General features: G+C 36.5%; 2 protein-coding genes and 1 pseudogene across 9 annotated transcripts; 2 read left to right on the top strand and 1 right to left on the bottom strand.

The window, feature by feature from the left end:
• Nucleotides 1-7,213: 7,213 nt before the first annotated feature.
• Nucleotides 7,214-96,673, bottom strand: FAM126B (family with sequence similarity 126 member B). 6 transcript variants are annotated; one of them, XM_030324565.2, is made up of 14 exons: nucleotides 96,614-96,673; nucleotides 95,813-95,846; nucleotides 64,960-65,059; nucleotides 51,122-51,205; nucleotides 49,834-49,935; nucleotides 45,242-45,421; nucleotides 41,715-41,795; nucleotides 39,677-39,792; nucleotides 30,171-30,266; nucleotides 25,847-25,963; nucleotides 22,263-22,350; nucleotides 18,376-18,535; nucleotides 17,455-17,622; nucleotides 7,214-13,291 (listed from the first exon to the last, which is right to left on the bottom strand). In XM_030324565.2, exons 4-14 carry the CDS (start codon nucleotides 51,170-51,172, stop codon nucleotides 12,690-12,692), a joined length of 1,761 nt encoding a protein of 586 aa, XP_030180425.1. In that variant the 5' UTR covers nucleotides 51,173-51,205; nucleotides 64,960-65,059; nucleotides 95,813-95,846; nucleotides 96,614-96,673; the 3' UTR covers nucleotides 7,214-12,689. The 6 variants fall into 6 exon arrangements, with proteins under 6 accessions (XP_030180425.1, XP_030180426.1, XP_030180431.1 ...); XM_030324566.1 differs by having other exon boundaries at nucleotides 96,574-96,623; XM_030324571.2 differs by lacking the exon at nucleotides 17,455-17,622.
• Nucleotides 51,492-51,760, top strand: LOC115519899 (annotated as a pseudogene).
• Nucleotides 96,674-96,867: 194 nt separating the features above from the next.
• On the top strand, nucleotides 96,868-105,743 carry NDUFB3 (NADH:ubiquinone oxidoreductase subunit B3). Of its 3 annotated transcripts, none has more exons than XM_030324573.1 (3): nucleotides 96,868-96,980; nucleotides 103,176-103,317; nucleotides 105,455-105,743. In XM_030324573.1, exons 1-3 carry the CDS (start codon nucleotides 96,959-96,961, stop codon nucleotides 105,609-105,611), a joined length of 321 nt encoding a protein of 106 aa, XP_030180433.1. In that variant the 5' UTR covers nucleotides 96,868-96,958; the 3' UTR covers nucleotides 105,612-105,743. The 3 variants fall into 3 exon arrangements, with proteins under 3 accessions (XP_030180433.1, XP_030180435.1, XP_030180434.1); XM_030324575.1 differs by lacking the exon at nucleotides 96,868-96,980 and adding an exon at nucleotides 97,006-97,067; XM_030324574.1 differs by lacking the exon at nucleotides 96,868-96,980 and adding an exon at nucleotides 97,091-97,230.
• The last annotated feature ends 28,281 nt before the right edge of the window (nucleotides 105,744-134,024 follow it).

Below are 134,024 nucleotides of genomic sequence, written 5' to 3' on the forward strand. Positions count from 1 at the left end.
CCTCTCTCTCTGCCTTTCCCCCACTCGCACTGTCTCTCAAAAATAAATAAAAAAATGGGTGTGGTAGTACAAAGCAGTTTGGTGTTAAACCTTAAGTAAAAGTATGAATGATAGGAGATGGAGTGGGAGAAATCTCAGGCTAAAGAACAGAATTTATCCTCTATGATGGAACCATTGAATAACTGTAACCAGGGGACTGATAGGTGTTTTTTATTAATCACTAATGAAGTTAAATTTGAGAGGGGCAGGGGACTAGTTAAGAGGTTATCAAAGCAGTCTAGATATGAAGATGAACACAGAAGTTTGAACTGTAGTAGTAAAACTGGAAAGGAAAGAATGAATTTGAAAAAAAAAAAAAAAAGGCAAAGTCAGCAGGATTTGGAAACTGGATATAGAAGTGAGGGAGAAGGAAGACATAATTCCCAGGTTTCTGGCATTGTTGCCTGGGTATTAGTTCCCAGTGTGCTGTGTAAGATTACAGGTAAGAGGGAAAGAGTTTAGCTTGAGGAATCTTGACTGTGAAACTACTTTGAAAGACGGATATCCAATTATCCTGCAAACAGTGGATATAAGAGTTTGAAAATCGGTCAAGAGATCAAGAGAGAGATCTAGGGGTCATCAGTGTATAGATTAGAGCCAAAGGGAGAAAAAAAGAATTGCCTTAGGATGCTGAGTAAAATAAGAAATGAAGTGAGATACCTCATCTGAGACAGGCAGCATGGAGATGAGGATAGATGTAGATAGCATTGTTCTTTGAAGTGGTGGCCTCCATTTGAAGAAGAGTTGAGGCTCCTGAGAAAGTGGTACTTCAAAGTGATGAAGCTTTGGAACATAAATTGAAGGGCATGAAAAAGTGGGCAGGCCCAAGAAGTACAAGAACCTCAAAGTGTCAGGGGCTTAAGGTTAGGGCCAATGAAATTGTATTCATGCCTATAGCGTCCAGTGGTCTGAGTAAAGGAAGAGAAAAGGCAGAGTGTAGCATTGATGAGTCTACACACACACACACACACACACACAGTGGATTAATCTCTTAAATTGGTATTTACTGTTTTATATATTTCTCTAGGAAAAAAAAATCTTGAGTCAGTGGTTCTGGGTGAAAGAAGGAAAGCTTAGCTATGAATGCCAAAGATTGTTATAAGATTAAAGAGAGTTTTCAATGTTGATTGCACATGAGAATTACCTGGGAAGCTGTTAAAATTACTAATGCTAGATCCCAATCCCAGAGAGTCTGAATGTGGCCTGGTAATCAAAATTTAAGAAAAATTTTCCCCAGATGATTTTAACATAAAGCTGGTGTTGAGAACCACTGAGTTAGGGAGTATGAAAATTTTTATCATATGAAATGATCTAGATGCTATGCATTAAACACACACTTTCTAAGGGTATAATAGGACTAGAGTGTCAGTGACAGATGCCTCAGTACATAATTTCTACCCAGTTTTTAAATTATTTTTAACGTTTATTTTTCAACGTTTATTTATTTTTGGGACAGAGAGAGACAGAGCATGAACGGGCGAGGGGCAGAGAGAGAGGGAGACACAGAATCGGAAACAGGCTCCAGGCTCTGAGCCATCAGCCCAGAGCCCGACGCGGGGCTCGAACTCATGGACTGCGAGATCGTGACCTGGCTGAAGTCGGACGCTCAACCGACTGCGCCACCCAGGCGCCCCTAACGTTTATTTTTGAGAGACAGAGACAGAGCGTGAGCGGGGTGGGACAGAGAGAGAGGTAGACATGGAATCTGAAGCAGGCTCCAGGCTCTGAGCTGTCAGCACAGAGCCTGATGCAGGGCTCAAACCCACAAACCATGAGATCATGACCTCAGCTGAAGTTGGACGCTTAACCGACTGAGCCACTTACTCAAGTTAAAAAAAAAATTTTTGTTAACGTTTATTTATTATTGAGAGACAGAGAGAGGCAGAGCGTGAGCATGGGACGGACAGAGAGGAGGAGACACAGAATCTGAAGCAGGCTCCAGGCTCCGAGCGGTCAGCACAGAGCCCGACGCGGGGCTGGAACTCACAAATTGAGAGATCATGACATAAGCCAAGTCGGATGCTCAACTGACTGAGCCACCCAGGCGCCTCTCAAGATTTTTTTTTTTTTTTAAGATATCAGTTTGATTTAGGGGCGCCTGGGTGGCGCAGTCGGTTAATCGTCCGACTTCAGCCAGGTCATGATCTCGCGGTCCGTGAGTTCGCGCCCCGCGTCGGGCTCTGGGCTGATGGCTCAGAGCCTGGAGCCTGTTTCCAATTCTGTGACTCCCTCTCTCTCTGCCCCTCGCCCGTTCATGCTCTGTCTCTCTCTGTCCCAAAAATAAATAAACGTTGAAAAAAAAATTTAATTAAAAAAAAAAAAGATATCAGTTTGATTTCAGTCCTGCTCAGGAGAACATCATTACTTCTATCTGAACATCTAGGAATAAAAAAATTCTCACTAGGAATACAGTAGTGAGATCCTATTTTGTCTCCAGGATTTTTTTTTAATTTTTAAAAATTAAAAAAAACATTTTTTAATGTTTATTTTTGAGAGAGAGAGCATGAGGAGGGAAAGGGCGGGGCAGAGAGAGAGGGAGACCCAGAATCTGAAGCAGGCTCCAGGCTCTGAGTTGGCAACACAAAGCCCAACCTGGGGCTTGAACCCACAAACCATGAAATCATGACCTGGGCCCAAGTGGGATGCTCAACCAACTGAGCCACCCAAACGCCCCTATCTCCAAGGTTTTTTTACACCAGGGATGATAAAACCCTCATAAAGCACAAATTAGTAATGAAAGATTTGGCAGATTAATCCTTAAAAAATATGCACATAATTATTCAGACTCTGGGAAATGAGTTTTAGAATAAAGAGTTTTACAGTGTACATAACAGAGTTTTATAATGTGCATAAAGCCATTATTTATAAGTTGTTTAGAAGTATCTATAGAATTTAAAATTCTGATTATTTTCTTTGAGGAAATGGGGATATTTCTCACTGAGTGTTGATTGGAGAGAATAAAAAATATTTTTGAATTGTGTTTAAATTATACAATGATTCAGATTTTAAGTTTGTATTGGTCAGCATGACCTGGCCAGAAAAAATGTTTTCATTCCTATGCATTAAACATTGTTCCCTAAGTGCCAAAAGTGACTGGTCCTTCAAATGAGTTTTAGAAGCAGTCAGTCCCACCTGTTTCTCATATAACATCTTGAGGAAAACCAGAGTTGTTATTACGGATTATATTGATCCTATTTGGATGAGGACCCAGGGGTCAGATTTAGAGCTTTAGAAACTCTAAACGTAAAACTTTATTTGTACCCTTTCTGATGGTGTTTAAAACATTAAATCCTGGGGCGCCTGGGTGGCTCAGTCGGTTAAGTGTCTGACTTCAGCTCAGGTCACGATCTCGCGGTCTGTGAGTTCGAGCCCCGCATCGGGCTCTGGGCTGATGGCTCAGAGCCTGGAGCCTGCTTCCGATTCTGTGTCTCCCTCTCTCTCTGCCCCTCCCCCGTTCATGCTCTGTCTCTGTCTCAAAAATAAATAAAACGTTAAAAATAAACAAACAGGGGCGCCTGGGTGGCGCAGTCGGTTAAGCGTCCGACTTCAGCCAGGTCACGATCTCACGGTCTGTGAGTTCGAGCCCCGCGTCGGGCTCTGGGCTGATGGCTCGGAGCCTGGAGCCTGTTTCCGATTCTGTGTCTCCCTCTCTCTCTGCCCCTCCCCCGTTCATGCTCTGTCTCTGTCTGTCCCAAAAATAAATAAAAACGTTGAAAAAAATTAAAAAAAAAATAAACAAACAAACATTAAATCCTAAAATAATTGTCAGTCCAAAAAAGTTCTAATTTCTTCTTAAGCTACCTGGCAGGTTTTTTTGTTTTTTGTTTTTTTGCAGGGGAGGGATGAGGATAAAAACAGATAAAGTATTTCTAAGTTTTTTGAGAGCTTCCTCTGCTTCATTATACTCTTAAGTCAGCTTTTCTCAACTTAGGCCCCTCACACAAACCACACAAAGACTACTTTCTCCTCTCTAGAATGGTACACAATTATGGATGGTACATAATTGGAACCACACATAGGACAGAATTTATAATTATGTATGCCTAGGGTTTTAGGGCTTGATTCTTTCCTGGACTTAGTTTGCCTATTAGTAATCTAGCTCTACTAAGATCCAATCCCCACCCCCCCCACCCCTCCCCCGCTTAGGGGTCTTGACTTTGTGGGGGATAGGACAAGTATACTAATAATTGAGAATAATCAATACTGTATGAAGCAGCATCTTATGTTAAGTGCACAAGTCCATGAGCCTGAGTGTCTAGTTCAATTCCAGCTGTACCACTTACTAGCTCTGTGACCTTGGACAGATGAACGTTCCTTTTCTTACAAAAGGAGAATAACAGTACTTATCAGACACTGTTGTATTATTGAATTTTTAAAGTTGTTAAAGTTGTTAGAATGGTGCTTGGGATGTCCTAGAGCCCAATGAATGTTGTGATTGTTTAATTCACATGGGAAGAATCTCTGGAATGTAAATTATTGTGATGTGGACCACAGTTGTATATGTATTAGGGCAGTGTTGCTGCTATCTTGTTAATATTCACTATTTTATTACAGTAACTTAGTTTTTCCCTTTGTATTTTCTCAAGTTTTCAACATGAGCAAATAGGACATTTTTAATAAAAGGAAAAAATTGAAACTGTCAAACTGGTGAATCTCACCCACCCTAACTACTGCAGATGCAGAATCAAGGCAAAAACAACAAACCAGACTTTGTGAGTTGCCTTAAACCATTCTCTTCTGAAACTGATCATCTGTATCAGCAAGTTTGAATTAAGGCATAATAAACAAGGTATTTTTAAAAAGTATTTTATATTGCTTGGATCTGAAGTTAAAAGAATAAAGCCTTGGTCCATAAGCAAGGAACAGTAGCTATGAGGAAAGAGGGAGGTTGGAAAAAAAGGCCCGAGACCTTTCTAGAAAATGCATATATAAAAAAAGGAAAAGAGGGCCTGGAGCTCAGCCCTTCATTCAACCCATGTTCCAAGAGAAGGCTAAAGTATATCTTTAGAAAACACAATGTGGGAAAGACCAAAAAGTTGAGTGACTAGAAAACTAATTACTGGTAAGTGTACAGGGAAACAGGCACTTTCACACCTTGCTGAAGAGAATGTAAATGACTAGTAATGTTGGATCTTCTTTATAAGGACCTTAGGAGAAAATTTTCAGTTCTTTCATCTCAGTTCTAGAAACAATTGTGCTTTACCTAAGAAACTGATTTGTCTTATCTTAAGGATCTCTAAAATTCATATAATTAATCTCTCTTTACATGTGGCTGTTTTAAAGTTCAGATAGATAAATTTGTATCTCAACAATAACATAAATGTACGGCATGTATTTTATGTATTAAGTTCATTCCTGCCTTCATGTTATTTATTTTATGGTGCTGTATGTAACTTTATTTATTGCCTTAATTAGTTTTATAAATTGCCTTAATAGTGTGTCATATAAATAAAAAGTTCAGACATACATGAATAAAATGGCATGCTTTGAAAAAAATACAATGAAGGACCATTTTAGGGTGTAAAATTTAGGTAAGATATAAAATTAACTCAGGGGAATCCAGTCAAAAGCCAAATAAAGCTGTATTTTTATACTGTACAAAAGAAAATTTACAGTCTTAATGTAACTAGATACATCTAGGGGAAAATTACACATCTCTCAAGAAACACAATATTTAACATCTTAGATATGTTTCTGCATTGCAGACTGATAATGAATTTTATACATCTTTATTTACAATAACTTAAAATATTTTTTCATCTCTGGCAGATATTTACAAGGTCAACAGTGACTATGTTTCACATTTCAACAATCAACAGCATTAACCAGTTCAGTAAGACAGTTAAGATAATGGTTTACATGCACCAATAAATGATTTTAAATGTGCGTTTTTTTTCTTCAGCTCTGAAAAAATGAAAGTTTTCACTAGTCCTAGGTTGAAAGGACATCAGTCAATAGAAATCATATTTTATTCATGCCTATCCTATTTAAATTTTCACCGGCACGAGTCTCTGAATACTTGGGAAATTTATACCAAGCTGTAGGTTGATGCTGGTTTAAAAAAAAACAAGAAGAGCTGATCTATACATTCCATATCATTTTATGAAGCAAACATGTGGGATATCTGTTTACTTGTCCATTGTGACAGAGACCAGACTATATATTACTATAATAAAACTCTTGAGAAATTGTAGCTCAGGAGAGCTCAGGAGACAAAATAGTGCGAAAATAATTTTTGCACCATAAAAACGGTTTCTCTTAACCAGTTAAAATAAATGTAAAGTCAGCATAATTTTTAGAATGAGAATCAAAAAGATTCACTGGAAAGCAGTTAAGCTTATTACAAATATTTATTTATCCATTTTTTCATAGACTTTAATAACCTGTATACCCAACGTGGGGCTTGAACTTACAACCTTGAGATCAAGAGTCACATGCTCGACTGAGCCAACCAGGCACCCCACAAATATTTTAAAACAATACATGGAGCATTGAACTTATCTCTCAATTCATTGTGGATGATAAAGCTTAAAAAAAAAATCCAAAACCTACATTAGGAATTATTGGAAAGCCAATCTTCTGTTTCCAAGATAGCCTATCAATACGTTACTTTTAAACTACCACCTGATATGAAAAAAAACCACATATATAGAATCTGTTTGCAACATTAGTTAATATATAATTACATTTTGTGTCCCGCCCCCCGAAAATCATTACTTAATAGTTTAAGTAAATCCATTAGTTCTTATTGGTCCATGCATTTAAAAAATGAGTATTTTAGCTTTTATTAATGATGTTTTCTGCAAAGGAAAAAAAAAAAACACCCAGAGTGATCATGTACATAAATTATGTAAAAACATACCATTTTGGCCAGTATCATACTTACTGGAAATAACTGCCATTACCCATTTTAAAAGATGCATTTCCATAACTCCCCCCTCAATTTTATTATTAAAAAGCCATCATACCATACAATATACCAATTTTAGGAATTTCAATACTGATGAGCAGAATCCTTAATTTAAGGAGACATGAAAATGTGCCATAATGAATAATATTTGGACTTCTTAACTGGTACTTTTGCTGGAAGTGTAAAACGTTGACATAAGAAAGCCTGAAATGGAATCTTGTAGGTACTGTATACCTATGTTGCAGATCAAAGAATCATTTAGTATTTATTTCCCCCAGGGCTAGAGAGTAATCCTTTATGTTAAAGGGGCCTCATTCCTTAACAGTTAGGTACTTTAAAAAAATTATATTTGGTTGATACATTTTCTTTGGTAAATTTTGTGATCAATGAAGAATTTCCTCTGATACAATTAACACTGAGCTGTTGACACATAAATACAGCAAACCAGTTTGATACCAATTCTGCAGTTGGGGATGGATGGTCCAATTAAGTTCCTTTCTCTTTGAAAATAAAAGAATTTCCTTATTGAGCCTACCTCCAGATACACAAAGACTCATATATACTGTAAGCTATACTTAATTCTGATTTTTGTAAAATCTATATTAAGCCTAGTATCATAAAATCAGTCATCTGAATGTGCCTTAATTTGTAAACATTTTCTCAAAATCCAAAGTAAAACATAGAACCTACATTTCTGTACTGTGCTGCCAGTTATTTCACATCATTTCCAGCTTTCGGCTAACTTCTATTCTGAACTGTTTGCTCTCATGTATATTACTCATGTGACTAATAGTTAAGAGTACAAAAATACTGAAGCAATTGAAGTTACCAAAAGTTTATGATTGTGTGGTCAGGTTTAGAAGGAATGTGTCTATGGAATAGGGGAAGGCTGGGTGATGAGGACTCCTCTAATTCTAATGGCAGGATCACCATACAAATTTCTGGCAATGCCAAAAACCTAATATAATTTAAGTGCACATTGGTTGACTTTATGAATATTATTTCCTATGTATATTCAGTGCCAATATGATATACCCATTAGGTACACAATGCAGATAATACTAAAATTTATGCCTTATATTATCAACATGACCACCCTGGAAATGGAAAATTGTACCAATCTGGTGACTCATGATTTTATTAGCACTGTTTACAATTTCACACTGCATTCCATCTTATAATCTGGCAAATATTCTAATTTTTGAGAATTTAAGTTTTCAATAATTTCTAGTTGGTTTTCAAATAACTTGTTTCTAGAAAGCACTTTAAAAAAATTAAAGTATTACAAATAAGTGTCTCAACCGACTTAGTGGTTTGAAACATGACAACAATCATTCAACTTGAAAGGTAAAAAGTCTTATATTCAGACTGTTTAACATAGCCATAGTATAGAAAAGTTGCTCTAAAATTCTTACAGATTTTCTGACCACTGGCATGACCTATTAAACATTTTTAACTTGAAAAACAAATACATAACTGAAATACTGATTAAAAAAAACCCAAAAACTTAGTTTGTAATCCAAGATTAGAAATGGAGAGCTCTTCCTTGCCAGTGTTTATATAAATAGCATACTACCCCCTAAAGACAGATACTAGTTTTTTAAATTTATAAATGAACATGCAGAGAATTAAATGAGACAACTGATTGTTATTAACTAAAGTATTCAAAAATGGACCCATACAAACCTCACAAAGTGAGGTAGCAGAAACACCCCACTTCATTAAAATATTCACAAAAATAGTGCAAACAAAAAAATCTGAAAAGTTATTCTCAGTATTCCAGTGTCTAATAAATAGTTTAATTTAAAGCTACTAAGTGGAATTTGAGAATATACATTGGAAATATTGAGCTTATATAGCTGAGACTACTGCATTTAAGACATTTTATATGGTATATACATTTTAAATGACATTATGGTCACCATTCCATTATGGAATCATAAACTTCACACTATAAACCTTTTTCAATTACATAAGGAAATATTGCTTGTATCTATTCTAAAGCACATGTAAGGTTCTATTTTCTCAACATTAGAAATTAATGGAATGAAATTTATTTAATCTTTTCTTTGCAATACTCCATTGTGCAATACAGTTAATTTGCCACCTAGGTGACTGTGAAAGCTGGCTGGCTGATTCAAAAGTTATTTTAAAATAGCTAGAAACACTGATTAAAGCCATTTCTTTGGGTTTATTTTTGCATTTAAATAAATCCCCAGAAATATAATCAACTATAAAATGGCAGCATACAACTGGCATGGGGCAGAAAATAGTAAGGCATAAATTAGAATTAAAAAAATGTATCTATCCTTACATCTGTGGTATAGATACCTACATTTCCAACACTTCCCATCTAGGTTTATTACTCTGCATATTTTCTGGATTTCATACTTTTCTTAATGTGCTATATTCACTAATTACTAGACCAGAAATATAAAGAAACTGCAAAAATGGAGACAGTTACATACCACATTTACCATAGTAGGAGTACAGGGAGGCAGTGGGTGTTAATATGCATTTGATGGGAGACAGGAGTTATATTCTGGCTCTGCTTCTTAGTTATGTGAACTTAATCATGTCACAACCGTTTTGAGTCTCAGTTTCCTGAGGATGATATTTGGGGAGCTGGGCTACTAGCTAGATTATTTCTAGGGTCTCGTCTAGCACAAAAATTCTGACTATAATAAACAGGCACAGAAGAGTAACTGGGAGCATAAGAGTGGTGGTAGGGGTCAGTACTTCAAACTATAACCATTTTCCCCCTTCCAGCTTCTCTAACCTGACACAGATGGCATCAATCAGATTGTTTTATTATAGAAAACAAGTATTTTCTCTGTAATGAGCTTTTCCATAGAGAGAAGGACTTTTTCTTATGAAAGTTAAGAAGTATAAAACAACAGGCTGTTAAATAATAAAGTATGCATATTGCTGGTATATATTTGTAACAGCTGTTGTATATCTGAAAACTATTTTGAATTAAATGCCAATAAATAATGCAAATGAATATAAAAAATCTCTTAGAAAATTTGACTTATGGTTTATTAAAACTCATTCCATTTTAGTTATATCTTGCACAGGAAATCTGTTCTAAGACCCTGAATGCACAGTTTGAACTAAATGAAATGTTTCTTCATTAAAGCCAAATCACATAACTTAAAAGAATGGAAAAAATGTTACAGGGTCATGAAACATTAATGGGTATATATACATACAAAATATGCATGTATATACATACAGATAAATGAATTCTTAGAAGTTGAAAGTTTTTCAAAACCAACTTTTCAAGTATAAGATTTTTAACAAAATAAAAGCAAGATTTATATGTATTACAGCTTTTGCTGTAATTTGTTATTGTTTTGTGTGTGTGTGTGTGTGTGTGTGTGCGCGCGTGCACGCGCTTTAACTAAACCATGCTAGATTTAGATGCCAACATATGTACAACTTGTTGAAATCAAAACAACCCATCAGCCTCCTAAATCAACCGCTGATGGCCAAGATCTTACCCCTTGGTAAGAACAATGCTCTTTTCCTTTCATACCTGAAACTTTGCTTTCCTCAGGATGTTACAGATCTTTACACCTCATTTTTTTTGGCTGCTTTCAAACTCACTTATCTGACATCCCTTAAATTAAAAAAGAGGGACATCTAAAATATGTCTTTGTGATACATACACATACACACACACACACACACACACACACACTCACTCACTCACTCATACACACATCAATACATTTCTATTTATAAACTTTTAACTTTATCTCAGACTTTGGCAATGTTGTAGTAGTAGTATTGGTTGTGTTAGTTCAGTTCAGGTTCTAGGTTTCCATTTTCATATGAGCTGAAAAATGTTACAGACCACCAAATTCAAACAAGCATCTCATTGTTCTTATAAAGACTCTAACAAAGTCCCCTATAAAACAAAACAAACCCTCTTAAAATAAGAAGAGGAGAGGGGAGATTTTCAGATGTGGAAAAAAACAAGAGGCATTTTTCTGATTATTTTATCAAAATCTACTGTAATTTTAATTGGTAGAGATAAAAATTAAACTTTGTTAATTAAATACTTGCTTTCTATAAATTCAGTATATTTTTCTTTCACAATAAAATAAAAATGTCTAAATGTATAAAGCACTAATAGCTCTGATGTATTTTGTGGAAGGATAATGTATATCAGTTCAAGTCACAATACACTGATTTTTAAAAAACCAATATATTCTCTTCTTTTTCAATCAAGCATTAGAGCCTGAGACCCAAAAGAACTTATCCTGAAATCTTACCCAACCAAATCAGAACTAAAAAAAATTTTTTTTCACTAATAATGTTTTTTGTAGCCTCTTAGCACAATTACCAAAATGATACTTACATACATTCAACATCTAGCTTACTGGCATGATTTCCAAGTTTTATAAAAATGAGAAACTTTTGCAGATATATGATCAGAAGGTACACAAATTGCATTACACTAAACACAAAGGCAGTGTGGTCCTTGTTGGAGAAATCAAGTCAGTACCCCCTGGTAGAAATGTTCTATAAAAATGTGTCACGTTGAAGCATCAGTGTTTTCAGCCAATTATCTGTCCCTGATGTATTTCCTTAAAGTATATGATCTATCAGGACTTCAGGTTTCTTAATCCAAAATATCTGACTGAATTTAGGTACATCTAGAAAGCAGCTGAAAGGGCTTCTCCAATAGTCTGACATCACAGAAAGCAAGTTGAGAAATCCCTCTCTTTACCTGAAGACGTACTTGTTCTACTTCAGTCATCATCAGCTCACAAAGGAAAAGAAAAAAAACCTATCAAAACTTCCCCTCACACACACAGTCCCACACGAGCTAAACAAAAACCACCCCTCCCCCTCCCCCAACAAACCCCAGCACCAAAGTGTCAATCATTCCTGGGAAATAGAACATGCCCCTTGGATTCTCTGATTTGTTAGTTGTTCAAACTTTAAGGACAGAAATGACCTATGTCCTTGTGGGGAGGAGGGAAGACATGTTAATAATGACTATAGAGCCATTGAGAAAGTGCATTATCAATTAAACAAACAATTTTGAGCCCTGCCCTCCAAAGGAGGGGGCCATAACTTGATTTAAATGCCTCAGTAACTGAACATTGTGTCCTGGAGATAAAGAAGATGGGGGGAAAAAGAGCCACCCACATTTTAATGAAAAAGTGCAGCAGTCTACCACCTTTCCCCATGCTTCTCAAGAAAATGATTGCACAGACTCAGAGAAGTCCAAAGTCATAGCAGAATCTCTGAGGCACTCCTGGTTAAAAGAGAAAAAAATATGATCCAGTAATCTCCACAGTTCTATAAATTATGAGAACAAACCCGTTTTGTTTTTTTTTTAAACAAAAGCCAAAGAATCAATTCATAGGGATCATATACACCATTTCCTCTAACGTATCCTCAGTCTCACAGTGCTGAAATGGGACCGATCAGCCTACGATGGATTGCACATCACCCACAGAGAAAGGAAGGTATGGAAGATGCATACATTTTATACTGCTTCACAAACACATTTACAAGGAATAAGGTGAAGAGAAGATATAGGAAGGAGGAAAAAAGAAAACCTTATTGCTGTTTCCATACAAAATACAGTATGAAGATACCTAAACTAAATCAAATCTGATTACGATGACCAATTTTTTCACAATGTGGGATGAAGTGTCTTCATGTACAATGAAATGTTCAGTTTAAAAGGTAAGCAAAAAGATGAGACAGGATGTCAGAACTACACCTGGGATATTAGCTGCATATTGAAACTTGGGGATCGAGACTGCTTGGTTAAGGGAGCTCCTGGGCTAAGGAGCTCTTTACCTTCTCCAGCTTGACCTAGCCGGTCTTCCTGTAGACTGATAGTTGAGTATCGATTAACATTGTTAGCTGCTAGATTAGTAACTCCCTCAGTGCCAACCCCAATGCTGGTACTTGCTTGACTGCCATTTACATAGTCAAATGATTTACTTGAGGAAGCACTGGCTGTCCGGATTAGACTTAAACTATTGGCTTTTGGCACCACCTGGCCAGCAGGCAGGCTCAGGTGTTTCTTCATCGGTGTCAGCTCGATTGAATCTACACTAAGATCAGTTGGTTGCTGTACATACTGCCTGCGAATGACTGAATCTCGAGGGCTCTCACTGGATTTGATGACAGAAGCTGTTTCTTTATCCTTAGCTGAACGCCCAGCTGCTACTTTCCTTAAGCTTCCCCTCTGAGAAGAGGAGGATGGTTTGGTCCCAATTGGCTGACTGCTGAGGGAGGCCCCTGATGAAAAGCCTTCATCTGCATCATTTAGGTTTACCGACTCTTCTCCTCCATTTACACCCTCAGCACCTAAAAAACAAATCAGACAGACTCAGCAATAGCTAAGTTAAAAAAGAAGGAATTGTGAATAAAAACTCAACTGACCTTATCTCTCGGGTAATGTTTGCTATAGGTTGGAAATGACCCTGTTATCAAATCAACACTTACCCTAAATAATTTAGGGGAAGAAATCTTAATCTGCACAGAATTCTAATATGCTATCCATTGTGTTTATTCAGTTTTAATTAGTCCAGCTTTAGTAAGACTATCCACAAACTTAGTATCTCAGTATTTAGGCATATAAAACAACTTCAGGTGAAATACATTTTGTTACTAATCTTTATAATACACCCTTGTCAATTTGAGGTGATGATATCTATCTGGTTTAAAAAAATCAAAAGGTTTTCTTCATATCTTCCTTAACCCACCATAAAACAGACCATTCAAGAGTCACCCTTCTAATTTCAGTCACCCAGAATAATGTCAAACTCATTATTCCTACAGGCAAACCCTTTTTAAAAAGGGCAGTAAGATTTTACATTTACTCAACAACTAAGTGCTTCTACATGGCTTTAAAGCTTTTAACATGGAACTAGTAGATTTTCTAACTCTAAAAAACTGTATATTGTTTCCAGTAACATCGTAATTATATTTTGTCTTATGGGCATATCTACTCACTGGTTTCCATATTTTCTTGACAAATTAATGTGAAGGAAATATTTGATTATCAGTAACTAGCAGAGATAGCTATAAGGATTTTTACTTTCTATAGTATGTACATCTGTAATAATTTAGATTTTTAGTCTTGAGATGTATTATTGTTATAATCACAAGATAATGTGTGTCCCATTATGTTTCGTGCAGAAACTGCAGTTAACAAAAGAATCCTTACCTTGGGATTTTGTTAGAAGGGAAGAAGCGTATCTAATATATTTAATTTGGGTTTTCCAGAAAGCCCAATTCTCTTACTGAAAGTATGATCAACAATCTCTTAACGGATAGCAGTTTGCTACATCATTACATATGTTTGCCAGACTGCAAGAAAGGTTTAATCTGAATCCACATATAGATATAAATATTACAGTTAAGGTATTAGGAAAAAATTCTAAACAAATACTACTTTGAGATATAGGTTATCTAAGTAAAATACACATAAAATATTTAAACACAATCTTTATTTAACATAGTACCTGGAAAAATAAAAAATAGTTTCTTAAATATATTTTCTTATATGGATTAGTTATTTCCTTCCTTCAAAAGAAGAACAAAATAGACTATCCTTAAAGCAGAAGGCATGTTGTTATTATATCCAGCAGTTTAATAATTAACCATCATGCAAAGCCATATGAAAATGCAGCTGACACCACTTCTCTCAACCCCTTCTTCAAAAGAGTATATAATGTACCTCAAAATGAAACTTTATATTATATTCACATGGTATCATCTTAACAATTTACTTACAGTTAGTATAAAGAAATCCAAAATACCCAAGAAAAGGTATTTACTGGTTCACAATTGATATCAGTAACATAAAACTGTAGTGAACAAAAATGTATCATCAGATATATACCTATTTATACTGAGGAAAGGAGACTGAGAGACTTAGTGGTAGCATCTAAATTTTGCCTCATGCAGATCTGATGCCCAAGCAATATGGCCATAAAAGAGATGATGATAATATAAAAGCCACCATGCAAGAGAATCTACAGATATTGCATATACCAAGAAATGCTGTTTCAATACAATTGAATACTAATATACTTTAATTATAGGCATTGTCCTCAGTTTAGTAAGAATTTTAAATCCAACTTTAATTTTTTATTAATGTTTATTTGTTTTTGAGAGAGATAGAGCACAAGCAGGGCAGGGGCAGAGAGAGGGGGACAGAGGATCCAAAGTGGGCTGTGCGCTGACAGCAGAGAGCTCAATGTGGGAATGGAACTCACAAACTGTGAGATCATGACCTAAGCCAAAGTTGGATGCTGAACCGACTAAGCCACCCAGGCGCCCCTAAATCCAACTTTAAAAGTTACAAATAAAATGTTACTTGACAATCAGGGTAAGGGAAGGCGATGGGTTTATAGTCTCCCTTCAATTTCAATACATAACAAATATAATTTTAATTGTAAAATGATTTAAAACCATCATACTAGAAAATTCTTTTAAAAGGCCAAATATTGATGTTAATACAAAAGCTCCAGCAGACTTCAGAATTACCAAAACTTTACATAGGTTTTAGTAATTTCCTTCCTTCTATTTAAAAAACCTCAAGGAATAAAAAGGCAGTTATGTCTCACAACTTTTTTTCCTTTCTATTTTTTTCCCTGGATGATGATAACTCTACTCATGATCTGCAGGGAAGATAACCAAAAAAGATCTTTAATGAAATTTTCCATTCATGTCTGCCTTTTCTTATAAATTTAGCTCCTTCTGAAATTGATGTAAAGATATAATTAATCTAGATTAAAAGGCAAAATAATTTTTGAGAAATTTCAAACACATTGAAGGAACTTATTCCTCTTTCCTTGTGGCAATACCCCACTCTCACAAACTTAAATTTTACCAGTGATAGTAAATATTAAAAGAGGCCATTTTAAAAGAACTACTATTTCGGTTCCTTTTTCAAAGTATATGACTTTTGATGAACTGGAAGAAATGTTCCAACCTAATCCCACACTCTCTAGAATTTCATCAAGCATTAATTAACATAGTACTACATTTAGCACAAATAATCAACATTCTAAGAATCGTAGTATATATATCAAGTGGCTCATTTAGTCATCAGGAATGTTGAGAAACAGGCTGTTCAATTTAGGCCTACTATGGGTTCAACATCAATTCATATACTTATTTTTATGCCTTTTTTACTATCTCAGGGATAACAGAGATACAGAGAAACTGAAAAGGGAAGGCTGCATCTTTCACAGGATCTCTGTGAAACAGCACCAACTTTTTGGGGTCCTTAGATCATGCACATGCAACACTGTTAAATGAAGTCAGGTCAATGTGGGCAAATGGGCAAAGGAACAGAGGACAGATTTAAATTCTTACTGAGCATGCTCAAACGCTAATGCACCAAAGAGCAAGAGACTTCCCTAAGGTGGAAGGTAACTGCTCCATATATGTTTGGTCTTAAGTAAAAATATATAACTTATTTTAAAACTATTTGCTATATTTTATTAATTAGTGTAAAGGTTCCAGAGTAGCAATACATTAAATAATGAAAAACTTAGGCTACAGTTCCCTCTTTCACAAAGCCAACTCCTATGAGCATCACATGTAAAACGGCAAATAAATAGTTTCCTATTGGAGAAAAGTGTTCTTTTACAGATGGTGGTGGTGGCGGTGGTGGTGGTGGTGGTGGTGGGTGGTGATGGTGGTGGTGGTGGTGGTGGTGGTGGTGGTGGTGGTGGTGGTGATTTGGGGGTAAAAATAAATTCTCATTTTGAGATACCGACATTGGGGAAACAAGATCTACTAGGATACCTGAATTCTAAATAACACATTTCAATTCTGTTTGGAAGCTATCCAAGACAACCATCAATATTTACAATAAATGATAAAATGCAGTGTCCACCAGGATAGCACATTTATAGAGGAAAGAGGCCAGTAGTTTACTAGTTAGACCCAGGTGACTTGACCCACAGACTGTAAAAAGTGATCAATACTGGTTTACTCTGTCAAAGAGATAAGAAATTCTTGTTAACTGACCAACCTGGACTTAGAGATAAATCGGCCAGCTCCACTTTAGTCCAATTTCCCAAAGATAATGTATGAATGTTTTAAAACTCTCTTCATATATTAAGGAATAAATTATTATATACAGGAAATCAATTCATATTGTCATGTCCATTGGGTGCATTTTTCCTTTCCCAATGTTAGAATAAACATGCTCAGTAATAAAAAAATCCCAAGCATTTTGGAGATAGGCCTCTGCCTTGTTAGTAGCCATGCCAAGCTGTTCTTTGATTACACAGAATGCAGATTCCAGGCCAGCACAAATGGTAACTAAAGATTGTACCCGACCTGGTGCTAGGCATATGGGGAGGTGTGCTTTGCAAGGAGGAGCTAATACACCCTGGGATAGTGGAAACACACACTAGAATGGAAAGATGTTCTGCTTGGGGATAGAGAGCCAGGATCCTTCTCCAGCAACTGCCTCACTGACTTCTGCCTCCTCATCTCTGTCCTACCCTCTGTTGTGGCTGCTGCTGAGTTGGGCTCCGGTGAGCCGTGCTCAGGGGTCCTGCGCACCAGCACCTCCCCCTCTTGCACACGTTTGATCCCTAGGTCAGTGGAGCCGTGTTGGACCGGGGAGCCAGGAATACTCGAGTCAGCCTCGTTTGAGAAGTCAAAGCCATCTGGGATTCAACATATAAAATTTTAGTGCTTTTGTGCTGTTCTATTCTTTTCTGAGCATTTTGCCCCAGGCAGATAAGAGAATGTATATATGGATATGATAAAAACACAAACGCTATTTATATAGTTACATGTGTGTGCACAGCATGCACACACATAAGGAGGCAGATGAACAATATGAGGTTTGCAAATGAATAGGACAGGAAAATAGGGATCATTAAAATGGCAATTAATATCTCTTAGGCAAGACAGCTGGACCATTTAAGTACCATATGCCTATGAAATACTGCTGGATTCAGCACTTACAAAAAAAGGAAAAGCAAAGATAAAAATCTAAAATACAATAACCAACTCTCTATAGATAGCTTGTATTTCACCATTGGTTTGGTCAGTTACACAATTTTCTCCCACAATGCTCATACATGCACCTTTTTTCCCATTATAACAGGTTTAAAGTAACTTCTTTCCAATTGTTATTACTAGTTCAAAAATAAGACAAAAATTAACTTGATCTTATTTTCTGTTTTAATGTTCATAGAGCAGTCTAAATAACATCTTTCTAAATTATAAAAAATATATATCTATATCAAAATAAATTCAGGCACTTAAACCGCATTTCCAGTGCTATATTAAAAAACAAAACAATTTTACTTTAATTATATACAGTACTATAATATCATGTGTTAACCTAGTCTATAAAAACAGTGATAAATTTGCTAGAATCCATGAATGGGCTACAGGAATTTTGTACTCACCTTCTCTTCTCCATCTATGACGACGGATTGAAGCTGTTGTAATTGCAGTCCGAGAAATCCTCGGCACTGTTGGAGTGACTTCCACTTTAAGTACTTTCTGGCCTTCTTGTGAAGAATCAGGAGCATCAAATGGTAATGAGTTTTTCATGGCATTGGCAACCTAAAATGATAATATAAAGCCTATGTATATTTACACTCAATATATAATTTATGATTATTTTTTACTTCATGTTTCCATAATTTTATTATGTTTCCATAATTTTTTAAAATTTATTTTATTTAGGGGTGCCTGGGTGGCTCAGTCGGTTGAGTGTCCAACTTTGGCTCAGGTCATGATCTCGCAGTTCATGAGTTCGAGCCCCACATCGGGCTCTGTGCTGACAGCTCAGAGCCTGGAGCCTGCTTCAGATTCTGTGTCCCCTTTTCTCTCCGCCCCACCCCTGCTTGTGCTCTCTCTCTGTCTTTCAAAAATTAATCAAATTTATTTTATTTAAAAAATGTTTTTAAGTAGGCTCCATGCCCAGCGTGGAGCTCAATGCAGGGCTTGAACTCAATAACCCTGAGATTAAGACATTAGCTGAGATCTAGAGTTGGAAACTTAACCAACTGAGCCACACAGGCACCCCTCTATAATTTTTTGAATATGTATTTAAAACTGGTACTATAAAATATAAAAGTACAATATGTCAAAAGAGTTTGTACCTCCATTGTTCTGTATTGTTTTAGGGAAGCTTTTAAAATGAGAATTTATTTTTAAAAATGTGAGTCATACACTCCACAGATTCCTTAAAGTTGTTCACTTGCAAAGAGAAAAGGCATTCCAAAGAAAGAAAATTGTTTAACATTTGAACCCTGATAAAGAAAATTTAGAGTAGGTTTTTGATTATTCAGATGATAAATAACATGCAAAATTTAATCTCTGATAAAAAAAAATTAGCCTTTTCTCCACTCTATTTCCATAAGGAGAAATTTTCCCTAACCATGGCTGGCATTTTGTTTCACCACTGTGTGTGTGTGTGTGTGTGTGTGTGTGTGTGTGTGTGTGAGAGAGAGAGAGAGAGAGAGAGAGACAGAGAGACAGAGACAGAGAGAGACAGAGAGGGAGAGGGACAAAGGAGCGAAAGCGAGTGCAAGCAAGAGGAGGGGCAGAGAGAGAGGAGACAGAGAATGACAGCGCGGAGCCTGACACACGTGGCTTGAACCCACGAACCGTAACATCATGCCCTGAGCCAAAATCAAGAGTCAGGTGATTAACCAAATGAGTCCCCAGGCTGCCCCAACTGGTGCATGTTTCTTAACTGGGAAGTACTAATTTAGCAAAGATCTTGAGCTAGAGAACTGTTTTTCTCCCTTCCTCTATACTTGGAAAGGACAAGTAAAATGCAGCCTCCTGGACAAGTGTGACAGTTCTGCTAATTCAAACTTCTCCAGGAGGCTATTCCAACATCCAGACTGAGGGGTGGGGAGTTAAGTCTTTAAATTTAGCTTTTATCAGGAATAAAGATGAGGCTTGTTTCTCTGCCAACTATTTTACCTATCATCTGGCTCTAAATTTTAATAGAGAAAAGGAGTGCTGTTTGTTGGGTCCCTCAAAGGTCCCCCACAACAAAGGATTGCTCTAAGATTAGAGATTACTAATCTCTTTACTTATATTGCCTTGGAAATGCCACCTCTACTTAATTTATAAGACTGATACAAGGAGAAAAGTATGAATTTAAAGAGTATCACAAATGCAGGGTATTATTATTATGAAGTAATTATTTTATCTTCTTATCCATTTATTTTAATGTGACCCTTAGGGTAAAATTAGGCATGTTGACCTGAGAGAAAAAAAAATAAATTCAAATAGTAAATAATTATTATAAATGCTACCTCAATAAATTTATATTTGTATTAAGATATTAAAAAATGGTACAAAGAAAACAGCTTTAGAAATTGTGCTCTTGGAGCACCTGGGTGGCTCAGTCGGTTAAGCGTCCGACTTCGGTTTAGGTCATGATCTGTGAGTCAATCCCCGCGTCAGGCTCTGTGCTGACAGCTCAGAGCCTGGAGCCTGTTTCAGATTCTGTGTCTCCCTCTCTCTCTGACCCTACCCCGCTCGTGCTCTGTCTCTCTTGCTCTCAAAAATAAATAAAACATAAAAAAAATTTTTAATTGTGCTCTTAAAGTGTTACAAGTAAAAAACCACAAATAATACTTAAAAAAAATTTTTTTTAACATTTATTTTATTTTTGAGAGGCAGAGAGAGAGCATGAGCATGGGAGAAGCAGAGAGAGAGGAAGATACAGAATCCCAAGCAGGCCTCAGGCCCTGAGCTGTCAGCACAGACGCAGGGCTCAAACTCATGAACCACAAGACCATGACCTGAGCCAAAGTCGGACGCTTAACTGACTGAGCCACCAAGGCGCCTCCCCAAGTAATATTCTTAAAATACCATCATAATACTACAAAAAGCCCAGAAAACACAGAAATTTGCAAAGAAAAACCATCCACAGTTGAATCACCTGATGACCATTAGATTTGTATGTTGCCTCTGTCTTGTCTAGATTTAAAAAACAGTTGTACACTGCCTGACTGACCACTTACACAAGCTAGCATTTTCTTTAGCATAAATTTTTGAATATAAAATTTTTTTTCAGTGTTTATTTTTGAGAGAGGGGAAACAGCACGAGCAGGGGAGGGGCAGAGAGAGAGGGAGACAGAAAATCCCAAGCAGGCTCTGTGCTATCAGTGCAAAGCCCGATGTTGGGCTCGAACCTATGAAATGTGAGATCAAGACCTGAGCCAAAGTCGGATGCTCAACTGACTGAGCCACCCAGGTGCCCCTTGCATATATAAAAACTTAATCATACTCTGCTGTGAAACATCTTTTTTAATTAAGAATTTTTTAAGTTTATTTAATTTGAAAGAGAGAGCAAGCATGCACACACATGTACATGTACAAGCAGGGAGTGGCAGAGAGACAGAGAACCCCAAGCAGCCTCCGCATTTTCAGCACAGAGTCCAAAGCAGGGCTCGATCTCACAACCATGAGATCATGACCTGAGCCGAAATCAAGAATCAGACGCTTATTAACCGACTGAGCCACCCAGGTGCCCCAAAACATTTATTGTTTTGATTCCTCTGAGATTAAAAATAACACTAATGTTTGGATATTATACATTTTATAATACATTAAAAAAATTCAAAGTAGTTCTGGGATGTTTTGCTAGATATGAGGTAGTGGGTTAAAGAAAACACACGTGACTGAACTACTTCTATAAAGGGAGGTTCGGAATTGCGTTATACTGCTACTGGTAAAAGGAAGAATGCCTTCCTTACTCCACTACTACATGTTCGCATTTGCTTTTTGATAGACCATTTACCTTTTGGAAATATATTTATTTTGTGGGAGAGTATGAAATCTTTTTATAGAGAACAAAATATTAATTGGCTTTCTTGTCATGCTTGTTGAGAATCTTTTTCTCAGTTTGTACAATACATATTAACTTTGTTTTTAAAAAACTGGTGGTTTAGAATTTAGATGCTTATGTGGTCAAAAACTAAAACAAAACCCAACCTATTTTGAGTGACTTGTCCCATCTCTTAAGCTTAGAAAATCCTTCTAACTCTAGAAATTTTAGTATTTCTAACCTTTTCCTCTTTCTTTTCTTAAAGGATTTCAAAACATTTGATTCTTAATTTATCTGAACTTTATTTTGATATGTGGTAGAAGAGGATCCAAATAAATTTTGTTTTCTCTCCAAAAGTTAACCAAATGTTACAGAATAAACCTTTTCCCCTCTATGATTTAGATTGCCTCATATCTTATATACTGAATATCTTTATTCACTAGTGCCCCTTTCAGGCATAGGTATGTTTAATAAAAAGTAAATATAATAACTTACCAATAGTGGTTGAGAAAAAAGTTCTAGCTGAGCTCTATAAATGATGTCATCAAGGACTTCTTGGCCAAGGTCCCACTGCCCATTATACCTGTGGAGAAGCAGATTGTTTACTATCTTCAGCAAGTATCTCTAATCTTCAACAACATTTTTATTGTTCCAAGTCCTACTATTTTGGTTCTAAAACAAGTTTTCACATTAATATTTGTATCATCTCATTTCCAAACTGTCTTACTTTTGGTTACAAGTACAAAATGAAGATTTTTGAAATCTAATGTTTATCTACTAATGTTTAAAATAGTTTACAGATGTCTTTTCACATAATTGGCTTTTATCATGCGTTGATATTTAGGGTAATCTACTGAAATGCATTTATGAAAACTTAGGTTATGAACTATGTAGATAGACATAGTTTTCCAGAAAGAAAGCCTGACCTACTTCCAGACTCTAATTTAATGACTAGTTATATTTTGGCTATTTAAAAAGTACTAAAAGGACTACTATGAACAATTATACACCAACAAACTGGACAACCTAGAAGAAGGATAAATTCCTAAAAACACACAGACTACAAGGACTGAATCATGAAGAAACAGAAAATTTGAACAGACCAATTACTGGTAAGGAAATCGAAGCACTAATCAAAACCCTGCTAACAAACAGAAGTCCAGGACCAGGTGGCTTCACAGGTGAATTCTACCAAACATTTAAAGAAAAATTAATACCAATTCTTCTCAAACTCTTCCGAACAACAGGAGAGAATACTTCCATATTCATTTTAGAAGGCCAGCATTACTCTAATACCAAAACCAGACAAGAACACTACCAGAAAAGAAAATTACAGGCCAATATCCCTGATGAACGTAGATGAACAAAAAAATTCTCAACAAAATATTAGCAAACCAAATTCAACAATATATTAAAAGGATCATATATCATGATCAAGTGGGATTCATCCCTTGGTGCAAATATGGCTCAAAATCTGCAATTCAATCAATATGATACACCATATTAACAAAATGAAGGATAAAAATCATATGATCATTTCAATAGGTGCAAAAAAAAAAAACATTTGACAAAATTCAACATCCATTCATGATAAAAACTCAACAACGTGAGTGTACAGGGGACACACCTTGACAATAACAAAAGGCATATATGACAAGCCTACAGCTAACATCATACTCAATGGTGAAAAACTCAAGGCTTTTTCTCTAAGATCAGGAACAAGACAAGGATCCTACTCTTGCCACTTTTATTCAACATAGTACTAGAAATTCTAGCCATAGCCATTGGGCAAGAAAAAGAAATTAAAGGATCCAAAATCAGAAAAGAGTAAAACTGTCTCTATTTGCAGATAACATGGTATTTATACAAAACTCTAACAATGTCACTAAAAACATTATTAGAATAAGTGAATTCAATAAAGTTGTAGGATACAAAAATCAGTATTTAAAATCTGTTGCACTTATATTCACTAATAATGGACTATCAGAACGTGAAATTGAGAAAAAAATTCCATTTATAATTGCATTAAAATAGTACCTAGGAATAAATTTAACAAGAAAATGAAAGACCTATATACTGTACACTTAAATTTTTATATAAGACACAGATGAAAGAAATAGAAAAACACAAATGGAAAGATATTGTATGCTCATGGATTAGAAGAATTAATATTGTTAAAATGTCCATACAATCCAAAGCAATCTACAGATTCAGGGTAATCCCCATCAAAACTTCAATGATATTTTTCACAGAAATAGAAATAATCCTAAAATTTGTATGGAAACACAAAAGACCCCGAATAGCCAAAACAATCTTGAAAAAAAAAAAAGACCACAGCTGGAGGCATCACACTTCCTGATTTCTAACTAGACTGCAAAACTACAGTAATTAACACAGTGTGGGTACTGGCATATATAACATACATAGATCAATGGAAACAGAAGAGAGCCACGAAATAAACTTGGGCATGTGTTGTCAATTAATTTATAACAAAGAGCCAAGATTATACAACAGGGAAAGGAAAGTCTCTTCAATAAATGGTGTTGGCAAAACTGAGCAATGACATGCAAAACAATGAAACTGGACCCCCATCTTACATCAACACAAAAATCAAATCAAAATGGATTAAAACCTAAATGTGAGACCTGAAACCATAAAAACTCCTAGAAGAAAACATAGGCAGCAATTTCTTTGACATCTGCCTTGGCAACATTTTTTTTCTTTAGATATGTCCACATAGGCAAGGGAGACAAAAGCAAAAATAAACTATTGAAACTACACCAAAATAAAAAGCTTTTGCAAAGGAAACCACCAAGAAAATGAAAAGGCAATCTACTAAATGGGAAAAGGTATTTGCAATGATATATCCAATAATGGGTTAATATCCAAAATATATAAAGAACTTAACAATTCACCATTAAAAAAAACAAATAATCTGGTTAAAAAATGGGCAGAGGAAGCAGTCAGTTAAGCATCTGACTTCAGCTCCGGTCATGATCTTGCAGTCTGTGAGTTCGAGCCCCGCGTCGGGCTCTGTGTTGACAGCTAAGTGCCTGGAGCCTGCCTGCTTCGGATTCTTTGTCTCCCTCTCTCTCCACCCGTCCCCCACTCATGCTTTGTCCCTCCATGAAAAATGAATAAACCTTAAAAAAAAATTTTTTTTTTTAAATGGGCAGAGGACCTGAATAGATATTTTTCCAAAGAACACATACAGATGGCCAACAGGTACATGAAAAGTACTTAACATCACCAATCATCAGGGAAATGCAAATCAAAACCATTAGATATCACCTTGTACCTGCAAGAATGGCTATTACCAAAAAGACAATATTGAAATAAGTGTTGCCAAGGATGTGGAGAGAGGAAATCCTGTGCATTATTGATGAAAATGTAAACTGGTGCAGCAACAGTATGGCAATCAGTATGGAGGTTCATCAAAAAATTAAAAATAAAACTACCATATGATCTAGCAGTTCCACTTCTGGTACATATCTAAAGGAAACAAAATCACTGAACTCGAAAAGACATCTCCACTCCCATTCACTGCAGCATTATTTACAAAAGCAAGACATGGAAACAATCTAGTGTTCACTGACAGATGAGTGGGTAAAGAAAATAGAAAATATGGTGTACACACACACACATGGGGCGGGGGCAATAAATATTATTCAACCATAAAAAAGCAAAAAAATCCTGCTATTTGCAACAACATGGACAGATCTTGAGGGCAAATCTGTAACTAGCTGTAGTGACGGATGTTAACTTACTGAGGTAATCATTTCACAATATAAAATATATTGAATCATTGGGTTGTGCATCTAAAATTAATAAATCTTATATTTCAATCGCATCTCAATTAAAAATTGTCTTTGATCATTATTATTAATCATTGTTATTTAAATAACAAGTGTACAATTCATTTTTAAAAAGTACTATAAGGAATTCATATTAGAAAGAGAAGATAATGGGTCCTTCATGGAATAAGAGTCAGTGTTGTACAACTGATAAGGACAAAAGAGAAATATTAAGCTTCCAAACATTAGGAACAATTCACTGAGTTTTATAGTCTATCTACTTACATGGCATAATAAACCCCTGTGAGGAGTTGCACCATGAATTCGGGATCCAATACTATTCGACCACAGAGTTCTTTCCAGTGTTTTTCATGTTGCCGTGGAAACCCACTCACACAAACCCTAGGAAAAGATGGAATTTGCCATGTATGATTTCCTGATTCATTAAACATTTTTCCTTCCATAAATTCACTTATTCAATTATTCATCCCTCTTATATTTACTGAGTACCTGCTATGTGCCAGTCACTGTCCTGGGCCTACGCATACAGTTATGAATAGACAAAAAGATAAAAACAAAATCTGTGCCCTCATGAAACATACATTCTAGAGAACCTTCTCAATAAAAGCAACAAGTTTTCTCAAATAGCTAACTATCTCTGTCGTCCTTCTCCTTCTTTACAAAACAAATGTATAATTCTTACATGTCCCAAATTGTATCAGGATGAATTAGTGGGAGATACAGAAATTTCAAAACAAATTAAGGGACATTTCAAAATACTGATGTTTGTGAGGGCTTTTTATTTTTTGTTTTTACATAATCTCTACACCCAACATGGGGCTAGAACTCACAACCCTGAGATCAAAAGTCGCACGCTGTACCCACTACGTCAGCCAGGTGCTCTATGAGGCCATTTTTTAATTAAAGTGCCATAAATAAGCTTCTGTCTTCATCTCATTAAGAAATGCTTCCAGAAAAGTTATGCTGAATAATTACCAAAGTTGTAATGTACTTATATTATTTTAATCAATTAGTTTGTTAGAATAATTGTAATGGTGAGTCCAGAAGAAATTTTTCAGTGTTTAGTGCATTACAGTCTTGGGAAATTTTTTTTAAATCTCAATTTACACATATATTTTTGTAGCAGAGATATACAATTAAGAGATCAATTAAAGACTTATAAGCATAGGGATGCCTGGCTGGCTCAGCTGGTGGAGCATGTGACTCTTGATCTTAGGGTTCTGAGTTCAAACCCCATGCTGGGTGTGGAGCCTGCTTAAAAAAAAAGTACAAAACAAAACCTACAATGGTTAAATTAAAAAAAAAAAAAAGACTTGTAAACATAGTATGGCATTATATTAGTATAAAATTATGTGGGCAAAGTAGTAGGGAAGATCAATTTCAAGGAGGAAAAGAAATAATGTTAGATTATTAAAAGCTTGTTCATCTATTCCTCAAACGGATTATGGTGGGTATTTACACTATAAACATTTAAAATACTGACCTAACAATTATTTGGTTTATTTTGTGAATATGTACATGCCAGAAATCATACCATTTGCAACTATTTAAGATAAAATGAAAAATTTTAATGTTAACTTAAAACGTGTACAGCTACACAGTGTGTCAAAATTTTTTAGGGGATATATGAGCAAAAGTGTGAGGACCACTAAATTCTGCCATCATTTTTGCTCTTAAGAAACTCTGTTAATAAAGTGCCACAAAAATTACAGATTTGGCAGAATTGTTTTCATGAATCAATGTTAGGTCGCTTATAAATATTTTAAAAAATGTTTTTTTAATGTTTATTTATTTTTGAGAGAGAGAGAGAGAGAGAGAGAGAGAGAGAGAGAGACAGAGCATGAGTGGGGGAGAAGAAGACAGAGAGGGAGACACAGGATCCGAAGCAGGCTCCAGGCTCTGAGCTGTCAGCACAGAGCCCGACGCGGGGCTCAAGCCCACAAACCACAAAATCATGACCAGAGCCAAAGTCAGATGCTTAACCGACTGAGCCACCTAGGCACCCCTATAAATAAATTTATCTGTAGATAGGCAATAAGTACTTAAACAGTATACTCTCTTGATAACAGTATCTAGGTTAGAGACAAGAATTTTGTTAGTCATTAATCATATTACAGGCAAGTGAAAATAATACAGCTATTTTAAGAGAATCTATAAAATCAAACTTGTAGCTAATTAGATTGACTTTTCCCCAATTAGCAAAACAATTTTGTTGTAAATAGGACCACACTCTCTTCCCACTAACACAACAGTATGAACTTGAGCAAAACATTTGGGAGTGGACAGTCTCTTGTAGGGCCATGAATCCCTGTATGATCCCTCCCTTGCTGGTATTCACACCCTATATATCACCTACTATTGAGTGTGGGTGGGATCTGTGATTTGCTTCCAACCAATAGGATATGGCAAAGGTGATGGGATTTCTGTAACTACATGTATGTGATTATTTTATATAACAAGGCTGCAGTGTAGGTCTCGCTGGAGTCTCTCTCCACTTTGAAGAAGCAAGCTACCATTTTGTAGGCTGCCTATGTAGAGAAGACTACATGGCAAAGAACTAGGCTGGCCTTTAGCAGTCAGCCAACAAGAAGCTGAAGCCCTCAGTCCTACAACTATAAGAACAGAATTCTGCCAATAAAAGTGTACAATACCTCAGTTGAGCCTCAGATAAAACTGTACCTTCAGCTGACATATTAAACACAGCTTTCTAAGACCCTAAGCAGAGGACCCAGCTAATGCATGCCTAGACTCCTGACTTACAGAAACTGTGAAATAATAAATGTGTGCTATTTTAGCTGTTACGTTCATAGTACATGGCAATTTGTTACGAGGCAATAGAAAACTAATAGAGTAAAACCTTGGATTGCGAGTAACATGTTCTGCAAGTGTTCCACAAGACAAGCAAACATTTCTAATAAAATTTTAACTTGATTAATGAGTGATGTCTTGCAATACGAGTAGTACGTGATACCAGATGTCACATGATCACAACTGAGCCAAGGGTTCTTCTCTCTCTCTTGCTGTGGAATCGTGGGCGGGTGACTGTCTTGATGCTCAGATGCTTGGTCTCAGGCTGCAGTGTTTGGCAGAAATTAGTGATTTTTCAGAACGCTGGAAGGTGCCCACAACTGGCGCTAGTGTGTTTTTTGTCACTTCAAAACACCTGTGGACAGTCCTTTGCTTTTCCACACAAGAGTAAGCTTACGAATGCTTTGCTTCCTTCTAGGTCAGGCCGTCTATAGATATAGACCCTCTCCTCTGCTGCCCTACTGCCAGTTACATTAAATACAGTATATGACAAGAGTTTATTAATACTGTACTGTAGTCAACATGTATACAACACAACATGTAGAAAAAGATTCCACTGAGTCAATAGACAGCAGCGATTCCATTAGTGATAGTGAAAGTCATCCTCTCCTCTCTCGTCTCACTCACACCAGCCACAAAGGTTTTCAAAGGTAAGTGCAGGTTAATTTACTTTTCTTTATATTTTGTATTTTCTTTATTATTTTGTATTATATTACAGTACTGTAATCACTTTTATCTGAATATTTTTGGGTTGTGGAATGAATCATCTGAGTTTTCATTATTTCTCATGGGGAAATTTGCTTTGATATGCAAGTGCTTTGGATTACAAGCATGTTTCTGGAATGAATTATGCTCCCAAACCAAGGTTTTACTGTAGAGCATTTAACCTTTTTCAGGGCACTCAGTTTCCTCAAGTAAAAATCAGTTGGACAGAGAGATACCTGGGTGGCTCAGTTGGCTGAGTGTCTGACTTCAGCTCAGGTCATGATCTCACGGTTTGTGGGTTCAGGCCCCACATGAGGCTCTGTGCTGACAGCTCAGAGCCTGGAGGCTACCTTGGATTCTGCGTCTCCCTCCCCTATTCTCTGCCCTCGCCTATTCTCTGCCCCTCCCCTATTCACATTCTCTCAAAAATAAATAAACATTTTTTAAAAATTTAAAAGATCAGTTGGACAGAATGAACTCAGGGTTCTTTTTATAATTGAAATTCTGTGACTCAAAAGGTACTCTGACTCTAAACTAACTTATATTAAATTTTTTTTTCTATACTGGACATTTAAATTTCAGCTCAGCTGAACTCAAATTATTAGAAATTCTGAATTAGTGAAGACTGGAACACACAAATACAAATGAGACATATAAATGATTAATGCTATTGCTAATTTTATTCAAAGCACAGTTATTGTGAAATATATAAATGAAAAACTTCACATTCCTTCAGACTTTCTCCACATATAGGACTATTATTTAAAGCTCTCAAAGGGATTTATAAAACTGGGCATCCAGGCAGTGATTAGGTGTATTGCTAAGCCAAACTAAATTTAAGACATCTTGGCTTGACTTGATGTTCAGCTAGAAACTACTTCTTTAATGCTAAAATACTTTTAAGAAGTCATGATACGTGAGGGATGATAAGAATTCCTACAGGAATGTAAGCTCCTTGAGTTTTGTTTACTGCTATATTACCAAAAATTAGAACAGCACCTACTACAGAAAATGCGCTCAATAAATATTTGTCAAATAAATGAATATGAAGGCTAATGATAACTATTCTTCTCACCTGGAGCCCATCCGACAAAGAGACTGGTAAGATGAAGCAGGCATATACACAATAGCAGAATTATAACACAACATGAGAAAACTCAGGACTTCAAACCTAGAAAAAATAAACAAAGGAAAAGGATTACAAACAATTATTTCTACCAGAGACTACAGTAAGTCATTTCTTTGGTGGGTGTTTATAACAAGAATGTGTTAATATTGACTGTCATGATTTTTCAATCAGATTGCTGTGATATCCTCCTCAATGATTTCCCTGTTTTCATCTTCCTTATTAATTGCTACCGTCTATATTTTCCTCCTCCAAAAATAAGCCATCATGCTTAAACAGATGACTCCCCTATCATATTAACCCACTGTTCCTATTGACTGCATGATAAAATCCAAACCAATCATGACATAAAAGGCCTTTAAAATCCACCCTCAAAACCTACCTCTCCAACCTTACTTCCCTCCACTGCTTACCTCGTATACCACACTACATCAATCTTCTTACCACTCCATGAATACATCATAACTTTTTGTAACTCCATGCTTTTCTAGAGGTTGCTCTTTCTTACTAGAACATACTTTTTCACTGGGGTAATTACTGCTTAAGTTTCAAATGTTGGTTCAAATTTTTACCTTAGATATAAAGCCATTCTTAATTCTCCCAGCTAAAGGAAACAGTTCTCTTTGTTTTGTAGCTCTAATACAGCACAGTGAATCTTAATTGCTGGTGTTTAGCTACGTAGTACCTATTTACTAATAAGCAACTTTAGTTTACTCATTTAGTTTATCATTCCTAGGTCTAGTATCCAACATTGTCTAATATGTTATAATTGCTCAAAAACGTTTATTTTAAATTTATAAAGAATTTTATTGAATGAATAAATATTTCTTAATTTTTAAAGTCTCTAAGAAAGTGGCTCCTTAATCTGGATGCACACTACTGTTATTTAAGGACATTCTGGAATGATATATTCTGGTGCCTCAACCCAGACTGACCCAATTAGAATCTATGAGGGCATGATCCAAGAAAGTTGTACTTCTAAAACGCTTCTTATAGGTGGTAAAGAGTATATAGAAACTCTTTGTACTATTTTTGAGATATTTTCTGTAAAAAAAAAAAAAAGTCTGAAATTATTTCAAAAGAAAAAGTTAAAAACTGAGTTGAAAGTCTGACTTGGAAGCAGTCATATCTTCAGATTCCTTCTCCATCTCAATACTGTTAGGTTTATTGAAGACTTACTTTTTTAAAGGATTAAAGAAAATTCTATGTGGGTGCCACATGGGTGGTTCAGTGGGTTAGGCATCTCACTCTTGATTTCAGCTCAAGTCATGACCTCACGGGTGGGATTGAGCCCTGCAACGGGCTCTATGCTGACAGTTACAGAGCCTGCTTGGGATTCTCTTTCTCCCTCTCTCTCTCAAAATAAATAAACTTAAAAAAAAAAAAGAAAAGAAAAAAAAGAAGAGAAGGAAGGAAGGAAGGAAGGAAGGAAGGAAGGAAGGGAAAGAGAGAAAGAAAGAGAGAAAGAAAGAGAAAGAAAGAAAGAAAGAAAGAAAGAAAGAAAGAAAGAAAGAAAGAAAGAAAGAAAGAAAGAAAAAGAAATTTCTACCTGGGAACCACCAAGCAATTAATAATTGTGGTTTGGAGTGGGCATTGGAGTGGGGCAGATACCATACTGAAAAAAGGAAAATAAAATATTTCATACTGGATACTGAAACCTCAAGTTCTCCTTCCCTCCTTGGTCACTAGAATGCTAGCAACCAGCCCTCTAGCGAAGAGACTGAAAGAGTTTCTCTAGGGAATTAGACCACTCTAAGAGGAAAGACATAGAGGTATATAGACTTGGGAAGTTATCCAACTGAATGGCTCAGTGAAGTTCACAGTCAACTAGCCCTATTCACAAAGTCAGAGCTGCTCATTTTTTATTTCCTTTCCTTAGTCTTCCATAGTATAAGGAGTGGGGAGGATTACCAGACATCTGAAGAACTCCACTAACATGAAATGAAATCAAAATAAAGAAATACAAAAAGGATAGGGGCATAATTTGGAGGAAACATAGAATATACAAGGAGAAAAAAAAAACTTTGAATAAATACATTATCATTAATATTCCCCCAAATTAAGAGAAGATGTTTCTAGGAAAAATTAAGGATCTCTTTGAAAAGACTACTTAGAAAACTAACTGCCAAAATTAAGAACTCAAGAAAAAGACTGGTGGATGAAGTTGAGGAAATATCACAGAAAGTAAAGCTAAAGGAAAAAGATATGGCAGATGGCAGGGAAAAGAGGACCATTCCAATAGTTGCAACATCCAAATGTGACCACGGCCACAGCAACATCTTACTAGATACGTGGCCAAAGGCAATGGAAACAAAAGCAAACATACACTATTGAGAATTCAACAAGATAAAAAGTTTCTGCCCAGCAGAGGAAACAATAAAACTAAAAGGCAACCTTCGCAATGGAGAAGATATTTTCAAATGACATATCTGATAAAGGGTTAGTATGTAAAATCTATAAAGAACTTATCAAATTCAACACCCAAAAAACAAATAATCCACTGAAGAAATGAATAGGCAGAATTTATGAATAGACACTTTTCCAAAGACATCCATCCAGATGGCTAACAGATACGTGAAAAGATGCTCAATATCACTCATCATCAAGGGAAATAGAAATCAAAACCACAAGGTATCACCTCACACCTGTCAGAAGGGCTAAAATTAACAACACAAGAAACAACAGGTGTTGGTGAGGATGCAGAGTAAGGGAACCCTCTTGCACTGTTGGTGGGAATGCAAACTTGCACAGACACTCTGGAGAACAGTATAAAGGTTCCTCAAAAAACTAAAAACAGAACTACCCTGTGATCCAGCAATTGCACTATTAGGTATTTACCCAGACGATACAAAAATGCAGATTCAAAGGGATACATGCACCCTCATGTTTATAGCAACATTATCAACAATAGTCAAACTATGGAGAAAGCCTAAATGTCCACTGACTAATGAACGGCTAAGAAGGTGTGGTATACATATATATAATTGAATATTAACTCAGCCATCAAAAAGAATGGAATTTTGCCATTTGCAACCATGTGGATGGAGCTAAGCAAAATAAGTAAATCAGAGAAAGAAAAATACCATATGATTTCACTCCTATACGGAATCTAAGAAACAAAACAGATAAACACATGGGAAGGGGAGGGAGAGAGAGAAGAGAGGAAAACAAACCACAAGAGACTCTTTTTTTTTTTTTTTTAATATTTATTTATTTTTGAGAGAGACAGAGACAGGATGCAAGTGGGTTAGGGACAGAGAGAGAGGGAGACACAGAATCTGAAGCAGGCTCCAGGCTCCGAGGTGTCAGCCCAGAACCCGACGTGGGGCTCAAACTTATGAGCTGTGAAATCATGACCTGAGCCGAAGTCGGATGCTCAACCAACTGAGCCACCCAGGCGCCCCCACAAGAGATTCTTGGCGACAGAGAACAAACTGAGGGTTGATGGAGGGAGGTGGGTGGGAGATGGGCTAGATGGGTGATGGGTATTAAAAAGGGAACTTGTGATGAGCAGTGTTATATGTAAGTGATGAATCACTGAATTCTACTCCAGAAATCAATATTGCACTGTATGTTAACTAAAATTAAAAAAAAAAAAAAAGAGTGAAGGGAGATCCCAAGATAATAAATGTATACCAGGCAGAGAGGGCAACACAGCCCAGATTAAAGTAAGTGAAAGGCTCCAGGAACCCCTTTCACAGGAAAATGAAATTGGGAGAATAATTGATATGAATGAAAATTTAAAAGGAGATTTAGACAACTGATAGAGAATTTATAGGAGCTGAATTATAAAGCAGATAATAAAGAAAAAAAGGACAATTATGAACTCCAAGTAAAACAAAAAGGTCCACAGGAAAGGAAAAGTAATCAATTAATTACAAACCTCAGTCATACAAAGCAAGGAAGCTTAAAATGAACCGTGGTCACTGATAATAATAAATTTGAAAAATGAGTTCCCCACAGTTAAACAGAACTATATCAAGAGGACAGGAGGAAGAGAGAGAAAATGAGTTAAATCTTTATCTTTCATAGAGATAGTTATTAGATAATATCCCAAACTCAAAAATTAAGAAGCAGCAAGTTACTTAAAGAGTAAGTATTAAGAAAGTCAGTTAAAAGCAAGATTTCTCAAGCTTTGCACCACTGGCATTTTGGGCTAGATAAGTGTTTGTTGTGGGAGGCTGGCCCAAGCATCACAGGATGGTTGAGCAGCAACATCTACACATCAGATGCCTACAGCAGCCCTCCCTCCTACCTAGCTGTGACAATCAAACAAATATCCAGGTATTACCGTATGTTTGCTGGGAGGCAGAAATGCTCTGGTTGAGAACCACTGGTTAAAAGTTGTTATAATACCTCGGAAAGGAGAAGTGGAAGAGGGGGTAGGGAGGAGCTGGAGACTGTAGTTTTTCTTCATAAACTGTATAGAGTGAATGCATGTTTAAATATGAAAAAAATACGTATCTGCATGTGTATATGTGAGTATTCTTGATATAGTAGACTGTACAAAAACTAAATAACAAAAAACTAAAACCTACAGCAAAAAACAAAGAAAACAGTAGCACAAGTGAGATAACAGATTTCATAACCACTTCAATGGCTACACTTCAAGAGATGGATGCTTGCTTGTGGGAATATAAAATGGTTCACTTACTCTAGAAAACATCATGAGAGTTTCTTAAAAAGTTAAGCATTAAATTATCATATGACCTAACCATCTGCTCTTAGGTATATACCCAAAAGAAATGAAAATGTATGTTCATATAAAAACTTATAAACAAATGTTCACAGCAGTACTATTCAGAAATAGCCCCAAAGTGGAAATAACCCAAATGTCCATCAACTGATGAATGGATAAATAAAATGTATATCAAAATGATGGAAAATTATGCAGTTACACAAAGGAAGGTAGTACTAAATACACAATACCACATAAATGAATCTTAAAAACATGCTACAAAGTCAGACACAAAAGGCCACATATTGCATAATTCCATTTACACTAAATGTCTAGAATAGACAGAAATCTACAGATAGAAAAGTAAGTTTTGTGGTGGCCAGGGACTGGAGGGAAGGAAAGGGGAATTTCTTTTTGGTGTGATAAAAATGTCCTGGAATTATTAATTTATTTCTTTTTAAATATTTTATTATTTATTTTTGAGAGAGAGACAAAGCATGAGCAGGGGAGGGGCAGAGAGAGAGGGAGACACAGAATCCAAAGCAGGCTCCAGGCCCAGGCTCTGAGGTATCAGCACAGAGCCTGACGTGGGGCTCGAACTCACAAACTGTGAGATAATGACCTAAGCCCAAGTCGGATGCCCAACAGACTGAGCCACCCAGGTGCCCCAAAATGTCCTGGAATTAAACAGTGTTAGTAGTTACACAATCTTGTAAATATACTAAAAATCAATGAATTGTACACTTTTAAGGGGGTGAATTTAATGTATATGAAGTATACCTTAATTAAAAATAATGTAAAAATTAATAATTAACTGAAAATGTGCAAGGTGTAAAACAGTGCAGTTTTCTCAATATTAAAAAAACTCTTTCAAATCACTAGGGGAAAAAATATCCAGTTCAATATGAAAAATGGAGACAGAACATGAATAGGCATTTCATAAGTCAGGAAAAATAATTGATGAATATATTAAAAGTGTTTACGCCCAGTCATAATTAAGGGAATGACAAATAAAACAATGTAACATCAATTTTTAATGATCAATTGGCAAAGATTAAAAATTTTTTAAATACCCACTATTGGGGGTCAGTATGAGGAAATAGGCCTTCTCAAACTACTGGTAGGATATTGCTGGTGTAGTTGTTCAGGGGGAGGGTAATTTGGAAATACCTACTCAAAGTGAAAAAGGAGACAATCTTTAGCTTAGCAATTTCATCACTAGGAATTTATCTTACAGATAACTTTGGTGCTCTTATGCACCAAATATATATATATACAAAAAACAAAACAAAACTAGGTTCCCTGCAATATTGTTTACAGTAGCAAAAAAGTAAAACAACCTAAATTTTAGTCAATGTAAGACTGGCTAAAAAACCGACAGGGTATGTACATATGTGTGTGTGTGTGTGTGTGTGTGTGTGTGTGTGTGTGTATATATGTATGTGTATATATATATGTGTGTGTGTATATATATATGAATGTATATACATATATATATATAATGAAATACTAAGTAGTCATTAAAAAAGAATATGGAGATCTCTATATGCTGTTATAGAAGTAAGTCTAAGATTTATTCCCCCTTGCCCCCCGCCTTTTTTTAAAGTAGGCTCCAGGCACAGCACGGAGCCCAATTCAGGGCTTGAACTCACGACCCTGAGATCAAGACCTGAGCTGAGATCAAGAGTTGAACACTTAACCGACTTAGCTACCCAGGCACCCCTAAGATTTATTCTTATGGAAAAAAGTTGCAGAACAATATGTATAATGGAGCCCAGTGTGTATGGGCCTGCATGTGTTTAAAGTTGAATATGTGCTTTTGCATGCATTAAAATATTCTGAAAGGACACACAACAAAATGACTAACATTTTAACTACTGAGGGTAGAAATGGAGGGAAGAGGGAAGAGGACACATACTATTCTCTTTGTATTCCCATTTATTCTCATCTATTTATATTCTCTTCTATTTAAAATTTACCACAAGTATATAATGTTATACTTTTAAAAATTAGAGTTAGAAAACAAAAAAGGAACCAGGTAACCAGATGATTTTTATGCAAATCAATCTGCAGACTACACTATGAACCACTCTTTTAATGTAAATTTAATATTGTGAAATTATTTAAGTAAACCAATATAACTAGAAAAAAAAAATTAAGCTGTTACTTTAAGTTGGGATAAAGCCTTCCCCAAGTGTTATACAGCACTCTGCTGGCTAATAAAGGATGATCACTAAAGCTGAATTCCAAAACAATGTGTTAGGATGTAAGGAAAGCCAACGCATTTTCTATCATATATGTAATATTGGAAAGACCCAAAGGAAGAACCAGAATTCCAGACTGAAGCACCAATCAGAGGTAAATGACTGTGGAAATTTGTCTAATTTTACATTCCTTCCATAACTCAAATGTTATAACCAACAAGAGTACTGTTTTACTACAAACATAAAATATTATACAACAAATGACAGTATGACTAACATTCACTATGTGCCAGGCACATGTGGTAAGCATGCCAGGCACTATGCCAAGCATCAGCTCACTTATTCCTCACAACAATCATGTATGTTAATATGAGGTTAAGGATGTGGAAAGCAGTGGGTAGGATAATGTTGGTAAGACTACATACTTCTTCAGAACATGGTGGTATAACTATACTTCTTTCTTCTCCACATCACTTCAACTTTTCTTTTTCTACCTAAAGCATTGGTCTAAGAGCAGGGCTGCAAGTGCAGGTGCCAGAAGCAGAGGATTTCTAAGCAAGAAACTATAACTGTATCTTCAAAATTCCCAAGAGCCTGATGGGGTGGGTTGTGCCATCATCTCATCTGGCAAAACTGGGCTGACACTGAGTACAGATGTATCACCTAGTGTCAAGAGCCCACTAGGTCTGTACCTAGGTAAATCTACCTATAGGGATGGGAGTGGACTGAGGGGAGGCACACGCTAGGCTAATATTGCTGCCAGCAATCTGGACCAGCACAGTGGCCAAACTTAACATCCCTTCTAAAGTAGAAAAGTTTGGGTACAAATGGAGACAGGTCAGAGTGTTTAGTTGAGATAAAGGAATTAATAAATGGATTATGCAATGAGAGAAATTCAATATTACACTGCCACCATGAGAGGTTAAAAGCAAGAGACGACACTGTCTCTTGGTACATCAGATTCTTGAAAGAGTGAAACCATATGTTGGTGAGACCACTCCTGATTTTAGAACCTGATAAAGTCAAACAGAAGCCTGCAAATCTAAGTGGCATTGTTCTGGGAGACATCTTGGTAATATATGAGGATGAACTGCAGTAATAGTTAACTAAGACTCTAGTAATATGCCAGTATCTCTGCCTCTTATTTTTCAGGTCACACCTACTGTCATTCTGTGATATGGTGTAACATTGGCATGGTTGGTAAGGTTATAATACTAATATTGATGTATTGGTAAATTGAGTTAAAGCCTCTTTAGGATGAATGTGAGTAAAAAATGACTGGCCTGAGGGAAAAACTGGACTTAGCTAATCATCAACTAATTTCTATGATCAATATTTCTGCTCAAGTTTATCATAAGGTACAAATAGCAGCAGATGGAGTAGAGCAGGATAGAAAATATTCAAACCGGTACAAAAATATGAGTATGTATGTAGTGGCATTACAGAATAAATCAGTTGTTTCTTCAAATCTATCCCTAATTTACACTGGCTCCTCAAATGTTGGGCTTATTCATAATGATCACATTGCTATCTGTGTCTGTCATATAAATGTGTCTGTCATATTTATGCCCAGATAAACATGATTGTTTTTGTTTAAAAGACTTGGCCAATGGCCAAGGCATAGTCTGTATAGTAAAGAATTTGGCCTTGCCCAAAGAAGTCTAGCCTCCCCGCTAGGAAGCAACCTATGTCATACCTGACAGGAGTGTTTTTGTTTAAGGTGGGGACTGGCCACACTAGAAACAACCACCACCATGTGATTTAGGGTGGGGCTTTGGGTCACAAGCCTCAACCAACCTTGAGGCGGAGATCAACCATGTGAGCAAATAAATCTAATGAGTCATATCTACAATAATGGAGCCCAGTGAAAAGTCTGGACATTGAACTTGACTCTATCCTGTCACACACTGATGCTGGGAGAGGAGGAATGCATCCTTTTTTTTTTAGGAGGAAGCATCTTGACTCCATGGATGAGGACAATAGAAACTTTGCATTTGGAACCCTCCTGATTCTATTTTATGCATCTTTCCCTTTGGCTGATTTTCATCTGTTTCCTTTTCTTGTAATAAACCTTAACTGTGAATAAAACAGCTTTCATTCAGTGAGCTCTGAGTCCTTCTAGTGAGTTATCAAACCTAAGAGAGGTTATGGGAACCCTCCCAAACTTGCAGTTAGTGTCAGAAGTAAGGGAAGTCTTGGGGACTATGCATTCAGTTTGCCTAACTTCAGGAAGGTAGGTACTCTATTAACCCATTCTGCATTGAAGAAAGCAAGGTATAGAGAATAAATAAACTGCGTTGAGAGGAAGACCTTTTAACATATAGTGCTAGAACACAAACCTTGGTTTGGCTGACTTTATGCCCACACTTTTAGTTTTTATTTTGCTTTACACAAGATGACTACACACAGTACCATGCATTAGACGGATAGGTATTTCACTACTATAATGTATTTCACTAGTATGACATTTTAAACCTTTTGCTTCTTCTCTCACCAAACTTGAACCAAAGTAATTAGAGTTAACTATTAAGCATAAATTAATAATTATTACTATCTACAGTTTTGACCATTACCGGTTTTGTGCAGTGAATGTTTCCCTCTGAGGATGAAGATCACTATAAACAACCCTGATGAGATCATGCTGACACAATGCCCCTTCTGTCAAAGCCATGGATCCAATTGTTGAGGGCTACAAAAATAAGGTAAAGTATGAGACTGTGTCTTTAAAATGAAGTAAAAATCTGTATCATATAAGGACATTTAGCTTTGTTTTAGCAGAAGGCAGTTTAAGACCATTTCTCTTATTTAAAACATTTTGCATTTTTCAATTACATATATTCTACAGCTCTTTTTGGAAATTATATATAATACATAAAACTAAAAATATACTGCTTTGTTTTTGGAAGATTATGGAATGAATCTATATTTAGAACACAGAATAAGAAAAGTTGCCAGAGGGGTGCCTGGAGCTCAGTCAGTTAAGTGTCTGACTCTGCTCATGCTCGCCCCCTCGCTCTCTCTCTCTCTCTCTCTCTCAAAAGAAAAAAAAAAAGTTGCTGGAAAGACTAAAGGTTATAAAAACATCAATTTTATTTTTAAAATTAAAATTTTTTTTTTCAGATTCATCAATTTTAACTTATTTGTATTCCAGAACACGAAACAGGCTTGAGACTTCACTGTACATTTAAGTTCTGCAGTTTGTCTAATTTCAGGTAGGTAGATACTTTCACTAATCCCATTCTACAATGAAGAAAACAAGGTGTATGGGTTAAATAGGTGATGGGGATGAAGGAGTACACTTGTCATGATGAGCACTAGATGAAGTAAGGGAATTGTTGAAATCACTATAGTGTATACCTGAAACTAATATAACACTGTATGTTAACTGGAATTAAAATAAAAACTTAAAGCAAGGTACAGAGAGTTATAAACAATATTTAAGACTATAATCAAATGTCTCTTTACTAGTGACACGATTGATTAGATGTTCCTAAAGTTAGAAGCATCCATTCATAAATGTTTCACTATCCTCTGTTTTAGTTCGTAACATGATACACAGAACTTAATTAAAATCTAATTAAGATTATATTCTCAGAAATATTTTATGCTAAAACAAGTCTTGGCTAAATAGGAGGCATTCTATTTCCAATACACAATGAAGTCCCACGGGAATTAATTAAGAAAATAAATAGCAGCATGGAGTTGTGAAGCAAGAGGATACTGTTTACTGATAAGAAAATGGAATATAATTTTTGGACTACTGGTAAAGTTTCTTTAAGTGCTTTCCTTATAACTTTATACACCAAAGGCCACTATAGACCTGAAGCTTGATTCATAGAATATATCCTTAAATAAAGCAGGCAGAAGGATTTCAGCTTAACAGCAGCCTTCTACCTATTATGATTATCAGGGTTCTCACATTGTTCAAATAAATATAAGCAAAACTCAAAAGTGTGCTGTTAATGAATAGACACAGTGCATCAGTTATAGACTCCTTTAAATGGAAATAATTGGTATTAATATCCTTTTAAGTAGACAGTTTCCTAAAAAATAATAAAAAAATCAATCTAACACAGATTTCTAATGAATATGGAAGACTTCAAAAAATTAAAGAATATTTTTAAAAATTCATAAAAGACTAATAAAAAAGTGAAAATGATAGTGGTATAAGAATGAAAAAGAAATAAATAAGAACTAGAGGAAATTTTCCATTAATTACTTTCTGCCTCTCTTCATAACAGCATAGCTTTATATCACTAACAGGCACCTACTGTTAAGAAGTAAATCAATAAAGATGTGTTAGTGTTTATCTCTGGTGAAAAATTGACCTTGATCTCTTATTCAATATAATTTTTTATAAAAATTTTTTTCATGTTTATTTTGAGAGGAAGAGAAAGAGAAAGCGTGAGCGGGAGAGGGGCAGAGAGGAGAGAGAGAATCCCCAGCAGGCTCTGTGCAGTGCAGAGCCTGACGAGGGGCTCTATCTCACAGACCATGAGATCACGATCTGAGCGAAAATCAAGAGTTGGACACTTAACTGACTGAGCCATCCAGGCACCCCATCTTACTCAGAGTAATTTTAAATAATTCTACCTTTCCAATTTTACTTACCTCATGGTATATTGAAGGCTTGGATAAGGAAGGGATAGTAAAAGACAGAACTTTATTGTTTCCATCTTTATCAGCAATTTCCTACAGTTAAAAAATACATACAAAGATAAATAATCACAGGGCTATAAGAAAAAAATTCTTAATTTACCAATATATCATTGACAACTGAGGAAGAATTTTAGAAATAGCAATATACAAAAAATATTACTATCCTAGTGTTTCTTTTCTAACCTATTAGCAAATTACACAGTTTAGTAGTTGAGTTACCCTCTGAGAGATATGCAGCACAATACTATAACTAAATCAAATGCAATGTGACAGCAAAGACATAAAGCAGGCACACAAATCATCTTTCATGTTAAATTTACAGATAGGACAGGGAGATTATAAGCAATTAGATCTGAGTCAAACAGATTATATGTTTTAGCGAAGAAATACACTTATTAAATTAGAAAAAACACATTATTCTAACACAGAATGAATCCTGACTAAAAAAAACTGTTACAATTATTCAGCAAAAGACTAATGACCCAATTTAAGCTACATATTAACATAATGAATATTAGTCCAAGTGATTAAAAATAGATTCATATTTAGGTAATTTTTACTGAATTGCAAGAAAATTGTTTTCTTTTAAAAGCACTTTATCTTTCAATGAAAAGGACAATGGTGTCCTTCATTTCTAGTCTCTGGTACCTCTGGTGGTCTACAGGTATCAATAAAAATCTGCCTATAGCCACTAGCATATAGAGGGGTGAAATGCTCCTCCATTATCACTCCTTTCCTCTACTGCCTCATTTGGTCTATGTTTCTTTTACATATCAATTAATTTTAATTAATTTATTTTACATATTAATCCACATTAATATATTCATAATTAGCATAAAATCCAGAGAGAGAAGGCTGCCCCCTTAGTAGACCTAGAAGAAAGGTCAGAGACAGACTGAGAGTTACACAGCACAAATGGAAGATACAACAACAATAACTATCATCAACAAAACAAAAACCCAAAAGAACTTCTCTGTAGGGCTCATTTCTGTTTAATATGTCACAGGAGAGTACCAATTATATGTGAACATTGGCCTTACCTCTAATTTTGGCAGGAAAATGGGTTTAAAAATTCCTTGGAGAGATCATTTAACTATTTTGTAGTCAAACTAGTTATTACCACATTCAGGCCAGTATGCCTCAGAGAAAGTCTACGGTAAGACGGATGGACCTAATTTAAGTTAGGCAATACGACTTTAATTTTTATTCCTAAATTTCAAATTAAGCCAAATAACTTTTATTTATATTTGTGTGTTCTTGAAGAAGAATGTTCTACAGTTTGTTTAAGCTGAGGGCAATATAAAACTCCCTCTGAGGCTATGTGAAACAAGACAGAAGTTCTCGAGAGGGAAAGTGAAAAAAAGAAAATAAATATATAAAAGAAACCCTAGGTGGTAAGAAAAATTGAGAGCCACAGAGAAGGAAGAACACAGACAGTAAATGAATTAGAAGACAGAAGCCTGGGTTACATTCTGATATATAACTGACCATTTACTTTGTAAGTACACTATTTTTAAGATGCTAAAAGATATTTAAACCATAGCACCAATAAGCACTGTTAAGAACTTGTCAGCATCCTGCTTAAAAATACTTTGCTTCATTTGTCCCACTACTGGATTTTATTACGTTAAAAAAATGAGTAAAAAGATAGCTTAATTTTCAACATAATTGAAAACACCAAATTCAATTATTAAATCAACATACATCTACTAAGTGCCTGTGCTAAGTACTAGAGGAGAGAGTAATATATGAAACAAATTTCCTGCTTTAAAAGAAAAAACAATCAGGCAAGTTGGCAAATTAGAGAATTTTATACCTAGACCAGCTTTTCATGTAAAAAAACCTCTCCCTTAATACTACTTGATACTGCTACTACTATTAATGACATTTATTAAACACCTCAGGTAGTATGTGGATTCTCTTAATTGTTTTTTTGTTTTTAAGATTTTATTTTTAAGCAATCTCTAAACCCAATGTGGGGCTCAAACTCACAACCCCAAGATCAAGAGTTGTATGCTGTACCAACTGAAACAGCCAGGCACGCCTCTCCTAATTGTTTTTAATCCTGTTAATGTTTTATTTCTGTTTTACAGATGAAGCAACTGAAGTCAAGATATTAAGTAACCTGACCAAATTTAAAACAGCAAACAAATGGCATGGCCTAGTTTTTTTTTTTTTTTTTTTTTTTTTTTTTTTTTTTTTTTTTTTTTTTTTTTCAACGTTTATTTATTTTTGGGACAGAGAGAGACAGAGCATGAACGGGGGAGGAGCAGAGAGAGAGGGAGACACAGAATCGGAAACAGGCTCCAGGCTCTGAGCCATCAGCCCAGAGCCTGACGCGGGGCTCGAACTCCCGGACCGCGAGATCGTGACCTGGCTGAAGTCGGACGCTTAACCGACTGCGCCACCCAGGCGCCCCGGCATGGCCTAGTTTTAAATAAAATACAAATGATTTCAAAGGCCATACTCCTTTCTTCAGATATACATTCCAGGGATAGAAATGTTTTCTAATGATCTTTTAAGGGATAAAACTTTGAGGGTTGAACATTGGTATAGAAAAATATTTATTTACAGTGAAACTCAATGTTTTGTGAGGTACTTTACCCTTGCTGGGATGACCACTGGGTGTTATATGTAAGTGATGAATCACTAAAGTCTACTCCTGATATCATTATTACACTATATATTAACTAACTTGGATTTAAATTTGAAAAATTAATATGGAAAAAAAATTTTATTATGTGGAGTGCTTGTTTACAATGAATACTAAATACAAAGGATATCTTCAAAGAGCAAGAATTTCAATACCAAAGTCCTAACTGGACACTGTGGGAAAAAAAAACCCAGAATAATGTTTAAGATACTTAAGAATTTCTTAGAAGAATTTCTTTTTTTTTTTTTTTTTTTTTTTAATTTTTTTTTTTCAACGTTTATTTATTTTTGGGACAGAGAGAGACAGAGCATGAACGGGGGAGGGGCAGAGAGAGAGGGAGACACAGAATCGGAAGCAGGCTCCAGGCTCCGAGCCATCAGCCCAGAGTCTGACGCGGGGCTCGAACTCACGGACCGCGAGATCGTGACCTGGCTGAAGTCGGACGCTTAACCGACTGCGCCACCCAGGCGCCCCATGAATTTCTTAGAAGAATTTCAAACAATACAGTGTCAAGTATATAATATTTTATCAAATGATTATTCAAAATAAATTTCAAAAATTTTAAATGGAGCACATTCATAAACATTGGTCAAATAAAGTAATTTAAAGATAAGTCACAAAATATTAACAATGCTATCAATTATAATATTTTCACCTATTTTATAAAATGCATTATTGGCAATTATTTATGAAGCCTCTCATAAATTCAAATAAATTACTCAGTAGACCTTTCAATTTATTTTTTTAATAAATATTCTTTAAGTATTACTTCAGAAGATTTTTACAAAATACTTAAAGTTTCCCAAACTATCTTTTTTCAACTTACCAAATTGTAAATTCCTAACAGAAGTGCTTCAATGCAGCCATTACTCTGTCTGTCTCGGCTAACTGTAAGCCGTAAATAAACCCACATCAATTCCGGCAAGAACTGCAGTGTGAACCTCTTAAGTCGAACTTCAGAGCTACGATAGAGCTCAAACAGCTGGTGGCAGACAGGCTCCAGAAGCTAAAAGGAAAATAAAGTACATTAGCTATTTCTATTCATTTGCTGTAACTGTGTTTTTTTTAAAGCACATATACTTGTGTAATATTTAAAAAATAAATTTTCAGTATTAATTTTTGCATATTTTGAATCAATGTGTCCCAAACCTTAATCTCTACTTATGCACAGAGACTATATATTAAACTGACCAATTTACTAACTTTAAGTATTTTGTGCCCATATAATATCAACTTATTTTTCAATACACTAATCTGTTAACTTTGTTAGATAATTATTTAACCAATGTACTACATTTATATTGTTTCCTTTTCTATTATTATCAGCCCTTACTATCCTCCAGTTTAAAAAGTTTCTACTGAAAGAAAATAACTTCAAATGCTCTTGTTGGAAATAAACTTTAAATCTCAACTTAGATTATGATTTAAATAAAATTATATACTACTCAGTAGACAAAGGGATTTTGCAATATATAATAATTGGATATCAAAATGTTAGCTAATATTTTACATACATACAAGTAAAACAAATGAATTACTTTTATGTTTTAAGACTGACTTAAATTCTACTAATTATATTTAAAGATTTTGAAAATATAGGAATAGCTTTTTTAGTGTTAAATTTTTCATACGATATCACACAATAGGACTTATGAAGATCTTTATCACCTTGAAAACTAAAGAAAATGAGCGGTTAAATAAACCTCTCCCTTTTTCCTAATCACGTACTGCCAATCTAAAACGGTTTTGTTCAAATAACTATAGACCACACAAAACTGGGTATGATTTTAAAATGCAAATAACACATTGACAAGAAACTATAAAAAATGTCTAAATTAAAATTTAATACTAGCTTTAAAATGAATCATTCAGTATTTATGTGCTACCTTCTTTTCTGAATGATTAAATAATGCATATACATTTGGAAATCTGTTTGAATGAAGTTATATAGGTCTGTAATAACCTAACCGTCTAGAATAAGTCACTACTTTCAGGATTGCAAATCAAAAATCAACAAACCCAATGTTAACTGTACAGTTAATATATTTAGATGAGCTAAGCTTAGCTCTTAGGGAATGACTTTAAAGCTAAAAAAGTTCACACACATGTACACCCTCGTATCTAGTAACTACTAGGCCCATTATGTGAAATCACTGTCATAATATTTACAATCTTCAAAAAATTTCAATTCTCCCCTTAAACAGAAGTCTAGACTAGTCAGACAATTTGCTCAAAGACACAGAAGTTAGTGGTGGAGGAAGACACTTAAAATTCAGGTCTTCGAACACCAAGTTGATGCTTCTACTATCCCACATTTCTTATACTAGAATGAAGGTTGAGAGTAGGAGGTGAGGATTATTTAACTACAAATAGTATATTCCGTGTAATGTCAATAATGAAGTAATAAATTTCTGAAAATAGTCAACTGCTGGTATCTTTTTAAAGTACTGACAAAAAAGCTCTTTTGGGGAATTAAAGATTGCTGCTCTCATAAGTGTATTTATTAAAAATATATATCTGTTTTAAATCTGTTTTCCTCTTTAGTCAAAGACTCCAGAATTGCTGTCTCTCAATTTTATTTGCCATGGTACAATTATGATTCGTTTCTGTTATAAAGACCTTAACTTCCCTTCCTCAGTAGCAAGAACCACAATGGCATGAAAGAGACTACATTTTAACTAAGCATAGCAAAGAAATACAGAGTTGTCAAAATTTTTACTCTGCTTTTTTTAAAAATGGGGAGGAGGAGGAGTTTGGTCAGAAATCAATGATGAAGGAATGAGGAGGGATAACTGCAGGAGCAATCTTTGAGGTGGCCAGAGAATGTGATCCAGGCCTAAGTACAAGAGACACTTTGATACCACCTGAGACACTTCATCTACTGAACAGCAGAAAAGGCAAAAGAATGTAGGTGGAAAAGCTGGTAGAGTGGTAGATAGGAAGGGGAAAATATGAGAGTTCCCAATTATCTTCTTTTTTAAGGACACAGAAAGCAAGCTGGAGATGAGGAAAAGGAGGGCAAGAGTATGAGGAAAGAGAAGGTGTAAAATGCAGTGGGACAGTGTACCAAGAAAGTAAAGCAAGAATGCAAGGCAGTATTATGTGACCTTGAGCCTTTTAGTCCTGCATTTAAAGTGGAGAAAGTCAACAAAACTGTGTTCTGCAAGTATGTTCTGCTGCTCAGGTACAGGCCTGAAGAAGATGGATGGCTGGATTTTTTCCAGTGTTGAGATTTTCCCCCAAAGAAAAAGAACTAATGAATGGAATGAGAAGCAAAGGAGCTAAGAATGTTTGCAAGGAAATGACCTATGAAAATTTAGCTGGGTAAAGAGAGAAGTGAGCCATGTGAAGGAAGAAGGAAAGGGAATCAAATCATGAAAAAGTGATAGGGTTAACATAACGATTAGATGGAGGTCTTCCTGAAGGGGAAGAACTGCAAGAGTGACTACAGGATCTGGAACAAAAGAAATGAGGAAAATTAAGCAATATGTTTGGTGTAGAAACCTCTAGAACAAAGGAAATGAGAAATAAAGCAATATGTTTGGTGTAGAGATTAAAATTTCAGCTGCAGTACAGGTTGGCCATGATATGTAATACTAAACTAGGAAATACACTTTCTTAAGAACTTTTAAGGTCTTTAAAGCAAAACTGTAAGATCACCATAAGCTTCAATTAATATTATATGTAGCATGTGACGATTTTCTGAAATAATTTCCCGTTAACTAAGTAAAACAGTTATGTTTCAGAATACAATAAAATCAGGACTAAAAGGGGCCTCCTTCTATAACTGAAATCCAGAATTAGTTTGAGATCCTATAGAGCTCTACATTCTGCTTTTCTGAAATATGACCACATGGTTAGAACCTTACAACCTGACAGGAGAAAAGATGGAAAGACAGCTCTGCTCTGGCAACTGGTTGATTATAATGATTACTGTTGAGCTTTTATCTCTCAAGCTGTAATTTCCCAATTCTACCTATGATAAGGTCTCATACATTATTATGAAGTATTACAATATAAAGTAATGTGAATAGCTTTTTTTAATGTCAGAGCTTCTAAAGTATAAAAAAGGAAACCAATCCTTTTTATATACTTGTGAGTGTTAATGAAAATGATAGCATTTTAGAATCTCATTTTGTGTTTCACTATTCTTCTAATCAATATTTACTAAGTGTTCATTATGTACATGATAATATACTAGATTCTAGGGAAGTAACAAATACAGACTATATGACCACTGCTCATGAAGAGCTTACAATGTAAAGAGAAAGCATAAAACAAATTTTAATAAGCAAAGCTTAAATGTTAAGACAGTGCAAAACAAGGGGTAGGAAATAACACACATTCATTATTCAAACAGAATTTTGAAAACTCCTAACCAAAAAGGATATGAATATATATACATTACTACACCTAAAGTTATAAAACATAAATACACAGCAAGAGAAAAAGAAGCAAATGAATCCTGCAATTGCTGCTATAAACAGCAACAGATGCAAGCCTAACTGAGAGCCAATCCAAGTTTAGGAGATAGTAAAGAAAGAGGTCAATAAAGCAAGCTTTTAGTGGTAGGACAAAAATTAAGATGCACTTTAAATTAAGCTGCTGGTTAGGAGATGATTACCTGAACTTCTTCAAACTCACTCCAGTACACAGCAGAGGCACTCTTGGAGGCTGTATCTGGGAAGATAAGAAGCTACTTTCCTGTGTGTTCCTTTCATTTTCATTTTAAAGCATACATGAATCCAGTGGTGATAAAACTATATGTCATACTATTGTGTTAATGGAAAGATAATGTGTGTATTTTGCATAAATTAACATATAGATTCAACAGATGAATTTTTTTTTTCCTTCTTCTATCACAAAGCTGAATAACAGGAAACTCTAAGTTTATTGATCTTAACTATTTAGGCTAAATAGTGCTTTCTCCAATCATTTTCAAGCTAAATTTACTAGCAGCATCATTTCATGTTACCAGTTTGAGTTCACTGATCAGAGTAATATATACACTTCCACACTGTCAATAAAATAACAGCAAACATACTTAAAATAAAAAAAAAAACTGAATCAGTGTAAGGCTAACATTTGGATTCTAGAAAAGGAAACATCCCAAACAGAAACAGAGAAAAGTTTCAAATTAATAAGTAATCTATTGAGATGACGGTCACTCAGATCAAGACTCAAAACATACAGTCCTCAACAGGAACAAATCTGTCAAAACATTTAAAAATATAAAGAGGGAAGGAAAGGGAAAGCCAAAGCAACTATCAGAATGAAAAACAGTAGAAAGAAAGTTTTCCAGTTCCATAAGAAGGATTTTTAAAAAGAGGAGGGAAAACTACAAAACTTACATATGTGTTTTAGTACACATATTTCACTTTACTATGTTGAAATTATTTTTCTTATAAGCTTTCCTACCTCATTATTCGAATCTTGAATAACTTTATAGAGGGCTGGGACCAGTGTTTTTTTCCGGTGTAAAGTTGCTGCATAATTGGTGATCTGAGTGTCAGGTAACGCCTAAACGAAACATCAAAGGAAATCAAAAGCAAACTTAGTATTTGGGAAGTCAGGAAATATATTTTACCTCAGTTTCTCTTGAAAAGATTTATGATAGAGTCAATTAAGAAAAGTAAAGATAATTAATACAAGAAATATCATTAGAGTTAATAAGACAAATTAAGTTAGGATGTTATAGTGTACAGTTCTTCTAACTAGTCAACCATGAAAAATTATTAGAAATCACATGTACCAAGATTTGCTGAAAAGGGTCACTTTAAACTAACCTACTCTAGGGGCGCTTGGGTGGCTCAGTCAGTTAAGCATCCGACTTCAGCTCAGATCATGATCTCACAGTCTGGGAGTTCGAGCCCCGTGTCAGGCTCTGTGCTGACAGCTCAGAGACTGGAGCCTGCTTCGGATTCTGTGTCTCCCTCTCTCTCTGCCCCTCCCCTACTCATGCTGTCTCTCTCTGTCTCAAAAATAAATAAAAACACTAAAACAACAACAACAAAAAAACTAACCTAGTCTAAAAAAAAATAAGTATAGAATACACACACACACACACACACACACACACACATAATTTAATAAGTTTTATTTATTTTGGGGGAGGGAAAGAGGGCAGGGAGAGGGGGAGAGAGAATCCCGAGCAGGCTCTGCGCCCTCAGTGCAGAGCCTGATGTGGGGCTCAAACTCACGAACTGTGAGATCATGACCTGAGCTGAAATAAAGAGTTGGATGCTTAACCGACTGAGCCACACAGGCGCCCCTAGAATACATTTTTATTCTTGCATTTTATACTTATGAAACATGTATTTCTATTAGTGTTCAGAAGTTATATAGTTTTAAATAAAATCAATGAATGATTTTTAATTACAGGAAATAAAAATATAAGACACAAATCCTATGTCTGTGCCTTATTAAAGCTTGGAAGCTTCCCCTTTTTTATTAAATATATTTAAAAATGGATATATCCCCTCATCAATCCTAACAACTATTTTTATTTTTCCATATTACCTTCTAGCCATTATTCACCTTAGTGCCTTTTTAAAGAGTTACAATTACAGAAACACATTATTTCATATTTTGCCATTTCCACTTCATATCATAACATTTGTTTCGGTTTCTCCAGAGCACATATTCACTGTTTGAATTATGGACATATAGAATCATATGATACATTCTTATCACCAATCCAATTTACCTTGAATTCTGATAACCATTCTTCCACAACACCACGTTCAGATCCCAGCATCTTCTTCTAACTTCTAGTCCTTTTTTTTTATCTCTGAAAGAAAAAAAGCACCAAACTTGAAGATGGCATCATGTACTTAAAGAAACTACCAAAGGTAAAGGATGTGCACCTTTCACTAACAGAAAAACTAACCTTGTATATATTTTAGATAAGAAGGCTCACTTCTAGACTAGAGCTCAATTAAAACAAAACTTATTTTTAAGAAATAAATTCTATTTTCAGGGATATATTTGAAACTTCTTTTCCTAATACTTTTATATTTTCCCCAAGAAATATATTTCAAAGTGGCAAAAACAAGTTTATACTTCCTCACAAGAACATGCCCCTTGTGAAGGACCTCCTCCACCTGTCCTGGAAGAGAAGAGGAAGTACAAGAAGAAACACCTGGTGCAGAGCCCCAACTCCTACTTCATGGACGTGAAGTGCCCAGGATGCTACAAAATCACCACCATCTTTAGCCACGCACAAATGGTTGTTTTGTGTGTTGGCTGTTCCACTGTCCTCTGCCAGCCTATAGGAGGAAAAGCAAGGCTTATAGAAGGATGCTCCTTCAGACAGAAGCCCTTAAAGCACCCGGACTCAAGATGAGTAAGAAACTATTCCAATAAACTGATTTGTGATAAAACAAAACCAAAACCAAAAATAAGTTTACTGAGTAAAATCAAACTGCACATTACCCAAGACAAATGAATAGTCTATGCTTAGAGCTTCTGCCAAATATACAATTGGAATTAAGTTACATTTCACACAACAAACCATGTGACAGATTATAAATGACAAATATAGAAAAGCTAGAAATCAAGGGTCATATATTCAGCACACTGATTATAAATGTTTATACAAATAAGGGCTTTAAAGAAGGTAGATTTATATTTTTTCTATAATGGAAAAATATCCAAGTAGAAAAAGCAAGTTGTACAATTACGTGAACTATAATTCCATTAAAAAACTAAATAAAATGTGAAAAAAGCCTGGACGAATATATCCACTAAACTCTTTTAAGTGTTTACCTGTGAGGTAAGGAATACTGAGGATATTCTAATTATGTGTAACTCTTGAGTTATAGAAAAAAATTAAAACAGCCTATATTATTTTTAAAGTGAGAAAGACAATGAAAAGGTCTTGGATTTTAATTTAATTTAAAGGCTCAAAAAGTAAGAGCTAGGGGCACCTGGGTGGCTTAGTAGGTTAAGCGTCCAACTTCGGGAGAGGTCATGGTCTCACAGTTTGTTAGTTCAAGCCCTGCATAGGGCTCTTTGTTGTCTGCCCAGAGCCTGCTTTGGATCTTCTGTCTCCGCCTCTCTGCCCCTTCCCTGCTCACACTCTGTCTCTCTTTCAAAACTAAATAAGCACTGAAAAAAAGAAAAAAGTTAAGAACTAGAAAAAATAAAGAACTTCTTTGAGGGGAGAATAATGTCTTCAAAGCAACTGAAATAAGTTTCTTTTTTTTTTTAACGTTTATTTATTTTTGAGACAGAGAGAGACAAAGCATGAACGGGAGAGGGTCAGAGAGAGGGAGACACAGAATCTGAAACAGGCTCCAGGCTCTGAGCTGTCAGCACAGAGCCCGACGCGGGGCTCGAACTCACGGACCGCGAGATCACGACCTGAGCCGAAGTTGGCCGCTTAACCGACTGAGCCACCCAGGTGCCCCTGAAATAAGTTTCTTTATTAAAAGATAGTATTTCCTGGGGCGCCTGGGTGGCGCAGTTGGTTAAGCGTCCGACTTCAGCCAGGTCACGATCTCGCGGTCCGGGAGTTCGAGCCCCGCTTCGGGCTCTGGGCTGATGGCTCAGAGCCTGGAGCCTGTTTCCGATTCTGTGTCTCCCTCTCTCTCTGCCCCTCCCCCATTCATGCTCTGTCTCTCTCTGTCCCAAAAATAAATAAACGTTGAAAAAAAAAATTTTTTTTAAATAAAAAAAGATAGTATTTCCTAAAAGTGTGTCAAATTTCACATTAAATTTGTCCCTATAAAAAGGAATCAGATTTTCTAATTCTCCCCCTTCAATTCCAAAAGGACTTTTTAATGTCTCTCTATAATGCACTATATCAAGTACGATGTAAGGAAGGAGTATGAAGAGGAGTAAGACATTCCCCTTATTTTCAAATAGCAAATGCTGTTAGGAGTAAGACATTTCCTTTACTTTCAAATACCAAATGCTGTTAAGATAGACTGATGAATTTAGTCAAATAAATTTCTAGGGAAAAAAAGATAGTAGGAAAACCTAACAGATTAAAAAAAATCAATAACCAACATATGAATCTTTCTTGGACTCTGATTCAAACAATTAAAAAGTGTATGATACAACTGGAGAAAGCAGAACATGACTGGTTATTTGATGATATAAAATTAAGGAATTATCATAGGTTATTTTTATATTTGGTAGCTATTATAGTTAGGTTGGTTTTTTTTTGTTTTTTGTTTTAATACTGCTTGTTTCTTAAAGTTACATACTGAAATATTTACTGGTGAAATGTGTCAGAGACTTGCTTTAAAATAATCAGGGCAGGGGCACCTGGGTGGCTCAGTCAGTTGAGTGCCCAACTCTTGATTTCAGCTCAGTCATGGTCCCAGGGTCGTGGGATTGAGCGCCACGTCAGGCTCGGTGCTGAGTATGGAGTCTGCTTGGGATCTTTCTCTCTCCCTCTGCCCCTCTCCCCCTGCTTGCGCTAGCGCTCTCTCTCTCTCTCAAAAATAAAAATAAATAAATAAATAGTCAATCAATCAATCAGGACAGGAGCAGGAGCAGGAGGAGTCAAAGAAGGAAAGCTAATTAGGTATAGATGAAATATGACTGGCTATGAATTAATAACCATTCAAGCTGAATAACTGGTATATATGTTTTATTACACTAATATCATTACTTTATTATAAGTTTGAAATGTTCCATAATAAAATTTCAGAAAAAAAGGATTAATAAACACTACATAAAAAGATAAACACAATACCCATACATACACAATTTTGCAAATAATTTCTGGGAGTTCAGATCAACTAAAGCTCATTAATAGACAGGGACACTCAAGTTACAAACTCTTGCTGAAGAAATAAGACTCTTAAAACATAACTTCACAGGGGAGCCTGGGTGGCTCAGTCGGCTAAGCATCCGACTCTTGGTTTCAGCTCAGGTCATGATCGCCAGTCTGTGAGCTTGAGCCTCACAGTGGGATCTGTGCTGCTTGGAATTCTTGGTCTCTTGCTCTCTGTCCGTCCCCCATTTTTGCTGCCCCCCCCCCCGCTTGCTCTTTCTCAAAATAAATAAAAATTACACTATCAACAATAGCCAAAGTATGGAAAGAGCCCAAATGTCCATTGATGGATGAATGGATAAAGAAGATGTGGTGTATATATATAATGGAGTATTACTCAACAATCAAAAAGAATGAAATCTTACCATTTGCAACTACGTGGATGGAACTGGAGGGTATTTTGCTAAGTGAAATTAGTCAGAGAAAGCCAAAAATCATACGACTTCACTCATATGAGGACTTTAAGAGACAAAACAGATGAACATAAGGGAAGGGGAACAAAATAATATAAAAACAGGGAGGGGGACAAAACCGAAGAGACTCATAAATATGGAAAACAAAATGAGGGTTACTGGAGGGGTTGTGGGAGAGGGATGGGCGAAATGGGTAAGGGGCACTAAGGAATCTACTTCTAAAATCATCATTGCACTATATGCTAATTTGGATGTAAATTAAAATAAAAAACTAAAATAAATGAGGTCTAAATAATTAATTAAAAAAAAAAAACCTTCACAAAATATAGCACAGCCATACATCCAAATGACAATGGCCTTCAAAGAAGTAATTTTGTGAGGTTCCCACATTTATTATGATGATTGTTCAAATCAATGTCAGAATTCCCTTTTTTCCTTTTAAACAACAGTTAAGTGGTACTACCTTTTGAAACCTCGTTCTTCACCTAAAAATGGATTCCATGACAGAACTATGATTAATGTACCTCTGACTCTACATAAATTATACCTCAATAAAAAATTGTCTAAATACCCTAAGGTAGTTGCCTCTGAAAGCTGCTCAGAACTCCAGGAGACAACTTTAAAGCAAAGGCAAGACTTAGTCAGAAATTCATTGATCCATTCCGTAAGTATTTCTTAAACACCAACAATGACAGCCATTATGCTAGGAGCTGGTAATACAATGATAAAACCAGATGGAAAGTCACTATAATGAAGCATTTATCTAGTACAGAAAACTAAATGCATTTTTGCAAAGAGATGAAGAATAAGAAGTCATGACACACAAAAGCATAATAAAAGGAACCTAACATTGACGAGGGAATCAAAGAAGACTTCTCTAAGGCAACAGTTAAGGTGAGATAACAAAGATCAGTAGAATTAAAGAATTAGGAAAAGAGCATTCTCGAAAGAGGGAACAGCGTATATAATGGCCCTGTGGCAAGAAGAAAACACAAGAAATCTGAAAGAAGATCCAATTGACCAAAAAGCAAGGGACAAACGTTGAGGGTGTAGAAAGGTAGGCATGGCCCAGATGGTATAAACAGGAATTTACAGTCTGCCTTAAGCATAGAAAGTAACTAAGGATTTTAGGCAGATGGATTATAAGATTCAAGGTTTGAAAAGCTCACCTGGCTACAATGCAGAGAGAGGACTAGTATCCTTTTCACATCTAGCTACAAATTTCCCAATAGTATGAAGACTAAAGAAATTTCAGTCTTGCCACAGCATTTGCTCTGAGAATTCCTACCAAGTCTCTGGAAACTAAAATACCTGAACAGCTACTGAGAATAAAAATGTTTTTGGGGAGCCTGGGTGGCTCAGTCAGTTGAGTGACCAACTTCAGCTCAGGTTATGATCTCACGGTTTGTGAGTTCGAGCCCCACGTCAGGCTCTGTGCTGACAGGTCAGAGCCTGGAGCCTGCTTCTGATTCTGTGTCTCCCTCTCTCTCTGCCCCTCCGCCACTCATGCTCTGTCTCTCTCTGTCTCAGAAATAAACATTAAAAAAAAATTTTAAAGAAATGTTTTTGACTTACAAAGTACCTGAAAAATAAGTAAGCTAGGTTACATTTTTTTTTTTTTTTTTTTTTTAAATAGGCTTCACGCCCAGCCTGGAGCCCAACACAGGGCTTGAGCTCACAATCCTGAAATCAAGACCTGAACTGAGATTAAGTCAGACGCTTAACCAACTGAGCCACCCAGGTGCCCCAGGTTACATTTTTATTAAGCATCAAATTTAGTATATTAAAACAAAACCTACATTAGTTTCTTAGGAAATAATTTAAGTATAAATTCTAATATCTTCATCTCCCTTTAGTATTTCCTTTCCTCAAGTCTCTTATGAAGATATAAACAAAAGGGGCTGCTTTGTTAATATAATTTATAGCATCTTCTTCCTACCACTTTATCATTTCTAATGAGCTCAGTGGACCACAAGATTAAGAAGAAAAAGAGAATTTTACATCCTCTTTGAAGAGTACTCCAGAAAAGAAGGTAAATACTTCTGATATATTTATTACCATGTAAGGAAGAAAAGCATAATTTCATTGTAGTGGTGACACCAAGGACTGATTTCCAATAAACCAATTGTAACTTAAAAAAACTCCTGTATCTCTATTGCCGGATTTCAACTGATTTTAATTTTTTATTTCCTGGAAAATTAAAAAGCGATTTCTGCCCTGCATATCAACTGTTATCTTTATAATTTTATAAATATATTTAGCTACAAATATGAATTAATGGTTGATAGTCAATTATTAAATAATGTTCAAATATTATAAATAGTATATGTATGTAAAAAAAAAAAGGAAATCCCAACTATCTATCCCACCCATGAAGATTAAACAGAGTCAACCATCTGGTATTTATTTTTCTTTCAAATATATATTTATGTATATGCATGTTTATATATAAGCGCATGTATATAGTTTATAGTCACATGTTCATCAGATATAGCTTTCTACAATATGCTTTTTTCAGTTGCTAAAAATATGGAAGACCTATAGATCTCATTCTTTTTAACAGCCACAGAGCAATTAAGCCCAAAACTTACCATTTAATAGTTTACTGATAAACACATAGGTTGTTTTCAATTTTCCTATATTACAAAAAAAAAAATATGCTGCAATGAACATCTTCATACTTATTTATGTATTTTCTGTTCTTTTCTGTAGTATCACTTGTAAAAACTGGATTTGAAATTTTAAGGTCACAGGATATAAATATTACTGATAGTATAGCCAAATATAAATAAACTCTCAAAACCATACTTCATCTTTTTTTTTAAGGTTTATTTTTGAGAAAGAGAGAGAAAGAGACAGGGCTCAAGGAGGAGAAGGGCAGAGAGAGAAGGAGATACAGAATCCAAAGCAGGTTCCAGGCTCTGAGCTGTCAGAGCATAGCCCAATGCAGGGCTCGAACTCACATATTGTGAGATCATGACCTGAGCCAAAGTCAGACGTTTAACCAACTGAACCACCCAGGTGCCCCCAATCATGTATTTTTAAAGCACATGACTGTCACATGTACAGAATAATTTCTCCCTACTCTACTTATAAAGCTAATACCTCAGCATGAAAATATCTAAATAAATCTAAATATAAAAGCTTTAATTTTCCTGCATTTATTAATATGATATACATGACTTTTAAAACTAAGATAATAAAAATTAGTATCAACATTCATACCTATTGCCAAAACATTAAAGATTTTATACACAAAATGCTGTGATGTATAAGATACCACGATATATGTTATTATATTTTAAAAATCGCTCTGCTTGTTTAGTTAAGTGTGAATCTTCTAAAATTAGAAATGACATTTATAGTTTAAACAATTTGGAAGTTACTTTAGAATGTGATATGAGATTAAGATCTAACAAATGTTCTTCTCCTGACAGCTCTAAATTGTTCTAATATATTTTATGTCCAGTTTTTCCTCACTTACTTGAAATGCTATTTTTGTCACATACAAAAAGTCTTACACACATTTGGAACTATTTCTGAGCTACTTTCCCATTAATTTTGCACCAGGACTATAATGTTTTAATTACTGTAGCTTGGTAAAAAATATTCCAAGTCCCTTCTTGTATAGAGATTCTTTTTCCTAAAAATGTGTTTATTATTGCCTGCTTCTTTCTTCCAGAGGAATATTAGAATTATATTGATGTTTCTTTCCTACACTCCATTCTCATAGGAGTTTACAAATTAATTCCAAATCACATCTCCACAACATTGAGTTAACCCATACAGAAGCATGGCATTGCTCGTTATTAAAAATCCTCTTCTATACATCTTAATACAAATTTTATTTTTTCTTCACGTAGGTCAACACATTTCCAATTAAGTTGATTCCTGTATGGTTTATATTATCTTGTGACTGTGGTTATTTTTCATTATTTTTTTTAAGTTTATTTATTTAGAGAGAGCTAGGGATGGGCAGAGAGAGAGAGAGAGAGAGAGAGAGAGAGAGAATCCCAAGCAGTCTCCGCAATGTCAGCGCAGAACCCAATGCAGGGCTCAATCCTAAGAACCATGAGATTGTGATCTGCACCGAAATCAAGAGTTGGATCCTTGACTGACTGAGTCACCCAGCAGCCCCTTCACTGTGTTTTCTAACTAGCTATTGTTACACAAAAATAAACTTTAAAAAGTCAAAATGAGCAACTTAAAAAAATTTTTTTTAATGTTTATTCATTTTTGAGAGGCAGAGAGAGACACGGCATGAGCCGGGAAGGGGCAGAGAGAGAGGGAGACACAGAATCTGAAGCCGCCTCCAGGCTCTGAGTTGTCAACACAGATCCTGATATGGGGCTCAAAACCACGAACCTTGAGATCATAACCTGAGCTGAAGTCAGACACTCAACTGACTGAGCCACTCAGGTGCCCCCAAAATGAAAAAGTTTTTAACATAAATATTTAAAATATAAAAATGGTTTAAACCCAGGTTTCTATGTTTTAGGAAAAATTTATAAACTAGTAAGTTATGTTTTTGCTAACTACAAGGGATTAGAAGATTTTTAAAATGTATGCTACTGCTTTATAGAAAAGGGCAAGGAAAAGCAACTAAAATTAATATTTTTTTCCAATTCTCTACAAAGAACATCAACTGCTTTTAAAATAAAAAAGAAACCCAAATATTATTTTCAAAAAAACCCCACAAATCTTTTTATCTGATATATATTGCATCAGAATCCCTATTTGATATAGAGCCTGGAATACATATTTTAAAAAGCTCCCCAAGTAATCCTTCAGAAAAAAAAAAGAGAAAGTCTCACATTCAGGTTAAACTCATTATTTTAAATTCCTATCTAATCTCCTCTATAAAAACAAATTTGTTTATCAAATCACTTTAGTTTCTACCAATACTATTTTTTTTTCTACCAATACTATTTTTAAAATGACTGCAAGGTAATACTTTTTTTTTTACTTAGTGTTTATTTATATTTAAGACAGAGAGAGACAGAGCATGAATGGGGGAGGGGCAGAGAGAGAGGGAGACACAGAATAAGAAGCAGGCTCCAGGCTCTGAGCTGTCAGCACAGAACCCGACATGGGGCTTGAACTCACGAACCCGCAAAATCATGACCGGAGCCAAAGTCGGACGCCTAACCCATTGAGCCACCCAAGAGTCCACGTAATACTTTTAAATACAGAAATACAGTGGTATTAATAATTAAAACCAAATACCACCATATTTCTTCAACTCTACAATACTACTAATTTTAAGACTGTAATTTGTTCAGTAACAAATTTAAGTAGAAAATAAGAAACAAACCTTTATTAAAATGAAAAAATGTTTAACTAAAGGATAAGAACATAAGCTTATCCATATAATCACATATGACTTTTAAAATTATCCTTTATGCTGGGGTGCCTGGGTGGCTCAGTCGGTTGAGCATCTGACTTCGGCTCAGGTCATGATCTCTTAGTTGATGAGTTTGAGCCCCGCATCAGGCTCTGTGCTGACAGCTCAGAGCCTGGACCCTGCTTCAGATTCTATGTCTCCCTCTCTCTCTGCCCCTCCCCTGCTCATTCTCTGTCTCTCTCTGTCTCAAAAATAAATAAACATTAAAAAAAAATTTAAATTATGCTTTATGCTTCTGGACATCTTTGTTCTACTAGCCATAAGGCACACTCTCCCAGCCCTCTCTTTATGTCTGGATTAGACTCAGTTCAAATGTCACTTCCTCAGAGAAGCTCCCTCTACTTACTATATTTAAGTTGGCTCCCCAAGTTCCTCTTCCTTCCATCCCCTATCATTCTGTCCGTTTCCTTCACAGCAGTTAGCAAAATCATAATTATCTTATTTGTTTACTTATTATTGTCTGTCTTTCCCACTAGAATCCGTACTTCACAGAGAAGGTTCTATATCTCAAGTGTGAGGCACATAACAGGTACTCAAACATCTATTGATTTAGTTACTTATCTCATGAACTCAATTATTTAGCACCTGCAGTAATGACAGTTTTATTTTTGGCCATAATAAAACCTGAGATTTCTGCCTCCTTTTTCCATGTGATTAAGCTTAATAATTTTATTTTTCCAAATTAAATATGGTTGGAAGTTGATAGCTTCTTTAAAAAGCACCCAGAAACGTTTGACAGGTAGATATTCTCCCAAATGCATCAAACAGGAATATCAACCTTGTCCGGGTTTGAAATTAGAGACTGAGGGATCTGGCAAATTTTCTCTGAATTAATTGGCACATGTCAGGCAATCTTTGGCTGAGACCATTATTCACTGCAAAGCTATATTATACTGTGATATTTTATAGATATTTTAAGCAACAATTTACAGATGGAAACTCAATTAAAAACGTAACACAAAAATAACAAACATTAAAAAAATTTTTAATAAAAAAATTTACCTCAATATGGTGCTACTAGTATTAATTGAAATGATAAATGAATAAATGAATTCACAAAGCTAAATTCTCAAAATACCAAATAAGGATGACTGTTGCTATTTCACAATTTACTTGCCTGGTAGCTGAAGTTTATTCAGTCAAGACATATCCTGATTTCAAAAATGTTAAAATGTAAAGAAAATTATCTTAAAAGTAAGGAAAAAGTAGGGGCGCCTGGGTGGCTCAGCCAAATGTCTGACTTCGGCTCAGGTCATGATCTCGCGGTTCATGGGTTCAAGCCCCGCTTCGGGCTCTGTGCTGACAGCATAGAGCCTGGAGCCTGCTTTGGATTCTGTGTCTCCCTCTCTCTCTCTGCCCCTTCCCCGCTCATGCTCTTTCTCTCTCTCTCTTTCTCAAAAATAAGTAAACGTTAAAACAAATTTAAAAAAAAAGAAAAAGTAAATTACTAGTGAGCCTATCAAGTATGAACATTGTATCAGTTGTTTTCTATAATTTATCTGATTAATAAAGCAGTAGAATCCAGTGGGTTAGAGCAGCAAATCAACTTTTTGCCTCAGAACCCCCTTTCACTCCTACATTTAAAAAGTTTATTAACTCATTTTAAAAAATAAGCCCATTACATGTTAACACAGTGGGGTTTTTTTGACATGTTTTAAAGTGAAATTTTATTTTTCCCAAACAAAAGCAAATTTGGTGAGAAGAGTAGTATTTGTTGTTTTGCTTTTTTTTTTTTTTTTTTTCAAATCTCATAATTACTTCCACATTCAATCTGTTGCTGAAAAACTTCACTGTGTATTCATCAGAGAATGACAATGAAGGTAGCAAATACTGTCTTAGTATTAATATAAAAAACAATTTTGACCTCACAAACCCACTTAAGGGATTACCAGGACCCACTCTGAGCATGGACTCTGGAGCCAGATTGTCTAAGTTTAAGGGTACTCACTTGCTACAGTGACCCCCTTACTAGCTATACTTAAACCCTCTGTGCCTCATTTCTCTGGTTTCAAAAAGAAGGATAACAGCAGCACAGTACTTATTTCATATAATTATTGTGTACTTAGAATAGTTCTTATCAGGGCACCTGCTGGCTTGATCTCATGGTTCATGAGTTTGAGCTCCACACTGGGCTCTGCACTAACAGCGTGTAGCCTGCTTGGGATTTCCTCTCTCTCCCCTCTCTCATCCCCTCCTCTACTTGCTCTCTATCTCTCTCTCAGAATAAATAAAAATAAACTTAAAAAAAAAAGAATAATTCTTATCACAAGTAAACACTATAAATGTTTGCTACAAGTATTATATACTTAATTTTCCTGACACTATATATGGTACTATAAAATAATCTGTTATTCCCAACTAATAGATAAGAAAATTAATGTGTAAATTAGGTCAAATGACCCACACAAGGTAACACAGTTGAACTGGTAAAACTAGGATTTTAACTTAATGCCTATTCCAAAACCTACGGTTGAAAAATGTACCTTGTCCCCTTTCTTGTAGCTCATACTACTCCCCACAGCTTTCTATGTCCTGGCCATACTCTTAAGTTTTTCTATAACTTCATGCACCCCTTCACCCCAGGGATTCTTTCCAGCCTAGAATGCTGTCTTACTACTGCTATACAAATAGCTGCCTTCTTCCAATCCTGTTAGTCTCAGCAAGCCTTTCTTGACCACTTCATCTAAATAGCATCCCTTTCTCCCTACTCTACTACTTTCCATTCCAACAAATATGGTTCATTTCCTTCCTAGAGCTTTGGATTTTATACCTGGCTTCTTAGATCTTATTACTTATTATATCTATCTTCCCTATAAGATTAAGTTATATGAAAATGGTCCCTTTCTGTTTTGGTCACATTTGGGTATTCACTATATACTCAAAGCTAACAAACATACTATGGTATCTGGACTTAATGGCAGGTACTTCTGTGTATTTGTTGAATCAATGAACCACACTGCTTATATGACCTTGGACAAATCAATTAAATCCTTTGGGCTTTAGTTTTACTTACTATATCTAAAATCCTAAAAATATTCAAGTACCTTCATTTGAAAAACAGAATAGTGCTGGTTACAGAGAAATTTTGTAAATATGGATTTCCTAACTATTCTCAGTACCTTAGTATCTGGAGGTAGCTGTGAACGTAGTTATAAATGTACTAAAAGTTTCCCTTTTATTTAACCAGACAATGTATAATTCTATAGATTTTTTTCCACTGTATATTATACCCATCCCATTATCTGGTATATAGAAAGTATATTTAAAAGCAAAAATCGGGGCGCCTGGGTGGCGCAGTCGGTTAAGCGTCCGACTTCAGCCAGGTCACGATCTCGCGGTCCGTGAGTTCGAGCCCCGCGTCGGGCTCTGGGCTGATGGCTCAGAGCCTGGAGCCTGTTTCCGATTCTGTGTCTCCCTCTCTCTCTGCCCCTCCCCCGTTCATGTTCTGTCTCTCTCTGTCCCAAAAATAAATAAAAACGTTAAAAAAAAAAAATAAATAAATAAAAGCAAAAATCAAGGGATGCCTGCCTGGCTCAGTAGGTAGGCTCAGCAGGAGACTCTTGATCTCGAGATCATGAGTTCAAGCCCCACGTGGGGTCTAGAGATTACTTTAAAAAAATTAAAGTCTTAAAAGCAAAAATCAAGCTGATATTCCAGCATGCAGCTCAATTTGGGCCCATACTGCCCTACTTTCAGACTATCTAACAAAGTAAAAAGACATCACAGGAAATAATTATCTTTTTGATGGCCATGGTAATGGCAACCTTTATTAGCAAGCCCTGAATACAACATAATGAACAAAATAAGAAACTGCTGGAACGTGATCTGAAGGTCAATAACTACTTGCCAGGAAGCAAACTCACTATACTCATCCAAGTACAATAAGCTTTCCATGGCCTACACAGGCAGAAATTGTGTCTTAGCTGACAGCATGTATCTTTTTCGGAAATTGTCAATTTATAAAGAATCAGATTATAAGAGGCAGTACAGCCTAATGGTTAGAGTATGGGGGTCTGGCTCTAGACTGCCTGAGTTCAAATTCCAGTTCCATGACCTACCAGCTATGCATCTGTGGAAAAATTACTCCACTAATTTATGGCCTCAAATTCCTCATTTATAAAAGGGAGATAATGTAAGTACCTATGTCAAAGTTTTGTTTTTTTGTTTTTTTAAGATTAAATAAGTTAACACATCAGTGAGAAAAACTAATTATGGTAACTGCTCTCTAGGGTTTACTGGATAAACAAAGCTATACAATTATCAGGGAAACATATGAAATCATAAAAAATGGTTTTTGCTACTGCAAATTTTCAAACTAGGCCAACAACTATAACAATATTTCAAGGTATAAATCTGAAATTTGAGTACTCAAGATGTGCATTTATTGTAAATATCAACTTCTCTAAAAAAAACCCTAAAGCTGCACCATTCAATATGGTAGCCACTAGCCACATATAGCTATTTAAATTAAATTAAAATAAAATAAAATAAAATAAAATAAAATAAATAAAATAAACAAAATAAAATTTAAAGACTCAATTCCTTAGTTGCACTAGCTACATTTCAAGTGCTCAGTAGCTACATGCAGCCATACTGGAGAACACAGATAAAGAACACAGACATCATCACAGAAATTCTATTGGACAGCACTGATCTCAATGTAGTTACATAATACAATTATGATGAGTAAATTCAATTATTCAGTAACTGTAAAGATTTAGGCAACAAGAAGGTTAAAAGACACAACTACTAAAAACTATTAAAAAGTATTTCAAAAGTAAAACTCAAAGGCAGTAATTAAGATGTGATTATTTCAAGTCTCTTAGGTAAAATTGCTAAATAAATAGAAGCTACCCACCAAAGATGACCAAAAATTCCAACATGTCTAATTGTATGGAAAAATTCTTTAACTTTTAAAAAGTTAAATTTCATAATTTTACCTCTGTTCTAAGATCAGTTTTCTAAAGGAGGAGGTGGCATAGGAATGCGGCAGAATTCAAGTGTGGAATTCATTTGTTGAGACTTCAATATTTTCCAGCTCTATAAAAATAAAAATTAAAAAACTGAAATATTAAGATAATATTCTCATGAAATAAAAAACAATTTTGATAAAACATTTATAATACAATTTATCTATTTTTAAAAATAATTAGGGATTAAAAAGCTTTCTATAATGACCAGCATACACTTGTATACCATCATTAAACTAAATTTAAAAAATAGCAGGGGCGCCTGGGTGGCTCAGTCGGTTAAGCACCCGACTTCAGCTCAGGTCATGATCTCGCGGTCCGTGAGTTCGAGCCCTGCGTCGGCCTCTGTGCTGACAGCTCAGAGCCTTGAGCCTGTTTTGGATTCTGTGTCTCCCTCTCTCTGACCCTCCCCCATTCATGCTCTGTCTCTCTCTGTCTCCAAAATAAATAAACGTTAAAAAAAAATTTTTTTTTAAATAGCAGATTTAGAGAAATGAAGTTTGAGTTTTAGTTTCAAATTTCCCATTAATTACCTGTAAGACCTTGAGGAGCTGACTTAAATATTAGGGAGTTTCACTTGAATAATCTATAAAATTCAGTCCTTTTCAGTCAAAAATTCCATTAATCCAACTTTTGGAACACATTACAGTGATATCTCTCTCTTTCTCTCTCTCTCTCTCTCTCTCACACACACACACACACACACACACAATCATTAAAATTTCAGTATGCAGTATAACATCAACCTTAAATAATAAGTATCAATGGCTATATCATCATTTTGGATGAGTTTCACAGAACTGAAAATTTTATCATTTTTATTTATTTATTTTTTTTTAATTTTTTTTTTCAACATTTTTATTTATTTTTGGGACACAGAGAGACAAAGCATGAATGGGGGAGGGGCAGAGAGAGAGGGAGACACAGAATTGGAAACAGGCTCCAGGCTCTGAGCCATCAGCCCAGAGCCCGACGCGGGGCTCGAACTCACGGACCACGAGATCGTGACCTGGCTGAAGTCGGACGCTTAACCGACTGCGCCACCCAGGCGCCCCATTTTTATCATTTTTAAAAAGAACACAGGAAATGCTATTACTTGAAGTTTTGGTACAAAAACATATTACAATTATTTTGATCAGTGAGAAAACTTTTCAAATTGCTAAAAGTATACTTTCCTCTGAAAGTAGAAGCTATTTTTAAGTAGCTGCTGACCACATTATACTCTACCACTTTGATTCAAAATCGTATCACAACTTTAAAATCTAAAACACCAAAAAAAACTTAACATTTTAAAATATGTTCACAAACAAAATATGATTTAAAAAATACAAATAAGACCACAATAAAATTCTCTTGGAGTAAAGTTATATGATCATTGCAAAGTATCTGATGTTTTTCAAACTAAAGATGTGTCAGAGCCTCCCAATCCAACCACAGCAGCTGACTTTTTATCTCTTATGTATTGACTATCACGTAAGATTTTCATTTCATGAGTTCTGCAGTGGGTGAAAAACCTTGACGAGGACTAAGAGAAAACCTCTGGAAAGATATGCAAGAAATGGTCATACTTTGGGAAGGGTCATTTGATGTCAAGGAAACTCTCTTTTTGTACCTTGGGAATTTTGAGCCACCAAATTTCCACCACAATTGCCAGATTTTGAAGCAGTATAAGCAGGCTGACTTGAGAGCTATACTGGGAATCTCTATAGAGATGACTCTCCAACAATCTTTCAGGGTTAAGGATACAGGTACTCACTAGGTTATCAATTTAAGGGGCAAAAACAAACAAACAAACAAACAAACCAACAAACCAACATGGCAATGGATAGGAAACCTGAGTTTTATTAAACTCTAGCACAGCTTCAGAACAATTCAACTCCTGATAGATAAATTGGAAGTAATAAGCCCCTCAGCCACTTGAGCAACAGAAAAAAAAAAAAGGTGGGGGACCCTGTCAGGGAGGTAACACTGTTTGAAGCCTCTATGGTTCTTTCATATACAAGGTCTAGCACACAATCAAAAATTACTAAATATACTAAGTGACAAAAACATGACCAATAATTAGGGGAAAACTAGATCCACAGATGATCCAACAATAAAGTTCACACACAAGGACAACTATTTAAAATAATTCTGGGGGTGCCTGGGTGGCTTAGTCAGTTGAGCATCTGGCTCTTGGTTTCAGCTCATGTCATGATCTCCTGGTTCATGGATTCTGGCTCATGTCGGGCTCCATGATGACAGTACAGAGTCTGCTTGGGATTCTCTCTCTCTCTCTGCCCCTTCCCCTCTCGCGCGTGCTCTCTCTCTCTCTCAAAATAAATAAACTTAAAAAAAGTAGTGTTATAGCAGAATACTATTAAAACATACAATAATTCTGAATAAGGTACTAGAGCAAAAAATCGACAAAACTGATGAGGTAGAAAATTTCACCAATGAATTAGGATATAAAAAAAATGTAAATTCTAAAACTGAAAAATACAATATATATGAAATTAAGAACTCAATATATTAGTTTTATAGCAAACTGGACACAGCAGACCATAGGATTAGAAGGTAAGGGGCGCCTGGGTGGCTCAGTCGGTTAAGTGTCCGACTTCAGCTCAGGTCACGATCTCACGGTCCATGAGTTCGAGCCCTGCGTCGGGCTCTGGGCTGATGGCTCAGAGCCTGGAGCCTGCTTCCGATTCTGTGTCTCCCTCTCTCTCTGCCCCTCCCCCGTTCATGCTCTGTCTCTCTCTGTCTCAAAAATAAATAAACGTTAAAAAAAAAAAAAAAAAAAGAAGGTAAGTCAGTAAAAAATACCAAACTATAACATGAGAAAGAAAGTAGGAAAGAAGAAAGAAGACTAGAAGAGAGGGGAAAAGTTGGAGGAAAGGCTTAAGATAAATGGAAGATATGCTCAAAATGTCAATATACATACAATCAAGGTTCCAGACAAGAGCAGAAACAGATATAAGCAATATTCAAAGAATAACAGTTTTACAAAACTGATGAAAGAAATCAATTCAGGGATTCAAGACACTCTGCCAACTCCAAGCAGAATATACTCAAAGAACACCATACCCAGGAAATCATCATCAAACTATAAAATGAGTGAGTGAAAAAAGAAAAAATTCATATAAAAAGCATAGAAAACAATTCAGCTGACCTTCAAAGAAACAGTAAGATTGACAGCAAATTTCTCAATGGAAACAAAAGAAACCAGTATATAACAGAATGATAGTTAAAGGACAAAAGAAAATAACTGCCAATCTAGAATATGGTAAATATCCTTTACATAACCAGCAAAAATATCCTTTAAAAATTAAGGTAGAGGCACCTAGGTGGCTCAGTCAGTTAAAGCATCTGACTTTGGCTCAGGTCATGATCTCGCAGTTTCATGAGTTCAAGCCCCCTGACTGGCCTCTGTGCTGACGGTATGGAACCTGCTTGGGATTCTCTGTCTTCCTCTCTCTCTGCTCCTCCCCCACTCATGCTGTCTCTGTCTCTCTCAAAATAAATAAATCAACTTAAAAAAAAAATCAAGCATGATGCTTGTTTTAAAAACTAAGGTGGAGGAGGAACACCTGGGTGGTCAGTTGGGTTAAGCATTCGAGTCTTGGTTTCAGCTCAGATCACAAGCTCTCGGTTCATGTGTTCGATGGAGCCCCATGTTGGGTTCTGGGCTGACAATGCAGAGCCTGCTTGTGGTTTTTTTTCTCCCTTTCCCTCTCTCTCTGCCTGCCCCTCCGCGGTACACACGCACATGTACATGGACTCTCTCTCAAAATAAATAAACATTAAAAAAAAAAAAAACTTTAAAGTATTAAGGTGGAGGAGAGGACTCTGGGAAGATGACAGAGTTAAGAGCACCAGGAGTCTATCAGCATCTAGACAACAATCATACTTGCAGAATCTGTTTTGGAACTCTGAAGTCTACTGAATGCTTAAAACTTCCATGGAAAGACCTGTGGTTTTTATTTTAATTGTGATTAATTTTGGTCAATTTCAGCTCTCAGCACAGCAATAGCTACCCATCCCCCACCCTGAGCCACATAGCAAGGAGCAAAGCACATGTTTCTATAGCAGCTTGCAGGAGCCAGGATGGGCAAATAGGACTCTGTCCAACAAATATCAAATATTTGTGCTCTGATTGCTGCTTCTGATCATGGAGGTACAGAAAAAGAGCTGGGCAACCATTGTTGTCCCATCTCCCCTCGTTGTAAGCCTCACTCCTCCCACTAAAGTGACTTCCAGGGGACTTAATGGCCTGTTCCCATATTCCCCCCCACCTCCATTTTTCTCTTTTTCCCCTTTTGGGAGCCAGACATTGGAGACCAAGACAAAAACAACTGCATATGAAGGGAAAAATAGAAAGTGATCATGCATGCCCAGAATGTGCACAGAAAAGACATTAAGTTTACATCTTAGGCTGACCCTTGGCATGGAGACAGCTTATAACAAACAACAAAATAAAAACAAAAACAAGGTGGGAGGGACAAAAAAGGATGGAAAACCCTAAGGAAGGACAAAAATCTGATTTCCAGAGTTTCACATTGTTATATTAAGATGTCTAGCATTCAACAACAACAACAAAAACCACACAAGGTGTGTGAAGAAACAGGGAAGAGTGGCCTATTCAAAGAAAAACTGTTCCTGAAGAAGACCTGATGGCAGATATATTAGACAAAGGCTTTAAAACAACTGTCTTAAAGGTATTTAAGGAACTAAGGAATATGTGGAGAAAGTTAAGAAAATGAGATATGAATAAAATGGAAATATAAAGAGACAGAAAAACTAAAACAAAACCAAAAAAAATTCTGCAGCTGAAAAATACAATAACTGAAATGAAAATTTCACTTCTGGGATACACAGGCACATGTGAGTAGGCAGAAGAAAGAAAGTAAACTTCAAGGTAGGACAATGAAAATTATCCTGTCTGAAAAAACAAAAAGACTGAAGAAAATAAACAGAGGTCAAAGGGACCTATCTACCAACAAGTAGATCAAGATATGCACTGTGTAAGTCCTATAAGGAGAAGAGAGGGAAAGAGGTAGAGAAAATATTTATGTATGTATGTATGTATGTATGTATTCATTCATTGTTTAAAAAAACCTTTAATTTTAGAGAGAGAGAACAGGAGCAAGAGAGAGGGGAGAGGAGGGAGAGAGAGATGGAGGGGGAGAGGGGAGGATAGGGAGAGGAGGGGGGCGGGGAGAGAATCTTAAGCAGAACCAATGTGGGGCTTAATCCCATGACCCTGGGATTGTGACCTGAGCCAAAATCAAGAGTTAGATGCTCAACTGACTGAGCCACCCAGGCACCCCAGTAAAGAAAATATTTAAAGAAATAATGGCTGAAAACATCCCAAATTTGATGAAAGACATGAATATAAACATCCAGGAAGTCCAGTGAACTCCAAGTAAGAGGAACTCAAAGAGACCCACACTGAGACACATTATAATCAAGCTGTTGAAAGACAAAGAGGATCTTGAAAACAGTAAGACAGAAGTGAGCTCAGATACAAAGGAACCCTCAATAAGACTATAAGCAGATTTCTCATACGAAATTTTAGAGCCCAGAAGGCAGTGGGCTGATATAGTCTAAGTGCTAAAAGAAAAAAAACTGGCAACCAAGAATCCTACATCTGACAAAACTATTCTTCAAAAGTGAGACAAGAAATAAGACATTCCCAGATTAAAAAAAAAAAAAAAAAGCTAAGGGAGAGTTCACTACCACTAGACATGTCTTACAAGAGATGCTCAAGGGAATCCTACAAAATGAAATAAAAAGACACTAGACAATAAACTCAAAGCTGTGTGAAGGAATAAAAATCTCAGCAAAGGCAAATACATGGGCCATTATAAGTTAATATTATTGTAACAATGATTTATAACCATTTTCTAAAAATGTTTATTTACTTATTTTTGAGAGAGAGAGAGAGCGAGGGAGGGACAGAGATAGAGGGAGACACAGAATCCAAAACAGGCTCCAGGCTCTGAGCTGTCAGTACAGAGCCCAATGTGGGGCTCGAACTCACAAACTGTGAGATCATGACCTGAGCTGAAGTTGGATGTTTAACCGACTGAGACACGCCGGTGTCCCTATAACCATTTTTTTTACACGATTTAGGAGACTAATACATTAAAAAGAACCAACTATTGGTCTAAAAGCTAGTATTATTGTAACTGGCATATATGTCCACATTTTGTTTTCTACATAACTTAAACTAATACATTTATTTATTTGCAAACACTTCTTAATTTGTAAAAGATGTTTAGGAGGAAAGCTGAATCTGCTCAAGGTACGGGTTTTACACGACTATTTCGTTTAGGTCCCATGCACTTAAGAGGCACTGAGGTTAATTTAATTATGACTGTCCCGTGCTGAGTATCATAAAAAGACTGTCACGACTGCACAGTGAGGTAATGTATAGTTACCAACCTTGACATTTATTTTGCTGTCAACTAGATCAAGACTAATGCATTTAAAAGAATTATTTATGTTTTGGAGCATACAATGTACAAAGATGCAATCAACAACGGAAAGGGGTGGGAAGGGATCTGTAAAGAAGTAGAGACTTATCATGTTATTGAAGTTAAATTAGTGCAAATTCAAATTACAGTGTTACAACTTTAGGTTATTAAATTCAATCTCCACAATAACCACATATACACACAAAAACAGCTATAGAATATACACAAAAGGAAATGAGAAATAAATTTAAACATTTCACTAAAACAATCAACTAAATGCAAAAGCAATGCAGAAATATGGAACAAAAAAAGGTAAAATATGTAGAAACAAATAGCAAAACTACAGAATTCTTTATCAGTAATTACTATAAATGTGAATGGATTAAACTCTTCAAAAGAGTTTGGCAAAACAGATAAAAAGGCATGATCCAAATATATGCTGTCTATAAAAGACTCACTTGAAATCCAAAGACACAGAGAGTAAAAGAATGGAAAAAGATAGTCCATGCAAATGGTAACTTAAAAGAGATTAAAGATGGCTATACTAATATCTGAAAAACAAACTTTAATTCAAAAAAGAGACAAAGGACATTATATGTAATAAAAGGTTCAATACAGCAAGAAGATGTAACAATTATAAACATTTATGCACCTAATGACAAACCATCAAATTATTTGAAGCAAAACTGACAGAACTGAAGGGAGAAACAGTTTTATAACATTTGGAGACTTCAATACCCCATCACAATAATGGATAGAACAAGCAGACAAAAGGAAATTAGAGAAACAGAGGATGTAAGCAACACAATAATCCAACCAGATCTAACACGCATATACAGAACACTCTACCCAACAAAAGCTGATATAGTCTTCAAGTACAACTGGGCCTTTCCAACACAGATCATATGTTAGGACACAAATTAAATATCAATAGACTTAAGAAAAACAGATATCACACATAGTGTCTTCTGGGATCATAACAGGAGTAAGTCAGAAGTGAACAGAAGAAAAATGGGAATATCCATAAAATTGTAAAAATTAAACAAAAGATTTTAAAATAACCAAAAGGCCAAAGAAGAAATCACAAAATAAATTACAAAATACTTAAGAGACAAAGGAAAGTAAACACACAATATACCAAAACTTATATGAGATGTAGCAATAGTGATGCTAAGGAGGAAATTTAGAATTATAAATGCTTATATTAAAAAACAAAAAAAGCTCTCAAATCAAAACAACCTAACTTTACAACTTAAAGAACTAGAAAAGGGGGCGCCTGAGTGGCTCAGTAGGTTGAGCATCAGACATAAGATTGAGCCCCGTTGAGCTTATACCACGGAGCCTTGCTTGGGACTTTTCCCCTCTCTCTCTGCTCCTCCCCCACACGTGCATGCGTGCAAGCTCGGGCTCCCTCTGTCTCAAATAAACAAGAAAACTTAAAAAAAGAAAGAAAGAAACTAGAAGAAGGAGGAAAAAATAAGCCCAAAGCTAGCAAAAGGATGAAAATAACAAAAATTGGGGTGCATGGGTGGCTCAGTCGGTTAAGCGTCTGACTTCAGCACAGGTCAGGATTTCACAGTTTGTGGATTCGAGCCCTGTGTCAGGCTCTGTGCTGACAGCTTGGAGCCTGGAGCCTGCTTTGGATTCTCTCTCTCTCTCTCTCTCTCTCTCTCTCTCTCTCTTTCTCTCTCTCTCTCTCTCTCTCAAAAATGAATAAACATTTAAAAAAATTAAAATCTTAAATAAATAAATAAAAATCCATTGATGATAGAAGTCTGAGTTTACTTAAAAAAAAGAAAATAAAGATTAACAGAGATAAATGAAATAAAGAACAGAAAAACAATAGAGAAAAGCAATAAAACCAAAAGTTGGTCCTTTGAAAAGATTAAGAAAATTGACAAGGTTTAGTGAGATGGACTAAGAAAAAAAGAGAGAACACAAAATACTAAAACTGGAAATGAAAAGGGGAAGATTACTACTGATTCTATAGAAATAAAAAGAGTTATAGGAGAATTCTATGAAATATTGTACACCAACAAATTGGAGAACCAAATTTCTGGGAATAAAAAAACTACCAGGTCTAAATCATGAGAAACAGAAAATATGAATAGATCTATAACTAGTAAAGTGATTTAATCAGCAGTTAAATATCTTCTGATAAAGAAAAGCCCTGGACCTGATGGCTTCACTGATGAATTCCACCAAACATTTAAAGAACTAATACCAGGGGCGCCTAGGTGGCTCAGTCGGTTGGGCATCCGACTTTGGCTCAGGTCATGATCTCACGGTCCGTGAGTTCGAGCCCCGCGTTGGGCTCCGTGCTGACAGCTCAGAGCCCGGAGCCTGTTTCGGATTCTGTGTCTCCCTCTCTCTCTGGCCCTCCCCCATTCATGCTGTCTCTCCCTGTCTCAAAAATAAATAAACGTTAAAAAAAAAAAATTTTAAAGAACTAATACCAATCCTCCCAAACTTCTGAAAAAACAGAAGCAGGAATACTTCATAATTCATTCTATGAGGCCAATAAATTACCCTGATACCAAAGCCAGACAAAGACACAACAAAACAAGAGATCCGTAAATCTTTTATAAACATCAATGCAAAAATCCTCAACAAAAAACTTGCAAACAGAATTCAGCAGCATATTAAAAGGATTATACACTATAACCAAGTAGAACTTTTTTCCTGGAATGCAAGGATGAGTCAAACATAAAAAAATGTAATATACCCAATTACTAGAATGAAGGGAAAATGCCACATGATAATCTCAATTCATGCAAGAAAATCATGTAACAAAATTCAACACCTTTTTCAATAAAAAATGTAAAAAAAAAAAAAAATAGAAAGAATCTATCCTAACATAATCAAGGCCGTACATGAAAATCCCAGAAAACATCATACACAAGGTTGAAAGACTGAAAGTTTTTTCTCTAAGATCAGGAACAAGGCAAAGATGTCTGTTTTCACCACTTTTATTCGACATAGTACTGGAAGTTCTAGCCAGGGTAAATATACAAGAAAAAGAAATAAGAGGCATCCAAATTGGAAAGGAAAAAGCAAAAACCATGTTTGTATATATAATGTATAAAACCCTAAAGACTCCACCAAAAGAACTATAAACATATCCAAAAGTAGCAGAATCAAAGTTAACTCACAAATATCAGTTGCATTTCTGTACACTAAGAATGGACAGTCTGAAAAGGAAAAATTCCATTTACCAAAAAATTCTATTACAATAGTATCCAGAGGAATAAAATACTTATAAATTAACTTAACCAATGAGGCTAAAGACTTGTACAATGAAAGCTACAAGACATTGGTTAAAGAAACTAGAGACATAAATAAAGGAAAACTCATCCCATGGTCATGGAATGCTTAATATTGTTAAGACGTCAATACCGTTGACTCCTGAGCTACATGGATTTGAAATGCACAGGTCTACTTCCATACAGATTTTGTGGATAAATACTGTAAAATGTATTTTCTATTCCTTGTTTTCTCAAAATTTTCTTTTCTCTAGCTTACTTTACTATAATACAGTATATAATACCTATAATGTACAAAATCTATGTTAATCAACTATATTATTGGTAAGGCTCCTGGTCAACAGGAGACTATTAGTAAAGTTTTGAGGAATTCACAAGTTATACACAAATTTTTGAATGTGCAGGGTGTCAGTGCCCCTAACTCCAAATTGTCAATTGTATATCTATGTCTGTCTGTATCTATATCTATATCATATCTATATCTATATCCACATCCATATGTGTATCTATACCTATCTATCTATCTACCTCATGTTCTTTATCCATGCATCCATTGACAGTAGGTTGTTTCCATATCTTGGTATTATAAATAAAGTTGTAATGAACATGGGGGTGCAGGTATCTTTTTAGGTTCTTGTTGTGTTTTCTTTGAATAAGTACCCAGAAGTGGAATTGTTGGATCATATGGTAGTTCAATTTTTTTTATTTTTTGAGGAAACTCTATACCTGTTTCCACAGTGGTTGTGCCAATTTACATTCCCACCAACAGTCCAAATCCTTGCCAACACTTGTTACTTCTTATCTTTCTGATAACAGCCATTCAAACAGGTGTGAGAATACCTCACTGTAGTTTTGATTTGCATTTCCCTGATAACTAGTGAAGGTGGGCATCTTTGCATGCACCCACTGGCTGTCTGTAAGTAAGTCTTCTTTGGGAAAATGTCTATTCAGATCCTCTGCCCCAAAAGACAGTCTTTTAAATAAAAGATGCTAGGTCAACTGGATATCACATCACTATGGAAAATAATGTACCATGATCTCTAAACTTACACAATTCACAAAATTACGTCCCAAGTAGAACACAGATCTAAATGTATACGAAGTATACGAAACAAAACAAACAAACAAAAAAAAAAACCATAGCAAACCATCTTTGTGTCTTTGAAGCAGCCAAACTAGCAATAAAAAAAAGCACTATAACAACAATGAAAAATACATTAATTGTAATGTATTATATCTGTCATGAAAAGACAGAAAGTGACAAGTCAAGCCAAAGGCTAGAAAAAGATATCAGCAATACATATGCCCAATACCTAGGGACAGGTCTATGACTGTTTGGGGGTAAGGGTTGGGGCAAGAAAACTGTGAGTTCCTAAACAACAGGCAAGCCTAAGACTGAGGTTAGACTAGGATGAGAGACAATATACTTACCCTCAGTCATGATCCTCGTAATGAGGGAAAAAAGAAAAGTGAAGAGAGAAAGGCTATTTCTAGAGAAGACAGTGATAGGAACTGAATTTACTCTCTTGCCTGACATAATCAAAAGGTGGGGAGGATTATAAACATCATTTTTCAAGGCACTGGGCACACATAATGAAGAACAATGAAGTTGTCCATTTTCCTTCCTTGGGAGAGTTTCCAGGCTGCATTGTAAGGAAGGAAAAAGCAGGTGGAACCTGGCTGACTTCCTGAGTTAAGGAGGTAGAGCTGAGAGTCCAGGCTGATCAAGGTATTAGAGTTTGCAGGATAGAGTAAGGAAAGAGCAGCACAGAGAAAGAACTCTAGCTATCTGTAGAAGGTTCTCTTCTTGTAGTCAGATGAGAATTGATCGGCACATATGTGTGTGAGCCAGGGAAAGGGAAGAAGTCAGGGAAAGAAATGCCTAAAGAATTAGAAGTAGCAATGCCCAGAATTCATGCAGAGCCAGCAATAGAACCTACTCTCACCAACCAGGTTGAAAATCGGGTAAAGTACATGAGAGTCCTTTGTAAATAATGGAGAATAATTAGCCTTTTACTGAACAAAGCTCTAGTAGTGCTTAATAAATCTTATTATCAAAACCTGGAAGAATCACTGTTTGCCAATACTTTTATATCCCAGGGAAGTTCTAAAAAATATTTATAGCAATACAAAAATATCCAGAACACCCCAAGGTAAAACTCACAGTCTCAAACATCCAATAAAAAAAACTACCAAGAATGCAAAGAATCAGAAAAACGAGATCCAAAATGAAGAGAAAAACTGATCAAAACTCACCCAAAATTAAGTAATGTTACAATAAGCAAAAACTTTAAAACAATAAATATTCAAACCATTAAGTAGAGTCATAGATTTTTTTTAAAAGGCCTAACTCAAAGTTCTAAAAATAAAAGCCATAACAAGGTAAAAATTACACTGAATAGGAAAAATGGCACAGTAGACATTGCAGAAAAAAAAAATTAGTGACTTGAAGACACAGCAACAGAAACTAGTCAAAATGAAACAGAGAAAAGAGAATTAAAACAAAGCACTAGTGAGCTGTGGGACAATTTTCAAGCAGCCTACAATACTTGTAACTGGATTCCCCAAAGGAGAAAAGAGAGAAGAAAGGGGATAAAAAAAAACTTATTTTTGAAAGAAGCAATGATGAAAAAATTTTCTAAATTTTTCTAAATTGGATAAAAACTATTAACCTACAGTTCCAAGAAGTTCAATGAAACCCAAGACAAGACATATGAAGAAAACCACACCAAAGCACATTATAATTAAATTGCTCAAAACTACTGATAAAGAGAACATCTTAAAACAACTGAAGGGGGGAAAGAGACACATTATGCACAGAGACTCAAAGATAAGCATGACAGAAAAGATGAAGACAGAAGACAATGAAGCATTATCTTTAAAATGCCAAAAGAAAAAAAAAATCTGTCAACCAAGAATTCTATAAACCAAAAATATCTCTCAAAAACAAAGGCAAAAAAAAAAAAAAAAGACTTTTTCAGTTTTATAAAAGCACTATAAGAAATGCCCTTTGAAGAGAAGGAAAGAAAACCAGATAGAAATAGGGATTTATACAAAGGATTGAAGAATATCATAAATGGCAATTACAAAGATAAATACGTGATTGTTTTCTCATTAATTTCTTATTGTTATTTTCTACAGATATTAAGAAAAAATAAAAGAATCCTTATAAACTTTATGCCAATACACTGAACAACTTAGTTGACATGGACAAATTTCTTACAAGAAACATATCACCAAAACTCACTGAAGAAAGAGATAATATGAATACTCCTGTATCCATTTTAAAAATAGAATTTGCAGTTAAAAAAATCTCCCTATCACCCAAATGTGAAAGGCCAGCCCCCTCTGTGTTACAGGTGGACGGGCATGGCTGAAAGTTGAGGGGGAAGTATGAATACTGAAGAAAACCCTCTGAGAACTAAGTCCACACGTTAACACAAACCAATACCACCATACCATCAGAAAACTTTGAAGCACTGAAGGTAATGACGGTAGCAACAGACCCAAACCCAGCTCAACTCCTGAGCAGGTTGACTAAACCTACCCACACACACTAATGACCATATAGAAAAGTGCTCATTTTGGGGGCATAAATACAAGTTAACTGTCTCTACTATTCTACACAAAGTATCTGGCATTCAAGAAAAAATTTCAAGACACAAAAACAACCACCTATACTCAAGATAGAAAGCAATCAACAGGACCAGGCTAAGAAATAACCCACAGTTTAGAACTACCAGACAGGCACTCCAGCATGACTAGAATATATTAAGGGGTCTATTAAAAAGTTGGACAATATGCATGAGTAGATAGGCAATTACAATAGAGTAATGGGAGCTGTAAGAAAAAATCAAATGGAAATGGTAGGGGGAGAAAAAACCAACAACAATGATTCAAAGATAAAGAATTCCTTTTCCAGGCTTATCAGGAGATTCGAATACAGTTCAGGAAGGAATTAATAAACTTAAAAATAAGTCCAAAAAATTATTAAACATGAAACACAAAAAGAAATAACAGAGTAAGGAAAAATTTACAGGTCATCCAAGAACTGTGGGACAGTATCAAATTGCCTAACAGTTTTATTTGAAGTCCCAGAAAGAGAAAAGAGAGAATAGGATAAAAGAAACATGAGGGAATATGGCTGGGAATTTTCTAAAATACAATGAAAAACATCAAACCACAGATCCAAGAAGCTCAGAGAATCCTAAGCAGGATGAATATCCTCCCATCAAAACAAATCACCACCTAGATACATTATAATAAAACTTCTAAAAACTAAAGATGAGGGGTTGTGAGAGAATCAATGTAGTGTTTGCAAGGGAGAGGATTTCAATCCATTTCCATACATCTTAATCCTTAAGCCAAAATACGAAAGTTTTTAGAAGTTCCTGGAGAACTATACTGGAGAGTACTTTTTGGAAAGGGTTACTGAAATGCCATGTGTCTCATCCTTCCCCAAGGAGTAGATACCAATAGTATTACCTCTTGAACCCATGTCCAAAAAGAAGGAACTTCAGGGCTATTACTCAGAGATCTTGACATATGTTACCAGCAGCTTGAAGAATACATTAGACTGGTGTGATTCACATTTAAGAAACCTAAAGGGCAAGAGATGGGCTAGCTAATGACTCCAGGATGTCAGAGTGAAAAAGGCTTATTGATATGTTGGAATGAGCACTTCGATACTGTGTCAGTGAAGATCATGCAAATGCTCACTATGGATCAGAGATGCATCACATGGAAGAGAGAGAGAACACTGTCAGAGACACTGACCACAGAAAGAAGCTGGAGGCTCCTTTGAATACACAGGAGCCAAGAAAAGAGTAAGCAAGCATCAACTGAAGAAGAGATGTATTTGCTTCCCACAAGGAAGCTACAGGACAGAGAACTCTAGCAATCAGGAAGAATTTCTGAATTATCAACAAAATTACTTATATAAGAAGTGTGGATCCTGCTTGGGATTCTCTCTCCCTCTCTCTCTGCCTCTCCCCCCCCTCAAAATAAACAAACATTTTAAAAAAATGGAAAAGCCATGTGGAAAAAAAGCAGTAAATAGAACTATCCCTGAGGAAGCTCAAATGTTAGACTTACTAAACAAAAACTTTAAATCACTTCTTTCAAATACGTTCAAAGATAAAAGAACCACATGTAAAGAACTAAATGAGAATAAGAGAATGACATCTCTCCAATTAGAGAATATAGAGATAAGTTTTTGAAGTACCAGAAATTTGGAGTTGAAAAGTATAATAGCTGAAATAAGTAACTCTCGAGAGAGGCACATCATATTTGAGCTTGCAGAAGGAAGAATCAGTAAACTTGAAAATAAATCAATTGGGATTATCTGGTTTGAGGAACATAATGAAAAAAGAATGGAGAAAAATGAACAGAGTCTTAGACTTGTGGGATAGCATTAAACATATCAACATAAGCACAAGGGGACCCAAATGGAGGAGAAAGAAAGGCGAAAATAGTATTTGAAGAATTAATGGCCTACGATTTCCCAAATTTAATGAAGAGCATTATCTACACATCCAAGAATCTCAACAAACTCCAGCTTGGATGAACTCAAGAATATTCATACCTAGACACACAATAAATGGCTGAAAACCATTTAAGTATGTGATGTGTAACTTGAATGCATAGTTGAAGATCTTAAAAAAAATTTTTTTTTAATCTTTATTTTTGAGAGACAGAGACAGAGTGCAAGGGGGGGAGCAACAGAGAGAGGAGACACAGGATCTGAAGCAGGCTCCAGGCTCTGAGCCGTCAGCACAGAGCCCGATGCGGGGCTGGAACTCACGATCCGTGAGTTCACGACCTGAGCCGAAGTCGGACGCTCAACTGACTGAGCCACCCAGGTGCCCCCCCCATTTTTTTTAATGTTTATTTATTTTTGAGAGAGAGATAGAGCACAAGCAGGGGCAGAGAGAGAGGGAGACACAGAATCTGAAGCGGCTTTAGGCTCTGAGCTGTCAGCACAGAGCCCGACGCATGGCTCAAACCCACAAACTGAGATCATGACCTGAGTTGAAGTCAGATGCTTAACTGACTGAGCCACCCAGGTGCCCCAATGATTTTTTAGATTATATCTTACTGAATGGCTCCAGGAAACAACTTCAAATTTCATGAAAAGAGATGTTTTTCTTGAGATTAATTAAATGAGATCTGGTCTCAAAAATGAGAGGCAAAAGTGCACAGAATATAGCAGAGAAAGAATATGAAAACTGAAATTGATAACTTTATATTCTGGGGGTTATTTGGGCAAAGCATTATCAAGATAACGTACAGGTAACTAATCTCTGTTCACCTCAAACCTCTTTCCCAGGCTCATTACTTTTCCACTCCCAGAAAACGGCAAGTAACTTATTCCAAAGGAGAATGAACAAATCATTAAATCCTTCAGAAAAATACAGTTTGATGTAATTTCATCATCTAGGAATTTTCCCTATGTTTTTCTATTGACTTCTCAACTATAGCAGCTTGGGAATATGTCCCTTTTTAATTAATAGAGAAAATTTTAAACATATGCATAAGTAGGGAAATTAGCATAATGAACCCCCAGGTAGCCATTATTGAGCTTCAATAATTATGAAGTCATGGCCAATCTTTTTTCATTACACTCCCCCAGTGTCTCCTCCACTTATTTTGAAGCAAATTCAGGCTATCATTTTAACTGTAAATATTTTAGTATATATTGCTAAAAGATAAGAGCTTTTTAAATTTTTTTTTTTCAACGTTTATTTATTTTTGGGACAGAGAGAGACAGAGCATGAATGGGGGAGGGGCAGAGAGAGAAGGAGACACAGAATCGGAAACAGGCTCCAGGCTCTGAGCCATCAGCCCAGAGCCTGACGCAGGGCTCGAACTCACAGACCGCGAGATCGTGACCTGGCTGAAGTCGGACGCTTAACCGACTGCGCCACCCAGGCGCCCCGATAAGAGCTTTTTAAAACACATAACCACAATATCATAACATCTAAGAAATTTTAAAGTAATTCCTAAATGTAATCAAATATCCAGTTGGTATTCAAATTTACAATTATGTCAATTTTTTAAAACACTGAATCAGTATCCAAATGAAGTCTACATACCAGGATTGGATAATGTGTCTCTTAAATCTCTTTTAAGCTATAGGGGTGTATCTTGTAATTTATCTGTTGAAGAAACAGTTATTTATCATCTTCCACATGCCTGGATTTCGCTGATTGTACCCTAATAATATAATATATTCCTCTATCTTCTGTAGTTCTTATAAAATTGTGGTTGGATATAGCAGTTTGACCAGAGTAGATTCATTTTTGCTGAGGGAAGACTGTTGATGCTGTGTTCTCTTGTCTAAAGGTTCATAATGTCTGATTGTCATGTTAGCCGCTGTTGGTGATTAATGCTTAGGGATCTTTAGGGGTTACCCAATGGTTATAATTACCTAATCCTATTATTCTTTCTTCATTGAATTAGAATACTTCTATAAAGAGAAACTTCTCTTTATCTAGTATTTGGTTACTTTGTAGTAGCATTTTTCTAAGATAAGATAAATGCTGAACTTTTTTCCCTTTAGTTACCAATTTCCAAAATGAGTTGGTTAACTAGCATCATCTACTGGTAGCTAATTAGTTTTGCTTTAAATATCATTATAAACTCATGGGCTCAATATACTTGATATGTTTCAACCCACAATAGTTATTATTCTAATACTCAAATTGTTCCATCTTTGCCCTGTGGAAGCTTTTTCATGCTTGGCTCCTGTGAACGCATCAGTTAACTCAGCAAGCCTGGGTTGGTCAAACACTGCACATTCTCAAGAAGGGTCTGTTTTTGTGGCCACTGGCTAGAGTATTACTTTCCTAGGGCTGCCATAACAAATTACCACAAACTGCATGGCTTAAAACAGTAGATATTTATTGTCTCCCAATCCTGATGGAGGCCAGAAATGTAAAATCAAGATGTTGGCAGGGCCATACTTCCTCTGAAATGGGGAGAATCTTTTCTTGCCTTTTCAGGTTCTGGAGTTGCCAGCAATCCTTGGTTTTTCTTGGCTTGTAGATATAGCACTCCAACCACTGCCTCTGTTGTCACATGGCTATCTTCTTACTGTGTCTCTTTTCTTATAAAGACACCAGTCATACTGGATTAAAGGTCAACCCTCCTCCGGTATTACTTCATCTTAACTGATTACATTTGCAATGACCCTATTTCCAAATAAGGTCAAATACTGAGGTAATGGGGGTTAGGACTTCAACATAACTTTTTGATCGATAGGACTCAACCTGTAACAGCTGGCTCCTGGAAAACGAACTCTTGAAATGCACTGATTAAAAAAAAAATAAGTTCTGGGGCGCCTGGGTGGCTCAGTTGGTTGAGTGTCTGACTTTGGCTCAGGCCATGATCTCATGGTTTGTGAGTTCAAGCCCCACGTCGGGCTCTGTGCTGACAGCATAGAGCCTGGAGCCTGCTTTGAATTCTGTGTCTCCCTCTCTCACTGCTCCTCCCCCGCTCATGCTCTCTCTCTCTCTCTCTCTCTCTCTCTCTCTCCTTCAAAAATAAAAAAAAAATTAAAAAAAGTTCTGATAAAAGTGTTTTGCATGCTTGGAGTTTTGAATCCAACTGTACTGGTTTGTCTAGGTAGTTTGACCAAACAAACGTGATTATGGTAAAATCAACTTTCCTTTAGGAGATCTGAAACTTCAGAAACTATAGCCTGTGTGATTGACCCCCCCCCCCAATAAAAACCCTGAACATCTAGGCTCAAGGTATCTTCCCTAGTAGATAACATGATGCACATGTTGTCACAACTCATTACTGGAGGGATTAGCACATCCTGTTCAACTCCACTGGGAGGATTCTTGCAAGCTTGCACCTGGTATCCTCCAGATTTCACCTTATGTGCCTTTTGTTTTGCTGATTTTTATCACTGAACTGTAATAAAGTATAATTGAATATAATGACTTGTGAGTCATTCTAACAAATCATGAAATTTGGGAGTGGTCATAGGAACCCCCAACACTGCTCCAAAGCCCTTTTGACATAAACCTAGTAAATGATGATAGTCTTCTAACTTCCTAAAGGGACAAGAAGTTCCAGGGTGATCAAACATTTCTCCAAGGAATCCTGGCTCCTTTCAATGGGAAATAATAACTCAAAGACTGTATTCTGTATGCTAAAGATGGGCATACCTTGGGGTACCTGGGTGGCTCACTTGGTTAAGCATCTGACTTTGGCTCAGGTCATGATCTCATGGTTTGTGGGTTCGAGCCCTGCATCAAGTTCTGCGCTGACAGCTCAGAGCCTGGATCCTACTTCAGATTCTGTGTCTCCCTCTCTCTCTGCCCCTTCTGCACTCATTCTTTCTCTCTCAAAAATAAATAAAACATTACAAAAAAATTTAAAGATGGGCATACCTTAAATACAACTTATTCCAGGAAATTACACTGAATTTTAGAATAAATCTTTCAAATGCCAAATAAATGTTTAAAGTAGTTGGTATTTAAAGACTCAAGGAAGGCAGAAGTATCTGGATTTGATGACATTCTTACCTCTAAACAATTCTCTTCCTTACCTAGTTAACTGACAAAGTTCAGGAAAAGCTCTTCTGAAGGCAAAAAATATTTGAGTTAATCATTTTAAACTATAATCCAGAACTACAATCAGTAAAAAGCAAAAACAGAAAATTGGATAAAGGGGAATAGAGCAGGGGCAGGCATCTAAGTGCCTAAATATTTCTTCCTTTCTAATCATGACCAATATTCCTTTTTGAATAGTACTAGAAAACAGATGTACTGTTTCTAATTTTAATTACAATTAAAGGTATACAAAGGAGGTTATCCTTAAAATTTTTTTAATGTTTATTTGTTTATTTTGAGACAGATGGAGAATGTAAGCAGGGGAGGGGCAGAGAGAGGGAGAGAGAATCCCAAGCAGGCTCCCCAGTGTCAGTGCAGAGGCTGACATGGGGCTCAAAACCATGAACCTTGATATCATGACCTGAGCCAAAACCAAGAGTCGGACACTTAACTGACTGAGCCACCCAGGCACCCCACTTATCTTTACAATTTATATTTAAAAATTAAGAAAACAGCTAGTCCTATCTGTCACTCTTCTTTTCTTTATAGTATTATGCTTTTTGTTTTTTAATAAACTCCTTCCCTATGCTAAAGTTAAAAACATAGCCAATCTATATTTTCTCCATAAGGATTTTGTATTACCAGTATTATTTTTTTTTAGCTCATACTTATATAGAATTCATTATGTGCCAGGCACTATTCTAAGCATTTTTATTTTAAGATTTTGTTTTATATCTTATTTTAAGAGAAAGAGAGGGGGAGAGGGGCAGAGGGAGAGAGAGAGAGAGAGAAAGAGAGAGAGAGAGAATCTCAAGCAGGCTCCATGGTCGGCACAGAGCCTGATGCAGGGCGTGACCCCACAACCCTGGGATCATGACCTGAGCTGAAACCAAGAGTAGACTGAGCCACCCAGATGCCCCCAAATTTTATTGTTAAGTAATTTCTACACCCAACATGAGGCTCAAACTCACAACCCCAAGATCAAGAGTCACATGCCCTGCCAACTGAACCAGTTAGGCATCCCTTAAGCATTTAAAAAAATTCATCTATTTATAAAAACCCTATGTGGTCAGTGCTGTTCTTATCACCATCTCATAGATGAAGAAGCAGTCACTGACAGGTTACATCACTTGGTCACAAGGTCACATGGCTAGTAAGTGGTGAAGCCATATCTCATCAATCTAGACTACCAGAACTTTGAACACCTCACCAACCCACAGGATTTCACTTGTTCATTACACTGAGAACATCATGCTTATTTTACCTGGTAAGATACCTTGGAAAAATACAGGCATGCCAGAGAGTGGAAGAATCACACAAAAATTTAGGAACCTGAGACCTCGATGAAGTCCCTAGAGGTGTAGTACTAGAGTATGCCAAGATATTCTCTTCAAAGTGAAGGACAGGCTGCCATGGATCAGCCCACCACCACCACTTAGAAAGAAACATGGTCCTATATGGACCTCTTTAAAGTCTGGAAACAAAATAAACCATATTTTAAAGTGCTGTTTTACCCCACTTCCTGAATAGCCCATAAAGCTGCCAGTTTTAAATGGGGCCCAGGACAGAAAAGGCAGTGTAGCAGGCCAGTGTGGCAGTGCAAGATACTTTGTTATTTGGATTGAAAGATCTAGCAAACTCAGTGGTGTTTGAAGTATCGGTGGTGGATGATAAAGCAGCTGTATAAAGTTACCAGTAGGCTCTGACAAGATAATCACACTACAACTAGAGCCCCACACAGAGCAGGGTTTTTCAACCTCAGCACAATTAGCACGTTGGTCACTCCTAATGCCACAAGGAGCTGTCTTGTACATGGTAGGATGTTTAGCAGTATCCCTGGCCTCTCCCCACTAGATACCAGTAGCACTCCCCTCCAAATTATGATAAACAAAATGTCTTCAAACATTGCCAAATATCCCCTAGGAGGCAATACTGCCCCGGGTTGAGAATCACTGCTTTAGAATAAAGCTGTGTCCTCTGCTGTAGATGATTATGCTACTTTTGAGAAACAGCTCCTTGCTTGGTTTTTGGGTCCTGCTTAAAGAATGACCATGGGGCACAAGTGACCATGTGACCTGATCTACCCTTAAGAACTGGGTGTTCTAACCCACCAGTTGAATGTACTAGCAGCAATCCATCATTAAGTGGAACTGATACTGTATCAGACAGCTATTCCTATCCTTCAGTGCACAAGATGATAGTTCTCTACCTTATTTAAGTCAAATGTGACCTCATAACTTGCTTTGAACAACAAGCAGAAATGACTCCTCTGGAAGCATTTAATTGCCAATATGCACTCTCCAACGTGTTCTTCACTTGCCACTATGATTACAGAGCAGAAATAAATATAAAGATGCAATGGTGATCTATCATATAGATAATAGCTGTCCTATAGTCACCCAGGCTTGCAGAATTTTACATGAGAATAAACAAATCTTTTTTTTTTTTTTAATTTTAAGCCATTATTTGAAGATTGGTTATTACCACTACATAAGAAGCTGATCCTGACTTTAAAAAAAAAGAAAGAAAGAAAAAAAAAAAAGAAACTGATCCTATGACTACAAAATGTTATATATACGATGAGGTTAGCACAGGCCCCCAAAGCACAAATGAGCCTTAAAAAACAAATGGCTCAAACATCCATGGCATACACTTCACTAAATCTATGAACCTGCAGAGTTCCCTATGATAAAAAAAGAAAGAAGTCAGGCCTGGTTTAAACATGGTTCCATATGACATTGGCATTACCCCTAACAGAGGTGGCCTTGAAACACAGCAGAAAAGGGAAATCCTCCCAGGAGGTAGATATACAAGTAGTTGTATCACAAGGTGGTTGCTCCCTATGCCTGAAGAGAAAGATGACCAGAGGTACATATCTAAGGTTTGGCTACATGGGCTCTGTCATCAGTACTTGCTCAATATGCTCATGAACAAAATGGCCTTGTCAGCAGGAATAGAAATTACCTTGGCTCAACACAGATGCCCCTCACCAATGTTTACCTGCAACTCCATGACATGCCAGGCTACCTTACACTTGCATGTATTTACTAGCTACCCTCCTCCTCTCTTGAATGCCTTTCAACTACCCTCTAGCATAACCACCTTACTCTTTCAAGACTCAGATCAGCAGTCACTTCCTCTTTATTCTTTTTTTTTAATTTCTAATGTTTATTTATTTATTTTTTTAAATTTTTTTTTTCAACGTTTATTTATTTTTGGGACAGAGAGAGACAGAGCATGAACGGGGGAGGGGCAGAGAGAGAGGGAGACACAGAATCGGAAACAGGCTCCAGGCTCTGAGCCATCAGCCCAGAGCCCGACGCGGGGCTCGAACTCACGGACCGCGAGATCGTGACCTGGCTGAAGTCGGACGCTTAACCGACTACGCCACCCAGGCGCCCCTAATGTTTATTTATTTTTGAGAGAGAGTGAGAATGAGTGGGGGAAGCAGCAGAGAGAGAGGGAGACACAGAATCAGAAGTAGGCTCCAGGCTCTGAGCCGTCAGCACAGACAGAGCCTAATGTGGGCCCCAACTCACGAACCCGTGAGATTATGACCTGAGCCGACTGCTCAACTGACTGAGCCACTAAGGCGCCCCAGTCACTTCTTCTTTAAAGTCCTTCTTAGCATACAACCCTGTATCCATTCACAGCCCCTTCTTTCCCCCTCACTCACAAATCCTCAATCTAGAGTCCACAGACTGCCAGGAATCTGTAAACAAAACTCATAAACTTTGATAGGAAAAGAATTATATCATTCTTTTTATTAATCTCTACCTAACATTTATCATTTCATTTGATTATAAATGTAGGCAAAACAAAAACAAAACAAAAATATCCATAGTATTTTCTGTGTCTTGGTCACCAACAGATATCACAGGTAGTTTCATATCAAATTACAGTTATTGCAGACATCAAAATATCATTTATACTCATCATTACTTCATGCCATGTTTTTCTGGTTAAAGAGCTTCTGCTCTACACTGGGGGGGAAAAGCTATTTGCAACAACAGTCTCTCTTCTTAAAAGCACACAAAACATCAAGAGTGATTCTTTTAGGACCTCTTTCTCTAGCCTTTAGGGAAGGGAAACGGCCTTCATTCCTTCTTCTTAGGAAGCAGAGAACAACTGATTTATTCCCATTAATATTGCTCTTTGAAAGGAGTCATCTCTCCCTCTCCATCTTAAGGCTCTTGGAAATTGATATGGTACATAGAATGACGGTGGTAACTAGTCCTAATAGCACACAGTACTTAATACTTTCCATTCCCAGAAACCTGTATACAAGTTTATTAGTCCTATTATTAAACTCTTGGCTTCTCTAGGACAGGGAACATTCCTCAGCTGTGTTTGTATTTCCAGTTCTAACAAGGCCAGAGCACAGTTAGCACTTAATTCACGTCTAGTGGATGGATGACTTAACAGCAACAAATGGGCAGTCAGCAGCAGAATCAGCAGAGAAGACAGGAAGCAAATATGGCAGAGACTATTAGTTCCCACCCAATATAGATACCTACCCCTATTCCCATTGATTTGGTCTACATGTTCAGCTAAAAGCCATTTCAGAACCTCACTTATAGCCAAATGACTAAGTTCTGGTAAATGAGATCAGAAGAAATAGTGTGTGGGTAATTCTAGAAAGATTTCTTTCTTTTTTTTTTTCAATATTTATTTTGGGGAGAGAAAGCATGAGTGGGGGGTGGGGCAGAGACAGAGGGAGAGAGAGAATCTGAAGCAGGCTCCATGCTGTCAGCACAGAGCCCGACGTGACCTGAGCCAAAGTCGGATGCTCAACTGACTGAGCCACTCAGGTACCCCTAGAAAGATTTCTTAGAAGATGAGACGTGTGCCCCCTTTGTTCTCCGCCTTTCTTTCTTCAAGTTTCTGATTTTTTTCCACAAGACAAAGAGATGAACTACTATCCCGTTTAAGCAATGGTTATTTCTTGTTTCTAGCAGCCAAACACAATTGCTTACTGATAAGGTAAAAAAAAGACTCCTAGCAACAAATCTGTGATCTAAGATGCCAACAGCCATCTTAGCTATGCTTCAATTTAATGATGATAAAACATAAAATATTTCCACTGAAATAGGGGGTAGAGTAGGAAGGAAGACTAAACAAAGAGCCTGTACTCTGTGAAGGTACAGCACTATTATAGTTCAGCTGGAGGGGTGTTTATAGTAGTGTGATACAGTGACAAGATTTCATAATACTGTACTATAACTTCTTGCCAACATTTGGGAGTTATGTTCTAGAACAGTACTGTGGCTTATAAAACTGTGACTGGCAAGACCAAATTATATGAAAATAAGAAGTTAGAAAAAATAAACATTTTGATGAAAGATGTTAAATTAGCTGTTTAAAAGCTGTTTGAATAGGGGTGCCTGGGTGGCTCAGTCAGTTAAGCATCCGACTTTGGCTCAGGTCATGATCTCACAGTTGGTGAATTCAAGCCCTGCATCATGCTCTCTGCTGTCAGTGCGGAGCCTGCTTTGGATCCTATCTCCCTCCTCTGTCTGCCCCCCCTCTGTTGGTTCTCTCCTTCTCTCACTCTCTCTCAAAATAAACAAACTTTAAAAGACAATAATAAGGGGCGCCTGGGTGGATCAGTCGGTTAAGCGTCTGACTTCGGCTCAGGTCATGATCTCACGGTCCGTGAGTTCAAGCCCCGCGTTGGGCTCTGTGCTGACAGCTCAGAGCCTGGAGCCTGTTTCAGATTCTGTGTCTCCCTCTCTCTCTGACCCTCCCCTGTTCATGCTCTGTCTCTCTCTGTCTCAAAAATAAATAAACGTTAAAAAAATTTTTTTAATTAAAAAAAAAGACAATAATAAAAGCTGTTCGTATAAAAAATGTATCAGTGACCTTTCTACAGATTAACCTCCTTCAAGTTCCCAAGTAATGCTGTTGTTGTAAGCATAACAATCAAATAAGGTTGATTTCCTCACATATTATGCAAACTATTCTATTTCACAAAGATTTTGAACCTGCCTTACCTGGATTGCCATTTAACATCTTTTGTACTTGTATTTTTATTTTTACTTGTTAAGTCTCAGCAAAACTTTTCACAGTTCTTAGCAAATATGTCATTTTGGGGGAGTGTTTTTTATCCTTACATTAAGAAAATGGAAAATAATCTGATCTCTCTGTAGATTACTGTTAATAGACTGAATATGTCTCCCCAAAATTCATATAATGAAATACTAACCCCTAATGTAACAGTATCAGAAGGTGGGGCCTTTGGGAAGTGATTAAGTCATGAAGGTAGAGCCCTCGTAAGTGGGATAAATACACTTATACAAGAGACCCCAGACAGCTCTCTCCCACTTTTGCCATGTGATAACACAATAAGAGGACAGCCATTTCTGAACCAGGAAGTGTGCTGTCAGTGAAGCACAACTTGCTGGTACATTGACCTTGTACTTCTCAGCTTCCAGAATTGGGACAAATAAATGTTTGTTGTTTAGGCCACCTAGTTTATGGTATTTGGTTATAGCAGCTCAAACTGACTGTGACAGAGGTCTTCTTCTATTTCTCCATTCCCCTGAATTTAGGCTAGCTTGGTGAGTTGCTTTTGGAAGGAACGTTATGAAAGTTGTGAAGCCTAAGCCCCAAAGAGGGCTTGCAGCCCTGCAGCTTCCACCTTCACTTTTTTAGAATGCTGCCCTGAAAATGCCATGTAAGGATGCCAGACTAGCCTACTAGAGAATGAGAAGCCATACTGAGAAGACTGAAGGACTTTAATGGACAGCCAGCACCAAGTGCAAACATGCGAGTGAGGACACCTTGGACCTTCCAACTCAGTCAATTCTCCAGGCAGTTTCAACTACATGAGAGTCCAGTGAAACCAACAGAGGTACTGCTCAGTAAACCTACAGAATGATGAAAAATTATCAATCTCTTTGCCCTCAGTCATTAGGTTTTGGCACAGTGTGTTAGGCACCAATATAAAAACAAAACTTTAAAGTAACAATACTTAAAATAGTACCTTAAAGATGAGAAAAATCACTCAAGATTTTTGTTTTTATCTTTAATTCACCTATTGTAGTATTCTGAAGGTCATGCTGACTCCAATGCTTCATTCCACTATGATTTAAAAAAAATAAAATTACGGTGCCTGGATGGCTCAGTCTGTTAAGCATCCAACTTCGGCTCAGGTCATGATCTGTGGTTCACAAGTTTGAGCCCCACGTCAGACTATGCTGAGAGCTCAGAGCCTGAAGCCTGCTTCAGATTCTGTCTCCCCCTCTCTCTCTGCCCCTCCCCCGCTCATGCTCTATCTCTCAAAAATAAATAAACATTAAAAAAAATGAAATTAATGTATGAAAGTACAACAGGGAACCATTAAAGGATTATGCATGTGGTAAGTAATATGTGATGGGCACTTCAGAAAGAGTACTCTGGTTGCACTGTAGAATGGACTGGAGTGAGAAAAGACTGAAGCCAGGGTGACCCATAAGACTGTTGGAATAGTCCTAGTGAAAGGCCTAGAAAGAGGTGAGAGGCCTGAACTATCATTACTGCTGCTGCTACTACTATTATATTTATTGTGTATTTATGATGCACCAAGTACTGTAATAAGAACCTTACTTATATTTTCTCATTTAATCTTTGTAATTACCCTTCAAAATTTTTTAATTTTGAAATAGACTCACAGGAAGTTCCAAAAATATGTGCCAGGAGGTCCCAGGTACCCTTGGTCTACTTTCCCCCAATGGTAACATCTTGCATAACTATGATAAAATATCAAGACCAGGAAATTCACATTGGTACAGTCTACAGAGGTTATTCAGGTTATCACCAGTTATATAAGCACTCATTTGTGTGTGTATGTGTGTGTGTGTGTAGTTTTGTACAATTTTATAACATATGTATATTTGTGTAACGACTGCCACAATCAAGATACAGAACTATTCTATCAAGAGGCTCCCCTCTCCCTGGTTCCTAACCCCTGGTAATGATTAATCTGCCCTTCATCACTACAATTTTGTTATTTAAAGAACATTATATACATAGAATCATACAGTATGTAACCTTTTGAGAGTGGCTTTTTTCACTTGAGAGTCTTCCAAGATGTTGTATGTATCAGTAGCTCGTTCTTTTTTATTGCTCGTTCTAGTGGTCCATGGTATAAATGTGCCAGTTTGTGTAACCATTCACTTGTTGAAGAACATTTGAATTGTTTCCAGTTTGGAGCTATTTGTAATAAAGTTGCTATGAACATTTATGTACAGGTTTTGTATGAATGTAAGTTTCAATTTCTCTGGAATAAATGCCTAAGAATGCAATTGGACAGTTGTACAACTCTGTTTTTAAACAAAGAAATTGAGACTACAAATGTAGATCTCAAATTCTAATCTAGATAGTACACCTCTAAGTCCTAACTCTTCATACTTTTTTTAAAGGTTATAGAAATTGAGAGAAGTAAATGGGATTTAAAAAGTAATAAGAAGGTAGAGTCCACAGAACCTAACATTATTGACATGAGGGGTATATGAATAAAAAGTGTCAAAGATAATACAAGGTTCCAGCTTTACCACATAGATGATAAAAGAATAAAACATGAATTCACTTTTAGACATACTTTATTTGAGGGACCTGCAGGTCATTCTCATCTAGAAGGCAATTAGGTTTATAGGATAGGAACCAGAAATCAAGAAAAAGCTCTGGATTAAAGACTCAGATTTAAGAATCATCACATTTAGATGCTGAGAAAACAAAATCAAAAGAACAAGGTACAGAATGACAAGAGATCTGACCACAGAACTCTGAACAGAAACATTCACTCCTAGTGTTTTCCCACCAACAATAAAGCAGTAGGTACTATGATAGACTGCAAATTCATATTAACTTTAGATTTTACAATTATCAAGTAGAAAGAACCACAGTATACTCTCCACTCCCATTTTCATTTAGACAGAAGTAACTACAAAAGGAATACATTCTGATTAAAAAGCTTTATTACTACTGTTTAATACCATAATGGTAGATACATGTCATTTTGCATTTGTCCAATGTACAATACCAAGACTGAACCCTAATGTAAGGTATGGACTTTGGTCCAATTCTAGTTTGGTTCTAAAACTAGATAGCTTTCAGAGACATTAAAAGAACAAGACATGACTAAATATCTGTGCAAATCAGCACAGGTCTGAATCATGGAAGAAATTAGCTTGGTTTATGGAAAGCAGCTAACTGCCAAGTAAAAACTAATCCAAACCAAAACATTCAGCACAATTTTTATTTCTGGAAATTTTAGCTCCTGGCTAGAAAATCTACCCCAAATATGACATTAAATGGTGAAATTTTATTGAGCTATAAAAATATTGGTTGATTTGGCAGCCCTTTCTTTTCAAGTGAAAACTACTATTGCTATTTTACACAAGTATGAGAGCCGTGAATTAGATGAATAATTCTAAAATGGAAGCCAGTGATGAACCATATCATCTAGGAGGGTCTTTTTTTCTTCAAAATACATCTACCTCCCTTCATATTCCCCCTATCTGAAGCGAAGTGGAGGTGATATAATGGATATGTGCGTATGATTTTTTTTTTTTTAGCTCCTAGATTATTCTGATACATATGTAACTCGCCACCTTCATGGAGAATTTCTGAATTAGGTCCAACTCTATTTTTAAACACTGTATCAACAGCAGGCAAAGGACCAGAGCTACAAAGAGAAAAGAGCTCAGTAGAAGGCTCAGCAGGTAAGGGCTGTACTCACGCCAGTTGTAAGCCACCTTCAGAGCTTTCTATGCCTGCTCCCTCCAGAATTCATTATGTTACATTTCAGACAATGACAAATACTCCGGTCATCATCCTGAGAAAGCACATAGTCTACTAGCAGGATAAAAATATAAAAAGAAGCTATTTTAAACATGAGAAAAACTAAGAAGCCACAAAGAATGAAAGACAGAAATTCCTCTGTTCTTGCATTAAAAGAACAACAACAAAGTACTTTTTTGTGTGCAGCTAGTAACTTGTTTGGAGACTTTCTGTCCACATTTTATTATTTTATTATGTAGCATTGTTTTTTTTTTTTCAACGTTTATTTATTTTTGGGACAGAGAGAGACAGAGCATGAACGGGGGAGGGGCAGAGAGAGAGGGAGACACAGAATCGGAAACAGGCTCCAGGCTCCGAGCCATCAGCCCAGAGCCTGACGCGGGGCTCGAACTCACGGACCGCGAGATGGTGACCTGGCTGAAGTCGGACGCTTAACCGACTGCGCCACCCAGGCGCCCCTAGCATTGGTTTTTCTATTATAAAGCTCAGTCAAGCTGAAAATCTTAATCATTATAGAACTTAATAAAACACTATTAAATGCCAAAACTGTGAATTAAAAACATTCAAACAAACCCAAATCCATATTGCATATCAAGATGGCTTAACAGTTGGGTTAAAAAAGCTTTGAAGGTCTATTTTAGAGCAAAAAATTTTATTTCTTTACACCCAGTGTTTCAAATTCCTTATAAACAGCTCCAATACTGAAATGTGTCAGAAAACGGGGCTTCTAATGATGTGGAAATAATAAGCCAATTATTATTATATTCTAATTCTGACTAGTGTTTTTTAAATCACTTGGTAATTTCCTACCCAATGTTCAACTCTGTTGCATTCTACAATGACACCTACTGGCCATTCAACATCAGCCATTAGTTCTCTAAGACAGCTCTAGCAGGCTGGTTACATAAGAAGAAGAAACACATACATACACACAGAAACACACAGACACGCACACCATCCTGCAAAAAAGCAGAGATTTGTTCACAGGTACTCACACTACAGAAATGCACTCAAAATAGAAGCAGAAGTATTCCTTGTGACTGAGATAGAATTACTCTTGCAAAAAGGTAAAAAGACAATGAGTGAAACACCAAGTATCAAAATTTTTATCTGAAGTACTGATAAATATCTCAGTACTCTAAACATTTCAGAACAAACTCCAATGATCCACCTCTCTTTACCAAATGATATTTAGAGAAAAAAGCAAGTCTTTTAATTTAGGTTCTGGGATATACTAATATAAATTATCATTAATCCAAAAAGGAAAATTATACACTTGCTCATACTACATTAGTCTTTATCTTCTCAGCTACAGGCTACATTTCAATCAGCTTAAATTTTAGCAATTTATAATGCTTCTTTTAAAACACCTCTCCAGTGGGCTATAAAATCAAATTTTATAGCAAAATGTAGTTCGACCTTTGGTAACACCCACGGAATGGAATTCCTATTTTATTCTACATTGCACTGTGCAAACAATTATAAAAACTCAAAAAATGTTAATTTACAGTTAATTATGTCTGTAAATACATTTTACTTCAGTAGGAAAGGTTCAAAGAGCATACTTATTAAACCTAAGAAACAATTCGTAACTAGTTCATCAGACTTAAAAAGCAAATTACTTAAAAGATGACTTCCCCGCCCTACCTCCTTCAAACCACCACCTTATTTTCATAGTCCCTAACATTCACAATTCGGGGGGGGGGGGCGGAAATCTAGCAACTAATTTTCTAGTCATTTTCCAACTCGCACTTACCTCCTACTATAGATTTTTGCGGCTCTCCACTTTCCTGAAGATTAAAAAAGAAAAAAGTATTTGTAATCAACCTTGACCCTCAAAACAAATAAATTCATGAACTATACAAACACGAACCTAGCCGCTCGTCTCAAACTAACATTATCTCTCAACCCAAATCCGTATTTGGGATAAGCTCTTCCTGATTACTCTATCCTTCATGCTTCTTTACCTACAGAGACTGCCAAGGTAGAAACCACTCAAATCAACGAAAAAACTATTCTGACACATCAATAGGTTGCAAGACCTCTTCCAAGAGCGACAACCTAGTTATTTGGGTAAATGATAGCCAACGATTACATAATGTATAGCTATAAAGAGTTTGAAGGATCTGACCGCCAGTAAATGTTTCTTCTCCACACACCCTTCCCACCCCGGGAAATGGCCATAAGAAGCAATTCCTAGGATTTCTCTCAGGTGCCTGCAATGCCGCGTCCTTTTCTCTCTTGGAGCTTCATGCAAGGAAGTCGTCCAGCCCTCATGATACCGTCTTGCTCCTGCCTCTCTCCTCTCTCTGCCAGCGCCACCGCATCCCCCCACGCCCTAGGCCCCCTCGTTGCCCCGCAAGGTTCAGCCTCCACCCGCCTCAGCTGCCTTCTCCTCACGACCCTCCCAAGCTACCTTGTCTACGCGAGGTTCCGGAACCACCAACACTCCAGCTGCCCCCTCCCCAGACCCCGCTCGTCAGTTCCTGCAGCCGAGAGAAGAAAAACCGTCCTGACCTGGCACTCTGCGTCCCCCAAAGACAGCGCCGCCGCCTACCTGTCACCCCGCTGCCTCCGGCTTCTTACCGCCACCGCCTCCCGCAGCAGCCTGCCAACTGCAGCGCAACAACCAGCCTTCCCATTGGGTGAGTCCGCGCTCAACAACTGCCTCACTTATTGGCTGGAGTATGTCTGCGGTCCTCCCCTCTGTGCAGTGTCTAAGGATTCCGGTCTCCAAGCAAGGAAAACATCACTCTTTCCCTGCCATTCTGTCCTCTACAATTACTCTTACCTCAGTCAGACCACTGATGCACAGGTGTGCGGAAAAAAAATGCCGGCTTCCAGCATTCTCCATGTACCCTCCACTGAGTCCAGGAATCCGTGACCTAGTGCGGAACGTTAAATGGCCTCTCTGCTTTCCTGCGGTAAGTCACTCAGGCGACAATTTCCGTTTCCGCTTGGCTCCGGCTGGAGGGTTAATTGAGTGTCGTGAGAGGTCAGATTGCTGTCAGGTAAATTAGAGTTGGTGGGAGACTTCTTGATCAGGAATAAGAGTGAGACTGTATTCTGGGGATTGTAAAAAAGGAAGAGAATAAACGGGGAAAGATCCTGAGAGTATGTACCTCGAGGGAAGAAGATGGAAGAACTAGCAAGAGAGAACAATGAAGTCCTGGGGTAATTAGGGGTAGTTTGTAGAAGAAAGTGGTGAGAGTTACTGTGCTTATACTTTTTTCCTCCTTTCCCACCCGCAAACCCCCGCCGCATGTTTTCTGGTTTACCTTTGAACTGAATAAAATCAGAACAGCCTCAAATCTAGAAATTGTAAAATAAGAATAATTGCAATATCTGCCTCACAACAAGCATGTATGGTTTTAGGCAAGGCTTTTCTGGTGTGAATGTTTATGAAGAAAGCAGTGTACGAAAATCACATTCAATTTTATAGAGTGGTTACTATTTTTAAATTACATATAAGTAGGCGCAGGGACTGGAGGGGACACTAAAAGTTCACTTGTCTTTTATTTTCTAATGTTCTTATTCACAAGTTTAAAAATGAGGGGTAGCTGGGATATGTACTTGAAAGTCGTTGGAAAACCATAAAATTACATGTACTGTAAGTGGCATTATCCTCATTTTTTTAAATTGTTTTTAAGCTTTCGTTTTTTAATGTTTATTTATTTTAGAGAGAGCATGAGTGGAGTAGGGGCAGAGAGAGAGAGAGAGAGAAAGAGTAGGAGACACAGAATCCGAAGCAGGTTCCAGGCTGTGAGCTGTCAGCACAGAGCCGGATGGGGGTCTCAAACTCAGGAGCTGTGAGATCATGACCTGAGCTGAATGAAGCTGGATGCTCAACCAACTGAGCCACCTAGGCGCCCCTATTATCCTCTTATTTCATAGTTAGGGAAAATATGCCAGCCCAGGTTAGTGGAGGTTGGTCACCAAATTACAGGTTCACTCCAAACACAAGAAGATAGCTTTTTTAAAATTTCATGATCACATGTTCTTTCTTTGTAGCACTAATGACCTTGCTGGATTTTTTTGTATGAACGGTTCTGAAACTGAAATAATTATCCGTTGTTGAGTCCTTGGCATAATTTGTTATTTTATCTAATTTTAGTTTTTATTGTGAAGTTTACATAACAGAAGGGTGTATAAAACATAAATACATTTAAATAATTATAATTAAGCAAACCCTGTGTAACCACCCTTCAGGTTAGAAAATAAAGCATTGCCAATAACTTAGAACTTGCATTTTTAGCAGAGGTGATTGCCCTTCAAGGAGGTGAAAATTTGTTCTTGGAGGAGAGGTGAAAAAAAAAATCTTAAAGACAAAACAAATAACAAAGACTACAATGGTTTGTGGCCCTCCAAAGAGCCATGGAACGTAAGCAGATATACAGTATATCTGTGGTATTAAAATTTCATTGGAGGGGGAGGAATGAAAACATCATAAGGGAAAAAAAATATCCAAAAATGCTCCTTTGGGGTGCAAGAATTAAAAACTAGATTGAAAAACACTGCCTTAGAAGCTCCCTGTCTGAGCTTCTGTGATTCTACCTCCTTCACCAAGATGTACTACTGTCCTGACTTGCATAAACATTCACTTTTTTTACTTTACTTTTTTTTTTTTACTTTAATTTTTCCATCTATGATGCATTTCTAAAAAATGAATTGTTTGGCTTTTCAATTTATATAAATGGGATCAAAGTGTATTTATCTTTTTTTTTACTCTCCCTTCTTTATTTGTGAGATTTGTTCATACTTTTGCATGTAGTTTTTCATTAGGTATTCTGTAATGTGTCTATTCCATAATTAATCCATTAATGTGGGATGTTAGGGTCATTTACAGTTTGGGGCTAGCCACATAAACAATGTGGCTAAAAAGATTTTTATAAAATACATATATTGTTAAAAATATATGTATATTTCTATTGTTACATATAAAAAAACATGAGTTAATAACAGTGCTATCCAAATATAAGGCAAGAGCTCATATAATTTACAGTTTTCTAGTAACCATATTAAAAAGGTAAAAAGAAACAATTATATATTTTATCTAACCCAGTATATTCAAATATTATTTCAGGATATAATCAGTATTAAAAGCTATTAATGAAATATTTTACATTTTCTTTATATCATCTCAAAACCAATGTATTTTACACTTGCAGAATATTTTTGTTTTGTAAGTTTTCATAAATATAAACACTTGATCCAGTGTTTATATTTTGTAAAGTTTACAGTTGAAAAAACAGATTTGTTCACCTGAATTGTTCCAAACACACTTTAAAAATTTTTCAGTAACTGTGGCATCTGGGTTGCTCTGTTGGTTGAGCGATCGGCTTTGGCTCAGATCATGATATCACGGTGCATGCATTTGAGCCCTGCATCAGGTGTCTGTCCCCCCCTTCTCTGCCCCTTCCCCCTTGCACACTTTCAAAAATAAATAAACCTTAAAAACAAATTTTGTAGGGCACCTGGGTAGCTCCGGCAGTTAAGTATGTGTCTGACTTCAGCTCAGATCATGATCTTGTGGTTTGTGGGTTCGAGCCCTGTGTTGGGTTCTGTGCTGACAGCTCAGAGCTTGGAGCCTGCTTCAGATTCTGTCTCTCTCTCTCTCTCTCTCTGCCCCGCTCATTCTCCTCTCTCTCTCTCAAAAATAATAAGTAAACATAAAAAAAAATTTCCAATAACTGACTTGAGGATCCGATTTTAAATTTAAATTAAAATGACATAAAAATTCTAGCCACACTTTAAGTCCTAGTGGCTATGATACTGAATAGTGCAGGTCTAGACCTTAAGGTATTCAGATGTTCAACATTTCTAGGTCAGGCCAGTTTTTCACAATGGTTGTGCTAAGTCACATTTTTACCACCTGGGTACGAAAGAGGAAAGCACATCACGATGTGTTTTCCCCAAATCTCACAATCTTGCAAGGTAGGTTTTATGCTCATGTTATATGAGGAAACAAGTTCAGAGAGATTAAATGATAGGCCCAGGAGTTTATAGTTATTAATGGTGCATCCAGGACTTGATGTCAGATCTATATAGCACTAAAGTCTGCACTTAAGCAGAATTCTGAACTTCCTTCAAGTGATCAGGATATCATTGTTTGATTTATGACTATTGGAAGTGGAAATAATTTTTTTTCCTGTGTTTGTATTCTTTTTTTAAATTATATTTTTTATTTTTTTTTAATTTACATCCAAATTAGTTAGCATATAGTGAAACAATGATTTCAGGAGTAGATTCCTTGGTGCCCCTTACCCATTTAGCCCATCTGCCCTCCCACAACCCCTCCAGCAACCCTCAGTTTGTTCTCCATATTTATGAGTCTTTTCTGTTTTGTCCCCCTCCCTGTTTTTATATTATTTTTGTTTCCTTTCCCGTGTGTTCATCTGTTTTGTCTCTTAAAGTCCTCATATGAGTGAAGTCATTTCTTTCTCTGACTAATTTCACTTAGCATAATACCCTCCAGTTCCATCCACATAGCTGCAAATGGCAAGATTTCATTCTTTCTGATTATCGAGTAATACTCCATTGTATGAATATAAGTGGAAATAATTTTTAAAAGAAAACAAAAGTTTCCCTAGAAATTGTGTTCAACTTTTTGAAAAGTCGTTGAAATATTTGATTTAGTAAGGGACTCTTTCTGAAATATTTTAATGAGGTAAAAGAGAAAACACATTGAATTTATTAAAAGAAATTAGGAGAAATGAGTGTATGTATACTTTCATGTTTTCTTTCAAAGATTTATCTCCCACATTACTTAGTATTTTGAACATAGTAATATTGTAACTTTGAAATAGGCTTCATGCATGGTAATGCTTCCATTTTCATTTTCCCAAGTCAAGCTATTTTATCAAAAATGTTGATGTTTTGTATTCTTTTCCAAGTATATCGATGGTCAATTAGAGTTAATATTCTAGAATTGATATTTGCCAAAATGAGGGTTTGTCTTGTAATCTCTTTAAAGATTTTTGAATGAAACATCAAACAAAAAAAGTTTTTTAAAACATGGTTTGAAGAAGCCAAGACGTCATTCTAATTAAATACTTCTAAAATTATTTCTTTTATAATTATTGAATCTCAAAAGTTAGCCTGAAATCTGAAACTGTAATTTTTTCCCTTTATATTATTGAATCCACCAAATAATAATAATAATAATGAAATAATGGATCAAATGTTTTCACTTGAAATTGTGAATGTTGTTCTAGCTTGTGTTTGGTAGCTTGTTTTTTATTCTTTTTTAAATGTAAAAATCATCAAACTAATGTTTTGTGATTAGCTTAATATGTCTAAATATAAAGGTTGGTTAATTTGTCAGAATTACTATGTATAATTCCCACCCTCCCCCCATATTCTGAGAACTATTTTTTAATGGTATGAGCATTTCACATAATGTGTCTTTAGTATACACTATGTAATAATTACCTCTGTCTTCTAAAATGCAGTGTAAGAGCCCTGCCTTATTATTTGGCCTGTTCATAGTTATAAATGCAAAAATAATGGTAGTGATTATTTGGTTTGGTTTTATTTCTGGAGAGTGGTGATTATAGAATTGCTACTGGTAACCTTAAGGAAAAGGGGGTATTAATTCATACCCCCTTAATTTGAAATTCATAGCAATTTAACTGGGGACTGACCTGAAGTTTATTTTTACATTATCTATAACAGTAACACTAGAGGGTGGGGCTCCTGCCTGGCTCAGTCAGTAGAGCATGTGACTCTTGATCTGGGGGTGTCAAGCCCCACCTTGAGTGTAGAGATTATAAATAAATAAACAAACAAAAAAACACTAGTAAATTTGGTCTTTATTATAACCATTACAGGCATATTTTATTTAAGGAGCCTTTGGAGTCCTAAGGTCTCCATTGATCTAATTCAGTAGTCAGCGAACCAAAGCCTGCTGGGCAAATCCAGCCCATTGCCTGTTTGTGTACTGCCCGTGAGCTGAGACTGGTTTTTACAGATGAACGTTTGGAATGAATTTGATAACTAAGGAACACTAACTTTATGCCCCAGTTAAGCAAAATACTATCCCTAAAAAAAAGGGAATTTCATTTTTTTCATCAGACCTGTTTTACAAAAAATTGTACTCAGTTATTCTTGTATTTTGAAAAAAAATTTTTCTCTCATTATGTAACTACTTACAAAACACCCTTTTTAAAAAATGTTTATTTATTTATTGTTTGAGAGAGAGAGAGAGAGAGAGAGAGCAAGCCAGGAAGGAGCAAAGAGAGACAGGGAGAGAGAAATTCTAAGCAGATTCTGCACTGAAGGTGGGGCTCCAGCTCACAAACACATCATGACTTGAGCTGAAACCAAGATTCAGACGCTTAACTGACTGAGCCACCCAGGCACCCCACCTACAAAATATCCTTGATTTTACCTTTTGTTTCACAAAGGCCAAGATATTTACTATCTGGCTCTTTACAGAAAAAGTGCATATGATCTTAAATACTGAAACACAGTAACACTGCATTTTAAAAGAATCATCTAAACAAAGCAGGTAACAAAACAGTATGTACAACATTGTCGCTATGCATATTTACACATTATAAAAGGACTAGAAAGAAGGAACAGTATTATTGCTTGGAAGTTAGAGGCCAGGGCTGTGAAACCAAACTGTAAGGTTCAAAACCAGTTGGACCATTTACCACTTTTGTTACCTTCAGAAAGTTGCCTTATTGGAGCTTCATTGTCTCCATCTGTAAAATGGTGACAGTTACTGGAATTTAAGTTCAAAGAGTTGTTTTAGGAGTAATGGAGTTAATACATGTTAAAGCACTTTGGTGCTCCTGGCAGAGAGCACAATAAATGTTTGCTGTTCTTAAAATGAAAGGAACAAAAGTAAATGGCTATCTCTGAATGGTGGGAATATTGACTTTTTCTTTTTAAAATTTGTACATGTGTATTTCCTAAGTGAACATAAACTAGTTATGTAATAAGATGCTGTTTGTAAAACCTATTAACTCAGAATTTTCAAGTATTTATTTGACTCTTCTTTTAAAATATTAACAAATGTTTAGGTATTTTATATCTACAATCTGCATAGTAAACTTGGGTGCTTGATATCTACCATCTGCATATTTCTCTTTTATGTTAATCTTATCGTTTAGACATGGCCCATGGACATGGACATGAACATGGTCAAGGTAAACTAAAACTTCCAGATTATAAACAATGGAAGATAGAAGGGACACCATTAGAAACTGTCCAGGAGAAGCTGGCTGCACGAGGGCTAAGGGATCCATGGGGCCGGTAAGAATAATTAAATAATTCAGATAGAATTTATTCTAGAGGATCAGTATCTAAGTTCCTTTTCTTTCTTTTTTTTAATTGTTTTAGCTATTCTAGGTTCTTTGTATTTACATTTAAATTTTAAAACGAGCTTTTCAGTTTCTACTAAGGCTGCTTGAATTTTAATTGAGATCACATTAACTCATAACTCAATTAGGGATAATTGATGTCTTAACAAGTTGAATCACTATATAGTATACCTGAAACTAATAATACACTGTCTGTTAACTAACTGGAATTTAAATAAGAACTAAAAAAAAGAAACTTGGTGTCTTAACACTATTGAGTCTTGAAGTCTATGGACAGTTTAGATTATGTTTAATTTTCTCAGGAGTGTTTTATTTTATATACAAGTCTTATGTAGATTTTGTTAATTTTATCTTGAATTCCATATTTTTGTGCTATTGTAAATGGTATTGTTAAACATAAATTTTCAGTTTTCTTTGCTAATATGTGAAAACACAATTGAGTTTTATAGATTGACTTTGTATCTTGTTACTTTGCTAAATTCATATTTTCCTTCTAACAGATTTTTTTTACAGATTTCTAAGAATTTACTTAATGATCCTTTTGTCTAAAATCAGTGTTACTTCCTCCTTTTCAATTTGTAAACTTTTTATTTCTTGTATTATTACTCTGGCTAACACTGCTAGTATAATGTTGAATAAAAGTGGTGTAAGCAGACATCCTTGCCTTGTTGCTAATTGGGGGAAAGCATTCAGTGTTTCACCACTAAATATATTAGTTGGAGGGTGGTCATAGATGCCCTTCATCAAGTTGTGGAGTTCTCTTTAGTGGTAAATGCTTTTTCTGCAGCTACTGAGATGCTCACATTGTTTTTTTGTTCTGTTAATATGATGAATTACTCTTACTGATTTTATTTTATTTTTTTTTCCAACGTTTATTTATTTTTGGGACAGAGAGAGACAGAGCATGAATGGGGGAGGGGCAGAGAGAGAGGGAGACACAGAATCGGAAACAGGCTCCAGGCTCTGAGCCATCAGCCCAGAGCCTGACGCGGGGCTCGAACTCACAGACCGCGAGATCGTGACCTGGCTGAAGTCGGACGCTTAACCGACTGCGCCACCCAGGCGCCCCTCTTATTGATTTTAAAATCTCAAACCAAATCTTGCATTCCTGAACTATAAACCTTTCATCATGATGTTAGTATCCTTTCATATATTACTGGATTCAGTTTTCCAAAATTCTGTGGAGAATATTTGCATCTATGTTCATGATGGATATTATTCTATAGTTTTCTTCTGATATCTTTGTCTGGATTTGGTATCTGAATTAGATGTGATTAGCTGTCATGTATTCTAGTAAGTCAGATTTTTTAGAGTTAAAGTGTATTTTGTTTTTTATAACATGATTTTTTCCACTTATTCATCCCTATCTGTGAGAGACTTTTTTTCACTAAGGGCTTTGACTTCTGTTTACTTCTCTGTTCAGGATACTCTGAAGAATGATTGCCAGAGCAGGAAGTCAGTCTTCTAAAGCTCAGTCTGCTATGACAGGGAAAAGCTGTGAGCCTCTGGAATAGTAATAATAATGTTGAGTGTTACATACCCTCTGTGCCAGAATATATCATACTTTACCCTGTTTAATCTTTATAATAACACTATAAGGTAGATAGTAATCATCATTGAGTAAAAGTGGAAGCGAGCCCTGACAGGTTAAGTAACTTGTGCAGCCTAAGAGGCTGTGAAGAATCTAAGTGGCAGAGCAAAGTTTAATACCCAAGTTTCTAACTTCTCTTTATATGATGCTGTAATGACTGTTATGGGCAAAGCCACACAGGTGACCGGTAATGAATAGGCTGAAGTGAGTCTTACATTTGGGAATTCTATAAAATCCTGATTGATTATTAATGGCTGTGAAGTGTGAAATCATCAAGTCTTTTTTCTTCTGTTTTATATGTGAAACGTGGGTATATAGACCTAATTATCTTATGTCACAAAAGAATCCTATTGTGATCCACTTAGATTATCTTATATAGGGTTGCATTTAAGTCTGTTAGATGAAAATTAAGTCTGTTTTACTCAGTGAATGTACATAAGTTATGTGTGATTATAATTTTCCCTTTTTTTTCCTCTAGCAATGAAGCTTGGAGATACATGGGTGGCTTTGCAAACAATGTTTCCTTTGTTGGTGCATTATTAAAAGGATTCAAATGGGGATTTGCTGCATTTGTGGTAGCTGTAGGGGCTGAATATTACCTGGAGTCCCAGAAAAAAGAGAAGAAGCATCATTGAAGATAATACCTGAAAGTATCTTAAAGGCTTCTTAACTCTCCTATAAAAATAAGATTTCTTCAATGTAGCCTACTCATCTGTGTGTTTTTCCCTAAAAATACTATTAAGATTTAATAAAGTATGAATACATTTGCTGGTCTTTTTTGTCATTAAAAAAAAAAAAAATGTCTTGCGGCATGTGGGTGGCTCAGTTGGTAGAGCATGGGACTCTAGATCTTGGGGTCATGGGTTCAAGCCCCAAATTTGGTGTAGAGATTATTTAAAGTCTCAAGCCATATCAGATTTGGTTTGAAATATGTGGGGGATTGAGTACCAGCAGTTGTGCATTCTGCACAATCAGAACATTAGCATATATCTGACCAAATGGATATGTTTTAACAGGTTTTGTTTTCTGTTTTTTCAGGTTTTTTTAGTTGTCATAATGTTTGCCATCTAACTACTTTTAAGTGTGCAGTCTGTAGTACTAAATACATTTAAAATGTGTAACCATAACCACCATCCATCCCCATAACTTTTCATCTTTTAAAATGAAAGTCTACACCTATTAAATAAGTCCCCATTTCCCCATCTCCCAGCCCTTGGCAACCACTGTTCCACTTTCTGTCTCTATAATTTTGACTACTCAAAAGTACCTGCTAAATGGAACCATAAAGTATTTGTCTCTTTGTAACTGGCTTATTTCACTTAGCATAATGTCCTCAAGTTTCATCCATATTGTAGCATGGGTCAGAATTTCCTTTCTTTTTAAATCTGAATAGTATTCTATTGTATGTGTATGCTAAATTTTGCTTATCCATTCAACCATTGATGGACACATGGTTTGCTTCTACATTTTATCTATTGTGAATAATGCTACTATGAACATGAGTGCACTCCAGTATGTTTTTAGATGGGAATTGGCCTTGCTGTTTTTACCATCCTCCGCAGGTGGTATAGATTATACTATAAAACAATTTACAGCCCAGTTCTGGTTGACATATCCATGTACTGTGTTCATTTTTCTTTATTGTGATGTTATCTACTCTTGCCTTAGTTCTCATTATCCTCATGATGTGAAAAGTTTGACATTTTTCCCCTGTATATCTAACAATAAACCACATTTTTCCTACATTGAATTTTTAAATTTTAATTAAATTTCTAAGTAAAGTTGAGACTTAAAACTGAGCTTGTTGAAGAGAGGTAATATTTTTTCTTGAATAACAAAGTTAATATAAAACTCCAGGATATTTTTTTCCTTTGTTAATTTCTTCTTTATAAACCTAAACTTGAGAAATCAGTAAATACATGAGGTAAGAATTCCTAATAAGCTGATAGTAGTAAATGGAATGTGGTTAAATGAAATAATAAAAAAAGACTGCAAAAGATAAGGAAAGTGTTTAAAAAGGAACAAAGAGCAAGAGGAAAAATAAAAATAGCAAGATGGTAGATTTAAACTTAATCATATGAATAATTACATTAAATGTTAGTGGTCTAAAATTGAAACTCTAAAACTTTCCAATTAAAACACAGCTTGTTAGGGGCACCTGACTGCCTCAGTTGGTGGAGCATATGACTCTTGATCTTGGGGGTGTGAATTTGAGCCCCACATTGAGTGTAGAGATTAAAATCTTATGGGTACCCTCTGTCTCTCTCTCGCTCTCAAAAATAAATAAACACAAAAAGACAAAACTATCAAAGCTCACTTAAGAAGTAGGTAACCTGGGGTGCCTGGCTTGCTCAATCAATATAGTGTGTGACTCTTGATCTCAGGGTCATAAGTTCAAGCCCCACGTTGGGTGTAGAACTTACTTAAAAAAAAAAAAAAAGTAGATACCCTGAATAAACTCATTTGCTGGGTTAGGTGCAGAAAAGATGGAAAGTGCAGTGCTTGACACATTTATGATAGAGAAAAACAATAATTTTTTTCTCCTATTTTTGAGTTTTATCTATCACAATTTTTTCTGGAAGCAAGGAGTGAAGTTTTCCTTATATTCTATTAATATGAAAACTATTGCTTTAATTCCTTGGGAGCTGCAAAGCACACAAATCACTGTCATCTTAGCTACTGCCATTGCTTGGACTAGAACCAGTTAAATGTGATACTCATTCTTAAAATGTATGATCAAAGGACAATTGGAAATAATGTTAATTAAGTATTAGCCTCATAAATAAGCACTGTAGATGATTATATGTAAAAGTATTATTAGCCCCATTTTGTATGTAAGGCAAGTCCATAGTAAAGTAACAAAGCCTATGATGGCACAGCTAGTAAGTTCCAGAGTTAAATTTTCGACCCAGGTCTGACTCCATAGTAACCACTATATTACATTAGCTATCATGTTGGTATGTGATAAGTAGTATAAGATGCCATAGAATTATTCTTTTGGCTATTTTCTCAGAACTATTTAATTATGCTTGAAGTAAACTGTAAGGATTTTTAAAAATCTAAATTATGGCATGTAATATTTCATGAAAAACAAATAGTGAATATAGTAATTTTTCTGTATTCCTGTACTTTGTTTTGCTTTTAAAGTTTACTTAATTTAGAGAGCTAGAGAGAGAACACACATGTGCACATGGGGCAGAGAGATAGGGAGAGAGAGAATCCCAGGCAGACTCTGTGCTGTCAGACTGTCAGCATGGAGCCTGACACGGGGGCTCAACGTGAGACTCAAGTTGGGGCTCATGGTTGGGAACCATGAGATCATGACCTGAGTTGAAATCAAGGGTCAGATGCTCAATCGACAGAGCCACCCAGGTGCCCCTGTATCCCTGTACTTTGAAGGAAACTCTATTTTGATACACCTAATGAAAGAGGTTCACACATTTTTAAAAAAGTAACATGAGAGAGCACTTCAGGGGACAAGATGGTATAGAGAATATATGTAAAGACAAAAACATGGAAAGAATAGGAACTTAACCATGTGAGTGGTTAATATGATAGAAGAAAAAATTAGAAGAAAATGAAAAAGGAAAAGAAGGGTTTGCAGGATATTGGCATGATGGAAGCAGTAGAAACAAGCAGAACTTAGTGTTCAATATATATTTACAGCCATGGGCTGTATTTACAGTCATCCACTTGCCGCTTCCATCAAATGTAGATTTTAATGATACTGTGGAAATGAAGATGCTATATATTGGGTTTTAAAGGAAATGCAGTCTGATATTAATGTAAATTTGTTTAACTTCATAGAGAGATGATATTGGCAAGGCCTGCTTAATTAGGAGCTAGAAAGAAGTATTCCGGTAAAAATAATTTCAGTGCTATCCTTGATTCTTCTCCTTCTCTTCCCTATTTCTGATATTTACCATTTTTCTTTTAAAAAGTTGGTTATCAGATTATAGATTCATTTTCTAACATGATGGTCCCCCAAATGGAATATACATAACTCAGGGAATGTGCAAGACCATCTACTGGGGAGAGAAGAGAAAACATTTAAGCTTACATACGTATTTTTTCTTTTTTTTTTTAAAGGTATATGCAGCTTTATGTTTATTGCAGCATCATTTAAGCTTACATATATTTTTTCATATTTAATAAAAATGAATTCAATTTTACTAATGTTTATTGTACAGATTGACAGTGGGATTTCCTCTCATTTTGTGGATTTCAAGTGGAATCCAATGTTCCATTGTTCCAAGCTAACATGCAGTGTATACACTGTGCCCTTGGTTTCAGGAGTAGATTCCCATGATTCATCACTTACATACAATACCCAGCGCTCATCCAACAAGTGCCCTCCTCAATGCCCATCACCCATTTTCTCCTCCTCCCTCACCACCCCCCCTTCAACCCTCAGGTTGTTCTCTGTATTTAACAGTCTCTTATGATTTGCTTCCTTCTCTGTTTGAAACTATTTTCCCCCTTCTCTTCCCCTATGGTCTGTTAAGTCTCTCAAATTCCACATATGAGTGAAAACATATGATATCTGTCTTCCTCTGACTGACTTATTTCACTTAGCTTAATACTCTCCAGTTCTATCCATGTTGCTGCAAATGGCAAGATTTCATTCTTATTCATCGCCAAGTAGTATTCCATTGTATATACATACCACATCTTTATCCATTCATCAGTTGCTGGACATTAGGACTTTTCCCATAATTTGGTAATTGTTGATAGCGCTGCTATAAACACTAAGGTACATGTGCCCCTATGAATCAGCACTCCTGTATCCTTTGGATAAATTCCTAGTAGTGCTATTGCTGGGTCATAGGGTAATTCTATTTTTAATTTTTTTGAGGAACCTCTACACTGTTTCTGCACCAGTTTGCATTCCCACCAACAGTGCAAGAGGGTTCCTGTTTCTTCACATCCTCACCAACATCTGTTGTTGCTACTCTAGCTGGTGTGAGGTGGTATCTCAATGTGGTTTAGATTTGTATTTCCCTGATGATGACTGATCTTTTCATGTGTCTGTTGGCCATTGGGATGTCTTCTTTGGAAAAGTGTCTATCCATGTCTTCTGCCCATTTCTTCACTGGATTATTTGTTTTTTGGGTGTTGAGTTTGATATTTTCTGTATAGATTTTGGATACTAACGCTTTATCTGATATGTCATTTGCAAATTCTTCTCTCATTCCATTGGTTACCTTTTAGTTTTGTTGATTGTTTCCTTTTCTGTGCAGAAGCTTTTTATCTTGATGAGGTCCCAATAGTTCATTTTTGCTTTTATTTTCCCTGCCTTTGGAGATGTGTTGAGTAAGAAGTTGCTGCAGCTGAGGTCAAAGATGTTGTTGCCTATTTTCTACTCTAGGGTTTTGATGGTTTCCTGTCTCATATCTAGGCCTTTCATCTATTTTGAGTTTATTTTTGTGTATGGTATAAGAAGGTGGTCCAGTTTCATTCTTCTTTACGTTGCTGTCTAGTTCTCCCAGCACCACTTGCTAAAGAGACTGGTTTTTTTCCATTGGATACTCTTTCCTGCTTTGTCAAAGATTAGTTGGCCATACATTTGTGGGTCCATTTCTGGATTCTCTATTCTATTCCATCAGTCTGTGTATCTGTTGTTGTGCCAATACCACACTGCCTTGATGATTATAGTTTCATAGTAGAGGTTAAAGTCCAGGATTGTGATGCCTTCTGCCTTGTTTTTCTTTTTCAACATTACTTTGGCTATTCAGGGTCTTTAGTGGCTCCATACAAATTTTAGGATTGTTTGTTCCAGCTCTGAGAAGAATGCCAGTGCAATTTTGATTAGGATTGCATTGAATATTTATTTATTTTTTTTTTTAAATTTTTTTTTCAACGTTTATTTATTTTTGGGGCAGAGAGAGACAGAGCATGAACGGGGGAGGGGCAGAGAGAGAGGGAGACACAGAATCGGAAACAGGCTCCAGGCTCTGAGCCATCAGCCCAGAGCCTGATGCGGGGCTCGAACTCACGGACCGCGAGATCGTGACCTGGCTGAAGTCGGACGCTTAACCGACTGCGCCACCCAGGCGCCCCATGCATTGAATATTTAGATTGCATTGGGTAGTATTGACATTTTAACAATATTTGTTCTTCCAATCCATGAGCATGGAATGTTTTTTCCATTTCTTTGTGTCTTCGTCAATTTCTTTCATAAGTCAGGATAGAAGGAACATACTGCAACGTCATAAAAGCCATGTATGAAAGACCCACAGCTAATATCATCCTCACTGGGGAAAAACTGAGAGCTTTTCCCCTGAGATCAGGAACATGACAGGGATGTCCACTCTCACCATTGTTTTTAACATAGTGTTGGAAGTCCTAGCCTCAGCAATCACAAAACAAAATGAAATAAAAGGAATCCAAACTGGCAAAGAAACAGTCGAACTTACACTTTTTGCAGATGACATACATGATAGTCTACATGGAAAACCTGAGAGATTCCACCAAAAAGCTGCTAGAACTGATATATGAATTCAGCAAAGTCACAGGATATAAAATCAGTGTATAGAAATCGGTTGCATTTCTATAAACCAATAATGAAGTAATAGAAAGAGAAATCAAGAAAACGATCCCATTTACAATTGCACCAAGAATCATAAAATACCTAGGAACAAACCTAACCAAAGATGTAAAAGTTCTGTATGCTGAAAAGTAAATAAGCTGTCTTAAAGGGGAAGTGGGAGTTCTACCCTTCAAAGCAGAAATAAAGGAACTTTTCAGCAAATTGTTACAGACTGTACTTTGTATGTGCTTGGCTTGTGGAATTTATTATCAATTAATTAGTTTTAACTAAACTAATCTTCAAGAAGTAGCTAAGTGGCTTAGAAAGATTTTCACAAAGACATTGCTGATTGAAGCTAATACCAATAATGCAAAAACAAGCAAACAAAAAGAAAATAACAGAGCTATGAACCCTGTCAGCATCATTACTAGGTAAATACAACGATCTAGTCATGAAAAAAGTCAACCAAAAAAAAAAAAAAAATCAAGAAGACCAAAATATGAACTTGGACCCACTATCAGTACAATGAACCCTGCCCTAAGAGCACATTGATCTGAAAAAGAGAGAGACAGAGAGAGAGAGACAGAGAGAGAGAGAGACAGAGAGAGAGAGAGAGAGAGAGAGAGAAGGAGGCAAACCATAAGAGACTCTTAACTCTAGAGAACAAAATGAGGGTTGCTGGAGGGGACGTGAGTGGGGAGTGGGCTAATATTACACTATATGTTAACTAAGTAGAATTTAAATAAAAACTTGAAACATAAAAAAAAGGAAAACAGAGTACATTGATCTGCTATATTAACTCATGATAGCATGTAGTCATCATGATAAGCAAATATTTTAAAATATGTTTAATCTTTGTCTTACCTTTAACTTCTATGTTTGTGTATTTTTTTTAATATTTATGTTATTTTTGACAGAGAGAGAGAAAGCGTGCTTGAGAGTGAGTAGGAGAGGGGCATAGAAGGGGGCGGAAAGAGAATCTGAAGCAGGTTCTGCTCTGATGGCAGGGAGCCTGACATGGGGATCCAACTCATGAACCATGAGATCACTACCTGAGTCTGACACCCAACTGAACCACACAGGCACCCCTGTTTGTGTATGTTGAATGCACATAGATGATAATATTTACATATTACATATAAAATGCTAAGACAAAGATTGGAATTTAATCTGATTTCTCCTCATAAGAGTGTTGTTATTAAAAAATAGCATTCAGGGGCCCCCGAGTGGTTCAGTAGGTTGAGCATCTGACTCTGGCTGAGGTCATGATTTTATGGTTCATGGGGTTGAGCCTCTGTGCTGACAGCTCAGAGTGTGGAGCCTGCTTTGGATTCTGTGTCTCCTCTGCTCCTCCCCCAATCATGCTCTGTCTCTTTATCTCTCAGAAAATAAACAATAAGGAAAATTGTTTTAATAGCATTCAAAAAACTCATCAAAATTTTTAAAGCATTTTTTTCAATTTATAGTTTATAACATAAAACCCAGGTAGTATACAACAAAATTTAAATGTTATTCATGGTACCTGTCATTCAGTTGGCAACAGGAGTTTCAAAATTTGATATAATCCTTGTGGGTCCTCAAAATCCCCAAAGTTGCCAGGTATTCAAATTCAAATGCTATGCTAATAAGAGTGGAATTCTCAGTGAGTTCTGGTTTACCTCCAACAACAATTTGTGAGGTAGTGGAGAGAGGGCTTGGAAATTTGTTTGTGTTTTGGGTTTTTTGGCTTCAAAAAGATCTTTGTGAAAAAAAATAAATAATTAATTAAAAAAAAAAAGATTTTTGTGGGATGCTTGGGTGGCTCAGGTAGTTAAGTGTCTGACTCTTGGTTTTGGCTCAGGTCATGATCTCCCAGTTCATGGGTTCCAGCCCCACATGGGGGTTGGATTCTCTCTCTTCCTGTCTCTCTACCCCTCCCCTCTCTGCTCTCTCTCTCTCAAAATTTATAAATAAACATAAAAACAATTTTTTGTTGTTTTAGGTTGGAAAATCAGCTTCAGAAACTAAAAGACTAGAACACCTAATGGAAATTGCATTTACTTGCCAATGACTCTATCAGAAAGGGTCTACTTCAAAAAGAAGTTTTACCTTAATTTTATATATTATGTTATATATAAAAGTACATATTAATATTTTATTGTTATGTTGTATTATATTATTAAATATTATACATATAATAAACTATATTCAAAATGCTAACTCAGATAAAGATTAAATTGGTAAATGCCATATATTGTCTTAGATTGAATTACCTTTCATACACATAATTTAAAACATAGCTTTATAGCTATTTTTTAAAAAGACAAAAACCCTTGTCTTAAGTCTGTGTATTTTTCTGTTTAATTTCACATGCAAAAAAAAAAATGAAGTAACTTTTGAAATGTGGCCTCAAATTACAAAACTGAAAAGAATTTTGGTCATTGCTAAAGTCTTATGTTTCTGGGAATCTATTACAAAATAAGAACGCTATGTACACTTAAAAAGTAAATCAGGTTTTGTGCCATTTGGAAAAGTCATACATTTTCATTCTGTGTTTTACAGCTAAAAGAGTACTTTTTTTTTTTTTAAAGCAAACTCTATCCCCAACATAGGGTTCCAACAACCCTAAGATCAAGAGTTCATGCTCTACCGACTGAGCCAGCCAGGCACTCTAAGAATTAGTTTTAATAATGTTCCAAACAATGCTCTTCAAAGCAAGTTATAGTTAAAAAGAAATATTTTGTCTGGAGGCTTGTAGTGCCTGGCTGGCTAAGAATTAAGAAAGGAATGTTTGCAGCCTGGGAAACAGCTGGTTGAGAAGCAGCAAAGCAGACCAGGAAAACCGGGTCTCCTTTGAAATGTCAAGGCTGAAAACAGCCAGACCTTGCTTGTGGATCAGCATGTTTTCTTTCCCAGTCTGTAAATGCTTAATCTAAACTAGTAAAACAATTCCCTTCCTCTGACTATACACTGCCCCCTCACGTTCGGCTCGGCTCACCAGCCTGTAAGTCACTACCCTGATTGTACTTATCGCCCGATAATTTGTGATTATGCTTTGCTCCTGCTTTGAAACTACACGTTCCTTTCCCCTGCACCCTTTAAGAAGTACTGATAAGATTGTCAATAAAAACCGGAGACTGAGCTTTGCTTGGGACCATGGCCACTAGAACGCTTGGTTTCCTCATTTTCTCCTTTCTCTGATTCAGGAGTCTGGAGTAATGTCATTCGTCGTCCCAGGGTTTACTGGTCAAACCCAGCATTTGGTGACCCCGACCTGGTTCGTGGCAGCGACGATTTGACGGCGGAACCCTTGAAGAAGGCAAACTGAAACTACTGCGCAGTAAGTCATCCAAGCGTGCTTAGGTTATCTGATTTCCAGGGCATTGTTCGGGCTTGGGTTTCTTAAGATGGAACAGAACTCTGCTGAACAAAAACATCACATCAAAGTTCTCTGACAGCTGTTAAAAGCTAGCAGAGCAACGGTTACTGAGGTTCAACTTCAGAGCCTTTTAAAAAGTGTTACTGAAAACAATCCTTGGTTTCCTGATAGAGGAACTCTAGACCTTGAAGCAAGGGAGAGAGTTGGTAAAAATTTTAAAAGATGTCATGAACAAGGTACCCTTCCCTTTACGATGTGGGGAGTAATTAGAGCAGCCTTAGTCCCTTTACATACTGAACAATCTACTGATCCTACAATTGCTTTCTCTAAGGAAGCTCCTCTAAAAGTTCCTATGGACGGGGACAATCTCCCACCTCCTCCTATTTGATTGGGAGCCATACCGCACCCCACCACCCCCACCCTTGTTCACTACTTCCAATGCAAACATTCCTTTCTTAAATCTTAACTAGCCAGGCTTTATGAGCCTCCACAATTTTGCTTTTGGATTTTTACCAATTAGAGTATTTGTAAATTAATTAAATCTCATTATAAATAAAGCATTTAGTACCGTATGTTCCACCTATGCTAATTTTAATTACTCAGTTCCCAAACTGAATTTGGAAATAATAAGAGCATTAAACCTACATTTTCCTGCTGAGTTGGTAATAAGCCAAACATCCTTCTAAATTTAGTTATTTAAAATGTTAACTAATAGAATTTAAATTAAAATTTAGGGGAAAAATTAAATTAGTCAGACATTTTTACCTTATTGTAAAAGAGCAAAGAGATTGGAAAAAAATTTGCACTATACATGTTTTTAAAACTTTTATATTTGTTTTATTTATTTAAGTAATCTCTATACCCACCGTGGGGCTTGAACTCACAACTCAGAGATCAAGTGTACACATCTCCAACTGAGCTAGCCAGGTGCCCCTGCATTATACATTTAAATGAATATAACAATTAAGTGAATGTTGTGTGATTATAGCTATTCTTGTGCTGTATGTATGATATATTTTATTTCATTTATTCTCTTGCTACAAAATTTCCATGGGAAATACTGACTGTTCAGGAACATAGTACTGAAGGCCAACTTTGTGGTTCATAATAACCATAGCAATAACTGTCCTAAAAATAAAGAATGCCTGTGTCAGTGCAGGTGGGATCATTTTACTGAGAAAGAATCAGGTTCACAGGTGGTGGTAGCATCTGGACCTGGGAATCCCATGTCATAGTTACATAATACTAAAGCATGAGGGTTTAACACAGATATACAGTCTTAGAATTATATCTTATATGCAGACCAGACTTCCTAGTGAAACATATAATTAAAACTGAAACTGTATCTGTAGATGCTAAATAAGTTCTAACAAGGAAACATGTCACAATTCATATATTTACAATACAGGGATTAAACTCAAGGTATTAATTCCTTAATACATTATCTGTAAATGCTTCCTTATATTTGATTTGGGTTAATCAGCAATTATAAGTCTAATCTATCAATTTCTACATTTATAAGAAAATGAATGAAATCTTTTATAGCCTAAACCCTGTACATACTTTTATTATAGCACTTATAATGCATCATAATTATTCATTTCCTTGTCCGACTCCCTTATTAAACTATGGCCTCCTTGAAGACAGGGACTATACCTATATGATAGGTGTTTAGGAAGTGTCTGTTGAATGAATAAATTCATTAGATGTCTAAAAATATAAGTGAGGTGACAGAAATGATTTGTCACAGATAAACACTTCATTTATGAATCTATAAATGTTTAGGGAATGAAGAATTGGGGAGACTCCTATATTTTCCAATGTCTAAGAGGCTTCCAGGATTCCAACTGCCTATCAGAAAACTGACCTTATTTACAAAAAAGTTGTGACGGTGACCTGGGCATGTATTCTGGGATTGGATGGCCCTTCCCCAAACCCATGGCAAGGATATTAGAACTGAGTTAGGCCTAAGCTTTTTGACACATGCTGTATAACCTTTTCTTATTTGTTGAGTTGGTGATACAAATACCATCAGAGGTTGTGACCAATTTCTGCTGAATGCAACCAATTATTCTATGGCCATTGCAAGCAATAAACATTTCTCCTTCAACACATTGGTCATTTGTTTTGTTTTGTCAAAATTACAAGGAAAAGAACTCCTGAGTGCAAATAATGGGGCATTCTTGCCCAACCTTTCTCCAAGATCCAAGTCAAGGAGGTCCATGGAGTTGCAACAACAAAAGAGGCAGACATTTCAGTTTCTTTTCTTTGTATTCTATTCATTCACTTAAATATTTAGTGAATTATTTAATTACTTAAGTACACACACACACACACACACACACACACACTACATCTTCTTTAACCATTTACCTGCCAATGGACACTTAGGTTGTTTCCACATGTTGGCTATTGTAAATAACACTGCAATGAACATGGGGGTGCAGACATCTTTTCAAGTTGTGTTTTCATTTTCTTCAGATAAATACAAGGAGAATTGCTGGATTATATGGTAGTTCTACTTGTAGTTTTTTGAGGAAATCTCCATACTGTTTTCCATAGTGGCTGCACCAATTTATATTCCCACCAGCAGTGTAAATGGGTTCCCTTTTCTCCACACCTCACCAACACTTATTACCTTTAGTCTTTTTGATAATAGTTAGTCTGACAGATATGAGGTGACATATCATTGTGGTTTTTATTTGCATTTCCCTGATGATTTAGCAATGTTGGGCATCTTTTCATGTACCTGTATGTTTTCTTTAAAAAATGTCTATTGATCAATTTTGCTTTTTAAATGAAGAGTATAAATTCTCATTGAAACTTCTTTTTTTTTTGATGGAAAGAGAGAGAGAGAGAGAGAGAGTGAGCTGGCGAGGGGCAGAGTGAGAGGGAGAGAGAGAGAATCTTAAGCAAGCTCCACACCCAGCACAGAGCCCCACACGGGGCTTGGTCTTAATGATCATGAGATCATGACCTGAGTTGAAATCAAGAGTCAGGACACTTAGGGGCACCCGGGTGGCTCAGTAAGTTGAGCATCTGACTTCAGCTCAAGTCATAATCTTGTGGTTCATGGGTTCGAACCCCACATGGGGCTTTGTACTGACAGCTCAGAGCTTGCAGCCCACTTCAGATTCTGTGTCACCCTCTCTCTCTGCCCCTCCCCCACTTGCGCTCTGTCTCTCTCTCAAAAATAAACATTAAAAAAATTAAAAAAAATTAGTCGGGACATTTAACCAAATGAGCCATCCAGACACCCATTTAAACTTCTTATACACAGTTTTATCTATTCTCTAAGCCACAAATCACATAGGTTTAGCTGCAGTGCCATAAGAGTTCCAAAGCTCGCCATCTAGCAACTTGTTGCAGCCCCAGGCTATAGTCTATATTCTCTGATTTCCCACATTCCTTTTCACTCTTTGTCTTACTGGAACCAAATGTCTACCAAAATAAAAATAAAGTTGTGTTCCAGAACTTCTTTTATCTTAGCCTTCTTTGGGACTACTAAAGCTGCACTACCCATTCTGGTTTATTTTAGGGTTGTACATATAAGCCACATGTGACTCTATATAGATACTTAAGCATTGTTTATATAGCAGAAGCATGACCAAGTGTTTTTAACAAAGAGCAATATGATCAGAAATCCATGTATCTAGGTTAATTTTTTAATGACAGCTATTAAAGCAAACAATCCAACAAAAATTAGTTTTTGCAGTAATACAGAAGATGTCCAAAAATACTTTATTGAACTTTATTTATATAAAGCATCTTATTATAGAGTTAGCATTTGTGTCAATAGCACTAGTAATTATTGCTTAATTTTGATTGAGGCAGTAAGAATATGAGCTATTTATCATAAAGCATAGTTGATGTGAAGGCACATTTCAATTAAGGCTCCAGATTTAATAACAAATATGATTGAAATTCTCAGCTTTCAACTTGATAAAACTTTCATAATACCCAGATAGATGCCAACATTACCTAGAGTTTGGCCACATGGTCAGAAAGTTTAAATTATATTTGGAAAAATTAAAAAGAATTTTTTAATGTTTATTTATTTTTGAGAGAGAGAGAGCATGTGTGAACAAGGAAGGGGCAGAGAGAAAGGGAGACAGAGAATCCAAAGCAGGCTCCATGCTGTCAGCACAAAGCCCGATGTGGGGCTTGAACTTATGAACCGTGAGATCATGACCTAAGCCAAAACTGAGAGTTGGGCGCATAACCAACTGAGCCACCCAGGTGCCCCAGAAATTTTATTCAATTGAGATATAATTGATATATAACATCATATTTATTTTAAGTGTATAATATAATGATTTAATATATGTATATATTGCAAAATGATTACCAGAAAAATTTTGTTAACATCCATCACCTTACACAATTTTTTTTCTTGAGATGAGAAATTTTAAGATATGTTTTTTCAAATTTCCTGGAAATTTTTCATTTTCCTGATAGGAATCTGGAAATATCTTAGCCTATCTGGTCCTGAGGGGCAGAGGACATTTACCAAATCAGGTCTGGAAGAGTGTTGAAAGCCAAAGCCAAAAAATCCTGTCCAAATGAATTGTGCAAGTTAAAAGGATGTGAGCATAGATTAAAATTCAAGGGGACCACCAATCCAGGCAGGCAAAGAAAATAAATGGAAGAATTCTGAGCAGTAAAATGGAAGCTGTCTAGATGAAAGCTGGTGACAGCCGGTATTATCTGAGGCTGGATCTCACATTTTAGGGCCGATCTGATTCATTTAAAGGTCTAGAATGGAGGAGACACTAAACTTCATATTCTGGCAATGTTCTAGAAATATTATGTCGTTAGCTCAGTCAGGTCCTGTCCTAAGGGAAAGTTATGGGACAAATTGACAGGTTAGTCATATCCACAGGCATCTCATTGGTTGTAAGAAATTTATCATGTTATTTTGTGTAGTTTTATCATATTTCTTGTAGTTGGGATTCATTGATTCTATTAATTGATGGCTGTCCTCATTATGGGTTGTATTTTCCTGGTTCTTTGCATTTTTGTAATTTTTAAATTAAATGTCAGGCATTGTGAACTTTACCTTGTTGGGTGCTAGATATTTTTGTATTCTTATAAGTAAATTTGAGCTTTGTCCTGAGATGCAAATTATTTATAAACAGTTGAATCTTTTTCAGTTTTGCTCTTAAGTTATATGAATCTAGAGTAGCTTTGAGTGTAGGGCTGATTTTCCTCCACTACTCAGTGATCCATGAATTATAAGATTTTCCACTGTCTGGTGCAAACTTGAATCATTCTTGGCCCTGGATGAACTTTGAGAATTGTTTCCTCTGCTTCTTTTGGGTAGTTTTCCCCCACACTTGGATGGTTTCTTCCCTCATGATTAATAGTTAGCTGGATATTTAAGGGGGACCCCGTGAAGATCCTTAGAGCTGTCTCTCTGTTCATTACTCTCACCTCTGATACTATGCTCTGCAAACTCTAGCCACTTAGCCTCCTAGGACTGTGTCTCCTCAATTTAAGGAGATGACTAGGTGTTGCCTGAGTTCTCTGTCCCTGTGCCACAACCTGGAAAATCTTTCCAGGCAGGAATCTAGGAGAATCATAGGGCTCACCTCTCTCAAGGATCACTGTCCTGCACTGTTTGATGTTCAATGTCTGAAAACTGTTGTTTCATATATTTTGTTGATCTGGTTTTTAAGTTGTTTCAGACAAGGGGGTACTGTAGGCCTTGTTACTACATCTTGCCAAAGAAGAATTTATAAAGTGAACAGAGCCACCAGTGGTTGTTATGAACTGCATCTGAACTTCTCCCCATCTTAAGATTTACAAGATATTATATTTGCAAAGAATAAGGCAGTCTCAGAAACATTATTCATCCATTCAACAAACATTTGAACACTATGATAGAGATGGCTAACAGTCTACCAAAATTCACTCTCTTTCCATATTATAGACTTGTCCTTGGGAAGTGGCTGCCAGCTCAGGGACAAGGGTTTTCCAGACACCCCTACCCTCTACCCATACACATACACATATTGCTTCTCAGTATGGCCATATGTTTAGTTTTCACTAGTGGAATGTATGTGAAAATGAGATGTGTCATTTCTATGACAGGATTTTAAGAAGCAGGTATGCCTTCTTCACACTCTTTCCCCTTCTGCTGACTGAATGCTGAGGATAACAAATCCCTTGGGAATGATGAAGTCAAAACATGAAGAGTTTCATTCCCTGAAATCACTGTTAGCTGCCTGCCAGGAATACCTGCATTGTTTAGATAGGTGATGACAAAAGAAATTTCTATTATATTAAACTACTACTATTTTGGGGCTACTTTGTTAATGCAGTGAGTGTTACCTAGCTAATACAGAGACCTACTATAAGCCAAGCACTGTACTAAGTGCTGGATGTATAGTGAGAAACAAGAGTCTTGGTCCCTGGTTCATGGATCTTAAAGGTTAGTCACAAAGGATGATAATAAATAAGAAAAGAAATAAATATATACAGTGACACCCTGCAAAGCACCTCACTGGTTCCTGTCTTCCCAGTAGAATGTATCTTGCTTTTTAATATCCAAACTTCAGAAGAATATATTTTTCCCCTGATATGGTGTTTTGTGACTAATGTTTGTGTAGGAAATGTTTATATTTATATTCTCCCCCAAACTCAATACAACATTTTAAAACAAAATGATGTGTATGAAATATCTTGTATTGCATTCCAAATACAATTGGTAGAATATGAGAATCTCATATAGATATTTTCCCAACTTTTAATTTTCAAATATTTCAAATCTGAAAAACAAAAGTTTAAAGAATACACACACACACACACATACACACACACACTTCATCTAGAGTCCCCAGTGGTAACATTAGCCACATTTGTTATTTCTGTCTTTCTAAACCTTCAGACACATGGGCGTGTGTGCACACACACACACGCTTTGCTAACCCATTTGAAAGTAACTTGCAGGGGCGCCTGGGTGGCTCAGTCGGTTGAGCGTCCAACTTCGGCTCAGGTCACGATCTCACGATCTCACAGTTCGTGAGTTCGAGCCCCGCATCAGGTTCTGGGCTGATGGCTTAGAGCCTGGAGCCTGCTTCCGATTCTGTGTCTCCCTCTCTCTCTGCCCCTCCCCCATTCATGCTCTGTCTCTCTCTGTCTCAGAAATGAATAAACATTAAAAAAAAAAAATTAAAAAAAAAAAAGAAAGTAACTTGCAGGCACAATGATACTTTATCCCTAAATTCTTCAGTATTTATCTCCTATGAACAAGAACATTTTCCTACATGATTGTAATACCACCATCACACCCAAGAAATTTAATGGAAATATATAATATCATCTAATATACAGCCCATGTTAAAATCCCTCCATTTGTCTGTAGCTGATTATTACTAACTTATTTATTATCTCTATATCTCCACAATAATTCTTCTGCCTCCTGTCCCCCAATATTTATAAATCCTCTCCAAAACTAAACCAATCCTAACTTGATCCATAGACTCAGTGCAATTTCAAGCAAAATCCCAGCAAATTACTTTATGGATATTGACAAGCTGATTCTAAAGTTCATATGGAAAGGCAAAAGACCCAGAATAGCCAACATAATCCTGAAGAAGAACAGAGTTGGGGGGCTGATGTTATGACTCCAAGACTTACTATAAAGCCACAGTAATCAATATAATATGGTATTGGCAATAGACAAATAGATCAGCATAACAGAATAGAGGGCACAGAAATAGACCCTCATAAATATAGTCAACTGATTTTTGACAAAGGACCAAGCATAATGCAATAGAGCAAAGACAGTCTCTTCAACAGATGGTGCTGGAACAATTGGACATACATATGCAAAAAAATTTAATCTAAACACAGATTTTACACCGTTCACAAAATTAACTCAAGATGGACCAGGGACTTAAATGTAAAATGCAAAACTATAAAACTCCTAGAAGATAACATCAGATAAAACCTAAGCACACCTGGGTTTGGCAATCATTTTTAGATATGAGACCACAGGCACAATTTATGAAATAAATAAATGATAAGATGAACTTCATTTAAATGAAAAGTTTCTGCTCTGTGACAGACAATATCAAGAGAGAAGTCACAGACTGTGAGAAAATATTTGCAAACATATATCTGATAAAGGACTGTTATATACAAAATAGAAAAAGAGGGGCGCCTGGGTGGCTCATTCAGTTAAGTGTCTGATTTAGGCTCAGGTCATGATCTTGCCATTCCCAGTTTGAGCCCCATGTCAGGCTCTGAGCTATCAGCACAGGAGTCTGCTTCAGATTCTGTGTGTGTGTCTCTCTCTGCCCCTCCCCTGCTCATTCTCTGTCTCTCTGTCTCTCTCTCTCTCAAAAATGAATAAATGTTAAAAATTAAAAAAAAATTTCAAAATATAAAAAGAAATCTTAAAACTCAATAAGAAAACAACCTCATTTAAAAATGGGTGTGGTGCTGAGAGGGGTGGGGCCAAGATGGCAGAGCAGCATGGAAGTTCTCAGCTTCCCTCCTTCCTGAAATGCAGCTAGATTGGTACCAAACCATTGTGCACACCTAGGAAATTGATCTGAGGATTAACACAATAATCTGCATAACCTGAGCTGCAGAACTCAGCAGGTACACGGTGTGAAGAAGTGAACTGGGGGAGAGAGAAGCTGTGGAGGGTAGGGAGCTGTTTTTGCAGAGAGAGGACAGAGAAAGGGGGAAGAATGCAGCACAATGGGAGAATACAGGGAAAGCACTCCCCCTGAAAGTAGCTGGAGGGAAAGAGAAAAAAGGGAAACCCTTACAAGGGACTGAACAAGAAATATGCTCCCCAAAAACATTGACAGGGAGAAAGGAGAGGGTTTCAATACCATTAAGATTCTATAAACATGGGAGTGCAGAGTTAGAAATTCCAGAGCTCACTACCTGGCAGTGCTCTGGTGGGGAGGAAGGGAGAATCCCCAGTAGCAGGCAGTGAGGACCGAGGGGTCTGTAGACCACATGGGGGGAAGTTGTTTCCCTGATTGGAGGGCATTTGGTAGAGGCCATACAGCTTCCCCACAAACAAAGGTCTCAGCAGACATGGGGAACAGCCCATGTCTCAGGACCCCAGACAACAGCCATGTTTGTTGGTATTGGAACAAAGATGCCAGAGTGTGATGAAACCTGGTGCCATCTGTGTGTTGTGAATTGCCATAATCTCTGAACCTCTGCCACTACACAATTGCATGAATGTTCTCTGGGGCAAGCCAGCACCTGGCCATTGCTCAACAAGACCCTGCCCCAGAGGGTTGGACTGGATCCAAGCCACAGGGTTCTCAGAAGTGAGGGGTTTGGAAACACAGCCCCATCTGAGATAAAATTTAGGATGGAGGTGCTGCCTGACAGGTGGACATGGACAGTGTAGAAGTAGGGAGTAGATGGAAGCCTGAGACAAAGGAGAGGTGTATGATTGCAGGCCGGTGAGAGCACAGAGTTCCTGTGACAGACATAGAAAGCTGAGTGATGCCATTTTCAGCTATCCCACTCAGGTGCATAAACATGCATGCTCACCACACTGATCCACTCCAGTAAGCTAAGCAATGCCACCCAGTGGAGAACAGAGCTGTTACACAAAGCCCTCCCCAAATGCACCTTCCAAGTGCATGCTGTAGAAGACGACCACAAGTCTCTCCTGTACAGAGTATAGAGTGTTTCATAGTTTCAGTTATAGGGAAAACAGGATGTAACTCAGTTTTCAGTCTATTTTCAGTTTGTTTGCTGGTTCATCTCTTTGTCATTTTGCTTTTTTTGTTTTGTTTTGTTTGCTTTTGTTTACATTGTTTTGTTTTTCTCTTTTTCTCCTTTCTTTTCCTTTTCTTGGATACAGAAAGAGAAAAAATTTATTTTTATTTTCCTTTAAAAATTTTTAAAAAATTCTTTTTACTATATTTTTTAATTTTTTTAATTTTAAAATTCTTTTTCACTTTCTTCATTTCATTTTATTCTATTGTATACATTTTTTAAAGTCTTTTTTAAATTTTTAAACTTTTTCTCACTTTTTTCCTTTTTTTTCTTTCCCTTTTTTCTCTATCCTATTAAGCTTCTTTCAACAACCAGACCAAAACACACCTAGGATCTAGTTTTCTTTATTTGATTTTTTATGTTGTTTTAGGCTTTAATTTTTTTTTTTTCAACGTTTGTTTATTTTTGGGACAGAGAGAGACAGAGCATGAACGGGGGAGGGGCAGAGAGAGAGGGAGACACAGAATCGGAAACAGGCTCCAGGCTCCGAGCCATCAGCCCAGAGCCTGACGCGGGGCTCGAACTCACGGACCGCGAGATCGTGACCTGGCTGAAGTCGGACGCTTAACCGACTGCGCCACCCAGGCGCCCCAGGCTTTAATTTTTTTAATGTTTGTTTATTTTTAAGAGAGAGAGAGAGCGCAAACAGGAGGGGCAGAGAGACAGGAAGACACAGAATCTGAAGCAGGGCTGCTTTGGCGGTCACAAACTCCTTTAGGTTTTGTTTATCTGGGAAACTCTTTATCTCTCCTTCTGTTTTGAATGACAGCCTTGCTGGATAAAGAATTCTTGGCTGCATATTTTTCCAATTCAGCTTGTTGAATATATTCTGCCACTCCTTTTTCTGTGCACAGATAATGATGCGAGACTTGAGCCCACAAACTGTGAGATCATGACTTGAGCTGAAGTCAGATGATCAACCGACTGAGCCACTCAGGTGCCCCTTATTTTTTTATTTTATTATTTTATTTATTTTATTTTATTTTATTTTATTTTATTTTATTTTATTTTATTTTATTGTTTTATTAGTTATTTTTCTTCCTCCAAAATGACAAAATGAAGGAATTCACCCCAAAAGAAAGAACAGGAAGAATTGACAGCCAGGGGCTTAATCAACGCAGATATAAGCAAGATGTCTGAACTAAAATTTAGAATCTAGCATAATAAGAATGCTAGATGCGGTTGAAAAAAGCATAGAGTACCTTTCTATGGAGATAAAAGAAGTAAAATCGGGTCAGGATGAAATTAAAAACGCTATAACTGGGGCGCCTGGGTGGCGCAGTCGGTTAAGCGTCTGACTTCAGCCAGGTCACGATCTCGCGGTCTGTGAGTTCGAGCCCCGCGTCGGGCTCTGGGCTGATGGCTCAGAGCCTGGAGCCTGTTTCCGATTCTGTGTTTCCCTCTCTCTCTGCCCCTCCCCTGTTCATGCTCTGTCTCTCTCTGTCTCAAAATAAATAAACGTTGAAAAAAAAATTTTTTTTAAAAACGCTATAACCAAGATGCAATCTTGAATGGATGCAACAGGGGCAAGGATGGACGAAGCAGAGCAGTGAATCAGTGATATAGAAGACAAAATTATGGAGAATAATGAAGCAGAAAAGAGGGAAACTAAGGCGAAAGAGCATGATACAAGAATTAGAGAAGAACTCAGTGACTTATTAGAAAGGAATAACATCTGAATTATGGGAGTCCTGGAAGATAAAGAGAGAGGAAAAGGGGTAGAAGATTTTATGAGCAAGTAATAGCAGAAAACTTTCCTAATCTGGGGAAAAACAGACATCAAAATCCAAGAAGCACAGGGAACTCCCATTAGATTCAACAAAAACTGACACTCAACAAGGCATATCATAGTCAAAGTCATCAAATACACAGACAAGGAAAGAATTATGAAAGCAGCAAGGGAAAAGAGTCCTTAACCTATAAGGGAGGAGAGATCAGGTTTGCAGCAGACCTATCCACAGAAACTAGGCAGGCCAGAAAGGAGTGGCAGGATATATTCAATGAGCTGAATCAGAAAAAATATGCAGCCAAGAATTCTTTATCCAGCAAGGCTGTCATTCAAAATAGAAATAGAGTTAAAGAGTTTCCCAGAAAAACAAAAACTAAAGGAGTTCATGACCACTAAACCAGCCTGGCAAGAAATTTTAAGGGGGACTCTCTGAGGGGAGAAAAGATGAAACAAAATAAAATAGACCAGAAGCAAAAAAGACTAGAAAGGACCAGAGAACACCACCAGAAACTCCAACACTACAGGCAACACAATGACACGAAATTCATATCTTTCAGTGCTCACTCTAAATGTCAATGGACTAAACCCTCCAATCAAAACACATAGGGTAACAGAATGGATAAGAAAACAAACATTTATCTGCTGTTTACAAGAGACCCATTTAGGACCTAAAGTCACCTTCAGATTGAAAATAAGGGGATGGAGAACCATCTATCATGCTAATGGTCACCAAAAGAAAGCTGGAGTAGCCATACTCATATCAGACAAACTAGATTTTAAAGTAAAGACTGTAATAAAAGATAAAGAAGGGCATTACATCATAATAATGGGTCTATCCACCAAGAAGACCTAACAGTGGTAAACATTTATGCCCCCAGTGTGAAACACTCAAATATATAAATCAATTAATCACAAACAGAAAGAAACTCATTAATAATAATGCCATGATAGTAGAGGACTTCAACAACCCACTTATAGCAAAGGACAGATCATCTAAGCAGAAAATCAATAGGGAAACAATGGCTTTGAAATGACACACTGGACTGAATGGACTTAACAGCTATATTCAGAACATTTCATCTGAAAGCAGCAGAATACACATTCTTCTCGAGTGCACATAGAACATTCTCCAGAATAGATCACATACTGGGACACAAATCAGCCCTCAACAAGTACAAAAAGATTGAGATCATACCACACATATTTTCAGATCATAAGGCTATGAAACTCAAAATCAACCACAAGAAAAATTTGGAAAGACCATGAATACTTGGAGATTAAAGAACATCTTACTAAGAATGAATGGGTTAACCAAGAAATTGAAGAGGAAATTAAAAAATACATGGAAGTCAATAAAAATGATAACACCACAGCCCAAAACCTCTGGTATGCAACAAAGACAGTCATAAGAGGAAAGTATACAGCAATCAGGCCTTCCTAGAGAAGGAAGAAAGGTCTCAGATACACAACCTAACCTGACACCTTAAAGAGCTGGGAGGTAAAAAACAGCAAATAAAGCCCCAAACCAGCAGACGATGGGAAATAATGAAGATTAGAGCAGAAATCAATGATATCAAAATAAAAAAAAACAAAAAACAAAAACCAAAACACAATAGAACAGATCAACGAAACCAGGAGCTGGCTCTTTGAAAGAATTAACAAAATTGATAACCCCCTAGCCAGACTGATCAAAAAGAAAAAGGAAAGGACCCAAATAAATAAAATCAAGAACGAAAGAGGAGAGATCACAACCAACACAGCAGAAATAAACACAATAATAAGAGAATATTATGAGAAGTTATATACCAATAAATTGGGCAACCTGGAGGAAATGAACAAATTCCTAGAAACATATAAACTACTAAAACTGAAACAGAAAAAAATAGGAAACTTGAACAGACCCATAACCAGTAAAGAAACTGAATTAGTAATAAAAAAAATCTCCCCCAAAACAAGAGTACAGGGCCGGATGGCTTTCCAGGGGAATTCTACCAGACATTTAAAGAAGAGTTAACACCTAATCTTTTGAAGTAGTTCCATAAAATATAAATAGAAGGAAAACTTCCAAACTCATTCTATAAGGCCAGCATTACCTTGTTCCAAAGCCAGACAGAGACCCCCATAAAAAGGAGAACTACAGACCAATTTCCCTGATGAATTTGGATGCAAAAATTCTCAACTAGACAACTGGATCCAACAATACATTAAATGAATTATTCACCATGATCAAGTGGGATTTATACCTGGGATGCAGAGCTGGTTCAATATCCACAAATGTGATACATCACATTAATAAAAGAATAAGAATCACATGATCCTCTCAATAGATTCAGAGAGAGCATTTGACAAAATACAGCATCCTTCCTTGATAAAAACCATCAAGAAAGTAGGGATAGAAAGACCATACCCCAAGATCATAAAAGCCACATACAAAGGACTCACCGGTAATATCCTCAATGGGGAAAAACTGAGAGCTTTCCCCCTAAGGTCAGGATCACAACAAGGATGTCCACTCTCACCACTGTTACTTAATGTAGTATTGGAAGTCTTAGCCTCAGCAATCAGAAAACACAAAGAAATAATAGGCATCCAAATCAGCAAGGAGGAAGTCAAACTTTCAGTCTTTGCAGATGACATGATACTCTATGTGGAAAACCCATGAAATTCCACCAAAAAAACTGCTAGATACATGAATCCATGATACATGGATTCCACAAAGTTGCAGGATATAAAAATCAATGCACAGAAATCAGTTGCATTTCTATTCACCAATGATGAAGTGGCAGAAAGAGAAATCAAAGAATCAATCACATTTACAATTGCACCAAAATACCTAGGAATAAACCTAACCAAAGATATGAAAAATCTATACACTGAAAATTATAGAAAGAAATTGAATAAGACACAAAAAAATGGGAAAATGTTCCATGTCCATGGATTGGAAGAGCAAATATTATTAAAATTTTGATACTACTCAAAGCAATCTACATATTCAAAGCAATCCCTATCAAAATAACACCAACATTATTCACAGAGCTAGAACAAACAATCCTAAAATTTCTGTGGAACCAGAAAAGACCCCGAATAGGCAAAGCAATCCTGAAAAAGGAAACCAAACCTGGAGGCATCACAATACCAGACTTCAAGATCTATTACAAAGCTGTAGTCATCAAGACAGTATGGGACTGGCACAAAAAACAGACACACAGATCAATGGAACAGAAAAGAAAGCCCAGAGATGGACTCACAAATGTATAGCCAACTAATCTTTGACAAAGCAGGAAAGAATATCCAATGGAATAAAGACAGTCTCTTCAGCAAGTGGTGCTGGGAGAACTGGACAGCGACATGCAGAAGAATGAACCATACACAAAAATAAACTCAAAATGGATGAAAGACCTCAATGCAAGACAGGAAGCCATCAGAATCCTTGAGGAAAAAGCAGGCAAAAACCTCTTTGATCTTGACTGCAGCAATTTCTTACTCAACATGTCTCTGGAGGCAAGGGAAACAAAAGCAAAAATGAACTATTGGGACCTCATCAAGATAAAATATTCTGCATGGTGAAGGAAATAATCAGCAAAACTAAAAGGCAACCAACAGAATGGGAGAAGATATTTGCAAATGATATATCAGATAAAGAGTTAGTATCCAAAATCTATAAAGAACTTAACAAACTCAACACCCAAAAATCAAATAATCCAGTGAAGAAATGGGCAGAAGACATGAAGAGACACTTTTCCAAAGAAGACATCCAGATAGCTAACAGACATGTAGAAAAATGCTCAACATCTCTCATCATTAGGGAAAAACAAATCAAAACCACAATGAGATACCACTTCACACCTGTCAGAATGGCTAAAATAACAACTCAGGCAACAATAGATGTTGGCGAGGATGCAGAGAAAGAGGAACCCTTTTGCACTGCTGGCGAGAATGCAAACTGCTGCAGCCACTCTGGAAAAAAGTGTGGGGGTTCCTCAGAAACTTAAAAATAGAACTACACCATGACCCAGCAATTGCACTACTAGGTATTTATCCAGAGGATACTGGTGTGCTGTTTTGAAAGGGCACATGGACCCCAATGTTTATAGCAGTGTTATTGACAATAGCCAAGGTATGGAAAGAGCCCAAATGTCCATCGACTGATGAATGGATAAAGAATGGAATATTACTTGGTGATCAAGAATGAAATCTTGGCATTTGCAATAACGTGGATGGAACTAGAGTGTATTATGTTAAGTGAAATTAGTCAGAGAAAGACAAATATCAAATGACTTCACTCATAGGTGGAATTTAAAATACAAAACTGATGTACATAAGGGAAGGGAAGCAAAAAAATATATAAAAACAGGGAGGGAGACAAAACATAAGAGACTCTTAAATACAGAGAACTAAACTGAGGGTTGCTGGAGATGTTTTGGGTGGGGGGATGGGCTAAATGCGGAAGAGGCATGAAGGAGGACCCTTGCTGGGATGAGCACTGGGTGTTATATGTAGGTGATGAATCACTGGATTCTACTCCTTAAATCATTATTGTACTATATGCTAACTGAGTTGGATGTAATTATAAAAAACTAAATTTTAAAAAAATGGGCCAAAGACCTTCATGGACATCTCACCGAAGAAGACATACAGATGGCAAATAAGTATATGAAAAGATGTTCCACAACAAATGTCATCAGGGAAATGCAAATTAAAGTAACAATGAGATATCACTACACTCTTATTACACCAAATGTTGGCAAGGATGTGGAGCAACAGAAACTCTCATACATTGCTGATGGGAATACAAAATACCAGCACTTTGGGAGAAGTTTGGTAGTTTCTTGTTGGAGAACAAGAAGCTGGAGGCACCATAAGAATGTCCTGAAGGAAAGGGACAGAGCAGCAAGAAACTGAAAGCAGTTTCATTCCCAGGATGGAAGGCTGCCCAGACTGCTCGTTCTCTCCAGAAGGACATCATACAGGTGCTAGGCCTGGGGATAAGAATGTTTTTTTCTGGTGCCAGATGTACTCATGACCCAGTATGGAATACACTGCAGGTGCATGACTTGTCAAAATGCCATATACTATGTTGTATGTGCTGTCATCAGACAGTTTGCAAAAATAAAAGAGGATTGAGCCAGGGGACTGATGGCTTCGGCTCCTGGAGAGTCTTAGCCCCCTGCTTTCTAATTCTCTCGTCACTGCACCTTTAGGACCTGTCTCTCTACAGTTTCTTATAAAACCAAGCATACTCTTGCCATACAATCCATAAATCCTTCTTCTTGGTATTCACTCAAAGGAGTTGAAAATTTACATCCACATGAAAACCTGCACATAGATGTCTAAACAGCTTTATTCATAATTACTAAAACTTGGAAGCAACAAAGTGTTCTTCAGTAGACATATGGATAAATAAACTGTGGTCATGAAAAGACATGGAGGAACCTTAAATGCATATTACTAAGTTAAGGAAGCCCATCTGAAAAGGCTACATATGATTCCAACTCTCTGACATTCTAGAAAAGACAAAACTATGGAGACAATAAAATGATCAGTAGTAGCAGTATCTCTATATGGAGTGGGAGTGAGGGGCATTCTATTCTCAATATAGCTACTTCTAGTTAACACTAGTCAACAGGTCTCTCTGATAGGGCTCTGGAGTTGGACTCCCTGCTTTTGAACCCAAGCTCTTCCAATTATTACCTACATGACTTTAACCTCTGGTTACTTAATTATTCTGCCTCTATAACCCTCAGTTTTTTTGAGTAATAAAATGAGGATAATAGTTCTGCAGAGAATAACATGAATTGATCTGTATAAACAGCATATTAATATTCCCATGATAAAATAGTAGCTACCATGTACTGCATGCCTATTTTCAAATGGTAGCTCCCCTTGTCAAAATATCTTTGCAGGTTCTAGGAGGGGATATGTGTGTGATAGCTTCTCCACTGGAGTCTGCCCTGAGCCATGGGGAAACAGCCCTATTTCTAAATTCAGTGTTACGTACTAAAGCAGTATGTACTCTTCGATGTCTGACTTCTTGCCATTAGCACAATGATTTCTTTCCTAACATTTTATTTTTAATGTTCAGTCAAAAAGAAAGGAAAACCAGAGTGTCTGAACATTTGCTTTGTGTTGCAAAAGGGCTCCTTGCTGTGGGGCAACAGCATGGAAATAGGTCATCTCAAGTAAGGAACAGCAGCAGTATGACTCGGAAATGCCACATCTGTGTCAGCGTCTCCCTCCAGGCCTGGGACATCACTGAACCAGTTGGTGGCATTAGGCTCTGATTATTTTTCTCTCCTCTGACCTTGACTCTCTCTGTCATACTCTGTACTCAACACATTCCTTTAGTGCTTCATGAAGGCAGATGACAGATAGAACTCTAACAGACCATAAGAGAAATCAGATGGACAAGGAAACTAAAGAAATACAGTAGAGGGATGTGTGATCACTGAAACAAAAGATAATTGAATCCTGATTGACAAAAAGAAGGGGGTCAAGGACAGAGTCAATATTTAAGGGGAAAACAAAGGAAAGGAACTCTATCTATAAAGAGACTGAGATGGAATGACCAGAAATGTGGGAGGTTCATCTGGAGAGAGTGGGCTCCTTTAAGCAAAGGAAGAAAGGGTTTCAATAAGTGGGGAAGGGGGCAGGTCAAATATGTCCAACTAAGATGAGGTATGCCTGTTGGATTAGGAAACTTCAACAATCTTTTCCCACTCCACTTTGGAAGCTCTGGCAGCCAGGCCTTTCCTTTGCAGATGAGAGGTTAAAAAATTCCTCTTGCTAAATCTGAACAATCTAAAGGAAAAATATGAAAATACTGACAATGGAAGTTCCCCAAGGAAATAGCTCAACCAGATTATCCGTGAGATGATCAGAATGGATTAGACCCATTTAGAAGCTTAGAGCTTCCCATCCACTTTTGTTTGCCTGTTTGTTTTACTTATTTATTTTTAAAAATTTATTATTTATTTTTATTAAAGTGTTTTATTTATTTTTGAGAGACAGAGAGAGTAAAAGCAGAGTGGGGGAAGGGCAGAAAGAGAGGGAGACACAGAATCCGAAGTAGGCCCCAGGCTCTGAGCTGTCAGCACAGAGCCCAACACAGGGCTTGAACCAAGGAACTGTGAAATCATGATCTGAGTCGAAGTTGGAAGCTTAACCGAATGAGCCACCGAAGTGCCCCAAAAGTTTATTTACTTTTGAGAGAGAGCGTACAAGTGCGCACGCACATACACACACACGGAAGGGGCAGAGAGAGAGAGAGGGAACGAGAGAATCCCAAGCAGGCTCAGCACTATCCGTGCAGAGCCCAACAAGGGGCTCGATCTCAGGAACCATGATATCATGACCTAAGCTGAAATCAAGAGTCAGTTACTTAAATGTCTGAGCCACCCAGGTACCCCTGCCTGTTTGTTTTAAAATCAACTTTATCAACATGTAGTCTACATAAATAAATACATTTATTTAAGGTGTACAGTTTAATGACTTTTGACAAATATATACTCCTATGTAACTACCATCCAATCAGTGTACAGAATATTTCCATCACCCCAGGATTTTTCTTATCCCCCTTTATAATCAACACTTTCAGGCAAACACTGATTTACTTTCTGTCACTAGAGATTTGTTTTTTTCTGTTCTAGAATGTCATATAAATAAACTATATA

This window comes from Lynx canadensis, chromosome C1 (assembly GCF_007474595.2).
Source record: "Lynx canadensis isolate LIC74 chromosome C1, mLynCan4.pri.v2, whole genome shotgun sequence".
NCBI lineage: Eukaryota > Metazoa > Chordata > Mammalia > Carnivora > Felidae > Lynx > Lynx canadensis.

Bases quoted from the DNA above. Each gene is read 5' to 3' on its own strand.
- NDUFB3 (XM_030324573.1), top strand. From the start codon at position 96,959: ATGGCCTCTCTGCTTTCCTGCG. The intron at 96,981-103,175 runs GTAAGTCACTCA...CTTATCGTTTAG, and splicing joins GGCCTCTCTGCTTTCCTGCG to ACATGGCCCATGGACATGGA. The intron at 103,318-105,454 runs GTAAGAATAATT...TTTTTCCTCTAG, and splicing joins CTAAGGGATCCATGGGGCCG to CAATGAAGCTTGGAGATACA.
- FAM126B (XM_030324565.2), bottom strand. From the start codon at position 51,172: ATGCTGGGATCTGAACGTGGTGTTGTGGAAGAATGGTTATCAGAATTC. The intron at 30,267-39,676 runs GTAATGGTCAAA...TATTTTTTCTAG, and splicing joins ACATTCACTGCACAAAACCG to GTTTGAAGTCCTGAGTTTTC. The intron at 25,964-30,170 runs GTGAGAAGAATA...ATCTTTTCCTAG, and splicing joins CTTTGTCGGATGGGCTCCAG to GGTTTGTGTGAGTGGGTTTC.